Source organism: Hylobates moloch, unplaced genomic scaffold (genome assembly GCF_009828535.3).
Source record: "Hylobates moloch isolate HMO894 unplaced genomic scaffold, HMol_V3 SCAFFOLD_20, whole genome shotgun sequence".
Classification (NCBI taxonomy): domain Eukaryota; kingdom Metazoa; phylum Chordata; class Mammalia; order Primates; family Hylobatidae; genus Hylobates; species Hylobates moloch.
The window spans coordinates 50,377,125-50,500,148 of record NW_026652295.1 but is presented as its reverse complement, the minus strand read 5'-3'; the positions used below and the strand labels follow the sequence as shown (position 1 = coordinate 50,500,148).

Here is a 123,024-nt window from a genome sequence, read left to right as displayed (position 1 = left end):
GGCAAGCGCCAGCCCATGCCATCACCCTCACAGAGCCCCGGGTATGCGTGACCATTGAGGGCCAGGAGGTTAACTGTGTCCTGGACACTGGCGCAGCCTTCTCAGTCTTACTCTCCTGTTCCAGACAACTGTCCTCCAGATCTGTCACTATCCAAGGGGTCCTAGGACAGGCAGTCACTAGATACTTCTCCCAGCCACTAATTGTGACTGGGGAACTTCACTCTTTTCACATGCTTTTCTAATGATGCCTGAAAGCCCCACTCCCTTGTCAGGGAGAGACATTCTAGCAAAAGCAGGGGCCATTATGCACCTGAACATAGGAGAAGGAACACCTGTTTGTTGTCCCCTGCTTGAGGAAGGAATTAATCCTGAAGTCTGGGCAACAGAAAGACACTATGGATGAGCAAAGAATGCCCATCCTGTTCAAGTTAAACTAAAGGATTCCGCCTCCTTTCCCTACCAAAGGCAGTACCCCCTTCGACCCGAGGTCCAACAAGGACTCCAAAAGACTGTTAAGGATGTAAAAGCCCAAGGCCTAGTAAAACCATGCAGTAGCCCCTGCAATACTCCAGTTTTAGGAGTACAGAAACCCAACGGGCAGTGAAGGTTAGTGCAAGATCTCAGGATTATCAGTGAGGCCGTTGTCCCTCTATAACCAGCTATACCTAACCCTTATACTCTGCTTTCCCAAATGCCAGAGGAAGCAGAGTGGTTTACAGTCCTGGACCTTAAGGAGGCCTTTTTCTGCATCCCTGTACATCCTGACTCTCAATTCTTGTTTGCCTTTGAAGATCCTTTGAACCCAACATCTCAACTCACCTGGACTGTTTTACCCCAAGGGTTCAGGGGTAGCCCCCATCTATTTGACCAGCCATTAGCTCAAGACTTGAGCCAGTTCTCATACCTGGACACTCTTGTCCTTCAGTACATGGATGATTTACTTTTAGCCACCCGTTCAGAAACCTTGTGCCATCAAGCCACCCAAGCACTCTTTTTTTTTTTTTTTTTTGAGATGGAGTCTATGTCAACCAGGTTGGAGTGCAGTGGCGCGATCTCAGCTCACTGCAACCTCTGCCTCCTAGGTTCATGCCATTGTCCTGCCTCAGCCTCCCAAGTAGCTAGGACTACAGGCGTCCATCACCACACCTGGCTAATTTTTTGTATTTTTAGTAGAGACGGGTTTTCACCATGTTAGCCAGGATGGTCTCGATCTCCTGACCTTGTGATCTGCCTGCCTCAGCCTCCCAAAGTGCTGGGATTACAGGCGTGAGCCACTGTGCCCAGCCCCACCCCAGTGCTCTTAAATTTCCTCGCCACCTGTGGCTACAAGGTTTCCAAACCAAAGGCTCAGCTCTGTTCACAGCAGGTTAAATACTTAGGGCTAAAATTATCCAAAGGCACCAGGGCCCTCAGTGAGAAATGTATCCAGCCTATACTGGCTTATCCTTATCCCAAAACACTAAAGCAACTAAGAGGGTTCCTTGGCATAACAGGCTTCTGCCGAATATGGATTCCCAGGTACAGCGAAATAGCCAGGCCATTATATACACTAATTAAGAAAACTCAGAAAGCCAATACCCATTTAGTAAGATGGACATCTGAAGCAGAAGTGACTTTCCAGGCCCTAAAGAAGGCCCTAACCCAAGCCCCAGTTAAGCTTGTCAACGGGGCAAGACTTTTCTTTATATGTCACAGAAAAAACAGGAATAGCTCTAGGAGGCCTTACATAGGTCCAAGGGATGAACTTGCAACCCATGGCATACCTGAGTAAGGAAACTGATGTAGTGGCAAAGGGTTGGCCTCATTGTTTATGGGTAGTGGTGGCAGTAGCAGTCTTAGTACCTGAAGCAGTTAAAATAATACAGGGAAGAGATCTTACTGTGTGGACATCTCATGATGTGAATGGCACACTCACTGCTAAAGGAGACTTGTGGCTGTCAGACAACCGTTTACTTAAATATCAGGCTCTATTACTTGAAGGGCCAGTGCTGTGACTGTGCACTTGTGCAACTCTTAACCCAGCCACATTTCTTCCAGACAATGAAGAAAAGATGGAACATAACTGTCACCAAGTAATTGCTCCAAAATATGCCACTTGAGGGGACCTTTTAGAGGTTGCCTTGACTGATCCTGACCTCAACTTGTATACTGATGGAAGTTCCTTTGTAGAAAAAGGACTTGGAAAAGCAGGGTATGCAGTGGTCAGTGATAATGGAATACTTGAAAGTAATCCCCTCACTGCAGGAACTAGTGCTCAGCTGGCAGAACTAATAGCCCTCACTTGGGCACTAGCATTAGAAGAAGGAGAAAGGGTAAATATATATACAGGATCTAAGTATGCTTACCTAGTCCTCCATGCCCACACAGCAATATGGAGAGAAAGGGAATTCCTAACTTCCAAGGGAACACCTATCAAACATCAGGAAGCCATTAGGAGATTATTATTGGCTGTACAGAAACCTAAACAGGTGGCAGTCTTACACTGCCAGGGTCATCAGAAAGGAAAGGAAAGGGAAATAGAAGGGAACCACTAAGCAGATATTGAAGCCAAAAGAGCTGCAAGGCAGGACCCTCCATTAGAAATGCTTATAGAAAGACCCCTAGTATGGGGTAATCCCCTCTGGGAAACCAAGCCGCAGTAATCAGAAGAAGAAATAGAATGGGGAACCTCACGAGCACATAGTTTCCTCCCCTCAGGATGGCTAGCCACCGAAGAAGGAAAAATACTTTTGCCTGCAGCTAACCAATGGAAATTACTTAAAACCCTTCACCAAACCTTTCACTTAGGCATTGATAGCACCCATCAGATGGCCAAATTATTATTTACTGGACCAGGCCTTTTCAAAACTATCAAGCAGATAGTCAGGGCCTGTGAAGTGTGCCAAAGAAATAATCCCTTGCACTGCAGGCCATACATTTCAATCCCTATATCTTTAACTGCCTTGTTAAGTTTGTCTCTTCCAGAATCGAAGCTGTAAAACTACAAATTGTTCTTCAAATGAAGCCCCAGATGCAATCCATGACTAAGATCTACCACGGACCTCTGAACTGGCCTGCTAGCCCATGCTCCGATGTTAATGATATCGAAGGCACCCCTCTCAAAGAAATCTCAACCGCACAACCCCTACTACACCCCAATTCAGCAGGAAGCAGTTAGAGCGGTCATCGGCCAACCTCCCCAACAGCACTTGGGTTTTCCTGTTGAGAGGGGTTACTGAGAGACAGGACTGGCTGGATTTCCTAGGCCGACTAAGAATCCCTAAGCCTAGCTGGGAAGTTGAGCGTATCCACCTTTAAACACGGGGCTTGCAACTTAGCTCACACCCAACCAATCAGGTAGTAAAGTAAAGGCAGTGAGGGCAAGAGGGCTAGAAAGTCTGAAAGTGAGCATGGCTAGGTGAGGGAAGAAGAAGAGTGGCCAACATGAGGCTGGACAAATAAAGAAGGTGGGTTATGCAGGGCTTTGTAAACTCTTTTGAGTTTGGATTTCACCCTGAGGGCATTAATGGCTCACTGAAGGTTTTGAACCAGAAAATCATGCAGAAGCCCCAAGAACACCAAGTCCAGTGTGCAGGACACTGCAGCAATGGGGCCAGAAGCGAGGGCAACCTGCTAACTGGACAGAGATTGAGAAGGAAATGGCAGGACACATAGGGAGATGGGTGAGTAAGAGTTGATGGCAGATTTCCAGCCTGGGCAACTGGGTGGACAAACAGTGTGGAGCTTTAATCTCTGAGAGTTGAAACCTGATTTCGGTTTGGGACAGGGTCAGTTGGAGTTGCCTGAGGGTTGGGTAGGTGAACATGCCAGAAGGCAGATGTACAGGATCAGGGTTCTGATGCCCAGGAAAAAGGTCTGTGCAGAGTGTCTTCCCAGAAACCTGCCCTGCAGTTCAAATGCTGATTTCACTAAACTCTTCTGGCCACACCTAACAGAGTTGATGTGCCCGACTAGCGTTGCCCAGACCTTTCTCTATCTCAGAGAGACGTGGGAGGGATTGCTGTCCCAGGGGAAAACGGATCTGAGTGGCTCTTCCCAGGGCTGGCTCCATGTATGGAAGTTGACACCAACCTGTCTCACTCCATGAGTGGGACGTGCCTGTGTTATAGGAGTCCTAACCAGTGACCAGGACGCACTCTCCACTCTCTCTCCTCGCACACCCCACAGAATGGGACACAAGCAGTGGCAACTCTACCTCCTAACTGCCTCACGTATCTGTTTCCTTGTCCCATCCCCTTCCACTGTGTGGGTCAGAGCCTCATGGTTTCTCATCTCCAGCACCCCAGGGTCCTCCCAGTGGGCCTCCCTGCCGGCAGCTTCACTTCGCTCTAGTCTCTTCTTCACTTACAACCAGAGTAGGTTTGCTCAAACACAAATCTGAATATCACTGTCATTCTTTAAATTCTTCAGTGAGTCTCCATGTCATGCAGGATGCATCCTCACCACACTCCTCACTCTCTCATCTCCAGCTCAATGAGCACCTTGAGAAGAGCAGGGCCTCCTTTCTCCCTGCCTGGGTGCATTTGCTAGCCCTGCCACATAGGGGAACAGTCAGGCCACATCTAACTCCTATCTCATTGCTTTCCGGGAGCTTTGGCCTCTCCTCTGTGCCCTCCAGAGTCCTGGTGAGCCTCTAATAACACCTGAGGGACACTGTGTCTGCACAATTGTCCTGTGACCTCATGGTGTGGGGCATGGCCTGCTGGGTCCCCATTCCTGCACCACCAATGAACAATAACGCCTGTGTTATGAAAATAACACATATTTTGAGGAACTGAGGATATGAGCCTGGGCTTTAAGATCTCACAAATCCCCACACCCTCTGCCCTACTCTGCATCTCACCCATTTCTGCAAAACATACTGACATGTGTCCCTCAAATGCTATGTATGGACCTCGTGGGTCCTGATAAAAATAAACCAATGGCAAAGAAATTTTTATGAGACAATTGAGGAAATGCGCATGCAGTTATTTGACAAAATTAAGAAACATAAACTTCCAGTGTTAGAATAGAATGGTGATGTCTAGAAAAAAAGCACTTACATTTTAAAGAAACATACTAGTATACCTCCAGCAATACTAAAATGCATATGCACAGTGTTATTCATTGCAGCATTGTTTGTAATTCCAAAACATTAGAAACAACCTAAATGTCCACACATATAAGGGTGCTTGCAGGCCAGGCACGGTGGCTCACACCTGCAATCCCAGCACTTTCGGAGGCCGAGGTGGGCAGATCATGAGCTCAGGAGTTCAAGACCAGCCTGGCCAAATATGGTGAAACCCTGTCTCTAATAAAAATACAAAAATTAGCCAGACGTGGTGGTGAGCACCTGTAGTCCATAGTCCCAGCTACTTGGGAGGCTGAGGCAGAAGAATCGCTTGAATCTGGGAGGCAGAGGTTGCAGACAGCCGAGGTCATGCCACTGGACTCCAGCCTGGGTGACAGAGTGAGACTCTGTTTCAAAAAAATGAATAAATAAATAAGGAGTGCTTACATAAACTATGATGCATTCATACGATGGAGTATTTTGCAGCTGTAGCAAATAAAGGAAGACATCTATGAACTTAGATGGAGGTGATTTCTAGGACCTATCATTAAGTGAAGGGTGGGGGAACCAACAACCACACAAAACAAAGAGCAAAAGAGTATTATGGTATGCTGCCCTTTATGTAAGAAAGAAGGGGTTGTAAGAAAATATGTACTTGAGCAAAAGAAAAACAAAAGGGTAAAGTTAGAAATTTGTGAGATTTGTCATCAACAGGGGGATGAGTGAGAAAGGGGTGGGAAAAAGAGGGACTAGGAATGGGGAATTAGGGACAGAGAGAGACAGTGTCTCCAAAGACACTTTTTCATATAACTCTGGCTCTTAGAATCATGGTAAAGTTTTGCATACCAGAAAACTAAGTAATTAATTAAAACCAACCAGGAGGTAAGGAAACCGCAAAGTGGAATATACAGACACTAACAACCTAACAGCATTTCAAATGAATAGATTACCAAACTGAAGGAGGTGGGGGGGAAAAGAACTGAGCTAAATAACCATAGAAAACCGCATTTTGACTGCTGGATATTGTAAGGCTTAAGACCAAAAAAAAAAAAAAAAAAGAAGAAGGAAAGAAAAATACTGTACTCTTGTTAGTAGATTTGTTTTTCACAGAGGTATGCATTGGCAATTCTGCAACTATTTTACGTGTACTAGGATTAAAATATGCAAATATTGTATATTTTAGATAATCATAGCCAGATTTCTCACTTGTCAGAGAGGTTAGAAATAAGGAAAGGAGACAGCTAAATGAATCTATTGTATTGAAATCGTAGGTATCTGTATGAACTCATGGTTTTTTTAATCATATTTATACAGATAGCTATATAAATACATACAGAAGTGTATGTATGTGTGGGTTAATATACCTACATATATTTCCCACTGGGGAGAGCCTAGAAACATTGAAAACCCAGAAGCAATGAGTACACATAATTCCAAGATCCTAGTTTTCAAATACCTTCCCCAATAAAAGGAAACAAGGATCTTTGGAGAAATGGTTGACTTCAAGGCTGGGGCACAGACAAGACGAGATAAGCCTGGAACATCTTTGGCACAGAAAGTATCTGGAAATGTTCACAATAAGAGAGGAGTTTTGTCATAAAAGACCCAGAAGCCAATCTGAAGGAGCTCCTACAGGCTAAAGCTGGATCAATTTGAGCAATAAAATAGATACTGATGGTATTAGATTGTAACCTTTAGAATAAAATATCTATAAATCTGTACTAAGAAAATAATTGAATGAATGGAAGGATAAATAAAGGAGAAGAGACAGCTTTTTTTTACAGAAGAATTCCAATTATTAAATGTAGATGGAATGAGGGAAATAGAAAGTCACTATTAGACAAACACTATAGTAGTATTTGCTGCAGGCAAGATCCATAATGGATGCTAAAGTTAGTGAGCTTATTTTGAAACTGAATGTTTTTATAGTCACAAAGTATCTTCCACAAGATGTTTATGAATTCCAAAGGGATAAATAGTAATATTACAGTTGATGAACCTGGCAGGTGCTACTTTAATCAAGGGATTAAGGTTAAGATCACAATTAATAAGACATACCATGTCTCCGATATGAAATTATGGGTGGAAATGATAAGCTGAGACTGGAACAACTGCTGTGACATTTTGCAAAAAATGTCTGTCATCAATCGAGTCATGAGAAAACATCAGATAGACCCAAATTGAGGTACATTCCACAAAATAATTGACCATTACTCTTCAAAAATGCGACCATCATGAAAGACAAGAAAAGACTGAGGAACTGCCACAGTTTGGAGGTAACTAAGGAGATGTGACAACGAAATGCTGTGCTGGGCTCCTGGATGGGATCCTGGGCTAGAAAAAAGATACTGATTGAAAAACTGGTGAAATTCAAGTAAGGCCTGGAGTTTAGTCAATAGTGTATCAATGTTAAATTCCTGGTTTCGATCATTGTACTATGGTTACACAAGATGTTAACATTAAAGGACGCTGGGTGAGGGGGTATTTGGGAAACTTGTACTAGTTTTGCAACTTTTCTGTTACATAAATAACTCCCCCCCAAGTCTAAAAGATACACATTAGATTATAGAGGAAAAAAACTAAGTCTGAGATTTGCTTCAAATATTGTCAATAATTTTTGAAGCAAGGTGATGGGTACATCAAGGCTTTGTAGTGTTCTTTCTAGATTTATGTATGTCAGACAATTTCCTTTAGAAAAGTAGAAATTACATATACATGTATTAAGCCCTTTCTACATGCCAGGCAGTGTGGTTAGCCATGGGGACTTGGCTAACCACCAGGACTTGAGGCCCTGCCTCAAGGAGCTCACAGTCAACAGGGGGAAAGCAGACGTGATGCACAGGATGTAGAACGAGTGGTGTGATAGAGGAAGCACAGGATGTCTGGGAGCAGGGGAGAAAAGAGTGCTCCAAATAGAAGAAACAGCATGCAGAGCCTTGGGCTAGGGAGAAAGGCTGACTCATAAGTCACAGAGAAAAATCTGCAAATGACCTCAGGGAATGCAGCTGAGGTCTTTTGTCTGCCCAGGGCAAGGACAACTCAGCCAGATTCTTTGGGCCTATAAAACTTTGTGACATTATTTGTAATTTAGTGTTTTTAAATGAATTTAGAAGTCAATCTCCCTATGCTCTTTATCAAGTCCCCTTTCCTGACATCTCCTATGACTCTCCTATGACACTTTCCTCCTCTCCCCACAATGTCTTCTCATCTGTCATAAATCTGCAGCCTATTTAACATGATCCTCCTTAAGCAGTGTTCACAGGATACTGGTCCCCAGTGACCTTCTGAGGCAGCCAAATAGATATGAAATCTTTTTGTGAATTTATGGAGAGCCTTGAAATTAATTGCTGTCATTTTTCTTCCTAGCAGAGCATGGAACTCTGGAGACTAAAGTGGTGTGGGAGTGGCCGCTCCCAACTAGACTCCACCCGCTTCAGAAGGCAGGAGTTGTCATAGTATTAAAACAGCTAACATACACATTAGGAGGTGGCCTTGAGAAGCTGAGCGGAGACCAGCTGGACTTTAATCAGGTTAGTATTGACCTTAAACATCTTCATAAATGTTCTTAGTCTACTTCACTAAGAAAAGCAAATTTAAATGTGTTAGAACATGCACATTCCTTCTATATGCAAGTTCTTTCTATTTGCCAGATTAAACATTACCCTGGGCTACCCTGCCAAAGCACTTATCCAATTAAAAAAAATTTTTGTGTGTGTAGTCATGATGTTTCGACTGTGTGGGAGAGTTTGGTTGCTTTGATAATTCTTCTTAAACAGCAGATTGGTGGGTTTCATAATTAGGATTGGTTATTTTATTGCCATAATCCTAGCTTGGTTTTCTTCATGCTTTTTGTTTGTTTGTTTTGAGACAGTCTCATTCTGTCACCCAGGCTGGAATGCAGTGATGTGACCATGTTTCACTGCAGCCTGAACATCTTGGGCTCAAGTGACCTTCCTGCCTCAGCCTCCCAAGTATCTGGGACTACAGGTGTGGAACACCAATCCTGGCTAATTTTTTTTAAATAGAGACTTTATTTAATTGTCCAGGCCAGTCCTGAACTCCTGAGCTCAAGCAATCTTCCCTCCTCAGCCTTCCGAAATGCTGGGATTATAAGTATGAGCCACCATGCCCAGCCCTAGTTTGTTTTTTAATTACTCTATACTACTGTATTCTAAAACAGCGAGCCTTATGAGGCAAATGGCAAAAAAAAAAAAAAAAAAAAAAAAGAAGATTGCTCTTGAGATATCTAGCCATGTTATATCCTATGAAGCACGGAGTGAACTTTGAGCAATGCACTACACTGTGCTTAAAGACTATGACAACTTCTCTGCTTCCCGGGAGCTCACAGTTTGAGGGGTGGGGGACATAAAAATGGTAACTTCTGCAGGGTGTAAATATTCAATAATAAGGCATAACAGGAAGAAACTAGTCTGAATGTCGAAGACCTAGGTTCTAATCCAGACTTTGACACTAAGTTGGCAAATTGCACATACTTTCTTTGGGGTTCAACGTATTCATTACAAACCTGGAGGAAGGGCTAGCTAGATCCCTTCTACCTCGATAATTTGGGAAGTCTTGAGGGGAGAACTAGATATATCAATAGAACATATAGTTTTTTTAAGGCACTTGAAGTCACCAAGTAGGTTGGAACATAATGCAAGTCAGTAGTGCCTGGAATAATTACCAACATAAAAATAAATAAATGAAAACAAAGGTCTTACACAGGAAAGCCTCAGAATCTCAGAGGGACCCTGTGAAGTCACCTTGGTGTTGGATCCGTCTAGTGCAAACAGAATTCACAGGTGGAAACAAGCCTGCTATGAAGAAGGAAGACACTCCTGTTGTCCAACCGTACATATACTAGTGTGCATTTTGCTTCTCTAGACTCATTCATTCATCCATTCATGCATTCATTCATTCATTTTAGAGAAACCAAGAGACTGTCACCATGGCAGGGAAGCCCAAGCTTCACTACTTCAACGGACGGGGCAGAATGGAGCCCATCCGGTGGCTCTTGGCTGCAGCTGGAGTGGAGGTATGTTCTGAGTTAGGTCATCTTAAGTTGGACCTAATTGATTGTATCAAAATATTTTAATAAGCCAAGAGACTTCCATACTAGATTACCTGTGAATATTTTGGCCTCAAATAAAAACATCCCCAGTTATTTTTTTTAAAATGGACAAATTTTACCAAATGAAATTTTAAAAATCTGTCCATCAAAGAGCACATGAAAAAGAACACATGAACAATTAAAATATATTTTGAAAAGAATCATCAACTAATCACAATGAGTGGACCTTATTTGCATTAGGATTTAAACAAATTATAAAATATAACTTATGACACATAACAATTAGGAACCTGAATATGGATTGAATGTTAGATAATATTAATTATTGTTAAATTTTTTAGTGTGATTTTGTGATGTTAGGTATGATGTTTCTGTTATGTTTCAGAGATACACACTGAAGTATTTAGGATGAGATAATATGATACCTCAGATTTGTTTCATATTATGACAGGGGAGGAGAGAAGCTGGGCATACAAATGAAAGACTGGCTTGGGTTGGTGATTATTGCAGCTGGATGATTGAAACAAAGAGGACTGTTGTATTTTATGTGTATTTTTTATATATATGAGAAATTTATACAATAAAATGCTAAGTACATGGAAACTAAATGTCATTAAACATAAACTATCAACCACAATGAGGTCAGGGAGGGAGTGGATTGTAACAAACTGCCTGTTAAAGGCTGAGTATATTCAGTCAGTGGTTATTTTGTTGTGCACATTTTAAGTGCCAGGTTCTGTCCTGAGGATTGGCAGTGAGCAAGGTAGACACAATTCTTGCCCTAAGGCAGACTATATACATGTCTACGAGGACTCAGATAAGAAAATACGTGGTTAAAATCAGGGGTGGGGGCTTCCAGAACACCCAACCGTTCCCCAGTGTTACCAGGCCATCCTCCCAGTGTTTGAGTAGGAGATGCTGGGAGGTGTCTGTGGGACTCCGCTAAGTGCTGCCCTCTAGAGGTGTCACTGAGAAAAACACTTCCCAATCCAGACCAGGGTCCGTCAGTAACTGCCTGAGGGTTTTCCTCCAGAGTTAAGTAATGGAAAAACTGAGAAGATGTTGTCCCTCGGGTGGCAGCAGAAAAGGAGGGTTTCAGGTGAGGTGGCGTCCTGTGAAGGGAACTTCTAGCGTGCCCCTTCAGCCTCAAAGCGCCGTGTGGACCTGAACCTCGGGACGGCACTTTCTCCATTGCTTCAGGAGGGCTTGGGACTTTAGCCTCACCCTTTCTCAAACCTATGAGGAAATAAGCACAGAAGAAATCCTCACACTGCCATTCCAGGTTGTTTTCTGTGTACAAATGAATACCCTGTTTCACTGTCATCCAGACATCAGCTCTGCAGCTCAGTGCCTTCTCTCCTGTGACGTTCCCTCCCTAATCATGGACATTTGTGAGATCGTGGGGAGGTGAAGTGAACTAAAAGACGGAGCAGGCCAGGAGCAGTGGGTCACACCTTTAATCCCAGCACTTTGGGAAGCCGATGGGGGAGGATTGCTTGAGCCCAGGAGTTCAAGATGAGTCTAGGCAACACAGCGAGACCCCAGCACTACAAAATAGAAATAAAAAATTAGCTGGATGTGATGGTGCATGCCTATAGTCCTAGCTACTCAGGTGGCCGAGGTGGGAGGGTTACTTGGGCCTGGTAGATGAAGGCTGCAATGAGCCATGATCACACCACTGTACTTAAGCCTGGGCGACAAAGTAAGACTCTGTCTCAAAAAAAAAAATAAAAATAAAAAAGAAGATTGAGCAGTTCTGACCCATGGTCAGACCCATGAGCGTGAGCATGGTCTGACCCATGCCTGTTTCTTGAGGGATCTAATCTAAATTTCCAAGCGGCCATGACCAGCTTCTTCTGTCTCCCCTGCCAAACTCAGAAATCTTATGTTCTCCAAATTACGTACCAGATGGGGGGCCATTCAAGGTCACAAGTCTGTAATGCTATGGAATGAACTAACAAGAACCCATTTACTGTTTCTGCTTCCAGTTTGAAGAGAAATTTATAGAATCTGCAGAAGATTTGGAAAAGTTAAGAAATGGTAAGATCAAGTCTCTAAGTGCCTCTGATGAGGGTATCTAGTAGAGAAGGTACAGCTGAAGATTGATTTTTTTTTTTTTTTTTTGAGACGGAGTCTTGCTGTGTCGCCCAGGCTGGAGTGCAGTAGCACGATCTCGGCTTACTGCAAGCTCCGCCTCCCGGGTTCACGCCATTCTCCTGCCTCAGCCTCCCAAGTAGCTGGGACTACAGGTGCCTGACACCACACCAGGCTAGTTTTTTTTTTTTTTTTTTGTATTTTTAGTAGAGACGGGGTTTCACCGTGTTAGCCAGGATGGTCTCGATCTCCTGACCTCGTGATCTGCCCGCCTCGGCCTCCCAAAGTGCTGGGATTACAGGCGTGAGCCACCGCGCCCGGCCACAGTTGAAGATTTTAACACCAGGTGATGCCTGTGTGTGTGTAGGGTGGTAGTTGTGGTGGTGGAGAGGGAGAAAGTGGTTAAAGTGGAAGGGATGTGGCTCCCTGAACAGGTCTGGCAACTCTCTCCAGGCTAAAAGGCCAGACCTCTCAGAGTATTTGCTAGAGGAACCATCCCCAGTGCCCTGAGAATGCCCTTTCCTTGTTTTCATGCTTGGGGCACCGTGAATGAGCTCTGGTCACCAGCTCAGGATCCCACACAGCCTTCCCCATCCAAGGACACACAAGAACATGAATAAGACGAAAAGGATAGAAATAGATGTGGCCATTACCTTGAGTTGTTTTCTTTCTTGAGTCATGTGATAAGGTCATATTGTAGTAATATTGTAGGCTTGGAAGAACACAGAAAGGGACCTCTACATAAAATCATGTCTCAGAACCTACTTTAAAGGCCATGAACACCACGAGACTTACCCTGGGAAGTTCTCGTTTTAAGTGACATCTCTCTGGCACTCCCGTTATAAACTGTCTCAGCTTTTTCCTAAAATATCATGAAGATAAATCAACGCAAGAAAAATACAAAGGACCTACTATGTACCTGGATGGGGAATAAAAACATAAATGAAATAACAGGCTAAAAGGTAAAAGGAATCAGTTCAGAAAAAGAACTACAGGCAGCTAAAATCAAAATACTATTTCATTTTGGAGGATAACAGGCAATAATTTCTTTTTCATTTTATAACCTCAGTCATTTCAACCATCATTTTTCTTCCTGAAATGGTGGGATTCATAGAAATTTCATGCTCCTTTTTTTTTCCTTCTTTCTAAAGATGGGAGTTTGATGTTCCAGCAAGTACCAATGGTTGAGATTGACGGGATGAAGCTGGTACAGACCAGAGCCATTCTCAACTACGTTGCCAGCAAATACAACCTCTATGGGAAAGACATAAAGGAGAGAGCCCTGTATGGTATATTTTCTGTTCTTCCATCCACAGAGAACACAGAGTGATTTAGGTCCTTCTTTGAGTGAGTGGGACCATGGCAGGGCATCATGACCAGGAGCAGGCTGGGTCTTGGGCGTGTATGCTGAGGTCCAGTATTGCAAAGTCCCATGGAGATGAGGGAACAGTGAACATGGGGAGGGTTCAGGGGAGGGTGATTCTAGAAGAGGATGCAGTCCATGGATCCAGCACCCTAACAGAGGTTTCCAAACACGGATGAACCATGAACTGAGGAGGATGGGGAATCATGATTCCAGGTGCTCAGGCCTTCAGAGGCTGGACTCCAGCCAACAGCTTAGGACAGGCATAGAATGTTTGAGATTCTGTAGATGAAGCCCTGGGGAGGGAAGACTGCAAAGAAGCTGAATCTCAAGTCCCAGTAATTCCAAGAATGATGACCAGGAACCCAAGTTACCAGCCAATTATATGGACTGGTCCACCTGAGCAGGGCTAGTAGAGGCTCGCACCCAGAACTCTGGGGTTACCTTGAAACATTGATTCAAGGCTGAAGCAGCTAGATTTATCGAATACCAGCAAAGCCATGGGGTCTCCTCACTGTTGCAATTGGGCTGCCTGATTCTAAACAACATCCTATGTGAAACTGTTGGCAGTTCTTCAAAAAGTTTAGTGTAGAGTTACCAATGACCCAGCAATTCCTCTACTAGGTATATACCAAAAGAATCAAAATACTTCCACACCAAATCTTGTACGTAAACGTACAGTGCAAATAACAGCAGTTTTCATGGTATTCAAAATGTAGAAACAGCCCAAATATCCATCAACCAATAAATGGAGGAACAAAGTGTGCCTTAGCCATGCAATGGAACAATATTTAGTCATGAAAAGAAATGAAGTATTGATGCATGCTACAAGAAAGTTGAGCCTTAAAGACATGTTACATAAAATAAATTAGACACAGAAGGCTACATATTTTAGGATTGTGTGTATGAAATGTCTAGAATATTCAAACCCATAAAGGCAGCAAGTAGACTAGTGGTTGCCTGAAGCTAAAGGGTTTGGGGTTTGGGGAAAATGAATACTCAATGGGTACAGATGTCCTTATTAGGGTGATAAAAATATTCTAGAATTAGAGTGTGATGATATTTGCAGAATTCTGTAAATGTACTAAAAGTGACTGAACAGTATAATTTAATAGGTGACAACTATAATATGTGACTATACATCAATGAAACTGTTGTTTTAAAAAGTACTGTGGAAAACCCAGTTAAACACAAAAGAAAAAAAGGTCTCCTAAAATATATCCTGGTTGTAACTGTATATAGAATTTCACCAAGGAAGGGGATCTTTACATGGATAGGGCTATAGAATTATGTTTCATGGGAGTAACTGGAAAAACTGCTAATATTGGGCATAGAAGTGGGCCTGGGAGATGTAAAATGATGAGACAGGACAAGGAACATGACTGAGATGGCTGTGCCAGGGACTCTCTTGGGATTACTCAGGAGGCAAGTCTTTGGCCATTTGACTCACACGAAGTTTATGCACAGAACAAACCACAATAGAGATGATAAATCCTGGCACAGCATCAGTGGGTACTGGCAGTGATTCCACCAATTTCTCTCATGACTGTGACTGTAGACAGGTCACTGATGCTCTTTGTACCTGTATTTGGTCATGTGCATAACAAAGATTTTAGAGATATATCTACCTTGATAAGTTGTTTTAAGAAATAAAAGGCAGCCAGCCATGGTGGCTCACGCCTATAATCCTAGCACTTTGGGAGGCCGAGGCGGGTGGATCACGTGAGGTCAGGGGTTGGAGACCAGCCTGGCCAACATGGTGAAACCCTATCTCTACTAAAAATACAAAAATTATCTGGGCGTATTGGCAGGCGTCTGTAATCCCAGCTACTCTGGAGGCTGAGGCAGGAGAATCACTTGAACCCTGGAGGCGAAGGTTGCAGTGAGCCAAGATTATGTAAGTTCACTCTGGCTTGGAAGAATGAGGGAAACTCCATCTTAAAAAAAAAAAAGAAAGAAAAAGAAAGAAAGAAGGAAATGTCAACATACATGCGAAAATCAGAGCATAATGACTAGAACATAAAAGGCACCCACTGGAGATGAATTACTTTGCCACCATCTGACCCTCTATTCTCTTAGGTTTTTATAAACCTACAAAATCTAAGGCAAGAGGCGTTTGATGCTTTGGCTGTTTTTGTCTTTCAGAATTGATATGTATACAGAAGGTATGGCAGATTTGAATGAAATGATCCTTCTTCTGCCCTTATGTCGACCTGAGGAAAAAGATGCCAAGATTGCCTTGATCAAAGAGAAAATAAAAAGTCGCTATTTCCCTGCCTTTGAAAAAGTAGGTGAAGCTCTTCAGCATTTTGGGGCACTGAGTTTAGAGGCCAGTGGAAAAATAGTGGCTGGGCATTCCTGGGGCACTGACCTTCACTTTCAGTGAGATTTCCTGAACACCAGTTCAGCTCTCTGACTCTCAAGGCATTTTATGAAAATTGACTTAAAGGAACAATGATATCACTTATCCCCAAGTTATAATTTTCCAGCAAAATTTCAATTTACCAGACCCCAGTATAGAATTCTCTATTCAACAATTTTATGTTCATAAGTAGAACATGAGCTGTGGAAGTCTCTGAACCACACTAGAGGTTGCTGTTGAGTCTGTGGAACACAGGCTTGGTCTGAAGATGAACGTGATGAAAGCGATCCATTAGAAACTATTCTGGCACCCTGTGTAGGAAGACAGGAGACCAATTTCCCAACCAGAGAATATTGTAGTGTTTCAGAGATGGATATTTCTTCAAAGGATAGTGACAGCGGGGTGGAGAGCAAGAATTTTTAAAACGCATTTTAAAGTAAGTTGCAGATGTCAGTGCAGTTCACTCCTAGACACTTCAGCTTGCAGATTATAACAGTGCAGGTTAGGAGTCAGAGCCGATATTGCAAGAAAGATGATGAATTCAAGTTCACTCTGTTAGATATGAGTTCTAAATTTCTTTTCAAAGAATTAATATGTCAGTATATTCAATTCTTTGCCTTCTACTTTTAAACGTAACTACCTCCTAAAGCAATCTTTTTCGATCACCTGTGCCGCCCTGACTCATTCCGATCACCTGCTCCATCCTAACTCATTCCGATTACCTGCTCCATCCTAACTCATTCCGATTACCTGCTACCCGCTCTGCCCTGACTCCCGCCAAAGCACTCACCCCGTCATTCTTTTTAAATTAGCCAATCAGAATTAGCTTAGCCTGTGTGGTCTAACCTTAGCAATAGGGGAACGACACAGCAGCAGGGGGAACGACACAGCAGCATGGGCCACGTGCATCAGGGATAAGAAACCCTTCCCCTCCTTTGTCCAAGTGTGCGCTCACCATTGTTCCATCTGTGAGGGCGCACCCTTCTATATAGAAGTACCTCGCTTGCTGACAATTAAAAAGAAAATTTTATGTTCAAGTGCTATTCTTTTTGCGTCACTGAAACTTCAACAACCCAGGTTTACTTCAGATCCCAGGGAGACAGAGCAGGAAATGAGGAAAGCAGACAAGGCATTTTATGAAGATAGACTTGGAGGAACAATGATACCACTTATACCCAAGTTATAATTTTCCAGCAAAATTTCAATTTACTAGACCCCAATATAGAATTCTCTATTCAAGAAAATTTTATGTTTGTAAGTCGAACGTGAGCTGTGGAAGGCTCTGAATCACACTAGAGGTTGCTGTTGAGTCTATAGAACATATGGAGAAATGAAGACTCTGAAATAGTCTACTCCTGGAGGAAGAGTGCTGTCATGAAGGTGAAGTCGCTGCCCCAGGGAGATTGGGGAGGGAGAGAGCAGATTGTAGAGCCACATCCTGAATGTCAAGGCTACACGCTGTGGGGTCTGGGGCAGACAAAACATGCAGTAGCAGGTGCTAAACCCCTGGCCCATGTGGAAAATGCAAGCAGGTGGATGGTGTGGATGCCACAGTGATGTGGAATGAGAAGACAAAATGAGAGCCTGAGCTGCAACCGAGGAGTGAGCAGAGCCACATTCTTGCTCCCTCACTCAATCAGGGAACATAAACAGAGGCCTGGACCTTCACACCATCCAGTTAGGCAACACTGGTGGGAATGTCAGGCTGGAAAGACTCAGGGAGAAGCAGAGGCCCCAGCCTGGGTGCGCATGTGTTCCTGATCTGATTCCTCAAATTCTCCAGGTGTTACAGAGCCATGGACAAGACTACCTTGTTGGCAACAAGCTGAGCCGGGCTGACATTAGCCTGGTGGAACTTCTCTACTATGTGGAAGAGCTTGACTCCAGCCTTATCTCCAGCTTCCCTCTGCTGAAGGTGACCCATTTCACAGCCCTCAGAGAGGCAGCCCCACATGTCCCATCTTGGGATCTAGTATCTGGGCCCTTGGACTGGCCATGTTCTGACCCCAGCCTTTTTCAGGCCTTCACTACCCCCAGGTCTCCAAAATGAGCTTCCAGACCCCAATTCTGAGGCATGAAAAGACTCTTGTTCTGGAAAGGAAATTTGTGGTGCATGCTACCCCATGAAAAGTATTTTCCTTTTATCATGGAAAGGACCCAGGGCCCAGCATCTTCCTCCCTCCCCCATTCCTCTGTGGTCTGTTCCTGAGTTCTGTGATTCCTTTTATCCCAGGACTGTCCTTGTGTTCCCACACTGAGTTGGTCTGAGCAGGGCCCTTTCCATTTGGTTCCTTCCTTAGGCTCTGGCCAGGGTGGCCAGCAGGAGCTGTCAGATAATTGTGTTCCTCTGTGCACAGCTCACCCAACACACTGCCCCCAACCCTGTATCTCTCACTGAGAAAACGTGGTCCCATGGTTTGAATTTAATATTTTCTATAACATTTTCTTTTCCAACTCATTTCTCCATATTTTCACTTCTGCTTAGAGACTGACCTGTGTTGATATCTCATGGGCACATTATTTTTTCTTGTCTTATACAAGAGTCACTAATCTACGGGATTAATATGTAAGGAGAAAGATAGGGATGACCGAACTGATTAAAACTTTAAGACATCTTTGGGGAAAATAAAGTGAGCTACATGTTATTCCTCTTATCTTCATTTCTCACTGAGTGTCTGTTTCTGCCTCCATGCTGGTGCTGATGGAGCAGCCTTGCTTGGTCTTTGGCAGGAGGGGTCAGATTCCCTGGGTGGTATTAATGGTGGTGGCAGGCCTTGGCTTCACTCTGAGGCTGTGCTTTGTGAATTACAGGCACTGAAAACCAGAATCAGCAACCTGCCCACGGTGAAGAAGTTTCTACAGCCTGGCAGCCCAAGGAAGCCTCCTGCAGATGCAAAAGCTTACGAAGAAGCCAGAAAGATTTTCAGGTTTTAATAAAGCAGCCATGGAGGTCAAGAACATGCAAGACCAATATTCTAAAGTTTTGCAACAATGAAATGCTTTACTTAAGTGTTGATTGTGCCTGTTGTAAAGCTAATGAACCCTTTCCAATTATATGCTAATTAAATAATAAAAACTCCTATTTGCCAACTTAGTTAAAATTTAAGCCTTTTCATTAGGATCTGATATGAATTCAGATTTCTAATCTCCTCCTAACCTGTCTCTTTCTTGAAATTAAAAATTTAGTAAAAATGGGAAATGTAGGTTATATGGTTTGACTTTTACCAAGAATTATCCTGTAACATTTGTCATACAATCTATTAAAATGTCAATGTAGAAATGCGCTCCTGATATTTTCAGGTATGCACGGGAGAAGAGTTACCATTCTGGGTAATGGCATAAAGACATTTTCTTCTTTTCCTGGACAGTCATTTTATTTCTGATAAAAGCGTTCTTTCTCCTGCATTTTCAAAACAACGATTCTGTCTGCCGTGGATCCCTCAGTTTTCTAGGTGAGGAAATATTGAAGAGCAAACAGACCCATCCTCTGCTCTCAGGCCACCCTGTTGTCCCTTACAGTGCCTGTGCTACTGGCTCATCCTCACTCTGCTCCTTAAGGCTCTGTGGGATCCTGGGCATGAACCTTCCCTCACTTCCCTCAGTGCCACTCAGGCCTGGACTGGCAAGATACAAATGGCATATGTGAATTACATACCAATAACTATATGCAAAATCACTTTTCCCTGGTGTGGCATTGTGGCAGAGTGCTTAGATTAGGAGTGCTTTCTAGTTTCAGCCCCTACTGGGCCTATAATGTTAATCCCCCTTAGGACACCTGGTCTTCCGCAATTTGAGTTCTCCTCTTAGAGGGAGCTTCCCCACAGTTGGCAGAGGTGGGTGAGAGAACAGATGGACACACAAGCTTCCTACCTGCAGCTTCACTTTGCTCTAGTCTCTTCCCCACTTACAACCAGAGTAGTTTTTCTGAAATGCAAATCTGAATATCACAGAATTCTGCAGTGAGTCCTGACTGCATATAAAATGCATCCCCACACCCATCCTCACTCCCTGATCTTCAGCCCAATTTACCCTCTGAGCATGGTGGGGCCTCTTGTCTTCCTGCCTGGGTGCATTTGCTAGCCCTGCCTGGCAAGCTCCTTCCCAGTGGCCACAATTAATTCTACCCCGTTGCTTCTCAGGAGCATTGGGCTGTTCTCTGTGCCCTCCACTCAGAGCCCCATTGACCCTCTAATAACACCTGAGGGCCACTGTGTCTGCTCCCCTGTGCTGTGAGCGCGGGTATGAGACACTTACTTGAACTAGAATGCTGAAGCTTTGATGAAACTAAGGAATTACTAGAATTTTAATATGATAAGAGAGTAGTGTGATTATGTTTCAACAGGTAGTCCTTCCTTTCTAGAGATAAATACTAGTATGTACAGAAGAAATGACATGCTGTCTGGAATTTGCTTCAAAAGAATCCCTTGGTAGTGGAGGGGAGTAAGTGGAAGTTTGTACTGTTTTCTTGTGGCTTCTGTCACAGATTCTTACAAACAAGGTGGCTCGAAACAACAGAAATTCTGAAGGCCAGAAGTCTGAAGTCAAGTTGTGAGGCCCACACTCCCCTGGAAGCGCTAGGGGACAATCCTTCTGCCTCTTACAGCTTCTGGGGGCTCTTGGCATTTCTGGACTTCTTGGATCTTGGCCACATCACTGTACTTTCTGCATGGGGCTTCCAGCACCTCACCCTCTTTGTGTCTGTGTTTTCTCTGTTGTGGGTACACTTCTCATTGGATTTAGGGCCTATTTAAATATACCAGGATGGTCTCATCTCAAGTTCCTTAACTTCATCTGCAAAGAGCTTTTTTCCAAATAAGGTCACATTTACAGGATCCAGGGGTTTGGATACGGACCTATCTTCTGTGGGGGCCAACATAACCCACTGCATGGTGTAGATGAAGAAAGGCTTTTGTCAATTGGTGAATCCAGGTCATGGGTACTTTCAACTTTGTTATATTATTCTGTCTACTTTTGTATTTGCTAGAATTCCTCCATGTAAATTTAAAAACTATCTTATTTTAGGAGCTCCTATGATGACCAGGTTTTGTGCCAGACAATGAGAACTGGAATCAAACAAGAAGAAGGCTTTCCCCTCAGGAGCTCAGGGTCTAGTGGGGAAGCTGATATTGAATACATCATGTCAAAACAGTGAAGGGAAAGAAGACACAGTAGCGAAAATACCATAGTAGGTGAAAGTAGTGCATTCCAGTCAGGACAATTACCATGTGCAAAGACCCAGAGGTCAGGAAGGGTAATCTGAGTGATGCAGAGAGGAAAAAGTATGCAAATAGGGTGGCTAGATTTGGCAGATAAAATACAAGACACCCAAGTAAATACGAAATTCAGATGAACAATCAATACTTTTTTTGTATAATCATGTTACCTACAGTGCTTGGGACATACCTATACTAAAAAGATATTGATTCTTTGCCTGAATTGCACATTTTCCTGGGTTCCCTGCATTTTATGTGGCAACCCAGTAAGAGAAGCCTTCCAGAGTGCCATCAGCCTGCCCTTCGGAGACATCCCCTCCCAGCTATGCTCCCAGCAGAGGTTTCTCATCTGCCTTAGTCCTGACATCCAAGTCATGAAAACTGAGCATCTTCAAAAAGCCAGTTTCTACTGACTTGTAAAGAGAGCAAAATCTGCTGAAATGTTTTGTTAAACTTTTATTGCCAACCTTGAAAAGGAACATATTAACCAGTTACCCTGTGATAAGAGGATGACTTGCCATTTTTCTTAGAATCTAGTAGGCAGTCCTGTGGCCCTGAAATGTGTGGGAGTGGCTTTTTGCTAGATTGCCTGTACCTCTTTCAATGGGAGGGAGCTGTGGAAAGGACCATCTAGCTTATAAACGCATCAGGACCTTAAATTAAGTTGTTGAACCACAAGCGTGACAGTTTTTAACAAACTAAGCACTGATCTTGTAAATCTTCTCATACTGCCTCAAACCCTCTCATCTAGGTCACTAGAAAAATACTTTTAAATGTATCTTTAACACAATAAAAACAAATCTGTTTAATACTCACATCAATGCCTTCTTTGTGTGCTTGGATGACAGTTTGAGTTGTGCATTCAGCTGCTTTTGGATACATTGTGTCAACTCAATAAACAGAAAGAGACTCTAAAATAAAAGATATTTATTTGGGAATAAAGTGTTCTAATGGGTATGTGTGTACCATAGTAAACCACGTATGTGCTTAGGGAGATAAAGGAAGACAAAGGTTTTTTAAGAAAAAAATGAAAAGGATTAAATAAATTTTTAAAATACTTATCATTCACTACAAACATCAATAACAAGGGTGATGTCAGGCCAAGTATGAACTGGCAGTTGCTGGTCAGACGTCCTTGCAGAAGTTTTTTGTATAATGTTGTGATAACCTTTGTGCAAGATTATGTTTTTTGTAACTTTTTTCTTATCTGACATAAAAGAATGAAACCCTTCTCTTCCTGGTTTTCCAGCTCTGTTTGTCAAGGTTTTCTTAACATTAGTAACTTCATTTTGTTTCTGATAATATTCACAGTCATTACAGAAATGTAAAAATGAAGAATTTATAAAACTAGGGCATGATATATAATAATAGGAAAAAAGTTAATGATCTAAGGTAAAAAAAAAGTGATGGTGCCATTTTAGATAATCTGAGAATATGAGCAGTGCCAGAGGAAACATAGGTGTTTGTGCCAAAGTTGCTTTCTCTAGACAAGTAGTCAACATACAATTGTTGCAAATGAAAATTTTGCAAGATCACAGACTTGGGATTCCCAATGACCAATGAAAGGGACATACATCTGCACAGTTCCATGCCTGCGGTTGTTTCTCCAAACCTCCACCTCCTGCTGAGGAAAGAGCCACCAATACCTACCAAATACAATTCTAATTTACAAACTTGATGGTAGATATCACACACATTCGTGCTTCCTTCAGGAAGTGCTCTGTGATTTGTTGCCGGGTGTTGACACCACTGACTTTTCAATATTACTTTAAGGTTGTTAATGCTCCAAAGGGCAGGCAAAATCTTTTGTGAGCCACTGTGTAGAACTTGCAGGTTAATGTAAGTCCGTAGAACTTTTAGTTTTATAAAGTAAGATGACCTAGACATATGATGAAAAAAATTAAGAAGAATGCCCTTCTTGTGAATTTTTACATTCCTGATTCAATGATTATTTGTTAATCCTTGTCCTTTGCCCAGCTGAACATTTGTCCGAAAACCCTGCTCTTTCCAAATTCCTCCTTCCTTACTCCTTCTGTGTCTACTTAGTGGATCAGTCCCATTTCTTTATTAATTCTGCTTAAACTGCAGAAAATTGAGTCTGATAATCAGGATTGGTTGACTCATTGTTGTGATTCTATTATTTAATTTTTCTATTTAATTTTTTTCTATATTATTTAACTTTCACATCAAGCAAGCTCAAAAGTGGAAATTGGAGAAATCTCTGTGACCACTAAAATGTATAGCAGCGCTATTTCTATTAGAATACATTAGTCTCTGAATGTCAGGAAAACTAGAATCTAATTTAGGCTTTGCTACTATTTAGCTGAATGACAAGTCACATTCTCTATCTGGGGTTCAACCAACTCATGACAAACCTAGAAAATAGCTAAGAAAAAGTCTCTCACCCTTGGCACCCCTTGGGTTGGGGAATTATTTGTGCGCAGGGGCCGCCTTGTTCATGAGAGGGCATTTCAAGGCATCACTGGCTTCTACCTACCTGATCTTGTAGCACTACGTACCCCTAAGTTGTGAAAACCAAATATGTCTGCAGCATTGCTGAATGGGATAGGGGAGTAAAATCTCTCCTGGTTGAGAATCACTTGACTACATGACTTCTCAAAGTGTTAAAAGTCAAAAGTCCTGATAGGAGAACTACATAGTCATTCGAGCATACAACTAGTTTTTAAGAAGCACCGAAAGGCATCTGACTAGAATGTATGATGTCATTAGAGTATAAGAGTCGACGATGGCCTGGAATAAATGTTTAATATTGAGGGGTGGGAGATGTTATAAAAGGAAGACCAGGAATTTCAGTGAGATCCTCTTTTTGGATCCAGATCTGAGAGCTATGTAAGCTATAAAAGAATTCACAGGAAAGAAATATAGCACTCATGTGAGAAGATACTGAAATGAGAGTTGCAAGAGATTACAGAGAGCAATGTTTAAATACAGATGAGTGATCCTACTTTGAAGGGTAGGAAAGCAGACATTTGGGAGGTACAAAATCCACTGAACCCGCAGATTGAGATGCTACTATGGAAATAAGGAGCCCACCTGGGCAGAAGAGACAGGGTCCTCAGCTTTTTCTGAGTCTGGCAGCCTTCTCCCCTTGCTCTGATTTGCTTGGCTAAGAGAATTATGATTCCAGGAACCCAGTAAAGTGAAGTCACTGCTGAGCACATTCTGCTCCATTAGTTGTCCACAAGCCTGTTCTTCTTTTTTCTTTTCTCTTTTTTTCTTTTCTTTTTTTTTTTTTTTTTTTTTTTGGTGACAGAGTCTTGCTTTGTCACCCAGGGTGGGGTACAGTGGCATGATCTAGGCTCACTTTAATCTCCACCTCCTGGATTCAAGTGATTCTCCCACTTCACCCTCCCTAGTAGCTGGGACTACAGGCACATGCCACCATGCCAGGTAATTTTTTTTTTTTTTTTTTTTTTTGGCATTTTTGGTAGAGATGAGGTTTCACCATGTTGCCCAGGCTGGTCTTGAACTCCTGGGCTCAAGTGATCACCTGTCTCGGCCTCTGAAAGTGCTGGGATTAGAGGCATGAGCCACCACACCCAGCCCCACAAGGCTATTTTTCTGACTAGATTTAAACCCTTTAGAGCAAGGACCAAATCAGACCAAATATTTTTTGCTACAAGCCATCATCATTGCTTGAGACACCGAAACTGTTTTTAAGAGGCGAATACTCCAGCAACAAGGAATTGAGGAAGGATCAGCAAAATGTCTGCATTTTCAGGTAAGTAACAGGATGATGTAGAGAAGTGACTGTTTTCATCAAGTGTTAAGAATGAGACCCTCCCCAAGAGCTATGAATGGCTGGAGAGAGGCAGTGGGGCTCGCACATGCATGGCTGGAGTTCATGCAAAGGGGGCCTGGCAATAGGAAAGGCTCAGACTGCCCTGAGCAGGGAGTGAGTGGTAGCTGGGCCTGGTCTGAGGAGAAAGGCCCACCAGATGCAGGGTATGGGAGCCTTTTTCTGGGATATAAATCATCTTTTTTTCGAGGTTATAAAACAACCTGGGAACCAGGGATCTGCTGCAGTCTAGGAGTTAAGCAAGACTGTGTTAACGATCGGTCAGGCCTCCCTGAACCTTCACTGAAAACTTCCTGTTAATCCAGTGTATTAGTTTGTTCTCGTGCTGCTAATAAAGACATACCTGAGACTGAGTAACTTATAAAGTAAAAAATGTTTAGGCTGGGCGCGGTGGCTCACGCTTGTAATCCCAGCACTTTGGGAGGCCGAGGCGGGCGGATCACGAGGTCAGGAGATTGAGACCATGGTGAAACCCCGTCTCTACTAAAAATACAAAAAATTAGCCGGGCATGGTGGCGGGTGCCTGTAGTCCCAGTTACTCGGGAGGCTGAGGCAGGACAATGGTGTGAACCTGGGAGGCGGAGCTTGCAGTGAGCCGAGATCACACCACTGCACTCCAGCCTGGGTGACAGAGCGAGACTCCATCTCAAAAAAAAAAAAAAAAAAAGGTTTAATGGACTCATAGTTTCACGTGGCTGGGGAGGCCTCACAATCATGGCAGAAGATGACGGAAGAGCAAAGGGACCTCTTACATGGCAGGCAAGAGAGTGTGTACAGGGGAACTCCCCTTTATAAAACCTACAGATCTCGTGAGGCTTACTCACTTTCAGAAGAACAGCACGGAAAGACCCATCCCCATGATTCAATTACCTCTCTCTGGGTCCCTCTTGTGACATGTGGGAATTATGAGAGCTACAATTCAAGACGAAATTTGGATGGAGATACAGCCAAACCATATCATCCAGGTTGACTGGATTAGTGAATATCATTAACCTCTGCACAGGAGCTTTATAGAAAAGACCCATTGTATGACTTCTTTAAAAAAAAAATCTGGATATACATAAAATCTTATTTCTACCAGAGCTTGATGGGTTCAGAGAGAGAGAGAGAGAGAGAGAGACAGGAGACCCATGTACTACCCAATGTGTTCAGAGAGACTCATCCACATCCCAAGAAGTGGGGGTCAGAGGACACTCTCATTACTCAGTTCCTATTATGAATTTTATGTACATTATTTTATTAGTCTGTTTTCACACTGCTATAAAAAAATACCCACGACTGGGTAATTCATAAAGAAAAGTGGTTTAATTGACTCACAATGCTGCATGGCTGGGGAGGCCTAAGGAAACTTAACAACCACGGTGGAAGGTGAAGGAGAAGGAAGTACCTCCTTCACAACGCAGCAAGAAAAGGAGACAGCAGGAGAAACCACCGCTTATAAAACCACCAGATCTCATGAGAACTCACTCACTATCATGAGATCAGCTTGGGGGAAACCGCCCCCATGATCCAACCACCTCCACCAGGTCTCTTCCTCAACATGAGGGGATTATAGAGATTACAATTTGAGATGAGATTTGGGTAGGGACACAGAGCCAAACCAGATCAATTATTTCATTTAACTTTCTCAACAGCCCTCAAAAGTGGGTATGGAAATCCCTATTTTTGGTTTGTTTATTTTAGACAGAATCTCTCTGTGTCACCCAGGCTGGAGTGCAGTGGCGTGATCTCAGCTCACTGTAACCTCCATCTCCTGGGTTCAAGAAATTCACCTGCCTCAGCCACCCTGGTAGCTGGGACTACAGGTGCCCGCCACCACATCTGGCTGATTTTTTTATTTTTAGTAGAGACGGGGTTTCACCATGTTGGCCTGGCTGGTCTGGAACTCCTGATCTCAAATGATCTGCCCATCTCGGCCTCCCAAAGTGCTGGGATTACAGGCATGAGCCACCACACCTGGCCAACAATCCCTATTTTGAAAAGAGAAAATTGAGCTCAGAATTTAGAGAGCCTGAGTTTGTGAACCTCATAATGGAAGGAGCTGTGATTTATCTCAGACTCCCTTCTCTCCGATAAGAAACAGTGTAATCAGGACCACTCAGAGACCTAACTCTTTTAATTTACTACTGGGATTATCATAGGTTATATTCCTTTCAATACAAGCTCATTTTCTAATTGAGGTAAATATACTAGTCCTCAACTCACTCAGGTTTTTAGGTTGTCAAATAAGAGAAAGGCAAACTTTTATTAAATTTTTCTTCTAATCGAGCTCCTGAAAAGCTGCTAACAGAAAGGAACTCAAGATTCAGATGTTCGCCTCTTGCCCTCGTCTTTAAACCTTTAGCTGGCTAATGGAGTCTGAATGGGAAAATATGAAGCAAATTCTCAGACAGAAGCAGAGCCATCTTATAGGGTGGAGTGGAAAAGCTCTGGACCTGCAATCAGAAGGAGTTCAGGCTGACCCAGCACTCACCAAGTGTGCAGTGTGGGCCAGTCGCTTTAGCTCTCTGAACCTCAGTGTGCCCATCTTTAATTAGGATATTAGGGGCCATTTCCCAGGGTTGTTGCAGAAGGTAGACACACTCCCTAGATATTGACCATGAATGAGGAACATGTGTGTGTGACTCATGGCAAATCTTTGAGCTCTCTGGTTCTCAAATTCTGTTAACCCAGCAAAGCTCTGTGGTAAACTTTGTCCCAGTCTTGATTTGGCCTTTGGAAACCTCATACTGTGAAGGTGATATATTACTTATAAGCGAGAGAATTATGATAAAGTGCTATGTAAGATAACAATCCATTTCCCTTTGAAACATGATCCTCAGTAATGGCTAAGGGTGCAAATGCGCAGTTTGAATCACTCTGTGAACTCTAGTTGATAACAATTAAACAAGCACACCCCACTCTCTGTGAGGTTCACTCTTCCTTTCCTTCTGAATCATGATATTTCCATTTCCAATGAGAGGAAAGTGCAATGTGCAAAGTATCTAATTACAAGACAGATGAGTTGATTAAGTATGTTTCAAATAATTATTTACTTTCTAAAAGTCAGACTGTTGAATTCCACATTTTAAAATGTAGATATTTAAGAGATTTTGATTTCTAAATTCAAGTCATACATACTTTTCTAGAAATAAATCTGTTGGTAAAGACAAGTATATTTTTGTACCAATATATCAACCTCGACGATCACAAAATTTTGCAGGAAGAATCTTAATATTTTCTAACAGAGCTGGGGGTTTGGAGAGAAAATGCCACTGTTCCTAGGTCCTGGCACTGGAACGCCTGCTTTCAATGAGTCTTGTGTGTTTCCATTCAAACTCATGATACAATTATTTATGGTTTGTCCTGGTAGACTTGGTTTTCATTCTCTGATGCTCTGCTATGTTCCACCTCCCAAGCAGGCTGGGATAGAGCAAAGACTATCACACTTCCTTGATGAGCCCCAATCAATTTATCTCTAACCATTTGCAATGGCCAAATGAGCGTGCACGCATGCCAACATCCATACACATAACATACATATAACTGAAACTAAAAACTCATGAAACATTACTTACTCTCCAGCATGTCATGCTCTCTGGTATTTTTTATTCTTTTATATCTTATTTTTAAAGTATTGGGTTTCACAATCTGCTGAAAGATTACCATGCGTATTTGAGAAACATTAACATAAAAAATAAGGCCCAGTCTGTGTTTTTTGTTTTTGTTTTTGTTTTTGAGACACAGTCTTGCTCTGTCGCCTAGGCTGGACTACAGCAGTGTGATCTTGGCTCACTGCAACCTCTACCTCCTGGGTTCAAGCAGTTCTTGTGCCTCAGCCTCCCTAGTAGCTGGGATTACAGGTGTGCACCACCATGCCTGGATAATTTTTTGGTATTTTTAGTAGAGACAAGGTTTCACCAATGTGGCTAGGCTGGTCTTGAACTCCTGACTTCAGGTGATCCACCTGCCTTGGCCTCCCAAAGTGTTGGGATTACAGGTTGGGCCACTGTGCCCGGCCAGTCTTTGGTTTTGAATAGCAGTGGGTTTGAATCCCAGATCCACCACTTACTTTGGGCAAGTTACTCAAAAAATCTCAGTATTCTCAACTGTAAAATGAGATTAACAACAGCACTCACCTTAGGTGATTTTTGTAGAATAAAATGAAGATAAATTTGGGAGAATGATCAGTGTGTGACTGACATTGAACAAATCCTAGCTCTTTCCATTCCCTGCAAAATTAATGCAGCATCTCTTTTTCCAGGTTATAAAACAAAATGCACCCTATAGAGGTAGAAAATAGAATTCCAGGAGAATCAAGAAATTATGATTCTCTATCTGTTTAAAGAATTTGGATCTCGTAGCTACAGTTAAACAAGTCTGAGGCCCTATTTCTCCCTTTGATCAAATGTAGCTGTATTAGTCCATTTTCACACTGCTATAAAGAACTTCCCTGAGCCTGAGTAATTTATAAAGGAAAGAATTTTAACTGACTCACAGTTCTATATGGCTGGGGAGGTTTCAGGAAACTTAGAGTCATGGTGGAAGGTGAAGGGGAAGCAGGCATCTTCTTCACCAGGCAGCAACAGAGGGAGAGAGAGAGAAGGGGGAACTGTCCTTTATAAAACCATCAGATCTGGTGAGAACTCACTGTCAGGAGAACAGCACGGGGGAAACTGCCTCCATGATCCAATCATCTCCCACCAGGTCCATCCCTCAACATGTGGGGATTATGGGGATTACAATTCGAGATGAGATTTAGGAGGGGACACAGAGCCAAACCATATCAGTAGCCTAACAGCCAAAGAGCTGAAGAGTGACTTTGCTCCTTCCTGGTCCTCCCTGTCATGACATCCTCTGGTTTCTTGGTCACTTACTGGGTTCCCAGGGCCTTTACCTAGGTGGGTTCCAGGCCTGCCTTCATTTTAGTCTTGGGTGTGGATTTTCATGTTCATCACCACCTAGAGTGTGATTGTGGACATTGCATTTCACTTCTCTGATGTTCCATTTCATTAATCAAAAAATGGAGATAATACCAGGCATTTCGGCAGAGCGCAGTGGCTCATGCCTGTAATCCCAGCACTTTGGGAGGCCGAGGCGGGCAGATCAGTCGGTCAGGAGATCGAGACCATCCTGGCTAACACGGTGAAATCCCGTCTCTACTAAAAATACAAAAAATTAGCCGGGCGTTGTGGCGGGCGCCTGTAGTCCCAGCTACTCGGGAGGCTGAGGCAGGAGAATGGCTTGAACCCGGGAGGCGGAGCTTGCAGTGAGCTGAGATTGCACCACCGCAGCCTGGGTGACAGAGCGAGACTCCGTCTCAAAAAACTAAATAATAATAATAATAATAATAATAATAATGATAGGCATTTCATGGGACTTTGGAGGATTAAAGATATAAGATATTAAAAGGGACTAGTGTTGGGGAAGTATCACCAGGATGTTTTTAATAAATATTAGTTCTTGAATTCTTCCTCTTCCCACTACCTTCCATACATGCATTATTACCACAAACTCTCACCTCTTAGCATGGCGAGAATGGTTACATTTAACCAATGGGCAGGTGAGACTGGTTTGCTAGAATCTGAGGGTGGCCACCGATGGGTAACAATTTGGGCCAAGAAAACATTCCAGGAACTCCTCCAACCCAGTCATGAAGAAGGCAGATTCTTCTTCAGTATTGTTGGTGGTTTTCAACCATACATCGTAATGAACATTTTTGATTCTATGGCTTCAATTATTCATTCATTCATTCATTCATTCTTTCATTTATGCTTAGAGAAAACTCCAGGAGTCTGCTGTCATGGTGAGAAACCCAAGCTGTACTACAACAATGGACAAGGCAGAATGGAGTCCATCCAGTGGCTCCTAGCTGCAGCTGGAGTACAGGTAGGTCCTGAGAGGTCATCTTAAGTTGGATCTAAAATTGACCTTACCGATACTTTTCCCTCAGAAACTATGAGATGTTTCTTACTAAATGACTTGTCAAGTGTTGTACCTTAAAGAAAATTGGCAGTTACTAAGAAAGAGATGATGAATTTGATCTAATAAATTGTTAAAATATCTTCTCATCTAAGAGCATAAACATTAAGATACATTTAAGAAACTAATCAGAATGTGTGGACCTTAACTGAACTTGGATTTAAACAAACTATAAAAAATAATTTATGGCATTTGTATAACAGTTAGAAACATACATATTGATTGAATATTTGATGTCATGAAAAAATTGTTAATGTTTCATGTGGGATAATGTACTATGGCTATATTTAAAATCGTTCTTCTGTTTTAGGGAAACACATTGAGATATCTAAGAATAAAATATATGGTATCTGGAATTCCCTCACATTATTACAAGGAGAAAGTGGGTGGGCATGTAGATGAAAACACATTGGCTTTAGCTGGTGTAAACAAAATATAAAATTCTAAGCCTCTCCCCCAGCCCCAACCATCTGAATGGACCCTCTTCTCAGCAAGGGCATTACTAAGCTAACCTGAAAAACCAATTTAGGCCATGATGGGAAGTGGGAAGTTGGACATGCCCTCCTCTCTTTTGGAATTACTGATAGAACAGACTCTAAGTCTGACAAGAAACATTACTTTCAATGGCAAAAGCCGCAATTACTTTTGCACCAACCTAATACAATTTATTTTCTCTGAAGCCTGCTACCTGGATGCTTCACCTGCATGACAAAACTTTGGTCTCCACACCCCCTTATTATTCTAACCTAGATATTCCTTTCTATTGATCCCAGGTCTTTAGATCATAACTCTTTCAATCAACTGCCAATTGGAAAATTTTATAATCTACACAAAATCTGGAAGTCCACACTTCCAGTTGTCCTGCCTTTCTGGACTGAACCAATGTACATCTTTATATATTTGATTGATGTCTCATGTCTCCCTAAAATTAAACTATATCCCAACCACCTTAAGCACAGGTTCCCAGAATCTCCTGAGGGCTGTATCACGGGCCATTGGTCACTCATATTTGGCTCAGAATAAATCTCTTCAAATATTTTACAGCGTTTCACTCTTTTCCCTAACATTGGTAATTATTGATTCTAAGTGAGGAATACGAGAAAGGTCATTATACTTTTGTGTTATTTTTATACATGTTAGAAATTTTTACAATAAGAGGATAAAAAGGCATAAGATTAGAAAGTGAATGTAAAGTGAAACTGCGTACTCACCTGTTAAAGACTCAGTATACTAATTCAATGATTATTTTGTTGTGCACCTACTAAGTACCAGATTCTGTGTGAGGTTCTGGAGCTAGACAGTGAACAAGACCGACTCAGTCTCTGCCCTTGGGTAGCCTACATAAGAATGGAGACAAGTGGCCAGGCGCGGTGGCTCACGCTTGTAATCCCAGCACTTTGGGAGGCCGAGGGGGGCGGATCACGAGGTCAGGAGATCGAGACCACGGTGAAACCCCGTCTCTACTAAAAATACAAAAAATTAGCCGGGCGTGGTGGCGGGCGCCTGTAGTCCCAGCTACTTGGAGAGGCTGAGGCAGGAGAATGGCGTGAACCCGGGAGGCGGAGCTTGCAGTGAGCCGAGATCGCGCCACTGCACTCCAGCCTGGGCGACAGAGCGAGACTCCGTCTCAAAACAAAAAAAAAAAAAAAAAAAAAAATGTAGACAAGTAAACAGGTGATTAAAATCAGGAGCTTCCAGGAGAACACCCAAGCACTCTCCAGTGTTACCAGGTCATCCACCCAGTGTCTGAGGAGGAAATGCAGGGAGGTGTCTGTGGGACTCCGCTAAGTGCTGCCCTCTAGAGGTGTCACTGAGAAAAACACTTCCCAGTCCAGACCAGAGTCCATCAGTGACTGCCTGAGGGTTTTCCTGGGAAGTGAGTCATGGACAAACTCAGGAGATCTTGTCCCTCGGGTGGCAGCAGAAAAGGAGGGTTTCAGGTCAGGTGGCGTCCTGTGAAGGGAACTTCTAGCGTGCCCCTTCAGCCTCACAGCGCCGTGTGGAACTGAACCTCGGGATGGCACTTTCTCCATTGCTTCACGAGGGCCTGGGGCCTTAGCCTCACCCTTTCTCAATCCTACGAATAAGCACACAAGCAATCCACACACTGTCATTCCAGGTTTTGTTTGTTTGTTTGTTTTTGGTACGAATTAATACCCCGTTTCACCGTCACCCAGACGTCAGCTCTGCAGCTCAGGGATGTGTTCAGAGTCTGAGCAGGAAGAGTTCAGCAGGAGGGAGAGAGGGGCAAGGCTGGGAGGAACCCAGGCTCCCTGGTCTCCATCCAGCCTGACTGAAGGCGGGGGCAGGGCTGACTGCAGACCGTACTCAGGCTTCTGGGGTCTCAGTGCCCTAAGGCTGATGATCACAACCCAGTCCTCAGCCTCACAAGCACGTCCCACTTGCCAATCCCACCCCACCTCGGTCACCCTCCTGCCAGGACCACACACCGTTCCTTAGGTTTGCCCTGAACTGGACGCAGTATTAATTGCTGGCACACCCTTCCTGCCCCCGCCTCCCCCACCCCCCAACCATGATCTCTAGATCCTGGTCCTGTGTGATCATAGATCCACAACAAACTCTGTTCCATGGAGCAAGCTAGAAACCCCCAAATTCCTGACATTTCGCCATAAAGAACTCTATTAAAGTATACTTAGCCACTGCAAACACAGCTACTATTTATTACTTGATGTATGTGGGTCAGGCCCTGTATGATGCATTTTGAAAACATTAAAACATTCTGTTAAGAAAATGTTCTATGCCCATTTTGCAGATGAGGGAACTAATGCTTAAAGATGTTAAGTGATGATTCCCAGATCACACAGCTATTATGAGGCAGAGCCAAGATTGGAACCAGATCGTATTAACAGTGAAATCCTGAAAATCTTTGTAAGAGTCTGCTTTAACTTTTATTTTTATAGATTCTGCCTATAAGTCAACTGCATCATTATGTAATAACTGATTTTTATATTTATATTAAATACCTGCATCTATTCAGAGTTTCTGATAAGATTTAGACAACCTTGCTGGCTGCCATTCCAACTACTCTCAGGACAAGGTGTAATTTATTTCAAAGTTTAAATTACTGGATATAGGTCAACAAGAGAGTACACATTCAGTGATTTTAGATTGATTGAAGTTTTTTGAAAAGGATGCTATGAAATAGCAGCCATCTCTCAGAGTCCCAAAACGTATGTTTAATGAGCATTTATTACATACCTGCTACTTTTCCAAGTGCTTTGCATGACTTTGTAATTTAATTTTCATACCAATCTTTTTTTTTTTTTTTTTTTTATTGAGGCAGAGTCTCACTCTGTCTCCCAGGCTGGAGCGCAGTGGTGCGATCTCGGCTCACCACAACCTCCACCTCCCAGGTACCAGCGATTCTCCTGTCTCAGCTACCTGAGTAACTGGAATTACAGGCATGCGCCACCACGCCTGGCTAATTTTTGTATTTTTAGTAGAGATGGGGTTTCTCCATGTTGGCCAGGCTGGTCTTGAACTCCCGACCTTAGGGGATCCACCTGCCTCGGCCTCCCAAAGTGCTGGGATTATAGGCATGGGCCACTGTGCCCGACCTTTCATACCAATCTTTAAAAAAGCATCATAAGTATATCCATTTCATAGGTTAGGATACTGAGACACAGAGAGATTCAACAATGTGTCCAAAATCAAGAAGCCAGCACATGAAAATAGTGATATTAAACCCACACAGCCATATCATAAACCAGAGATTTTCATTAAAAATAACGTTAGTGTGGGGACCCTAATTCCTTCCTCAAATTGAGAATTCTACTCTGTTGTGTTCCATTTACTCCAGGAGGGGAAATTACCGTTGCAAGAGTTAAAGCTGTGCAATAGCAGGACCTATCTCATGCACAGTAGGGCTCCTAACAAGTGGGGTGATATAAATTACAGCAGAGGTTCCTTGGTGGAAGAATCTTTGATGGTGATTAGCCCATTGCATACCCCACACTGGGGACACAAAGGCTGTGGTCTGATCTCACCAGGAGACACATGCTTTCCTATGACATGACAACACCATAACTAGAAGAACTGCCTGGTCCCTTAACTCCAGTGACATCCCCTCTCAAATCATGACCTAGTCATGGACATGGGAGAGATCAGGGTGTAGACGAAGTGAACTAAAAGATTGAGTGGCTACGTGCTGTGATCCATGCCTTTTTCTTGATGAATCTAGTCTAAATTTCCAAATGGCCATGACCAGACTCCTCTGTGTGCACTGCCAAACTCAGAAATTTTATATTCTCCGAATTATGTATCAGACAGTAGCCATTCAAGGTTAAAAGTCTATAATGCTATGGAATGACCTATCAGGAGCCCATTTACTGCTTCTACTTTCAGTTTGAAGAGAAATTTCTAGAATCTGCAGATTTGGAAAAGTTAAGAAATGGTAAGACCAAGTCTCTACGTGTCTCTGATGAAGGTATCTAGTAGAAGGTACACTTGAAGGTTTTAACACCAGGCCATGTCTATGTGTGTGAAGGGTGGTAGCTGGGGTGGTGGAGAGGGAAAAAAGTGGTTAAAGTAGAAAGGGTGGGGCTCCTTGAGCAGGTCTGTCAACTCTCTCCAGGCTAAAAGGGCCAGACCTCTTAGAATATTTGCTAGAGGAGCCATCCCCAGCGCCCTGAGAATGGCCTTTCCTTGCTTTCATGCTTTCAACACTGTGAATGAGCTATGGTTTATTCGGGACCCCATACAGCCCTCCCATCCAAGGACACACACGGACATGCATCAGAGGGAAGGAGTTGAAATAGGTCCATCTTGAATTCATTTCTCTTATGAATTTGACAAGGTGATATTCTTGCAACATTGTGGGCTTAGATAATGAGATAGTGTTGAATTGGTTGGAAGTCCAGGTCAGAGGGTAAGGAGGGACACGAGCCAGGGTAGCAGCAGTAGAGTGAGGAACACAACACCCACCCTGCACACATTGTCCAGTGGGGGTATTGAAGGGTACACAAAGGGCCTACATAGATACTTCTCTCAGAACTGTCTTTAATGTCTTCACACCATGAGATTTACTTTGAGATATTCCCATGTTAAATGGCATCTGGCTGGTGAGCTTGCAGCAGCCTCTCCCAACTTCTTCCTAAAATATCCATGAAGATATATCAACACAAAAAATACACGGGACCGATTATGTACCTGGATGATGAACAAAAACATAAATGAAATAACAGGCTAAAAGGTAAGAAGAAGCTTGATAAGAAAAAGAAGGACTAAGGAAGCTAAAAACAAATTTTTATTTCCTTTGAGAGGTTATACCAGGCAATAATTTCTTTTCTATTTATAAATTTAGTCATTTCAGCAAACATTTTTTCATGCTGAAAGACTGGGATTCATAGATATCTCACTCTCCTTTTTTTCCTTCTTTCTAAAGATGGGAGTTTGATGTTCCAGCAAGTGCCAATAGTTGAGATTGACAGGATGAAGCTGGTGCAGACCAGAGCCATTCTCAACTACATTGCCAGCAAATACAATCTCTATGAGAAAGACATAAAGGAGAGAGTCCTGTATGGTATATTTTCTGTCCTTCCATTAACAGAGAACACAGAGTGATTTAGGTCCTTCCTTGAGTGGGCAGGACCATGGCAGGGGCATTATGGTCAGCATCAGGCTGGGCCTTGGGTGTGTACACTGAGTTGCAGTATGGCAGAGTCCCATGGAGATGAGGAAACAATGAACACGGGGTGGGTTCAGGCAAGGGTGATTCTAGAAAAGGATGCAGTCCATGGATTGAGCACCCTGACAGAGGTTTCCAAACACGGATGAACCATGAACTCAGGAGGATGGCAAATCATGATTCCAGGTGCTCAGGCCTTCAGAGACTAGGTGCCAAAAACAGCTTAGGACAAGGCATAGAATGTTTGAGAGTCGGTAGATGAAGGCCTGGGGAGAGAAGGCTCTAAAGAAGCTGAATCTCAGGTTCCAATAATTCCAAGAATGATGACCAGGAACCTATGATACCAACTAATTATATGAACTGGTCAACTTGACTAAGGTTAGCAGAGGCTGGTGCCCAAGATACCAGGATTACCTAAAGTGAAGCATTTGATACAGACCTAAGCAGCCAGACTGATTTTGCACCAGCAAAGCTGGGAGGAGGGGTCTCCTCCCCTGTTGGCAGTTCCTTGAAAAGTCCAATATAGAGCTACCAATGACCTAGCAATTCCACTACCAGGTCTACAACCAGGAGAAAGGAAAACACAGCCTCACTAATCCATGCACAGAAATGTTCATAGGAGAATTATTCATGATATGCAAAAGGTGGAAACAACCCAAATGTCCACCATGGATGAATGGAGGAACAAGATGTGCTGTAGCAGACAATGGAATATTCTTGGACTATGAAAAGGGACAAAGTACTGATGCATGCTACAACGTGGGTGAGCCTTGAAAACTTGTTCCATAAAAGAAACCAGACACCAAAGGCCACATGTGACATGATTTCTTTTGTATGAACTGTCCAGACCATTCGAATCTAGAAGGTAAATCAGTCGCTGCAAGGGGCTGGATGGAGGGGGCTAAGGGGTGTGGCTGCCAAAGTGCTACTGCTTTCCCAGGTGATTAAAAAATAATTGGGAGAGTTTCTTTTTTTTTTTTTTTTTGAAAATTACTAGCTTGCTTGAACGTATATATCTTTAGAGATAGCTTTTAGAGGTCTTCTTTTTTTTTTTTTTTTGAGACGGAGTCTTGCTCTGTCGCCCAGGCTGGAGTGCAGTGGCGCGATCTCGGCTCACTGCAAGCTCCGCCTCCCGGGTTCACGCCATTCTCCTGCCTCAGCCTCTCCGAGTAGCTGGGACTACAGGCGCCCGCCACCACGCCCGGCTAATTTTTTATATTTTTAATAGAGACGGGGTTTCACCGTGGTCTCGATCTCCTGACCTCATGATCCGCCCGCCTCGGCCTCCCAAAGTGCTGGGATTACAAGCGTGAGCCACCGCGCCCGGCCGAGGTCTTCTTTATTTCCTATTTATTTATTGTTATTTTTAATTTATTTAGAACTTCGAATATTGAGCATAAAAATGAGCCTGAGATATGTAGTATGGCGAGAAAAGGAGACAGAAACATTCGAGATGGCTGGTTCCAGGGACTCTGCCTCGGGATTACTTAAATGGTAGGTCTTTAGCTGTATGAATCATGCTAAGCTCGTGCATAAAACAAACCACAGCAGAGATAGCAAACCCTATGTGTAGCATCAGTGGTTACTTGCAGTGATTCCACTAATTCCTCTCATGACTGTGACTCTAGACTGGTCACTGATGTTGATGTTCTCTGCACCTGTATTTGGTCACATGTAGGACAAACATTTTGGACATATATCTACCCCTGTAGCATGTTCTGAGAAATAAATGTAATATATATGTATAACTAACAACATGACTGGCATATAAAAGGCACCACTGGAGCTGAATTACTTTGTCACCATCTGAGGCTTTACTGTCTCAGGTGTTTAAACCATAAAATCTAAGGCAGAAGGCATTTTGACAGTTTGGTTCTTTTTGTCTTTCAGGATGAATGTAGAAGGATATATGTAGAAGGTAGGGCAGGTTTGAGTGAAAAGATTCTTCATTACACATTACCTCCACCTAAGGAAAAAGAGGCAAAGCTTGCCCTGATCAAAGGGGGAACAAGAAGCCATTATTTTCCTGTCTTTGAAACTGTACCTGGGAGCTTCTGTATACCTGAACACACGCATGGAGCTTCTTGGAGGGTGGCACGTCCAGGGAAGGCATGGAAGCGCCACGCCCCTTCCCCATATCTCCCCCTAGGCATGTCTTTATCTTTTCAGTGGCTACATGATTTGAGCCTCCAAACTACAAAAGAGATTTTTTTCACCCAACTATATGGATTACCACCTAACGGGGATAAAGAAAACCTAAAGCCACAGTCACTACTCTGCCCCAGGTGGAAGCTGTAATCTTCTGCCTGGATCACTGCGAACTTTAAAGAACAACAAGAACAAAAACCAAGAGTGAAGAACTTCATTTAGTTTTAGGGATGACCCACAGCAAAGTTTGTACACACGGACAGAGGTCCAGTGATAACCTCAAACTCAGTGTACTGTGAGGCTGTTTTGAAAAACAGGCTTTTGGGTCTATGCCTATATGCTGCCTCTTTTTTTTTTTTAATGACAAACAACACTTCTCGATAGCATGACACCAAGCAGTACCACAAAAGAATGAAAAGAAACAAACAGGCAAAAAAGGCCTGGTTCTATTAAGGTTGCTAAGCAGATGGGAACCAATACAAAACCAAGGTCCAAACTGAGAATAAAAAGTGAAAGAGCTCAAAGCAAAGAGAAAAGAGTTCAGCCCAGGTGCGGACTTGCCACAAAGAACAAGGAACCTTTGTGGATACTGCACCTGGTTGACGGCTGGGGTCCATGGCAATGGGCAACATAGACCACGTCTTGTTGCAACCTCCGGAAAAACTGTGAAAGTGAATGAAGACAACCAAATGAGAATAAGCAAAAGGTGTTTATTTCGAACTTGCTATTGTAAGGAAGTCAGGCACCATCACTTGCATTTGCCAGAGATTCAGAGGCAGGCGGGAAAGTCTGAGAGATTTATGGTGGAAAAACTTATGCCCTGATTGTAGGTTGCTGGCATGAAGATGCCATAAGCTGGCTAGCTAGAAGTGTGAATTTCTATGCGATTGTTCAGAGATCGATATTTTACTTTCTGTGTTTGGTCATAAACTAAAAGTGGAGGCAAAAATTAGGAAAGCTGGCAGTTATTGACCAAATGCTGGCATATTTCACTGTTGTAAAGGTCATGATAGAAGCTGTTTAGTCTATAAGGGCACTAAGAGTTTAGAGGGTTTCTTAGCAGTTTGGCTGCTATAACAAAAATACCATAGGCTGGGCAGCTTAAAGAACAGATGTTTCTATCTCACAGCTCTGTAGGCTGGGAAGTACAAGATCAATGTGCTGGCAGATTTCACATCTGGGGAGCTCCTGTTCCTTGGTTCATAGACAGCCAATCTCTGGCTGTGTCCTCACATGGCAAACATGCCAAGGGAGTTCTCTAAGGTCCCTTTTATAAGGGGACTAATGTCATTCTTGAGAGCTCCACCCCCATGACTTGATCGTCTCCTGGAAGCCCCACTTACTAACAGCATCACATCGGGGGTCAGGATCCCAACATATGAATTTTGGGGAAACCTAAACATTCAGTCCATAAGATAAGGCAACAGAAAAATAGTGCTTGTGCATTTTGGGGGCATTGACCTTCAGGTCCAAAAAGTCTTGCTTGATGTTAATTGAGCTCTTGACTCTCAAGGCACGGTATAAAAATAGACTGTGAGGAAGAATTTCACCAATTCTACCAAAGAGTCCCATGATACATGAATTTGAACTATGTATGCTACAATATAGCATTTGATGTTGCATTTTCTTTATGTACCAAGTAATTATTTACACTTATATATGTATACACAGTCTGAAAGGGTATTTGCCAAAATATTACCTTGAATCAGTGATGCTGTATGTTTTCTCATTTTATTATTTATGGTGTGAATGTGCTAAAATATTTTAATAAATACCACATATCACTAAAAATTTTGTTATGAAACATTTTATACATTCACAATAGTTGAAAGAAATATTTTTTGAACATATATACACCAACCACCTAGAGAACAAAATTAACATCTCCTCATCTGGGCTTTACCACACGTGTCAGTCACTCCACGCCTGTCTTCCTCAGTCAAACACATATATTTTTTTTTTTTTTTGCATTTCAAAGTAAGTTGCAGATATCAGTGCAGTTCACCCTGGATACTGTGGCATGCAGATTATAACACAGTGAAATCAGTAAGTGCCAATGTTGCAAGAAAGGGGATGAATTCAAGTTCACCCAGGTTTACTTCAGATCCTAGAGCAGGAAATAAGGAGCACATACAAGGAGAAATGAGGACTCTGATATAGTCTTCTCCTGGGGGAAGAGTGCTGTCATGAAGGTGGAGTCACTGCCCAAGAGAGCTTGGAGAGAGATAGCACAGTGTAGAATCATGCCCTGAACGTCAGGGCTGCATGCTGTAAGGCCTGGGGAAGACAGAACATGTAGCAGGTGCTAAGCCTCTGGCCCGTGTGGAAGATGCAAGCCGAGTGGGTGGTGTGGACACCGCAGTGAGGTGGAATGAGAAAAGAAAATGAGAGCCTGGGCTTCAACCAAGGAATTAGCAGAGCTACACTTTTTTTTTTTTGAGACGGAGTCTCGCTCTGTGGCCCAGGCTGGAGTGCAATGGCGCGATCTCGGCTCAAAGCAAGCTCCGCCTCCTGGGTTCACGCCATTCTCCTGCCTCAGCCTCCTGAGCAGCTGGGACTACAGGCGCCTGCCACCTCGCCCGGCTAATTTTCTGTATTTTTAGTAGAGACGGGGTTTCACCGTGTTAGCCAGGATGGTCTCGATCTCCTGACCTCGTGATCCGCCCGCCTCGGCCTCCCAAAGTGCTGGGATTACAGGCGTGAGCCACCGCACCCGGCAGAGCTACACTTCCTACTCTCTCAATGAGTCAGGGAACATGGAGAAAGGTCCTGGTCTCTGCACCCATGCAGTGAGGCAGCAGAGGTGGGAGAGCCAGGCTGGAGAAACTCAGGAAGAAGCAGGGGCCCCAGCCTGATTGCGCATGTGTTTCTGATCTGATTCCTCCAATTATCCAGGTGTGAAAGAGCCGCGGACAAGATTACCTTGTTGGCAACAATCTGAGCTGGGCTGACGTTCACCTGGTGGAACTTCTCTACTACGTGGAAGAGCTTGACTCCAGCCTTATCTCCAGCTTCCCTCTGCTGAAGGTGACCCATTTCATAGCCCAGAGAGGCAGCCCCACATCTCCCATCTTGGGATCTCGTATCTGGGTCCTGGGACTAGCCATGTTCTGACCCCAGCCTTCTCCAGGCCTTCAGTGCCCTCAGGTCTCCAAAGTGAGCTTCCAGGCCCTGATTCCTCACAATCAGGGAAAGATTCTTGTTATGTCAGTGAAATGTGTGGTGCATGCTACCTCATGAAGAGAGTTTGCCTTTTATCATGGAAAGGACCCAGGGCCCAGCATCTCTCCCCATCCCTCTGTTTCAACGTGGTTTCTGTTCCTGAATTCTCTGTGATGTCCTTTATCCCATATGTGCCTGTGTCTTCCCACACCAAGTCTGTCTGAGCAGGGCCCTTTCCATCTGGTTTCCTTCCCTGGGCTCTGGCTCCTGCTATCAGACATTGATTGCGTTCCTCTCTGCACAGCTCTTCAAGTACACTGCCCCCAGCCCTGTATACCTCAGTGGGAGTGGCCCCATGGTTTGTCTTTAACATTTTCTATTTTCATTTCGAACTCAATTTTCCCATATTTTCACTTCTGCCTAGAGGCTGATCTGTGTTGATATCTCACAGGCACATTGTTTTTTCTTGACTTACACAAAAGCCACGAATCCTCAGGATTGATATATAAAGAACAGAGTAGGGAGACTGAACTCAATAAAATCTGAAATACATCTTTGGGAAAATGCTAGTGAGCTTCTTGTTCTCCCTCTTATATTCTTTCTCTTATCTTTTTTCTCTTCTTTCTCTCATATTCCTCTTATCTCTTATTTCTCACTCAGAGTCTCTTTCCCAGCCTTCATACTGGTGCTGATGGAGGGGCCTCATTTGGTCTTTGTGTAGGAGGGGCTCAGATTCCCTGGGTGGTATTAATGGTGGTGTCAGTCCTCGGCTTCACTCTGAGGCTGTGCTTTGTGCATTGCAGGCCCTGAAAACCAGAATCAGCAAACTACCCATGGTGAAGAAGTTTCTGCAGCCTGGCAGCCAGAGGAAGCCTCCCACAAAGGCAAAACTTTTAGAAGAAGCCAGAGAGATTTTGAAGATTTGATAAAGCAGCTATGGAGGCCAAGAACATGCAAGACCAATATTCTAACGTTTTACACAATGAAGTGCTTTACCTAAATGTTAATTGTGGCTTTTGTGATGTTAAGTCCTTTTTTTTTTATTGATGTAAATACAGTTATACTAGTCCTCAACTCACTCTGGTTTTTAGTTTGTCAAAGTAGAGAAAGGCACACTTTCTGAAAGTCCCCTGAAAAGTTGCTAACAGAAAGAACTCAAGAATTAGATGTTCCCCTCTTGCCCTTGCCTTCCACCATTTAGTTGGCTAATGGACTCTGAATAGGACAATATAAAACAACTTCTTAGACAGGAGCTGAGAGCCAGGTTACGGGGTGGAGTGGAAAAGCTCTGGACAGCTCTGGACCTGCGATCAGAAGGAGTTCAGGCTGACCCAACACTCACCAAGTGTGCAGTGTGGGCCAGTCACTTTAGCTCTCTGAACCTCAGTGTGCCCATCTATAATCAGGATGTTAGGAGCCATTTCCCAGGGTTGTTGCAGAAGGTAGACACACTCCCTAGATATTGATCATGAATGAGGAGCATGTGTGTGTGACCCATGGCAAATCCTTGAGCTCTCTGGTTCTCACTTTCTGTTGACCCAACAAAGCTCAACGGTAACCTTCGTCCCAGTCCTAGGCGGACTTTAGGAAACCTCACATTGAGAAGGTGACATGTTAGTTACCAGCAGTAGTGTTGTGATAAAATGTTATGTAAGATAAAAATTTATTTCCTGTTGAAACATGATCCTCAATCAATGGCTAAGGGAGCTTAGTGTGGGGATTAGAATTACGACACTGTGAACTCTAATCCATAGCAATTAAACAACCACACCCCACACTTTCGTGTGAACTTCACTCTCCCTTTCTTTCTGCTGAATAATGCTATTTCCATTTCCCAAGATAGAAAAGTGCAGTGTCGAAATTTCTAATTACAAAACAGGTGAGTTGATTCAGTATGGTTTCTAAGAATTCTTTACTTTCCAAAGGTTAAACTCTTGACTCCCACATTTTAAAATGTAGACATTTAAAAGATTTTGATGTCTAAATTCAAGTCATACAAACTTTTTAAGAAATATATTAGTTGGCAAAGACAAGTACATTTTTGTTCCAGACTCAACAACCACAAAACTTTGCAAGAAGAATCTTAATGTTTAATGACAGAGTTGAGCGTTTGGAGAGAAAATGCAACTGTTCCTAAGTCCTGGCACTGGAACTCCTGCTTTCAATGAGTCCTGTGTCCTTCCATTCACATTCATGATACAATTAGTTGAATCTGTCCCTGCAGCCACTGGTTTTCATTCTCTGATACTCTGCTATGTTCCACCTCCCAAACAGCCTGGGATAGAGCAAGGGCTATCAAACTTCACTGATGAGCCCAGTCAATTTATCTCTAACCATTTATGATGACCAAGTGAGTGTGCACACATGCAAACATCCATACACACAGTATACAAATAACTGAAACTAACAACTCATCAGTCATTACTTACCCTTCAACATGTCATGCTCGCTGATATTTTCTATTCTTTTCTATTTTATTTTAAAAAGTAGCGAGGTTTCACAATCTGCTGAAAGATTACCATGCATATTTGAGAAACACTAACAGAAAATAAGACTTGGTCTTTAGTTTTTAATAGCGGTGAGTCTGAATCCCAGATCCACCACTTAATCTGGGCAAGTTACTTTTAAAAACCTCATATCCCCAACTGTAAAAAATAAGAATAACAACCTCATTCACCTTAGGTGATTTTTGTAGGATAAAATGAAGAGAAGTTTAGAAAAATAACCAGTTGTGTGACTGACGTTGAACAAATGCTAGCTCCTTCCATATCTTGCAAAGTTAATGCAGCAATATCTTTTTTTCCAGGCTATGAAACAAAATGCACCCCACAGAGTTAGAATATAGAATGCCAAAAGAAGCAAGGGATTAGCATTCTCTGTCTGTTGAAAGAATTTGGTCTTCTAACTACAGTTATGCAACTCTGAGGCCTAATTTTTGCTTTTTGTTTTGAAGAGTGACTAAGCTCCCTGCTGGTCCTCCCTGTCAGTGACATCCTCTGGTTTCACGGCCAGTTCATGGGTTCCCAGGGCCTTCACTGGGTGGCTTCCAGGCATGACTTCATTTTAGTCCTTGGTGTAGATATTCATGTCCGTCACCAACTAGGGTGTGACTGTGAACATTGCATTTCTCTGGTGTTCCATTTCATTAACTAAAAAATGGAGAAAACAACCATTTCATGGGACTATAAGGAGGGTTAAAGATATAAAATATTGAAAGGGACTAGCACTGAGGAAGGATCACTAGGAAGTTTTCAATAAATATTAGTTCTTGAATTCTTCCTCTTCCCATTAACTCCTATACATGTATTATTACCACATACTCTCACTTCTTAGGCTGCCAAGAAAAGTCACAGTTAGCCAATGAAGACTTGAGACTGGTTTGCTGGAATCTGAGGGTGGCCACTGCTGGGTAACAATTTGGGCCAAGAAAACATTCTGGGAACTCCTTCAACCCAGTCATGAAGAAGGCAGCTTCTTCTTCAGTATTGTTGGTGGTTGCTGTGATTTCCTTGGAATTATTACAAGTAGGTGGACATATAGATGAAACCTACTCATACTCAACATACCCATACATCCTATAGTACATGTTTGATTCTATGTCTTCAATTATTCATTCATTCATTCAGGCTTAGAGAAACCTCCAGGAGACTGCTACCACGGCAGAGAAGCCCAAGCTCCACTACTCCAATATACGGGGCGGAATGGGGTCTACCCGGTGGCTCCTGGCTGCAGCTAGAGTAGACGTAGGTTCTGAGTTAGGTCATCTTAAGTTGGATTTAAAATTGTGTTATCACATACTTTTCCCACAGAAACTATGAGATGATTACTAACTGAAGCATTGTGCCTTAAATAAAAATGGACTATAATTAAGAAAAAGATGAACAAATTTGACCTAATAATTGTTAAAGTTTCTTATCATCTAAGAGCCTCAATATTAAAATACATTTAAAAAACTAATCACAAAGTGTAGAACTTAAGAGGATTAGAATTTAAACAAACTGTAAAAAATAATTACGGCATTGACCAGGTGCAGTGGCTCACACCTGTAATCCCAGCACTTTGGGGGGTCGAGGAGGGCGGATCACCTGAGATCAGGAGTTTGACACCAGCCTGACCAACATGGGGAAACCCCGTCTCTATTAAAAATACAAAATTAGCCAGGTGTGGTGGTGCATGCCTGTAATCCCAGCTACTCGGGAGGCTGAGGCAGGAGAATCGCTCAAACTCGGGAGGCAGAGGTTGCAGTGAGCCGAGATCACACCATTGCACTGCAGCCTGGGCAACAAGAGTGAAACTCCGTCTCTAAAAATAAAAATAAAATGATAATAATAATTATTATGGTATTTATACAATTAGAAACATGAATATTGACTGAATATTTGATGACATGAAAGAATTATTGTTAATATTTCATGTGTGATAATGTACTAGGTCTATCTTTAGAATAGTATGCTTTAGGAAAACACATTGAAGTATTTAAGGATTAATCATGTGGATCTGCGATTTCCTTAGAATTATTACAAGTAGGTGGACATATAGACGAAACCACACTGGTTTTGGCTGATAATTATTGATTCTAGGTGAGAAGTATAAGTAGAATCATTATGCTTTTTAATTTATTTTCATACAAGTTGGTAATTTCAATGATAAAGCAATAAAAATGCATAATATTAGAAAATGTATATAATTCAAGGTGCAATGCAAACTATAAATGAGAGGCGGAAGGGAGTGGATTGTAACAAACCACTTATTAAAGATTGACTACATTCACAGCAATTATTTTGTTGGACACTTATTAATTCCAGGTTCTGTGCTAGGTCGTGGAGATAGACAATGAACAAGAGTCCCTGCCCTGGGGTAGCCTACATGTCTATGAGGATGCAGACAAGGAAACACGTGGTTAAAATGAGGGGTGGAGGCTTCTAGAACACCCAAGCATTCCCCAGTGTTACCAGGCCATCCTCCCAGTGTTTGAGCAGGAAATGCTGGGAGGTGTCTGTGGGACTCCGCTAAGTGCTGCCCTCTAGAGTTGTCACCGAGAAAAACACTTCCCAGTCCAGACCAGAGTCCATCAGTGACTGCCTGAGGGTTTTCCTGGGAAGTGAGTCATGGACAAACTCAGGAGATCTTGTCCCTCGGGTGGCAGCAGAAAAGGAGGGTTTCAGGTCAGGTGGCGTCCTGTGAAGGGAACTTCTAGCGCGCCCCTTCAGCCTCACAGCGCCGTGTGGAACTGAACCTCGGGACGGCACTTTCTCCATTGCTTCATGAGGGCTTGGGACTTTAGCTTCACCCTTTCTCAATCCTACGAGGAAACAAGCACATAAGAAATCCAAACACTGCCATTCCAGGTTGTTTTCTTTGTACAAATGAACACCCTGTCACCCAGACATCAGCTCTACAGCTCAGGGATGTGTTCAGAGCCCGGGTAGGAAGAGTTCAGCAGGAGGGAGGGAGGGGCAAGGCTGGGAGGAACCCAGGTTCCCTGGCCTCCATCCAGCTTGACTGAAGGCGGGGGCAGGGCTGACTGCAGACCTTGCTCAGGCTTCTGGGGTCTCAGTGCCCTAAGGCTGATGATCACAACGCAGTCCTCAGCCTCACAAGCACGTCCCACTTGCCAATCCCACCCCATCTCGGTCACCCTCCTGCCAGGACCACACACCGTTCCTTAGGTTTGTCCTGAACTGGATGCCTTATTAATTGCTGGCACACCCCCTCATGACCTCTAGATCCTGGTCCTGTGCGATCATAGATCCACAGCAAATTCTGTTCCACGGAGCAAGCTAGAAACCCCCAAATTCCTGAATTTTCACCATAAAGAACTCCATTAAAGTATAATTAGCCACTACAAACACAACTACCATTTAGTACTTGATGTATGTGGGTCAGGCCCTGTATCATGCATTTTGAAACATTACAAAATTCTGATTAAGGAAATATTATTTCCCCATTTTGCAGATGAGGAAACTAAGGCTTGAAGATGTTAAGTGATGATTCCCAGATCACACAGCTATTATGAGGCAGATTGGAACCAGATCATATCAACAGTGAAATCCAGAAAATCTTGATTGGTCTTTGTGTAGAAGGGTCTCAGATTTTCTGGGTGGTGTAAACGGTGGTGACAGGCCTTGGCTTCACTCCGAGGCTGTGCATTGTGCATTACAGGCCCTGAAAACCAGAATCAGCAACCGCCCCTGGCGAAGAAGTTTCTACAGCCTGGCAGCCCAAGGAAGCCTCCCATGGATGCGAAATCTTTAGAAGAAGCAAGGAAGATTTTCAGGTTTTAATAAAGCAGCTATGGAGGCCAAGAACATGCAAGACCAATATTCTAAAGCTTTGCAACGATAAAGTACTTTACCTAAGTGTTGATTGTGCCTGTTGTGAAGCTAATGAACTCTTTCCAATTACATAGTAATTAAATAATAAATCTCCTATTTGTCGACTTGGTTAAAATTAATTTCTTTTCATTAGGATCGGATATGAATTCAGATTTCTAATCTCCTAACCTACCACTTTCTTGGAATTAAAAGTTTAGTTAAAAAAAATGTAGATTATGTGGCTTGTTTGACTTTTCCAAGAATTGCCCTGCAACATTCAATTTGTCATACAATCTATTAAAATGTCAACGTAGAAATATACTTCTGACATGTTCAGGTATGCACAGGAGAAGAGTTACCATTCTGGGTAATGGCATAAAGACATTTTCTTCTTTTCTTGGACCGTCATTTTATTTCTGATAAAAGCATTCTTCCTTATCCATTTGCAAGACAACCATTCTTTCTGCTGTGGATTCCTCAGTTTTCTAGGAGGTGAGGAAATATTGAAGAGCAAACAGACCCTCCCTCTGCTCTCAGGCCACCCTGCTTTCCCTTACAGTGCGTGTGCTCCTGGCTCATCCTCACTCTGCTCCTTAAGGCTCTGTGGGGCCCCAGGCATGAGCCTTCCCTCAGTTCCTTCAGTGCTACTCAGGCCTGGGCTGCCAAGATACAGATGGTATATGTGAATTACATATAAGTAACTATATGTAAAATTATTTTTCCCTGGTGTGTCATTGTGCCAGCGTGTTTGGATTAGGAGTGATTTCCAGGAATCCTTCCCTGCGTCTTCTAGCTTCTGGGGGCTCTTGGCCTTTCTGGACTTTCATGGATCGTGACCACATCACTCTAATTTCTGCCTCTGTCTTCCTGCACCTCACCCGCTGTGTGTTGTGTCTTCTCTTCTCTCTGCAGTGAGGACAATTGTCACTGGATTCAGGGCCTTTCCAGATATACCAAAATGATCTCATCTCAAATTCTTTTACTTCATTACATCTGCAAAGAGCCTTTTTCCAAATAAGATCACGTTCACAGGATCTAGGGATTTCTGTACGGACCTATCTTTCTAGGGGGCCAACATAACCCCCTATATGGTATAGATGAGGAAAGATTATTTGCAATTGATGAATCCAGGTGATGGATACTTTCAGATTTGTTATATTATGGGCAATGTGATGCAAAGAGGAAAGCATATGCAAAGAGGGTTCCCAGATTTGGCAGAGAAAATACAGGACACCCACCTAAATGTGAATTTCAGATAAATGGTAAATAATATTTCAGTATAATCTGGTTTCATACCGTGTTTGGAACATAGCTATAACTAAAAAATTATTGATCGTTTGCCTGAAATTCACATTTACATGGATGTCCTATATTTTACTTGGCAACCCAGTAAGAAAAGGGTGGCATCAGCTTGCCCTTCACAGACATCCCCTCCCAGCTATGCTCACAATAGAGATTTTTCAGTTGCCCTAGTCCTTGCGTCCAACTCACGAAAAAAAGCATCTTTAAAAAGCCAGTTTCTGCTGACTTGAAAAGAGAGCAAAATCTAGGTGAAATGTATTGTTTAAACTAATTGTCAACTTTGAAAAGGAACATATTAACCAGTTTCTTCTGATGAGCAGATCACTTGCCTCATGTCTTAGAATCCAGTAGGTGGCCCCTTGGCCATGAAATGTGTGGGAGTGGCTTCTCCCTAACTTGACCTTTCTCCTTTCAGTGGGAGGGAACTATTGAAAGGAACAAAGAGCTTATAAATACATTAAGACCTGGAATTCAGTTGCCGAGCCAGGACGGTGACAGCGTTTAACAAAGTAAGTACTGATCTTATAAATCTCTCTACATTGCCTCACACCCTCCTCTCTAGCCTCCTAGAAAAATATGCTAATATGTGTCCTTAACACAAGGAAAAGTCTGTTTTTACTCATATCGTGCCATCTTGGTGTGTTTGGGTGACAGTTCAAGAATTGTTTATTTCTTTTCTGTTGGATACATCTTTACAGAAATGTAAAAATGAAGAATTTAGAAAACCAGGGCCTCAGAATTTAATGGTATGGGAAACAATGACATGAGGAGAAAAAAGAAATGGTAGCATTTTAAACAATCTGAGAATAATCAGTGCTGGAAGAAGTGGCAATGTTTGTAAAAATTTATTTCTCTATATAAGTAGTCAAAACACAATTGTTGTAAGTTGTGATGCTGTAATACTATATTGGCTGTGAAAATTCAAAACTAAGGTTTATTATAATTAGAATAAATTAGTTTGAATGTCAGGAGGACTAGATTCTAGTTGAGCCTCTGCCACTAATTAGCTTGACGACAAGTCATATTCTGTCTCTGGGGTTCTACCAACTCATGGCCAATCTAGAGGATAGCTAAGAAAGAGGCTCTGACTGTTGATGCCCTTTAAACTGTGTAATTCTTTGAATGGAGATCTGTCCTGCCCACTCTAGGAGGTTTCTAAGCGTCCCTGCCCTCTACCTATCTGATTTGTAGCCCCCTCTCCCTCCCGGCAGATGTGACAACCCAAAATGTCTCTAGACCTTGCTCAATGTCCTCTGGAGCAGAGGAGCAAAATCCCCCTGGTTGAGAACCATGGGACTACATGACTTCATGGGGCTAAGCAAGGCTGTGTTACTGATGTGCCCCACTGCTTGGACATTCACTGAAAACTTCCTGTTAATCCAGGTGGACTGATTAGTGAATATCATTAACCTCTGTACAGGAGCTAAAAAGGAAAGAGAGAGAGAAACAGAGAGCTACCATATGACAGATTTGATATGTCTGGATTCATATAAAAATTTATTCCTACTAGAGTTCTATGGACAAAATATAGAGATCTAGAGATATGGATATATAGATAATAGATGATGAAGAGACAGACAGATTACAGACAGATAGATGCATAGAACGATTGATAGATAAAATAATACATACATGGATGGGTAGACAGATAAGGATTATAAACAGATACATATACATAGATTGTTGATAGGTAAAATAACCGATGGATAGATAGATCAAAGAAAGAGGATCCATGGGCTACTCAGTGTGTCCAAAGACTCACCCATCTTCCAAGCACCGGGACAAGAACAAACACCCATTGCTGAGTTCCTACTATGAATTTTTTGTACATTATCTCATTTAACTTTCTCAACAACCCTCAAAAGTAGAAATAACTACCTCTACTCTAAGAAGAGAAAATTGAGGATCAGAGACTAAACAACCTACAGCTTTTATGAACCCTGTAATGGGAGGAGTCATGGTTTATCTCATTCTCCCTTCTCTCTGATAAGAAACAGTGTCATTTGGACCACCTCAGAGACGTAACTCTTTTAATTTACTCCTGGAATTACGATAGCTTATATTCCTTTCAAATTAAGCCCATTTTTAATTGATGTAAATACAGTTATACTAGTCTTCAACTCAGTCTGGATTTTAGGTTGTCAAAGTAGAGAAAGACACACTTTTATTACTTTTTTCTTCCAAGCAAGCCCCTGAAAACTTGCTAAGAGTAAGAACTCATGAATTAGATGTTCCCCTCTCACCCTCTCCTTCCAACATTTAGTTGGCTAATATACTCTGAATAGAAAAATATAAAACAACTTCTCAGACAGGAGCAGAGAGCCAGATTATGGGGTGGAATGGAAAAGCTCTGGACCTGCAATCAGAAGGAGTTCAGGCTGACCCAACACTCACCAAGTGTGCAGCATGAGACAAGTGCTTTAGCTTTCTGAAACTCAATGTGCCCATTGAATGGCTATTAGGAGCCATTTCCCAGGGTTGTTGCAGAAGGTAGACACACTCCCTAGATATTGACCATGAATGAGGAGCATGTGTGTGTGACCCATGGCAAATCCTTGAGCTCTCTGGTTCTCATTTTCTGTTGACCCAACAAAGCTCAACGGTAACCTCTGCCCCAGTCTTAGCCTGACCCTTGGAAACCTCACACTGAGAGGTGATATGTTAGTTATCAGCAGGAGTGTTGTGATAAAATGTTATGTAAGATAAAAATTCATTTCCTGTTGAAACATGATCCTCAATCAATGGCTAAGGGAGCTTAGTGTGGGGATTGGAATCATGACACTGTGAACTCTAGTCCATAACAATTAAACAACCACACCCCACACTTTTGTGTGAACTTCACTCTCCCTTTCTTTCTGCTGAATAATGCTACTTCAATTTCCCAGGTTAGGAAAGTGCAATGTCAAAATATCTAATTACAGAACAGGTGAGTTGATCCAGTATGATTTCAAATAATTCTTTACTTTCCAAAGGCTAAAATATTGACTCCCACATTTTAAAATGTAGACATTTAAAAGATTTTGGTGTCTATTTATGCAGCCAACAAACATATTAAAAAAGTTCATCACCACTGGTCATTAGAGAAATGCAAATCAAAATCACAATGAGATACCATCTCATGCCAGTTAGAATGGCGATCATTAAAAAGTCAGGAAACAACAGATGCTGGAGAGGATGTGGAGAAATAGTAACACTTTTACACTGTTGGTGGGAGTGTAAATTAGTTCAACCATTGTGGAAGACAGTGTGGCGATTCCTCAAGGATCTAGAACTAGAAATACCATTTGACCCAGAAATCCCATTACTGGGTATATACCCAAAGGATTATAAATCATTCTACTACAAAGACACATGCACATGTATGTTTCCTGCGGCCCTGTTCACAATTGCAAAGACTTGGAACCAACCCAAATGCCCACCAATGATAGACTGGATAAAGAAAATGTGGCACATATACACCATGGAATACTATGCAGCCATAAAAAAGGATGAGTTCATGTCCTTTGCAGGGACATGGTTGATGCTGGAAACCATCATTCTCAGTAAGCTATCACAAGAACAGAAAACGAAACACTGCATGTTCTCACTCATAAGTGGAAGTTGACCAAGGAGAACACATGGTCACAGGGAGGGTAACATCATACACTGGGACCTATAGTGGGGTGGAGGGCTAGAGAAGGGATAGCATTAGGAGAAATACCTAATGTAGATGACGGGTTGAAGGGTGCAGCAAACCAGCATGGCATGTGCATACCTATGTAACAAACCTGCACATTCTGCACATGTACTCCAGAATTTAAAGTATAAAAAAAAGATTTTGATGTCTAAATTTAAGTCATACATACTTTTGTAGAAGTACATTAGTTGACAGCGGGTGCAGTGGCTCACGCCTGTAATTCCAGCACTTTGGAAGGCTGAGGCAAGTGGATCTCCTGAGGTCAGGTGTTTGAGACCAGCCTGGCCAACATGCTGAAGCCCTGTCTCTATAAAAAATACAAAATTAGCCAAGTGTGGAGGCATGTGCTGGTAATCCAAGCTACTTGGGAGGCTGAGGCAGGAGAATCACTTGAAACTGGGAGGCTGAGGTTGCGTGAGCTGAGATTGCGCCATAGCACTCCAGCCAGGGAAAAAAACAGTGAAACTCCATCTCAAAAAAAAAAAAAAAAAGAAATACATTAGTTGTTAAAGGCAAGTATATTTTTCTTCTACACTCAACAACCACAAAACTTTGCAAGAAGAATCTTAATGTTTAATAACAGAGCTGGGGGGTTAGGGAGAAAATGCAACTGTTCCTAAGTCCTGACACCGGAACTCCTGCTTTCAATGAGTCCTGTGTCCTTCCATTTACATTCATTATACAATTAGTTGCATCTGTCCCTGCAGCCGTTGGTTTTCATTCTCTGATACTCTGCTATGTTCCACCTCCCAAACAGCCTGGGATAGAGCAAGGGCAATCAAACTTCACTGATGAGCCCAGTCAATTTATCTCTAACCATTTACAACGAGCAGGCGAGCGTGCACACATGCAAACATCCGTACACACAATATACAAATAACTGAAACTAACATCTCATGAAACATTACTCACCCTTCAACATGTCATGCTCGCTGATATTTTTATTCTTTTCTATTTTATTTTAAAAAGTAGTGGGATTTCACAATCTACTGAAAGATTACCATGCATATTTGAGAAACACTAACATAGAAAATAAGACTCTGTCTTTAGTTTTTAATAGCAGTGAGTCTGCATCCCAGATCCACCACTTAATCTGGGTAAGTTACTTTAAAAACCTCAGTATCCTCAACTGTAAAATGAGAATAGCAACAGCCTTTCACCTTAGGTGATTTTTGTAGGACAAATGAGAGAAGTTTAGAAGAATGGCCAGTGTGTGACTGACGCTGAACAAATGCTAGCTCCTTCCATATCCTGCAAAGTTAATGCAGCAACATCTCCTTTGCCAGGTTATAAAACAAAATGCCCCCCCCAGAGTTAGAATATAGAATGCCAAAAGAAGCAAGGGATTAGCATTCTCTGTTGAAAGAATTTGGATCTTCTAGCTACAGTAAAACAAGTCTGAAGCCTAATTTCTGGTTTTGATCAAATGCAGTCTCACAGCCAGAGAGCTGAAGAGTGACTTAGCTCCCTGCCGGTCCTCCCTGTCAGTGACATCCTCTGGTTTCACGGCCAGTTCATGGGTTCCCAGGGCCTTCACCCAGCTGGCTTCCAGGCGTGACTTCATTTTAGTCCTTGGTGTAGATATTCATGTCCATCACCAACCAGATTGTGACTGTGAACATTGTATTTCTCTGATGTTCCATTTCACTAACTAAAAAATGGAGAAAACAACCATTTCATGGGACTATAAGGAGGGTTAAAGATATAAAATATTGAAAGGGACTAGCACGGAGGAAGGATCATTAGGAAGTTTTCAATAAATATTAGTTCTTGAATTCTTCCTCTTCCCATTAACTCCTATACATATATAATTACCACATACTCTCACCTCTTATGCTGCCAAGAAAAGTCACAGTTAAACAATGAAGACTTGAGACTGGTTTGCTGGAATCTGAGGGTGGCCACTGCTGGGTAACAATTTGAGCCAAGAAAATATTCCAGGAACTCCTTGAACCCAGTCGTGAAGAAGGCAGGTTCTTCTTTAGCATTGTTTGTGGTTTTCAACCACACATCCTAAAGTACATTTTTGATTCTATGGTTTCAGTTATTCATTCATTCATTCAGGCTTAGAGAAACCTCCAGGAGACTGCTATCATGGCAGAGAAGCCCAAGCTCCACTACTTCAATGCACGGGGCAGAATGGAGTGCATCCGGTGGCTCCTGGCTGCAGCTGGAGTAGAGGTAGGTTCTGAGTTAGGTCATCTTAAGTTGGATTTAAAATTGCGTTATCACATACTTTTCCCACAGAAACTATGCAATGATTACTTACTGAAGCATTAGGCCTTAAATAAACATGGACTGTAATTAAGAAAGAGATGAATAGATTTGACCCAAAAATTGTTAAAATTTCTTCTCATCTAAGAGCATACATATTAAAATACAATTAAGAAACTAATCAAAAAGTGTAGAACGTAAGTGGATTAGAATTTAAACAAACTGTAAAAAATAATTTACGGCATTAGAGACATGAATATTGACTGAATATTTGATGACATGAAATAATTATTGTTAATATTTCATATGTGATAATGTACTATGGTTACCTTTAGAGTAGTTTATGTGTTTTAGGAAAACACATTGAAGTATTTAAGGATTAATCATATGGATCTGGGATTTCTTTGGAATTATTACAAGAGGAGAAGTAGGTGGGCATAAATATAATATCACATTGGTTTTGGTTGATAATTATTGATTCTAGGTGAGAAGTATAAGGAGAATTTTTATGCTTTTCTGTTTATTTTTATTCATGTTCATAATTTCCACAATAAAAAAATAAAAATACATAATATTAAAAAATGGCTGTAGTTAGAGGTAAAATGCAAACTATAAATGAGAGGTGTAAGGGAGTGGATTGTAACAAACTACCTATTAAAGATTGACTACATTCACAGCAATTATTTGCTTGAGCACTTATTAATTCCAGGTTCTGTACTAGGTCATGGAGATAGTGAACAAGACAGACACAGTCCCTGCCCTGGGGGGGCCTACATGTTTATGAGGATGCAGACAAGTAAACACATGGTAAAAATGAGGGGTGAAGGCCTCTAGAACACCCAAGCATTCCCCAGTGTTACCAGGCCATCCTCCCAGTGTTTGAGCAGGAAATGCTGGGAGGTGTCTGTGGGACTCCGCTAAGTGCTGCCCTCTAGAGGTGTCACTGAGAAAAACACTGCCCAGTCCAGACCAGAGTCCTTCAGCGACTGCCTGAGGGTTTTCCTGGGAAGTGAGTCATGGACAAACTCAGGAGATCTTGTCCCTCAGGTGGCAGCAGAAAAGGAGGGTTTCAAGTCAGGTGGCGTCCTGTGAAGGGAACTTCTAGCGCGCCCCTTCAGCCTCACAGCGCAGTGTGGACCTGAACCTTGGAACAGTACTTTGTGCATTGCTTCACGAAGGCTTGGGAATTTAGCCTCACCCCTTCTCTGTTCTATGAAGAAATAAGCACATAAGAAATCCAAACGCTATCATTCTAGGTTGTTTCCTTTGTACAAATGAATACCCTGTTTCACTGTCACCCAGACATTAGCTCTACAGCTCAAGGATGTGTTCAGAGCCCGGGTAGGAAGAGTTCAGCAGGAGGGAGGGCGGGGCAAGGCTGGGAGGAACCCAGGTTCCCAGGTCTCCATCCAGCCGGACTGAAGGCGGGGGCAGGGCTGACTGCAGACCTTGCTAGGCTTCTGGGGTCTCAGTGCCCTAAGGCTGATGATCACAACCCAGTCCTCACATCCCACTTGCTACCCCACCCCACCTCGGCTAACCTCCTGCCTGGACCACCCACTGTTCCTTAGGTTTGTCCTGAACTGGATGCCTTATTAATTGCTGGCACACACCCCCATGACCTCTAGATCCTGGTCCTGTGTGATCATAGATCCACAACAAATTCTGTTCCATGGAGCAAGCCAGAAACGCCCAAATTCCTGATCTTTCACCATAAAGAACTCCATTAAAGTATAATTAGCCACTGCAAACACCGCTACTACTTATTACTTGATGTATGTGGGTCAGGCCCTGTATCATGCATTTTGAAACATTACAAAATTCCATTTAAGAAAATATTATATTCCCATTTTGCAGATTAAGAATCTAAGGCTTGAAGATTTTAAGCAATAATTCCTAGATCACACAGCTATTTTGAGGCAGAGTCAAGATTGGAATCAGATCATAATAACATTGAAATCCACAAAACCTTGATAACTTTTGCTTAGACTTTTGGTTTGATAGATTCTGCCTATTTAAGTCAACTGCATCATTATGTAATAACTGAATTTCATATCTGTATTAAATACCTGCATCCACTCATAGCTTCTGGTCAGATTGAGACGGCCTCGTTGCTGGCTGCCATTTCCACCAAAGTGACTTGTCTCAGGACAAGGTGGAATTTACTCCAAGGTTTAAGTTACTGGATGTAGATCAAGAACTAAGTATAGTTTCAAAATTCTAAACATAACTATATTTAATGAGCAGTTACTATACACCTGCTACTTTTCTAAGTGCTTTGCATGACCTTGTAATTTAATCTTGATATCAACCTATGCCATAGGTACCGTAAGTATACCCATTTCGTAGTTTAGCATACTCAGACACAGAGAGTTTCGGTAACACGTCCAAAGTCAAGAAGCCAGTACATGAAAATGGTGATATTGAACCCACAAAACCACATCAGAAACCAGAGGTTTTCATGAAAAATAAGTTAGTGTGGGACTCTAATTCCTTTATTAAATTGAGAATTTTACTCTATTGGGTCCCATGTACTTCAGAAGAGAAAATTATAGTTGCAAGTGTTAAAGCTGTGCAACAGCGGCAACCTATTTCACCCTTAGCAGGGTTCCTGAAAAGTAGGGTGATATAAATTATAGCAGAGGCTCCTTGGTGGCAGAACATTTGATGGCCATTAGCCCATGGCATACCCCACACTGGGGACACACAAGGTTGTGATCTGATCTCACCTGGAGATACAGGCTTTCCTAACATATGACAACACCATAACTAGGAGAACTGCTCAGTGCCGTCTCTCCAGTGATGTCCCCTCTCAAAACATGACCTCATCATAGACATTCATGAAATCAGGGTGGAGGTGAACTAAAAGATTGAGCAGCTATGTGCTGTGACCCATGCACTGTTCTCAATGAATTAGGTCTAAACTTCCAAATGGCCATGACCAGCCCCCTCTGTGTATCCTGCGAAACTCAGAAATCCTATATTCTCCAAATCACGCACCAGATAGGGGCCATTCAAGGTCACAAGTCTATAATAGAATTAACTAAGAAGAACCCATTTACTGTTTCTGCTTCCAGTTTGAAGAGAAATTTATAGAATCTGCAGAAGATTTGGACAAGTTAAGAAATGGTAAGATCAATCTCTAAGTAATTCTGATGAGTGTATCTAGTAGAAGGTACAGAGGAATGTTGAGCAGCCGGGAATGCCTATGTGTGTGGGGAGTGATATTTGGTCATGGTGGAGAGGGAGAAAGTGGTTAAAATGGAAGGGATGTGGCTCCTTGATCAGGTCTGGCAACTCTCTCCAAGCTAAAAGGACCAGACCTCTCAGAGTATTTGTTAATGATATCCCGCCCCCGGGGAAAGCCCTTTCTTTGTTTTCATGCTTGGGGCACCGTCAGCGAGCTGTGATTATCAGCACAGGATCCCATACAGCCCTCCCCATCCAAGCACACGCAAGAACACGCGCTAGATGAAAGGAGGAGAAGTCGACGTGGCCACTGCCTTGAGGTTTTTCTTTCATGGTGGGGGGCGGTGACAAAGTAACACTGCAGCACCACTGCAGGCTTTGAAGAGCAGAAAAAGGGACTCTTACATTAAAAACCTCTCAGAACCTGCCTTAAATGTCACAAACACCATGAGACTTACCCTGCGAACTTCCCATTTTAAATGGCACCCTGTTGCCAGTCCTATTGTAACTTGTCCCAACCTCTTCCTAAAATATCCATGAAGATAAATCAACACAAAAAATACAAGAGTCCTACTATCTGGAGGGGAAATAAAAACAAAAATGAAGTAACAGGACAAAAAGTAAAAGGAAGCTTCTTAAGAAAAAGAAGAACTACAAGAAACTTTTTAAAAATGTTGTTTGGGCCAGGTGTGGTGGCTCACACCTGTAATCCCAGCTCTTTGGGAGGCTGAGGTGGGTGGATCATTTGAGGTCTGGAGTTCGAGACCAGTTTGGCCAACATGATGAGATCACATCTCTACTAAAAATACAAAAATTAGCCGGGTATGTTGGCGCACGCCTGTAATCCCAGCTACTCAGGAGGCTGAGGCAGGAGAATTGCTTGAACCCAGGAGGCGGAGGTTACAGAGAGCCAAGATCGTCTCACTGCTCTCCAGCCTGGGCGACAGAGTGAGACTCTGTCTCAAAAAACAAAACAAGGAAAAAAGTTGTTTCGAGTGAAATCTTACCAGGCAATAATTTCTTTTTCATTTCACAAATTTAGTCATTTCCATAACCATTTTTTCATCCTGAAAGGGTGGGTTTCATAGACATTTCATGCTCCTTTTTTTTCCTTCTTTCTAAGATGGGAGTTTGCTGTTCCAGCAAGTACCAATGGTTGAGATTGACGGGATGAAGCTGGTGCAGACCAGAGCCATTCTTAACTACATTGCCAGCAAATACAACCTTTATGGGAAAGACATGAAGGAGAGAGCCCTGTACGGTATATTTTCTGTTCTTCCATCCACAGAGAACACAGAGTGATTTAGGTCCTTCCTTGAGTGAGTGGGACCATGGCAGGGCATCATGACCAGGAGCAGGCTGGGTCTTGGGCGTGTATGCTGAGGTCCAGTATTGCAGAGTCCCATGGAGATGAAGGAACAGTGAACATGGGGAGGGTTCAGGCGAGGGTGATTCTAGAAGAGGATGCAGTCCATGGATCCTGCAACCTGACAGAGGTTTCCAAACACTCATAAGCCCTATGAACTGAGGAGGATGGGGAATCATGATTCAGGTACTCAGATCTTCAGAGGCTAGACTCCAGCCAACAGTGTAGGGCAAGGCATAGAATGTCTGAGAGTCTGTAGATGAAGGCCTGGGGAGGGAAGGCTGCAAATAAGCTGAATCTCAGGTCTCAGTAATTCCAAGAATCATGACCAGGAACCTAAATTACCAACCAATTATACGGACTAGAACACTTGAGCGGGGCTGGTAGAGGCTGGTGCCCAGGATGCTGGGGTTACCTTGACACATGGATAGAAGGCTGAAACAGCCAGATTGATTCAATACCAACAAAGCCCTGGGGTCTCCTCTCTGTGGTGATGAGACCGCATAATTCCAAATAAATCCTGAATGGAACTGTTGGCAGCTCCACAAAAACTTTAACATAGTATTACCAGTGACCCAGCAGTTGCTCTAGTAGGCATATCCCCAAACAATCAAAAATACATCCACACTAAATCTTTTACATAAATGAACAATGCAAATAACAATATTCATAGTATTCAAAAAGTGGAAACAATCTAAATATCCATCAATCAATCAATGGAGGAGAAAAAATACCTTAGCCATGCAATGGAAAGTTATTTGGTCACGAAAAGGAATGAAGTACCAATGCATGCTACAAGATGGTTAAACCATAAAGACATATTACATAAAAGAAATGAGACACAGAAGACCACATATTATAGGATTCTTTTTGTATGAAATGTCCAGATATCCAAATCCATAGAGGTAGAAAGTAGATTAGTGGTTGCCTGGAGGTAAACGAGTGGGGCTTGGAGATAAATGAAGAATACCACTAATGGTACAGATGTCCTTATCAGGGTGATAAGAATAATTCTGGAATTAGACTGTGATGATTATTACAGAATTCTGTGAATCCACCAAAAACCATTCAATAGTGTAATTTAACAGGTTGCAATTACAGTATGTGAACATACGTCAATAAAGGTCTTGTTTTAAAAAGTATTGTGAAACTCTAGTTTGACACAAAAGAAGAAAAGCTTGCACTGGTTGTAACTGTACAGAGAATTTCACCAGGGAAGGGGATTCTTAGGTGGGGTCTCAGGAAAGGCACACATGGCTAGAGTTAGGCAACAGCACATGGAGAGGGCTGTGGAAACGTGTTTCATGGGTGTAATTGGAAGAACAGCTAATATGGGGCACAGGAGCCCTGGGAGCTGTAAAATGATGAGAGAGGACAAGAAATATGGCTGAGATGGCTGTGCCACGGATTCTTTTAGGATTACTTAGGGGGCAGGTCTTTGGCCATTTGACTCACACTAAGTTCATGCACAGAACAAGCCACACTTGAGATGATAAATCCTGGCACAGCATCAGTGGTTACTGGCAGTGATTCCACCAATTTCTCTCATGACTATGACTACCAATGCTCTTTTTCCTGTATTAGGTCATGTGTGTACCAAAATTTAGAGATATATCTACCTTGATAGGTTGTTTTAAGAAATAAATGTTAATATACCTGTAAAAATCAGAACATAATGACTAGAGTATAAAAGGCGCTAACTGGAGGTGAATTACTTTGCCACCATCTGACCGTCTATTCTCTTAGGTTTTTATAAGCCTATAAAATCTAAGGCAAAAGGCATTTGATGGTTTGGTTGTTTTTGTCTTTCAGGATTGATATGTACACAGAAGGTATAGTAGATTTGACTGAAATGATCCTTCCTGTGTTCATATGTCAACCTGAGGAAAGAGATGCCAAGACTGCCTTGGTCAAAGAGAAAATAAAAAATCGCTATTTCCCTGCCTTTGAAAAAGTAAGTGAAGCTGTTCAGTGTTTAGGGGAACTGAATTTAGACACCAGTAGAACAATAGTGGCTGGGAATTCCTGGGGCCACTGACCTTCGCTTTCAGTGAGACTTCCTGAACACCAAGGCAGCACTCTGACTCTCAAGGCATCTTATGCAAATAGACTTGGAGGAACAATTGTACCACTTATACCCAAGCTATGATTTTCCAGTAAAATTTTAATTTACAGACCCCAGCATTAAATTCTCTGTTCAACAAAATTTCATATTCATAAGTAGAACGTGGGCTGTGGAAGGCTCTGGACCACACTGGAGGTTGCTGTTGAGTCTATGGAACCCCATGGACGTTTATTGAAGACGAACATGATGAAAGTGATCCATCAGAAAATATTCTAGCACCCTGTGTAGGAAGACAGGAAACCAATTGCCCAACCAGAGAATATTGCAGTGTTTCAGGGATCAGTATTTTTTAAAAGGAGAGTGACTGTGGGATGCAGAGGAAGATTCTGTAAAATGCATTTTATAGTAAGTTGCAGACATCAGTGCAGTTCACCTCTAAACGCTTCAGCTTCCAAATTATAACAGAGTGCCGGTTAGGAACCAGAGTCGATACTATAAGAAATATGATGAATTCAGGTTCACCCAGGTTTACTTCAGAACCCAGGGAGATAGAGCAGGGAATGAGGAGAGCAGAGAAGGAGAAATGAGGACTCTGAAATAGTCTCCTTCTGCGGGAAGAGTGTTGTCATGAAGGTGGAGTCACTGCCCAAGGGAGACTGGAGAAGGAAGGAGCAGAATGTAGAGCCATGTCCTGAATGTGAGGGCTCCACGCTGTAGGACCTGGGGCAGACAGAACATGTGGCAGCAGGTGCTAAGTCCTTGGCGCATGTGGAAGAAGCAAGCTGGGTGGGTCGTGTAGACGCCACAGTGATGTGGATGAGAAGAGAAAATGGGAGCCTGAGCTACAACTGAGGACTGAGTAGAGTTACACTTCTTACTCTCTCATTCATTCAGATAATGTGGAGAAAACTTGGGATTTCTGCACCCATGCAGTAAGGCAACGGAGGTGGGGAAAGTCAGGGTGGAGAGGCTCTGAAAGAAGCAGGGATCCCAGCCTGGGTGTGCATGTGTTCCTGATCTCATTCCTCCAATTCTCCAGGTCTTAAAGAGCCACGGACAAGACTACCTTGTTGGCAACAAGCTGAGCCGGGCTGACATTCACCTGGTGGAACTTCTCTACTACGTGGAAGAGCTTGACTCCAGTCTTATCTCCAGCTTCCCTCTGCTGAAGGTGACCCATTTCACAGCCCAGAGAGGCAGCCCCACATCTCTTATATTGGGATCTCATACCGGGACTGACCATGTTTTGACCCCACCCTTCTCCAGCTCTTCAGTGCCCCCAAGGTCTCCAAAATCAGCTTCCAGGCTCCAATTCTGAGGAATGAAAACACTTTTGTTCTGGAAAGGAAATTTGTGGTGCATGCCACCCCATGAAGAGTATTTTGCCTTTTATCATGGAAAGGACCCAGGGCCCAGCAGCTCTCCCCATCCCTCTATTTCAATGTGGTTTCTGTTCCTGAGTTCTCTGTGATGTCCTTTATCCCACGTGTGCCCTTGTCCTCCCACACTGAGTCGGTCTGAGCAGAGCCCTTTCCATCTGGTTTCCTCCCTGGGCTCTGGCTCCTGCTGTCTGACATTGTGGTCCTCTCTGCCCAGCTCACTAGCACTCTGCCCCCCGCACTGTATCTCTCACTGAGAAAAGGTGGTCCCATGGTTTGTGTTTAATGTTTTCTATAACATTTTCCTTTCCAACCCATTTCCCCATAGTTTTACTTCTGCTTAGAGACTGATCTATGTTAGCATCTCACAGGCACATTGATTTTTCTTGTCTTATACATGAGCCACAAATCTACAGGATTAATATGTAAGAAGAAAGATAGGGATGACTGAACTGATTAAAACTTCAAGACATCTTTGGGGAAAATAAAGTGAGCTACATGTTATTCCTCTTATCTTCATTTCTCACTGGGTGTCTGTTTCTGCCTCCATGCTGGTACTCATGGAGGGGACTCGCTTGGTCTTTGGCAGGAGGGGTTCAGATTCCCTGGGTCGTCTTAAGGGTGGTGGCAGGCCTTGGCTTCACTCTGAGGCTGTGCTTTGTGGATTACAGGCCCTGAAAACCAGAATCAGCAACCTGCCCACGGTGAAGAAGTTTCTGCAGCCTGGCAGCCAGAGAAAGCCTCCCATGGATGTGAAATCTTTAGAAGCAGCAAGGAAGATTTTCAAGTTTTAATAAAGCAGCCATGGAGGCCAAGAACATGCCAGACCAATATTCTAAAGTTTGCAACAATGAAGTGCTTTACCTAAGTGTGGATTGTGCCTCTTGTAAAGCTAATAAACTCTTTCCAATTACATGCTAATTAAATAATAAATAACTCTTATTTGTTGACTTAGCTAAAATTGATTTGTTTTCATTAGGATCTGATATGAATTTAGATTTCCAATCTCCTCCTAACCTACCACTTTCTTGGAATTAAAAATTTGGTAAAAAAGAAGAAACTATAGATTATGTGGTTTGTTTGACTTTTCCAAGAATTGCCCTGTAACATTTGTCATACAATCTATTAAAATGTCAATGTAGAAATGCACTTCTGACATTTTCAGGTATGCACAGGAGAAGAGTTACCATCCTGGGTAATGGCATAAAGACATTTTCTTCTTTTCCTGAACAGTCATTTTATTTCTGATAAAAGCATTCTTTCTGATGCATTTGCAAAACAACGATTCTGTCTGCTGTGGATTCCTCAGTTTTCTAGGAGGTGAGGAAATATTGAAGAGCAAACAGACCCACCCTCTGCTCTCAGGCCACCCTGTTGTCCCTTACAGTGCGTGTGCTCCTGGCTCATCCTCACTCTGCTCCTTAAGGCTCTGTGGGGGCCACCGTCCTGAACATTCCCTCAGTTTCCTCAGTGTCGCTCAGGCCTGGGCTGCCAAGATACAGATGGTATATGTGAATTACATATAAGTAACTACTATATGCAAAATCATTTTTCCACGGTGTGGCATTGTGCCAGAGTGCTTAGATGAGCAGTGCTTTCTAGCTCCACTCACATACTGGTCCTATAATGTTAATCTCCCCTGGGACACCTGGGCTTCTGCAATTTGAGCTCCCCTGTTAGAATGAGCTTCCCCACAGTTGGCAGAGGTGGTTGAGGGGGCAGACAGACACAGGCTTCCTACCTGCAGCTTCACTTTGCTCTAGTCTCTTCTCCACTTACAACCAGCGTAGCCTTTCTAAAATACAAATTGGAAAAAAAAATCACGGAATTCTGCAGTGAGTCCTGACTGCATATAGAATGCATCCTCACACCCGTCCTCACTCCTTGATCTCCAGCCCAATCCACCCTCTGAGCATGGTGGGGCCTCTTGCCTTCCTCCCTGGGTGCATTTGCTAGCCCTGCCTGGCAAGCTCCTTCCGAGTGGACCACTTAACACTACGTCATTGCTTCCCAGGAGCGCTGGGCTGTCCTCTGCCCTCCACAGAGCCCCAGTGAGCCTCTAACAACACCTGAGGGCCACTGTGTCTGTTCCTCTGTACTGTGAGCTCGTGGTGTGGGGCTTGGCCTGCTGGGTCCCCAGTGCTTCATCACCAATGGACAATGACATCTGCACAGACCCATGCACAGCTCTATGCACCTCCAGAACCTGGGTATATGAGACTAGGTTTTGAGAACTCACAAATCCCCACACACTCTACCTGACTGTCTCTATTCTTTCATTAGTTTCTAAAAAAATGGACTCATATCCCTCAAATGCTTTGTAAGGACCTTGCTTGGATGCTGACCAAAATAAACAAACTGCTAAGAAATTTTTATGGGACACGTGAACTAGAATGCTGAAGCTTTGATGAAATTAGGGAATTATAGAATTTTAATATGATAAGAGATTATCATATTAAACATAATCATAGTGGGATTATGTTTAGGAAAGCAGTTCTTCCTTGCTAGAGATGAATACTAGTATTTGCAGACGAAATGATATGCTGTCTGGGATTTGCTTGAAAAGAATCCCCTGGTAGTGGAGGGAGTTTGTATCGTTTTCTTGTGGCTTTTCTCACAGATTCCCTACAAACTACAAACTGGGTGGCTTGAAACATCAGAAATGCATTTTCTTACAATTCTGAAGGCCAGAAGTCTGAAGTCAGGGTGCGAGTAGGGCCAGATTCCCCTGGAAGTTCTAGGGGACAATCTTTCCCTGCCTCCTATAACTTCTGCAGACTCTTGGCATTTCTGGACTTTCATGGATCGTGGCCACGTCACTCTACTTTCTGCCTGGGGCTTCCAGCACCTCACCCTCTGCGTATCTGTGTCTTCTGCTCTCTGCGTTGCAGGTGAGAGGTGACAACGTGCTAGCAGCCCTCGCTTGCTCTCTGCGCCTCTTCGGCCTTGGCGTCCACTCTGGCCACGCTTGAGGAGCTCTTCAGCCTGCCGCTGCACTGTGGGAGCCCCTCCCTGGGCTGGCCAAGGTCGGAGCCGGCTCCCTCTGCTTGAGGGGAGGTGTGGAGGGGGAGGCGCAGGTGGAAACGAGGGCTGCACGCAGTGCGCTCGTGGGCCAGCCTGAGTTCCGGGTGGGGGCGGGCTCGGCAGGCCCCGCACTCAGAGTAGCCGCCTGGCCCTGGGCAGTGAGGGGAATTGCACCCAGGCCAGCAGCTGCAGAGAGTACACCAGGTCCCCCAACAGTGCTGGCCCGCCCATGCCATGCTCAATTTCTCGCCGGGCCTCAGCCACCTAGCCGCAGGGCAGTGCTCCGGACCTGCAGCCCGCCATGCCTGAACCCCCCTCTACCCCCCCGCCCCCCCCACCCGCGGGCTCCCACCCCACCGGAGCCTCCCCGATGGGCACCGCCCCCTGCTCTGTGGCTCCCGGTCACATCCACCGCCCAAGGGCTGAGGAGTGTGGGCGCGGGGCACGGGACTGGCAGGCAGCTCCGCCCATGGCCCCAGTGCAGGATCCACTAGGCAAAACTAGCTGGGCTCCTGAGTCATGTGAGGACTTGGAGAACTTTTATGTCTAGCTAGGGGATTTGGAGAACTTTTATGTCTAGCTGGAGGATTGTGTATGCACCAATCAGTACTCTGTCTAGCTCAAGGTTTGTGGATGCACCCATCAGCACTCTGTATCTAGCTAATCTGCTGGGACTTGGAGAACTTTTATGTCTAGCTAAAGGATTGTAAATGCACCAATCAGCATTCTGTGTCAAGCTCAAGGTTTGTAAACACACCAATCAGCAGCCTGTTGAAACGGACCAATCAGCTCTCTTTAAAATGGGCCAATCAGCAGGATGTGGGTGGGGTCAGATAAGGGAATAAAAACAGGCTGCCCAGCGGGGAGCGGCAACCTGGTGGGATGTCTTTCCACGATTTGAAAGCTTGGTTTTTTTTTGCCGTTTGCAGTAAATCTTGCTGCTGCTTATTCTTTGGGTCTGCGTTGCGTTTATGAGCTGTAACTCTCACCACGAAGATCTGCAGCTTCACTCCTGAAGCCAGCGAGACCTTGAACCCACCGGGAGGAACGAACAACTCCAGACACGCGGCTTTGTGACACTCAACGGGAAGGTACGCGAAGGTATGCAGCTTCACTCCTGAAGCCAGTGAGACCACGAACCCACCAGAAGGAAGAAACTCTAGACACATCTGAACATCTGAAGGAATACACTCCGGACACACCATCTTTAAGAGCTGTAACACTCCCACCAGGGTCTGCGGCCTCATTATTGAAGTCAGCGACACCACGAACCCACCAATTCCGGACACAGGGCCACTTGTCATTGGGCGTAGGGTGTGTCTGGATATACCAGGATGATCTCATCTCAAGTTCCTTAACTTCTTCTGCAAAGAGCCTTTTTCCAAGTAAGGTCGCCTTTAAAGGACTCAAGGATTTGGACGTGAACATACCTTTCTTGGGAGCCAACATAACTTGATCCACTACCTTGTATAGATGAAGAAATGTTGCTGGCAATTGATGAATCCAGGTCATGGGTACCTTCAGACTTGTTATATTACTCGCTCTACTTTAGTATTTGCTAGAATTTTTCCATGTAAATTTTAAAACTGTCTTATTTTAGGAGCTCTTACAATGTCCAGGTTTTGTCCTAGACAATAAGGACTGGACTTTAAGAAGGCGGCTCTGCTCTCAGGAGCTCAAAGACTAGGGAGAAATCTGATATTGAATACATCATGTTAAATTAATGTAGGGAAAGACACAATAGAGAAAATACGGTAGGAGCTGAAAGTAGAGTATTCCAGTCAGGACAAATACCGTGTGCAAAGGCCCAGAGGCCAGGAACGGTGATTTGAGCAATGCAGAGAGGAAACGCTATAAAAATAGGGTGGCCGGATTTGGCGGATAAGATACAGGACACCCAAATAAATGTAAATTTTTAGATAATACTGTATTAGTATAAACATGTTTACTACAGTGTTTGGGACATACTTATACTAAGAAATGACTGATCCTTTGCCTGGAATTCATATTTACCTGGGTGCCCTGTATTTTGTGTGGCAACCCAGTAAGAGAAGCCTTCCAGAGTGCCATCAGCCTGCCCTTCAGAGCCATCCCCTCCCAGCTATGCTCCCAGCAGAGGTTTCTCATCTGCCTTAGTCCTGACATCCAAGTCATTAAAAAGGATCTTCAAAAAGCCAGTTTCTACTGACTTACTGTAAAGAGAGCAAAATCTGTTGAAATTTTTGGTTAGACTTTTATCGCCAACCTTGAAAAGGAACATATTAACTAGTTACCTTGTGATAAGAGGATGACTTGCCGTTTTTCTTATAATCTAGTAGGCAGTCCTGCGGCTGTGAAACGTGTGGGAGTGGCTGTTTTTAACTTGACTCTATTCCTTTCAGTGGGAGGGAGCTATTGAAATGAACATGTAGTTTATACACCACATTAGGACCTTAAATTAAGTTGTTGAGCCCCAAGGGTGACAGCCTTTAACAAAGTAAATACTGATCTTAGAAATCTCCCTATATTACCTCATGACCTCGCATCTAGGTCACTAGAAAAATACTTTAAAATGTGTCCTTGGCACAAGAAAAATCTGTTTCAAACTCATATTAATGCCTTCTCTGTGTGCTTGAATGATAGTTTGAAAGTTCTACATTCACCTGCTTTTGGATACATTGTTTCAACTTAAATAATAAAGAGACACTTTCAAATGAATTTTATTTGAGAATTAAGTGTTGTAATGGGTATATGTTTGTCATAGTAAATTATGTATGTATTCAGGAAAGTTAAGGAAGAAAAAGGTTTTTATAGGAAAAAAATAAGGATTAAATAAACGTTTTGAAATACTTATCTTTCACTACAAATATCAATAACAAGGGTAATGCCAGGCCAAGTTTAAAGAAGCAGTTGATAGGCAAATGCCCTAACAGAAGTATTCTAAGATTGCAATGGCCTTTGTTCAAGGTTGTGTTTTTCGTAGTTTGTTTTGTTATCAGATAAAGAGTAAGAACATTCTTTTTTGTTTGTTTGTTTGAGACGGAGTCTTGCTCTGTCGTCCAGACTGGAGTGCAGTGGCACCACCTCTGCTCATCACAAGCTCCACCTCCCAGGTTCGTGCCATTCTCCTGCCTCAGCCTCCCGAGTAGCTGGGACTACAGGCGCCCGCCACCACGTCCGGCTAATTTTTTGTATTTTTAGTAGAGACAGGGTTTCATCGTGTTAGCCAGGATGGTCTCAATCTCCTGACCTCGTGATCCACCCACCTCAGCCTCCCAAAGTGCTGGGATTATAGGCGTGAGCCACCGTGCATGTCCAGAACATTTTCCTTATGGCCTTTTTCAGCTGTGTTTGTCAGAGTTTTCCTAACGTTGTGACTCCTTTTGACTCTGACAACTCTCACAAACATTAAAGAAATGCAAAAATGAAGAATTTAGAAAACTAGACTATGAGAATTTAATGATAGTAGAAAAATTAATGTCATGAGGGGAAAAAATAGTCATGATGTCATTTTACGTAATCTAAGAATATGATCATTGCCAGGGGGAAGGTAGGTGTTTATGCTAAAGTTACATTCTCTAGACAAGTAATAAACACACAATTATTGTGAATTTACGTTTGGCAAGATCATAGACTTGGGAATTCCCAATGATTGGTAAAAGGGACATACAACTGGACAGTTCCATGTCTGCAGTTGCTTCTCCAAACCTCCATTTCCTGCTGAGCAAAGAGACACCAACACCTGCCAAGCACAATTCTAATTTACAACTTGATGGTAGATGATCACGCATTAATGCTTCCTTCAGAAAGTGCTTTGTGATTTGTTGTCAAGTGTTGATGCCATTGGCTTTTCAATATTTCTTTAAGGTTGTTATGCTCCAAAAGGCAGGCAGAATGTTTTGAGAGCAATTTTCTAGAACTTACAGGTGAATCTAAGTCTTTAGAACTTTTGGTTCTATAAAGCAAGATGACCTAGATTAATGACTAAGAAAATTAAAAACAATAATGCCCTTCTTGTGAATTTTCAGATTCCTGATTCAACAATTATCTGTTAATCCTTGTCCTTTGCCCAATTAAACACTTACCTGATAACCTTGCTCTTTCCAAATTCCTCCTTCCTTAGTCCTTCTGGGTCTACTCAGTGAGCCACACCCATATCTTTATTAATTCTGTGAAATTGTAGAAAATTGAGTCTGATAATCAGGATTGGCTGATCCATTATCTTGACTCTATTATTTAATTTTTGTATTTAATTTTTTCTGTATCATTTGATTTTCTCAAGGAAGTTCAAAAGATGAAATTATAGAAATCTCTGTGACTGCTAAAATGTCTAGCATTGCTTTGTGATCTATCCAAGTATCAGTGATATTGTAATACTACTACCATGTGCAATACACTGCGCTAAAACATACTGTGAGACCTCTCTGCTCTTTGGGAACCTCACAATTTAGTGGGGACACAATGTGTATATAAGTAACTGTAATACTTTATAGCTGTGAAAATTCAAAATTAAGGTTGATTTATAATAGGAATAAATTAGTTTCTGAATGTCAGGAAAACTAGAATCTGATTCAGTCTTTCCCACTAATTGGCTAGATGACAAGTCACATTCTGTATCTAGGGTTCAACCAACTCACCGCAAACCTTGAAAATGGCTAAGGAAAAGTCTCTCATCTTACCCTTGGCACCCCTTGGGATGGGTAATTCTTTGGGTGCAGGGGCTGTCCTGTTCATGATAGGCATCACCGGCCTCCACCTACCTATGTTGAAGCACTACCCACCACCTTCTGCCTCGATGTGACAACCAAGAATGTCTCCAGATATTCTGAATGTCCTCTGGGGTATGGGAGCAAAATATTTTCTGGTTTGGAATCTGCAGACTACATGACTTCTCAAGTATTAAAATTCAGAAGCTGATAGAATAACTAAATAATTACTGCAGCATATAACTAGCTTTGTTTTGCTTTGTTTTAGAGACAGGGTCTTGCTCCATGGCCCAGGCTGGAGGGCAGTGGCACAGTCATGGCTCACTGCAATCACCACCTCCTGGGTTCAATCAATCCTCCCAGCTCAGTCTACTGAGTCGATGGGATCACAGGTGCATGCTATTGCACCTGACTAATTTGGTTTTTTTGTAGAGACATGGTCTGCTAGGTTGCTCACGCTGCACTCAAGCTCCTGGCTCAAGTGATCCTCCCACCGCTGTCTCCCAAAGTGCTGGGATTACAGGTGTGAGTGACCATACCCAGCCTGATATCTAGTTTTAAAAATGCACCTAAAGGAACCCAGCTAATGTGTATGGTGCTATTAGAATATAAGTCAACAATCTCCTGGAATAAATGTTTAATAGTGGGGATATAAAGGAAAGATTAGGAGCTTCAGTGATGTCCTCCTTTTGGATCCAGATGTGAGACCTGTCCAGGCTATAAAATAATTCACAGGAAAAAATGTGACACCTGATACAGTTTGGCTCTGTGTCCCCACCCAAATCTAATGCTGAATTGTCATCCCCAGTGTTGGAGGTGGGGCCTGGTGGGAGGTGATTGGACCATGGGTTATTTTCTAATGGCTTCACATCATCCCCCTAGTGCTGTTTTCTGATAGAGTTTTCATGAGATATGGATGTTTGAGAGTGTGTAGCACCTTCCTGTTGACTCTCGGTCTCTCCTGCCAGCCATGTGAATATGTGCTTGCTTCCCCTTTGCCTTCCATCATGATTGTAAGTTTCCTAAGGCCTCCATAGAAGCAGAAGCCTGTACAGCCTGCAGAACTGTGAGCTGATTAAACCTCTTTTATCAATTACCCAGTTTCAGGTATGTCTTTATAGCAGTGTGAGAATGGACTAATACAAGAAACTGGTACCAGGAAAGTGGGACATTCCTATGAAGATACCTGAAAATGTGGAAGCAGCTTTAAAATTGGGTAAGGAGCAGAGGCTGGAACAGTTTGGAGGGCTCAGAAGAAGGTAGGAAAATGAGGGTAAGTTTGGAACTTCCTAGAAACTAGTTGAATGGTTGTAATCAAAATGCTGATAGTGATTTGGACAGTGAAGTCCAGGCTGAGGTCTCAGATGGAGATGAGAAACTTTTTGGGAATGGGAGTGAAAGTCACTCTTGCTATGCCTTAGCAAAGAGACTGGTGGCATTGTGCCTCTGCTGTAGAGATCTGTGAGACTTTTAACTTGAGAGATGATTTAGGGTATCTGGTAGAAGAAATTTCTGAGCTGCAAAGCATTCAAGATTTAGCCTGGCTGTTTCTAACAGCACATGTTCATATGTGTTCACAAAGACATGATCTGAAATCTGTCATTGAATCTGAATGAATCAATCTGAAATTGAAACTTATATTTAAAAGGGAAGCAGAGCATAAAAGTTTGGAAAATTTGCAGTCTGATCACGTGGTAGAAAAGAAAATCCAACTTTCAGGGGATGAAATCAAGCCAGCGGCAGAAATTTGCAAAAGTCTTAGTTATTAACATACTATTCCTTTTGCAAAAGTTTGGAAATTTGCAAAAGTAGCTAAATGTTAACAGCAAAGACAATGGGGAAAATGTCTCCAGGTCATGTCCAGGGCTTTGTGACAGCCCCTCCCATCACAGGCCTAGAGGCCTAGGAGAGAAAACTGGTTTTGTGAGCCAAACCCAGGGCTCTGCTTGAGACATGGCATCCTGTGTCCCAGCTGCTTCAGCTCCAACCATGGCTATAAAGGGCCCCAGATACATCTCAGGCCACTGCTCCAGAGGGGGCAAGCCATAAGAAGCCTTGGCAGCTTCCATGTGTGTTAAGCCTGCATGTGCACAGAGAGCAAGAGTTGAGGCTTGGGATCCTTTGCCTAGATTTCATAAGATTTGAGGAAACACCTGGATGGCCAGGCAGATGCCTGCTAACAGGAGTGGAGCCCTCATGTAGAACTTCTACTAGGGCAGTGGGGAAGGGAAAAGTTGGAGCCCCACACAGAGTCTCCATTGGGGCACTGCCTAGTGGAGCTATGAGAAGAGGGCCATTGTACCCCAGATCCCAGAATGATAGATCCACCAACAGCTCGCACAATGCATCTGGAAAAGTTGCAGGTGCTCAACACCAGCCAGTTAAAGCAGCCTAGGGAATGTATCATGCAGAGCCACAGGTGCAGAGCTGCCCAAGGCCTTGGGAGCCCACCCCTTGCATCAGTGTGGCCTGGATGTGAGACAAAGAGTCAAAGAAGTCAAAGAAGACTATTATGAAGCTTTAAGATGTAATGACTTCCCTGCTGGGTTTTGGACTTGCATGAGGCTGGCAGCTCTTTTATTTTGACTGACTTCTCCCTTTTGAAATGAGACCATTTATCCAATGCCTGTACTCCTACTGTATCTTGGAAGTAACTAACTTGTTCTTGATTTTACAGGCTTGGAGGCAGAAGGGACTTACCTAGTCTCAGATGACACTTTGGACTTGGGCTTTTGAGTTAATGCTGGAATGAGTTAAGACATTGGGGGACTATTGGGAAACCCTTTGAAGTATCTAAGCATGGAATATATGGTATTTGGGATTTCCTTACATCATTACAAGATGGGGGAAGTGGGTGGCCATGTATATGAAAACACATTGGTTTTAGATGGTGTAAACCAAATATAAAATTCTAAGCCCCCTCCTTCACTCTGATCATCTGAATGGATCTCTCTTTTCAGTAAGGCCATTCCAAAGCTAACCTGAAAAACAAATTCAGGCCGTGATGGGAAGTGGAGGGGGTTGGACAAGCCTCATTATACCTTATCTCTTTTGGAATTACTAACAGAACAAACTCTTTTAGTCTGATAAGAAACATGTACAATCATTTTCTCTGAAACTTGCTACCAGGTGGCTTCATCTGCAGGATTAAACTTTGTTCTCTACAACCCCTTATTATCCTAAACTAGACATTCCTTTCTATTGATTCCAGGTGGTTAGATAGTAACTTAACTCTTTCAACCAATTGCCAATCAGACAAATTTTACATCTACACACAACCTGGAAACCCATACTTCCAGTTTCCCCCCTTTCCATACCAAACCAATGTACATCTATATATATGATTGATGTCTCATGTCTCCTGAAAATGTGTAAAATTAAGCTGTACCCTCACCACCTTGACCACACGGTCTCAGAATCTCCTGAGGGCTGTATCTCAGGCACTGGATACTCATATTTGGCTCAGAATAAATCTTCAAATATTTTACAGAGTTTGACTCTTTTCAATAACATTGGCAGTTACTGATTCTATGAGAGGAATACAAGGAAGGTCGTGATACTTTTGTGTTATTTTTATACATGTTAGAAATTTATATAATAAGGGGATAAAATGTGTATCAGGAAGTGAGCGTAAAGTTAAAATGCATACCACACATGAGAGGTGGAAGACAGTGGATTATAACAAATAACCTGTTATAGACTGAGTATATTAATTCAATGATTATTTTGTTGTGCACCTACTAAGTGCCAGGTGCTGTGTGAGATTCTGATGGTAGACAGTGAACAAGACAGACTCAGTTCCTGGTCTTGAGTAGCCTGCATACCTATAAGAATGGAGACAAGTAAACAGGTGATTAAAATCAGGAGCTTCCAGGAGAACACCCAAGCATTCCCCAGAGTTACCAGGTCATCCTTCCAGTGTTTGAGCAGGAAATGCTGGGAGGTGTCTGTGGGACTCCGCTAAGTGCTGCCCTCTAGAGGTGTCACTGAGAAAAACACTTCCAAGTCCAGAACAGAGTCCCTCAGCGACTGCCTGAGGGTTTTCCTCGGGGTAACTCATGGACAGACTCAGGAGATCTTGTCCCTCGGGTGGCAGCCGAAAAGGAGGGTTTCAGGTGAGGTGGCATCCTGTGAAGGGAACTTCTAGCGCGCCCGTTCAGCCTCATGGCGCCGTGTGGACCTGAACCTTGGGATGGCACTTTCTTCATTGCTTCACGAGGGCCTGGGACTTTAGCCTCACCCTTTCTCAATCCTATGAAGAAATAAGCACACAAGAAATCCAAACACTGCCATTCCAGGTTGTTTTCTTTGTACAAATGAACACCCTGTCACCCAGACATCAGCTCTACAGCTCAGGGATGTGTTCAGAGCCCGGGTAGGAAGAGTTCAGCAGGAGGGAGGCAGGAGCAAGGCTGAGAGGAACCCAGGCTCCCTGGTCTCCATCCAGCCTGAATGAAGGTGGGGGGCAGGGCTGACTGCAGACCGTACTCAGGCTTCTGGGGTCTCAGTGCCCTAAGGCTGATGATCACAACCCAGTCCTCAGCCTCACAAGCACGTCCCACTTGCCAATCTCACCCCACCTCGGTCACCCTCCTGCCAGGACCACCCACCGTTCCTTAGGTTTGTCCTGAATTGGACGCTTTATTAATTGCTGGCACACACCCCCCATGATCTTTAGATCCTGGTCCTGTGCGATCATAGATCCACAACAAACTCTTGGTGCATGGAGCAAGCTAGAAACCCCCAAATTCCTGAACTTTCACCGTAAACAACTCCATTAAACTATAAGTAACCACTGCAAACACAACTACCATTTATTACTTGATGTTGATGCATGCAGCTCAGGCCCCGTATCATGCATTTTGAAAACATTGCAATATTCTGTTTAAGAAAATGTTGTATCGCCATTTTGCGGATGAGGAAACTAAGGCTTGAAGATGTTAAGTGATGATTCCCAGATCACACAGCTATTTTGAGGCAGAGCCAAGATTGGTACCAGATCATATCAACAGTGAAATACAGGAAATCTTGATAAGTGTCTACTTTGACTTTTATTTTTATAGATTCTGCCTATTAAGTCAACTGCATTGTTATGCAATAACTGGTTTTCATATTTGTATTAAATACCTGCATCCACTCAGAGCTTCTGATCAGATTGAGACGGCCTTATTGCTGGCTGCCATTCCAACCAAAGTGACTACTCTCAGGACAAGGCGTGATTTATTTCAAAGTTTAAATCACTGATATAGATCAGCAATGGAGTATATTTTCATCAATATTAGATTGATTTAATTTTTTTAAGGAAAATATGAAATAGCAGCCATACCTCAGAATCCTAATAGTGTATGTTTCATGAGCACTTATACACTTGCTAGTTTTCTGAGTGCTTTGCATGACTTTGTAATTTAATCTTCATACCAACCTATAACATAGGTACCATAAGTATACCCATTTCATAGGTTAGGATACTGAGACACAGAGAGATTTAACAATGTGTCCAAAGTCAAGAAGCCAGGACATGACAACAGTGATATTAAACCCACACAACCATGTCACAAGCCAGAGATTTTCATTAAAAATAATGTTACTGTGGGGACTTTAATTCCTTCCTGAAATTGAGAATTCTATTCTATTGTGTCCCATATACTCCAGGAGGGAAAATTATAATTGCAAGAGTTATAACTGTGCAACAGCTATGACCTATTTCAACCTTAGCAGGGCTCCTACAAACTGAGCTATGTAAATTATAGCAGAGGGACCTTGGTGGCAGAATCTTTGGTGGCCATTGGCCCATGGCATACCCATGCTGGGGACACAAAGATTGTGGTCTGATCTCACTCAGAGACATACGCTTTCCTAAGATATGACAACATCGTAATTAGAAGAACTGCATGATCCATTAACTGCAGTGACATCCCCTGTCAAATCATGACCTAATCATGGACATGGGAGTGATCAAGGTGGAAGTAAAGTGAACTAGAAGATTGAGCAACTATGTGCTGTGATCCATGCCCTTTTCTTGATGATCTAGTGTAAATTTCAAAATGGCCACCACCAGCCTCCTCTGTGTGCTCTGCCAAGCTCAGAAATCTTATATTTTCCAAATTATGTACCAGACAGAAGCCATTCAAGGTTAAAAGTCTACAATGCTATGGAATGAATTAATAAGAGCCCATTTACTGTTTCTGCTTCCAGTTTGAAGAGAAATTTCTGGAATCTGCAAAAGATTTGGAAAAGTTAAGAAATAGTAAGATCAAGTCTCTAAGTGCCTCTGAGGAGGTTATCTAGTAGAAGGTACACAGGGAGGTTTGAACAGCCGGCAATGCCTACATGTGTGTAGGATTGTAGTTGGTGATGGCGGAGAGGGAGAAAATCATAAAATGGAAACGATGGGCTCCTAGAGCAGGTCTGGCAACTCTTTCCAGGCTAAAAAGGGCCAGACTTCTTTTGTATCTGCTGGAGAACCATCTCTAGCACCCTGAGGATCCCTTTTCTTGCTTTCCTGCTTTTGGCACCATGAGTGAGCTGTGGTCATCAGCTCAGGATCTCATATAGCCCACCGCATCCAAAGACACGCAAGGGCATGTTTTAGGCAAAAGGAGTTGAAATAGGTCCATTTTGAATTGTTTCTAAGTTTGACAAGGTGATATCTTTGCAATATTGTCTGCTTAGATAACGAGACAGTGTTGAATTGGTTGGAAGTCCAGGTCAGAGGGTGAGGAGGGACATGAGCCAGGGTAGAAGTCATGGGGTAAGAAACACAGAGCCTGCCCTGCACACACTGTCTAATGGGGGTATTGAAGAGCACACAAAGAGCCTACATAGAAGCTTCTCTCAGAACTGTGTTTAATGTCTTCAACAGCATGAAACTTACGTTGAAAAATTCCCATGTTAAATGGCATCTGGTTGGTGGCCTGTTGCAGTCTCTCCCAACTTCTTCCTAAGATATCATGAAGATAAATCAACACAGACAATATAAGCGACCTATTTTGTAGCTGGATGGGGAATAAAAAGATAAATGAAGTAACAGTATAAAAAGTAAAAGAAAGCTTGGTAAGAAAAAGCACTTCCAGAAGCTAAAAACAAATTCCTATTTCATTTAAACAGTTGCCAGGCATTTTTTTTTTTTCATTTTATACATTTAGTCATTTCCACAACCACTTTTTCATCCTGAAAGGGTGGAATTCGTAGAAATTTCACTCTGCCTTTTTTTTTTCTATTTTCTAAAGATCGGAGTTTGTTGTTCCAGCAAGTGCCAATGGTTGAGATTGACGGGATGAAGCTGGGGCAGACCAGAGCCATTCTCAACTACATTGCCAGCAAATACAACCTCTGTGGGAAAGACTTAAAGGAGAGAGCCCCATATAGTATATTTTCTGTTCTTCAATCAACAGAGAACACAGAGTGATTTAGGTCCTTCTGTGAGTGGGCAGGACCGTGGAAGGAGCATCACGACTAGCAGCAGGCTGGGCCTTGGGCATATATGTTGGTGTCCAGTATTGCAGAGTCCCATGGAGATGAGAAAACAGTGAATATGGGGAGGGTTCAGGTGAGTGTGATTCTAGAAGACAATGCAGCCTATGGATCCAGCACCCTGACAGGGGTTTCCAAACACTGATGAACCATGAACTCAGGATGATGGGGAATCATGATTCCAGGTGCTCAGGACTTCAGAGGCTGGACTCCAGCCAACAGCTTAGGACAAGACATAGAATGTTTGAGAGTCTGTCTGTAGATGAAGACCTGGGGAGAGAATACTGCAGAGGAGTTGAATCTCCGATTCCAGCAATTCCAAGAATCATGACCAGGAACCTAAGTTTCCAGCCAGTTGTATGAACTGGTCAACTTGACTAAGGTTTGAGAGGCTGGTGCCCAAGATACTAGGCTTACCTAAAGTGAAGCATTTGATACAGACCTAAGCAGCCAGACTGATTTCGCACCAGCAAAGCTGGGAGGAGGGGTCTCCTCCCCTGTTGGCAGTTCCTTGAAAAGTCCAATATAGAGCTACCAATGACCTAGCAATTCCACTACCAGGTCTACAACCAGGAGAAAGGAAAACACAGCCTCACTAATCCATGCACAGAAATGTTCATAGGAGAATTATTCATGATATGCAAAAGGTGGAAACAACCCAAATGTCCACCATGGATGAATGGAGGAACAAGATGTGCTGTAGCAGACAATGGAATGTTCTTGGACTATGAAAAGGGATGAAGTACTGATGCATGCTACAACATTGGTGAGCCTTGAAAACCTGTGCTGTAAGAGAAACCAGACACCAAAGGCCACATGTGACATGAATTCTTTTGTATGAACCATCCAGACCACTTGAGTCCAGAAAGAAAATCAGTTGTTGACAGGGGCTGGAGAAAGGGGGCAATGGGGAATGGCTGCCAAAGCATGTGCTACTGCTTTCCCAGGTGATAAAAATGTTCTGGAATTAGACAGAGATAGTATTTGCAGAATTCTGTAAATGTACTAAAAATTACTGAATAATATTCTGTTAAGGGGTGGCAATTATGGTATGTGAATACATGTCAATAAAGCTGTTATTTAAAAGTATTCGCTAGGTATGGTGGCTCACGCCTGTAATCCCAGCACTTTGGGAGGCCGAGGCAGGCAGATCACCTGAGGTTGGGAGTTCAAGACCAGCCTGGCCAACATGGCGAAACCCCATCTCTACTCAAAATACAAAAATTACCCAGGCGTAGTGGCGAGTGTCTGTAATCCCAGCTACTCGGGAGGCTGAGGCAGGAGAATCGCTTGAATATGGGAGGCGGAGGTTGCAGTGAGCCAGGATCGCACCACTGCACTCCAGCCTGGGTGACAGAGCAAGACTCTGTCACAAAGAAAAATAAAATACAGGGCCAGGCACGGTGGCTCATGCCTGTAATCCCAGCACTTTGGGAGGCCGAGGTGGGTGGATCATGAGGTCAAGAGATCAAGACCCTCCTGGCTATCATGGTGAAACCCAGTCTCTACTAAAAATACAAAAATTAGCTGGGCATGGTGGCGTGTACCTAAGGTCCCAGCTACTCGGGAGGCTGAGGCAGGAGAATCACCTGAACCCAGGAAGCAGAGGTTGCAGTGATTGCCCCATTGCAGTCCAGCCTGGTGACAGAGCAAGGCTCTGTCTCAAAAAAAAAAAAAAAAACCAACCAAACAAAAAAAAAAAATAGAAGTTTTGTAGGAAACACAGTTTGAAATGTGAAGAAAGAAAATGTCCTGTGGTATGCACTGGCTTTAACTATATGAATAATTTTACCATGTTTACCGATTTTACCATGTAAACAATTTTCCCATGTTACCATGGGAATATTAGGTGAGGTCTTGAAACACAGTCATGACTAGAATTGGCCAACATCATATGGAGAAGGTAATGGAACGATGTTTTATGGAAAAAATTGAGAGAGCTTTTTTTTTTTTTGAAAATTACTATCTTGCTTGAAAAAATACATTTTTTAGGGATATCTTTTAAAGATATATCTTATTTCCTAGTTTTTCCTTTATTTATTTTATTTTTTTCTTTTTTAAGAACTTCTGATATTGGGCATAAAAATGAACCTGGGATGTGTAGTATGATGATAGAGGAAAACGGACACGTTCGAGATGGCTGTGCTGGGGAGGCTGTCTTGGGATTATGTAAATGGCAGGTCTTTAGCCATACGAATCATGCTAAGCTTATGTGTAGAACAAACCACATCAGAGTGAGCAAACCCTATTTGTAGCATCAGTGGTTACTTGCAGTGATTCCACTAATTTCTCTCATGACTGTGACGCTGGACAGGTCACTGATGTTTCTTGTACCTGTATTTGGTTACGTGTATAACAAACATTTTAGATATAGATCTACCACAGTAGAGTGTTCTGAGAAATAAATGTAAATACACAAATCATAGCCTAACGACTGGCATATAAAAGTCACCCAATGGAGCTGAATTACTTTCCTGTCACCTAATGCTCCACTGTCTCAAGTGTTTAAACATAAAATCTAAGGCAGAAGGCACTTAGCAGTTTGGTTATTCTTGTCTTACGGGGTAGATATGTATATAGAAGGTAGGGCAGGTTTGAGTGAAAAGCTTCTTCATTACTCATTGCATTCACCTGAGGAAAAAGATACAAAGATTGCCCTGATCAAAGAGGGAACAACAAGCCATTATTTTCCTGTCTTTGAAACTGTACCTGGGAGCTTCTGGATAGCTGAACACATGCAGCTTCTTGGAGGGTGGCCTGTCCAGGGAAGGCATGGAAGCTGCATGCCCCTTCCCCAGATCTTGCCCTAGGCATTTCTTCAGCTTTTTAGTGGCTACATGATTTAAGCCTCAAAATACAATAGAGAATTATTCAGTCAGTTATATGGATTACCACTTAACAAGGATAAAGTAAATCTAAAGTCACAGTCAACACTCTGCCCCAAGTGGAAACTGTGATGTTTCTGTATGGATCACTGCCAAGTTTGCAGAACAACAAGAACCAAAAATCAAGAGAGAAGTCCATTCTGTTTTAGGGGTGACTCACAGCAAAGTTTGACAAATGAAAACGGGTCCAGTGAGAACCTCAAACAATGTACTGTGAAGCTATCTTGAAAAACAGGCTTCTGGGCCTCTGCTCTTATGCTGCTTCTTTTATGACAAACAACACCTTTAGATCGCACGACAAAAAAAGTAACACAAAAGACTACAAAAGAAATGAAAAGAAAGTCCTGATTCTACAAAGGATGCTAAGCAGATGAGAACCAATACCAAAACCAGGGACCAACCTGAGAATAAAAAGCGAAAGAGCTCAATGCAAAGAGAAAAGAGTTCAGCCCAGGTGTGGACTTGCCACAAGGCACAAGGAGCCTTTGTGGATACTGCACCTGGTTGACGGCTGCGGTCCCTGGCAACGGGCAACATAGATCATGTCTTGTTGCAACTTCCAGAAAAACTGTGGAAGTGAAGACAATCCAAATGAGAATAAGCAAAAGGTATTTATACAGAGCTTGCTATAGAAAGGAAGTCAGCCACCATCTCTTGCATTTGTCAGAGATTCAGAGGTAGGCAGGAAAGTCTGAGAGATTCATGGAAGAAAAAGTTATGTCCTGATTGCAGGTTGCTGGCCTAGGGATGCTATAAGCTGGCTAACTGGAAGTGTGGATTTCTATGGGATTAGTCAGAGATCCATATTTTGCTTTCTGTGGTTGGTCATAAATTGAAAATAGAGGCAAAAATTAGGGAAGCTGGCAGTTATTGACCAAATGCTGGTGTATTTGACTGACTGTTGTAAGGGTCATGATAGAAGCTGTTTAGTCTATAAGGGCACTAAGAGTTTAGAGGGTTTCTTAGCAGTTTGGCTGCTATAATAAAATACCATAGACTGGGTAGTTTAAAGAACAGAAGTTTCTATCTCACAGCTCTGCAGGCTGGGAAGTACAAGATCAATGTGCCAGCAGATTTCATATCTGGGGAGCACCTGTTCTTTGGTTCATAGACAGCCAATCTCTGGCTGTGTCCTCACATGGCAAACATGCCAAGGGAGTTCTCTAAGATCCCTTTTATAAGGGGACTAATGTCATTCATGAGAGCTCCACCCCCAGGACTTGATCATCTCCTGAAACCCCCACCTACTAATGGCTGGAAAGAATATATTTTTTAGGAATCTCTTCTAAAGATTTGAGGGTCAGGATCTCAACATATGAATTTTGGGGAAACATAAACATTCAGTCCATAACACAAGGCAACAGAAAAATAAAATAGTGCCTGTGTATTTTTGGGGCATTGACCTTCACTTCCAAAAAGCTTTCCTTGATGTTAATGGCACACCTGACTCTCAAGGCATGGTATAAAAATAGACTGTGAATAAGAATTCTACCAGTTCTACCAAATAGCCTGTGATATGTGCATTTGAACAATGTATATTACGATATAACATTGAAGTTGTTTTGTTTGTGTACCAAGTAATTATCCATACGTTTGTATGGATACATAGTGTGAAAATGTATTGTCAAAATATTATCTTAAATCAATGTTGCCATATGTTTTCTCTTTTTATTATTTATGATGTCAGTGTCCTGAGATATTTTAATAAATATCATATATCACTCAAAAATTTTATTATTAAAAATGTATAGATCTAGTGGAGTCCAAAGAAATGTTTTATGAACATATATACACCAAGGATCTAAAGAGCAAAGTTAACCTTTTATCTTTGATTTATCACATGTCAGCCACTCCACCCCTGTTTGCCTCACTCAAACACATTATTATTATTATTATTATTATTATTATTTTTGCATTTCAAAGTAAGTTGCAGACATCTTTGCAGTTCACCCCAGGACACAGTGGCATGCAGATTATAACATAGTCAAAGCAGTAAGAACCACCATTGAAAGAAAGAGGATGAATTAAAGTTCACCCAGGCTTATTTCAGATCCCAGAGCAGGAAATGAGGATTCTGAAATAGTCTACTCCTGGGAGAAGAGTGCTGTCATGAAGGTGGAGTTGCTGCCCAAGAGAGACCGGAGAGAGAGAGTGTGTAGAGCCGCTGAACATCAGGGCTGCACACTGTAGGGCCTGGGGCAGACAGGATATGCTGCAGCAGGGGATAAGCCCCTGGCCCATGTGGAAGATGCAAGCTGGGTGGGTGCTGTGGATGCCACAGTGATGTGGAATGAGAGGAGAAAATGGGAGCCTGGGATCCAAACAAGGAGTGAGCAGAGCCACACTTCTTACTGTCTCACTGAATCAGGTAACATGGAGAAAGGTCTGGATCTTTGCAACTGCCCAGTAAGGAAGCAGAGGTGGGAGAGGGAGAGTCAGGCTGGACAAACTCAAGGAGAAGCAGAGGCCCCAGCCTCACTGCACATGTGTTCCTGATCTGATTCCTCCGACTCTCCAGGTGTTGAAGAGCCATGAATGAGACTACCTCATTGGCAACAAGCTGAGCCGGGCTGACATTCACCTGGTCGAACTTCTCTACCACGTGGAAGAGCTTGACTCCAGCCTCATCTCCAACTTCCCTCTGGTGAAGGTGACCCATTTCCCAGTCCTCAAGAGGCAGCTCCTCACCTCCCATCTTGAGATCTAGTATCTGGGCCCTTGAACTGGCCATATTCTGACCCCAGCCTTCTCCAGGTCTTCAGGGCTCCCCAGGTCTCCAAAATGAGCTTCCAGGTCCTGATTCTGAGGCATAGAAATGCCTTCTTGTTATGCCAAGGAAATTTGATGTGCATGCTACTCCAAGAATACTTTGCTTTTTATAATGCCAAGGACCCAGGGCCCAGCATCTCTCCTCATCCCTCTATTTCACTGTGGTTTCTGTTCCTGAGTTCTCTGTGATGCCGTTTATCCCAATATGCCCTTATCTTCCCACACCAAGTGTGTCTGAGCAGAGCCCTTTCCATCTGGTTCCTTCCCTATGTTCTGGCTCCTGCTGTCAGATAACTGAGTTCCTTGTGTGCAGCTCTTCCATCACGCTGCCCCCAAAGCTATATCTCTCTATGGGAAAAAGTGGCCCCATGGTTTGTCTTTAACATTTTCTATTTTCATTTCTAACTCAATTTTCCCATATCTTCACTTCTGCTTAGAGACTGATCTGTGCTGATATCTCACAGGCACATTGTTCTGTCTCATCTTCTACAAGAGCCGTGAATCTACAAGATTCAGGTGTAAGAAAGAGGCTAGGAAGACTGAACTAAATAAAGTCTTAAAGACATTGTTTGGGAAAATGCTAGTGAGCTGCATGTTCTTCCTCTTATCTTCATTTCTCACTTAGTGTCTCTTTCTGCCTCCCTACTGGTGCTGATAGAGGGAACTCAGTTGGTCTTTGTGCAGGAGGGGCGCAGATTCCCCGGGTTGTGTTAATGGTGATGTCAGCCCTTGGCTTCACTCTGAGGCTTTGCTTTGTGCATTGCGGGCCCTGAAAATCAGAATCAGCAAACTCTCCACAGTGAAGAAGTTTTTGCAGCCTGGCAGCCTGAGGAAGCTTCCCATAGATGCGAAAGGTTCAGAAGAAGCAACAAAGATTTTCAAGGTTTGATAAAGCAGGCATGGATGCCAAGAACATGCAATGCCAATATTCTAAAGTTTTGCAACAATAAATTGCTTTATCTAAATGTTGGTTGTGGCTATGGTGAAGTTAATAAACTTTTTAAGAATTATATGCTAATTACGTAGTAAAACGCCTATGACCAGATTTAGTTAAAATTGATTTCTTTTCATTAGTATCTGATATGAAATCAGATTTCCAAACTCCCCATAAATTTTCTTGGAATTAACAATTTAGTAAAAAAGTAAAATGTAGACTATGTGGTTTGTTTGACTTTTTCAAGAATTGTCCTGCAACATTTGTCAAATGGCCTATCGAAAAGTCAGGTATAGAAATTTACTTCTGACATTCTGCACAAGAAAACAGTTATCATTCTGGGGAATGGCAAAATGAAATTTTCTTTTTTTCCTTGACATCCATTTTATTTCTGATGAAAAAGCTTTTTCTTATGTATTTTCAAACAACCATTCTGTCTGCTGTGGATTCCTCAGTTTTCTACGAGGGGAGGAAATATTGAAGAGCAAACAGACCCACCCTCTGCTCTCAGGCCACCTTGTTGTCCCTTACAGTGCATGGGCTCCTGGCTCATCCTCACTCTGCTCCTTAAGGCTCTGTGGGGCCCCGGGCATGAGCCTTCCCTCAGTTCCTTCAGTGCCACTCAGGCCTGGGCTGCCAAGATACAGAAGGTATATGCGAATTACATATAAGTAACTATATGCAAAATTATTTTTCCCTGGTGTGTCATTGTGCCAGCGTGTTTGGATTAGGAGTGATTTCCAGGAATCCTTCCCTGGGTCTTCTAGCTTCTGGGGGCTCTTGGCCTTTCTGGACTTTCATGGATCGTGACCACATCACTCTAATTTCTGCCTCTGTCTTCCTGCACCTCACCCCCTGTGTGTTGTGTCTTCTCTTCTCTCTGCTGTGAGGACAATTGTCATTGGATTTGGGACCTATCCAGATATACCAAGATGATCTCATCTCAAATTCTTTTACTTCATTACATCTGCAAAGAGCCTTTTTCCAAATAAGATCACGTTCACAGGATCTAGGGATTTCTGTACGGACCTATCTTTCTTGGGGGCCGACATAACCCCCTATGTGGTATAGATGAGGAAAGATTATTTGCAATTGATGAATCCAGGTGATGGATACTTTCAGATTTGTTATATTATGGGCAATGTGATGCAAAGAGGAAAGCATATGCAAATAGGGTTCCCAGATTTGGCAGAAAAAATACAGGATACCCACCTAAATGTGAATTTCAGATAAACGGTAAATAATATTTCAGTATAATCTGGTTTCATACCGTGTTTGGAACATAGCTATAACTAAAAAATTATTGATTGTTTGCCTGAAATTCACATTTACATGGATGTCCTATATTTTATTTAGCAACCCAGTAAGAAAAGGGTGGCATCAGCTTGCCCTTCACAGACATCCCCTCCCAGCTATGCTCACAATAGAGATTTTTCAGTTGCCCTAGTCTTTGCATTCAACTCATGAAAAAAAGCATCTTTAAAAAACTGGTTTCTGCTGACTCGAAAAGAGAGCAAAATCTAGGTGAAATGTATTGTTTAAACTTTAATTGCCGACCTTGAAAAGGAACATATTAACCAGTTTCTTCTGATAGGCAGATCACTTGCCTCATGTCTTAGAGTCCAGTAGGTGGCCCCTTGGCCATGAAATGTGTGGGAGTGGCTTTTCCCTAACTTGATCTTTCTCCTTTCAGTGGGAGGGAACTATTGAAAGGAACAAAGAGCTTATAAATACATTAGGACCTGGAATTCAGTTGTCAAGCCAGGACGGTGACAGCGTTTAACAAAGTAAGTACTGATCTTATAAATCTCTCTACATTGCCTCACACCCTCCTCTCTAGCCTCCTAGAAAAATATGCTAATATGTGTCCTTAGCACAAGGAAAAGTCTGGTTTTACTCATATCGTGCCATCTTGGTGTGTTTGGGTGACAGTTCAAGAATTGTTTATTTCTTTTCTGTTGGATACATCTTTACAGAAATGTAAAAATGAAGAATTTAGAAAACCAGGGCTTCAGCATTTAATGGTATGGGAAACAATGACATGAGGAGAAAAAAGAAATGGTAGCATTTTAAACAATCTGAGAATAATCAGTGCTGGAAGAAGTGGCAATGTTTGTTAAAATTTATTTCTCTGTGTAAGTAGTCAACACACAATTGTAAATCGTGACACTGTAATTCTATATTGGCTGTGAAAATACAAAACTGAGGCTTATTATAATTAGAATAAATTAGTTTGAATGTCAGGAGAAGTAGATTCTAGTTGAGCCTTTGCCACTAATTAGCTCAAAGACAAGTCATATTCTGTCCCTGGGGTTCTACCAACTCATGACCAATCTAGAGGATAGCTAAGAAAGAGGCTCTAACTGTTGCTGCCCTTTAAACTGTGTAATTCTTTGAATGGAGATATGTCCTGCCCACTCTAGGATGTTTCTAGGCATCCCTGGCCTCTACCTATCTGATTTGTAGCCCCCTCTCCCTCCCAGCAGATGTGACAACCCAAAATGTCTCTAGACCTTGCTCAATGTCCTCTGGAGCAGAGGAGCAAAATCCCCCTGGTTGAGAACCATGGGACTACATGACCTCATGGGGCTAAGCAAGGCTGTGTTACCGATGTGCCCCACTGCTTGGACATTCACTGAAAATTTCCTGTTAATCCAGGTGGACTGATTAGTGAATATCAATAACCTCTGTACAGGAGCTAAAAAGGAAAGAGAGAGAGAAACAGAGAGTCACCATATGACAGATTTGATATGTCTGGATTCATATAAAATCTTATTCCTACTAGAGTTCTATGGACAAAATATAGAGAACAAGAGAAATGGATACAAGATAGATAATAGATGATGAAGAGACAGGTTACAGAGAGATAGATACATAGAACGATTGATAGATAAAATAATACATACATGAATGGGTAGACAGAGATTATAAATAGATACATATACATAGACTGTTGGTAGGTATAATAACTGATGGATAGATAGATCAAAGAAAGAAGATCCATGGGCCACTCAATGTGTCCAGAGACTCGCCCATCTTCCAAGCACTGGGACAAGAGCAAACACCCATTGCTGTGTTCCTACTATGAGTTTTTTGTACATTATGTCATTTAACTTTCTCAACAACCCTCAGAAGTAGAAATAACTATCTCTATTCTAAGAAGAGAAAATTGTGGCTCAGAGATTAAACAACCTACTGCATTTATGAATCTCATAATGGAAGGAGTCATGGTTTATCTCATTCTCCCTTCTCTCTGATAAGAAACAGTGTCATTGGGACCACCTCAGAGATGTAAATGTAACTCCTTTAATTTACTCCTGGAATTATGAGAGCTTATATTCCTCTCAAAACAAGCCCATTTTTTAATTGATGTAAATGCAGTTATACTAGTCCTCAACTCACTCTGGTTTTTAGGTTGTCAAATCAGAGAAAGGCACACTTTTATTAATTTTTTCTTCCAAGCAAGCCCCTGAAAAGTTGCTAACAGGAGGAACTCAGGAATTAGATGTTCCCCTCTCGCCCTCTCCTTCCAACATTTATTTGGCTAATATACATTGAATAGGAAAATATAAAACAACTTCTCAGACAGGAGCTGAGAGCCAGGTTACGAGGTGGAGTGGAAAAGCTCTGGACCTGCAATCAGAAGTTCAGGCTGACCCAACACTTACCAAGTGTGCAGCATGAGACAGGTGCTTTAGCTCTCTGAAACTCGGTGTGCCCATCTTTAATTCGGATAATAGGAGCCATTTCCCAGGGTTGTTGCAGAAGGTAGACACACTCCCTAGATATTGACTATGAATAAGGAGCATGTGTGTGTGACCCATGGCAAATCCTTGAGCTCTCTGGTTTTCATTTTCTGTTGATCCAACAAAGCTCAGTGGTAACCTATGTCTCAGTCTTAGCCTGACCCTTGGAAATCTCACATCGAGAAAGTGATATGTTAGTTATCGTCAAGAGTGTTGTGATAAAATATTACGTAAGATAAAATTTCACTTCCTTTTGAAACATGATCCTCAATCAATGGCTAAGAGAGTTTTGTTTGGGGATTGGAATTACGACACTGTGAACTCTAGTCCATAACAATTAAACAAGCACACCCCACCCTTTCATGTGAACTTCACTCTCTCTTTCATTCTGCCGAATTATGCTATTTCCATTTCCCAAGTTACTTTAAATTACTCCTGGAGTTATCATAGAAAGTACGATGTCAAAATATCTCATTACAAAACAGGTGAGTTGATTCAGTATGATTTCAAAGAATTCTTTACTTTCCAAAGGTTAATTATTGACTCCCATATTTTAAAATGAGACATTTAAAAGATTTTGATGCCTAATTTTAGTCATACATACCTTTTTAGAAATACATTAGTTGAGGCTGGGTGCGGTGGCTCACTCCTGTAATCCCAGCACTTTGGAAGGCTGAGGTGAGTGGATCACCTGAGGTCAGGCATTCAAGACCAGACTGGACAACATGCTGAAACCCTGTCTCCACTAAAAATACAAAATTATCCGGGTGTGATTGCGCGTGCCTGTAATCTCAGCTACTCAGGAGGCTGAGGGAGGAGAATCACTAGAACCTGGGAAGCTGAGGTTGCAGTGAGCCAAGATCGCACCATTGCACTGCAGCCTGGGCTAAAACAGTGAAACTCCGTTTCAAAATTAATAATAAATAAATAAATACATTAGTTGTTAAAGGCAAATATATTTTTGTTCCTCACTCAACAACCACAAAACTTTGCAAGAAGAATCTTAATGTTTAATGACAGAGCTGGGGGTTTGGAGAGAGAATGCAACTGTTCCTAAGTCCTGACACCGGAACTCCTGCCTTCAATGAGTCCTGTGTCCTTCCATTCGCATTCATCATACAATTAGTTGCATCTGTCCCTGCAGCCGCTGGTTTTCATTCTCTGATACTCTGCTATGTTCCACCTCCCAAACAGCCTGGGTTAGAGCAAGGGCTATCAAACTTCACTGATGAGCCCAGTCAATTTATCTCTAACCATGTACAATGACCAAGTGAGCATGCACACATGCAAATATCCATACACACAATATACAAATAACTGAAACTAACAACTCATGAAACATTACTTACCCTTCAACATGTCATGCTCACTGATATTTTCTATTCTTTTCTATTTTATTTTTTAAAGTAATGGGCTTTCACAATCTGCTGAAAGATTACCATGCATATTTGAGAAACACTAACATAGAAAATAAGACTCAGTCCTTCATTTTTAATAGCAATGAGTCTGCATCCCAGATCCATCATTTACTCCGAGCAAGTTACTTTAAAAACCTCAGTATCCTCAAATGTAAAATGAGAATAACAACTGCATTCATCTTAGGTGATTTTTGTGGGATAAAACGAAGAGAAGTTTAGAAGAATGACCAGTGTGTAACTGATGTTGAACAAATGCTAGCTCCTTCCATATTGCAAAATTAATGCAGCAACATCTCTTCTTCGAGGTTATAAAACAAAATGCACCCCACAGAGTTAGAATACAGAATTCCAAAAGCTGCAAGGGATTAACATTCTCTGTCTCGTGATAGATTTTGGATCTTCTAGCTACAGTTAACCAAGTCTGAGGCCTAATTTCTGGTTTTGATCAAATGTAGTCTCACAGCCAAAGAGCTGAAGAGTGACTTAGCTCCCTGCCGGTCCTCCCTGTCAGTGACATCCTCTGGTTTCACGGCCAGTTCATGGGTTCCCAGGGCCTTCACCCAGCTGGCTTCCAGGCGTGACTTCATTTTAGTCCTTGGTGTAGATATTCATGTCCATCACCAACCAGAGTGTGACTGTGAACATTGTATTTCTCTGACGTTCCATTTCATTAACTAAAAAATGGAGATGACAATCATTTCACGGGACTATAAGAAGGGTTAAAGATATAAAATATTGAAAGGGACTAGCATTGAGGAAGGATCACTAGGAAGTTTTCAATAAATATTAGTTCTTGAATTCTTCCTCTTCCATTAACTCCTATACATATATTATTACCACATACTCTCACCTCTTATGCTGCCAAGAAAAGTCACAGTTAGCCAATGAAGACTTGAGACTGGTTTGCTGGAATCTGAGGGTGGCCACTGCTGGGTAACAATTTGAGCCAAGAAAACATTCCAGGAACTCCTTCAACCCAGTCATGAAGAAGGCAGGTTCTTCTTCAGTATTGTTGGTGGTTTTCAACTACACATCCTAAAGTACATTTTTGATTCTATGATTTCAATTATTCATTCATTCATTCATTCATTCATTCATTCAGGCTTAGAGAAACCTCCAGGAGACTGCTATCATGGCAGAGAAGCCCAAACTCCACTACTTCAATGCACGGGGCAGAATGGAGTCCACCCGGTGGCTCCTGGCTGCAGCTGGAGTAGAGGTAGGTTCTGAGTTAGGACACCTTAAGTTGGATTTAAAATTGTGCTATCACATACTTTTCCCACAGAAACTATGAGATGATTGCTTACTGAAGCATTGTGCCTTAAATAAACATGGACTGTAATTAAGAAAAAGATGAACAGATTTGACCTAGTAATTCTTAAAATTTCTTCTCATCTGAAAGCAAACATATTAAAATACAATTAAGACACTAATCACAAAGTACAGAACTTAAGTGGATTAGAATTTAAACAAACTATAAAAAATAATTTATGGCATTTATACAACTAGAAACATGAATATCGATTGAATATTTGAGGACATGAAATAATTATTGTTAATATTTCATGTGTGATAATGTACTATGGTTATCTTTAGAATAGTTTATGTGTTTTAGGAAAACACATTGAAGTATTTAAGGATGAATCATATAGATCTGGGATTTTCTTGGAATTATTACAAGAGGAGAAGTAGGTGGGCATATAGATGAAACCATATTGGTTTTGATTGATAATTATTGATTCTAGGTGAGAAGTACAAGGAGAATCATTATGCTTTTCTGTTTATATTTATTCATGTTCATAATTTCCACAATAAAAAAATAAAAATGCATAATATTAAAAAATGGTTGTAATTAGAGGTAAAATGCAAACTACAAATGAGAGACGGAAGGGAGTGGATTATAACAAACCACCTATTAAAGATTGACTACATTCACAGCAATTATTTGCTTGAGCACTTATTAATTCCAGGTTCTGTACTTGGTCATGGAGATAGTGAAGAAGACAGACACAGTCCCTGCCCTGGGGCAGCCTACGTGTCTATGAGGATGCAGAGAAATAAACACGTGGTTTAAATGATGGGAGGAGGCTTCTAGAACACACAAACATTCCCCAATGCCACAAAACCACATCAGAAACCAGAGATTTTCCTTAAAAATAATGTTAGTGTGGGACTCTAATTCCTTTATTAAATTGAGAATTTTACCCTATCATGTCTCACGTACTTCAGAAGAGAAAATTATAGTTGCAAGTGTGAAAGCTGTGCAACAGCTGCAACCTATTTCACCCTTAGCAGGGTTCCTGAGAAGTGGGGCAATATAAATTATAGCAGAGGCTCCTTGGTGGCAGAATATCTGATGGCCATTAGCCCATGGCATGCCTCATGCTGGAGACACACAAGTTGTGGTCTGATCTCACTTGGAGGCACAGGCTTTCCTAAGATATGACAACACCATAACTAGGAGAGCTGCTCAGTGCCTTCTCTCCAGTGATGTCACCTCTCAAAACATGACCTCATCATAGACATTCATATCAGGGTGGAGGTGAAGTGAACTAGAAGATTGAGCAGCTATGTGCTGTGACCCATGCACTGTTCTCAATGAATTAGGTCTAAATTTCCAAATGGCCATGACCAGCCCCCTCTGTGTACCCTGCCAAACTCAGAAATCTTATATTCTCCAAACGATGCACCAGATGGGGCCATTCAAGGCCACAAGTCTATAATAGAGTGAACTAACAAGAACGTATTTACTGTTTCTGATTCCAGTTTGAAGAGAAACTTCTAAAATCTGCAGAAGATTTGGACAAGTTAAGAAATGGTAAGATCAATCTCTAAGTTCCTCTTATGAGGGCATCTAGAAGGTACATGGGGAGGTTTGCGCAGCCGGCAATGTCTATGTGTGTGGGGCATGGTATTTGTACATGGTGCAGAGGGAGAAAGTGGTTAAAATGGAAGGGATGTGGCTCCTTGATCAAGTCTGGCAACTCTCTCCAGGCTGAAAGGACCAGACCTCTCAGAGTATTTGCTAGAGGAACGGTCTCCCGCCCCTGAGAAGCCCTTTCTTTGTTTTCATGCTTCGGGCACCGTGAATGAGTGGTGGTCATCAGCACAGGATCCCATACAGCCCTCCCCAACCAAGCACATGCAAGAACATGCATTAGACGAAAGGAGGATATATAGATGTGGCCACTGTCTCGAGTTTTTTCTTTCATGGGCCGGGGTGGGGGCGGGGGGACAAGGTAACACTGTAGCAATATCGCAGACTTTGAAGAGCATAGAAAGGGACCTTTACATAAAAACCTCTCAGAACCTGCCTTAAATGTCACAAACACCATGAGACTTACTCTGGGAATGTCCTGTTTTAAATTGCATCTGTCGCCAGTCCTATTGTAACTTGTCCCAACCTCTTCCTAAAATATCCATGAAGATAAATCAACACAAAAAATTCAAGAGTCCCACTATGTATCTGGAGGCACAATAAAAACATATATGAAATAAATGGATAAAAAGTAAAAGGAAGCTTCTTAAGAAAAAGAAGAACTACAGGAAGCTTTTTAAAACTGTTGTTTGGACTGGGTGCAGTGGCTCACGCCTGTAATACCAATTGGGGAGGCTGAGGCGGGTAGATCATTTCAGTTCAGGAATTTGAGACCACTTTGGCCAACATGGCGAGATCCTATCGCTTGTAAAAATACAAAAATTAGCCATGTGCAGTGGTGCATGGCTGTAATCCCAGCTATTGGGAGGCTGAGGTAGGAGGATCGCTTGAACCTGGGAGGCAGAGGTTACAGTGAGCCAAGATCATGCCACTCCACTCCAGCCTGGGTGATAGAATGGTACTCTGCCAAAAAAAAAAAAAAAAAAAAAAAAGTTTTTGTTTCAAGTGAAATCTTACCAGGCAATAATTTCTTTTTCATTTTACAAATTTAGTCATTTCCACAACCATTTTCTTCATCCCAAAAGGGTGGGTTTCATAGACACTTCACTCTCCTTTTTTTTCTTCCTTCTAAAGATGGATATTTGATGTTCCAGCAAGTACCAATGGTTGAGATTGATGGGATGAAGCTGGTGCAGACCAGAGCCATTCTCAACTACATTGCCAGCAAATACAACCTCTACGGGAAAGACATAAAGGAGAGAGCCCTGTACGGTATATTTTCTGTTCTTCCATCCACAGAGAGCACAGAGTGATTTAGGTCCTTCCTTGAGTGAGTGGGACCATGGCAGGGCATCATGACCAGCAGCAGGCTGGGCCTTGGGCGTGTACGCTGAGGTCCAGTATTGCAAAGTCCCATGGAGATTAGGGAACAGTGAACATGGGGAGGGTTCAGGCAAGGGTGATTCTAGAAGAGGATGCAGTCCATGGATCCAGCACCTCATGGTGATTTCCAAACACGGATGAACCATGAACTGAGGAGGATGGGGAATCATGATTCCAGGTGCTCAGGACTTCAGAGGCTGGACTCTGGCCAACAGTTTAGGACAGGCATAGAATATGTGAGAGTCTGTAGATGAAGGACTGGGGAGGGAAAGCTGCAAAGAAGCCGAATCTAAGGTCCCAGTAATTCCAAGAATGATGACCAGGAACATAAACTACCAACCAATTATATCAACTGGAATACTTGAGCAGGGTTAGTAGAGGCTGGCACCAGGGATGCTGGGGTTACCTTGACACATGAATAGAAGGCCGAAACAGCCAGATTGATTCAATACCAGCAAAGCCAAGGGGTCTCCTTGCTGTTGTGATGAGACTGCATGATTCCAAATAAATCCTGAATGAAACTGCTGGCAGCTCCTCAAAAACTTTAATATAGTATTACCAATGACCCAGCAGTTCCTCTAACAGGTATACCCCCAAACAATCGAAAATACATCCACACTATATATTTTACAGAAATGAATAATGCAAATAACAATATTCATAGAATTCAAAAAGTGGAAATAACCCAAATATCCATCCATCAATAAATGGAGGAGAAAAATGCGCCTTAGCCATGCAATGGAAAGATATTTGGTCATGAAAAGGAATGAAGTATCAATGCATGCTACAAAATAGTTAAACCATAAGACATGTTACATAAAAGAAACAAGACACAGAAGGCCACATATTATAGGATTCTTTTTGTATGAAATGTCCAGATATTCAAATCCATAGAGGTAGGGTAGATTAGTGGTTGCCTGGGGCTAAAGGAGCAGGGCTTGGAGAAAAATGAAGAATACTGCTAATGGTACAGATGTCCTTATCAGGGTGACAAAAATAATTCTGGAATTAGACTGCGGTTATTTTTACAGATTTCTGTGAGTGCACTAAAAACCACTCAGTAGTATAATATAACAGGTGGCAATTATAGTATGTGAATATGCATCAATAAAGCTCTTGTTTTAAAAACTATTGTGAAACTCCAGTTTGACACAAAAGAAGAAAAGTTTTCACGGGTTGTAACTGTATAGAGAATTTCACCAGGGAAGGGATTCTTAGGTGGGGTCTCAGGAAAGGCACACACGAATAGAGTTGGGCAACAGCACATGGAGAGGGCGCGGAAATGTTTTTCATGGGTGTAATTGGAAGAACTGCAAATATGGGTCATAGAAGCAGCCCTGGGAGGTGTAAAATGATGAGAGAGGATGAGGAATATGGCTGAGATGGCTGTGCCAGGGACTCTCTTAGGATTACTTAGGAAGCAGGTCTTTGGCCATTTGACTCACACTAAGTTCATGCACAGAACAAACCACAATGGAGATGATAAATCTTGGCACAGCATCAGTGGGTACTGGCAGTGATTCCACCAATTTCTCTCATGACTGTGACCACCAATGCTCTTTTTACCTGTATTAGGTCATGCGTGTAACAAAATTTAGAGATCTATCTACCTTGATAGGTTGTTTTAAGAGATAAATGTTAATATACCTGTAAAACTCAGAGCATAATGACTAGACTATAAAAGGCACTCACTGGAGGTGAATTATTTTGCCATCACCTGATACTCTACTCCCTTAGGTTTTTATAAACCTATAAAATCTAAGGCAAAAGGTATTTGACCATTTGGTTGTTTCTGTCTTTCAGGATTGATATGTATATAGAAGGTGTAGCAGATTTGGGTGAAATGATCCTCCTTCTGCCCATATGTCCACCTGAGGAAAAAGATGCCAAACTTGCCTCCATCAAAGAGAAAATAAAAAATCGCTACTTCCCTGCCTTTGAAAAAGTAAGTGAAGCTGTTCAGTGTTTTGGGGAACTGAGTTTAGAGGCCAGTAGAAAAGTAGTGGCTGGGCATTCCTGGGGCACTGACCTTCACTTTCAGTGAGATTTCCTAAACACCAATGCAGCACTCTGACTCTCAAGGCATTTTAATGAAAATAGACTTGGAGAAACAATTGTATCACTTATACCCAAGCTATGATTTTCCAGTAAAATTTTAATTTACTGGACCCCAACATGGAATTACCTGTTCAACAAAATTTCCTGTTCATAAGTAGAATGTGGGCTCTGGACCACACTGGAGGTTGCTGTTGAGTCTATGGAACCCCATGGACTTTGACTGAACAGGGGCATGATGAAAGCGATCCATCAGAAAACATTCTGGCACCATATGCAGGAAGACAAGGAGACCAATTGCCCAACCAGAGAATACTGTAGTGTTTCAGGGATGGGTATTTTTTAAAAGGAGAGTGATTGTGGGATGCAGAGGAAGATTTTGTAAAATGGATTTTATAGTAAGTTGCAGACCTCAGTGCAGTTCACCCTGAAATGCTTCAGCTTGCAGATTATAACATAGTGCCAGTTGGGAGTGAGAGTTGATGCTGTAAGAAAGATGATGAATTCAGGTTCACCCAGGTTTCCTACAGATCCCAGGGAGATAGAGCAGGGAATGAGGAGAGCAGAGAAGGAGAATTGAGGACTCTGAAATAGTCTCCTCCTGGGGGAAGAGTGTTGTCATGAAGGTGGAGTTGCTGCCTAAGGGAGATTGGAGAGGGAGAGAGCAGAATGTAGAGCCATGTCCTGAATGTGAGGGCTCCACGCTGTAGGGCTTGGGGCAGACAGAACACATGGCGGCAGGTGCTAAGCCCCTGGCCCATGTGGAAGAAGCAAGCTGCGTGGGTGGTGCAGATGCCACGGTGATGTAGATTGAGAAGAGAAAATGGGAGCCTGAGCTACAACTGAGGACTGAGTAGAGTTACACTTCTTACTCTCTTATTCATTCAGATAATGTGGAGAAAGCTCTGGATTTCTGCACCCATGCAGTAAGGCAACAGAGGTGGGGAAAGTCAGGGTGGAGAGGTTCTGAAAGAAGCGGGGGTCCTAGCCTGGGTGTGCATGTGTTCCTGATCTCATTCCTCCCATTCTCCAGGTCTTAAAGAGCCACGGACAAGACTACCTTGTTGGCAACAAGCTGAGCCGGGCTGACATTCATCTGGTGGAAGTTCTCTACTACGTCGAGGAGCTTGACTCCAGTCTTATCTCCAGCTTCCCTCTGCTGAAGGTGACCCATTTCACAGCCCAGAGAAGCAGCCCCATATCTCCCATCTTGGGATCTTGTATCTGGGCCCTGCGACTGACCAAGTTTTGACCTCAGCCTTCTCCAGGCCTTCAGTGCCCCAAAGTCTCCAAAATGAGCTTCCAGGCTCCAATTTTGAGGAATGAAAACACTTTTCTTATGGAAAGGAAATTTGTGGTGCATGCCACCCCACAAAGAGTATTTTGCCCTTTATTATGGAAAGAACCCAGGGCCCAACATCTCTCCCCATCCCTCTATTTCAATGTGGCTTCTGTTCCTGAGTTCTCTGTGATGTCCTTTATCCCATACGTGCCCACATTGAGTCGGTCTGAGCAGAGCCCTTTCCATCTGGTTTCCTCCCTGGGCTCTGGCTCCTGCTGTCTGACATTGTGCTCCTCTCTGCCCAGCTCTCCAGCACACTGGCCTCCCACACTGTATCTCTCACTGAGAAAAGGTGGTCCCGTGGGTTGTCTTTAATAATTTCTATAACTATTCCCTTCCCAACTAATTTCCCCATATTTTCACTTCTGCTTAGAGACTCATCTGTGTTGATATCTCACAGGCACATTATTTTTTCTTGTCTTATACAAGAGTCACTAATCTATAGGATTGGTGTAAGGAGAAAGATAGAAATGACTGAACTGATTAAAACTTCAAGACATCTTTTGGGAAAATAAAGTGAGCTACATGTTCTTCCTCTTATCTTCATTTCTCACTGGGTGTCTGTTTCTGCCTCCATGCTTGTGCTGATGGAGCGGACTCGCTTGGTCTTTGCAGGAGGGGCTCAGATTCCCTGGGTTGTGTTAATGGTGGTGGCAGCCATTGGCTTCACTCTGAGGCTGTGCTTTATGAATTACAGGCCCTGAAAACCAGAATCAGCAACCTGCCCACGGTGAAGAAGTTTCTGCAGCCTGGCAGCCCAAGGAAGCCTCCCATGGATGAGAAATCTTTAGAAGAAGCAAGGAAGATTTTCAGGTTTTAATAACACAGTCATGGAGGCCAAGAACTTGCAAGACCAATATTCTAAAGTTTTGTGACAATAAATCGCTTTACCTTAGTGTTGATTGTGCCTGTTGTGAAGCTAATGAACTCTTTCAAATTATATGCTAATTAAATAATACAACTCCTATTCGCTGACTTAGTTAAAATTGATTTGTTTTCATTAGGATCTGATGTGAATTCAGATTCCCAATCTCCTCCTAGCCAACCATTTTCTTGGAATTACAAATTCAGTAAAAATGGAAACTATAAATTATGTGGTTTGTTTGACTTTTCCAAGAATGCTCCTGTAACATACAGTTTGTCATACAATCTATTAAAATGTCAGTGTAGAAATGCACTTCTGACATTTTCAGGTATGCACAGGAGAAGAGTTATCACCCTGGGTAATGGCATAAAGACATTTTCTTCTTTTCCTGGACAGTCATTTTATTTCTGATAAAAGCGTTCTTTCTTATGCATTTGCAAAACAACGATTCTGTCTGCTGTGGATTCCTCAGTTTTCTAGGAGGTGAGGAAATATTGAAGAGCAAACAGACCCACCCTCTGCTCTCAGGCCACCTTGTTGTCCCTTACAGTGTGTCTGCTCCTGGCGCATCTTCACTCTGCTCCGTAAGGCTCTGCGGGGTCCCAGGCATGAGCCTTCTCTTAGTTCCTTCAGTGCCACTCAGGCCTAGGCTGCCAAGATATAGATGGTATATGTGAATTACAAATAACTATATGCAAAATCATTTTTCCATGGTGTGTCATTGTGCCAGAATGCTTAGATTAGGAGTGCTTTCTAGCTCCACCCCCATACTGGTCCTGTAATGCTAATCTCTCCCAGGACACCTGGGCTTCTGCAATTTGCACTCTCCTCCTCTTAGAGGGAGCTTCCCCACAGTTGGCAGAGGTGGTTGAGGGAGCAGACAGAGGCACAGGCTTCCTACCTGCAGCTTCACTTTGCTCTAGTCTCTTCTCCACTTACAACCAGAGTAGTTTTTCTAAAATGCAAATTGGAAAAAAAATCACAGAATTCTGCAGTGAGTCCTGACTGCATATAGAATGCATCCTCACACCCGTCCTCACTCCTTGATCTTGAGCCCAGTCAACTCTCTGAGCATGGTGGGGCCTCTTGCCTTCTGCCTGGGTGCATTTGCTAGCCCTGCCTGGCAAGCTCCTTCCCAGTGGACACACTTAACACTACGTCATGGCTTCCCAGGAGCGCTGGGCTGTCCTCTGCCCTCCACAGAGCCCCAGTGAGCCTCTAATAAGACCTGAGGGCCACTGTGTTTGCTCCCCTGTACTGTGAGCTTGTGGTGTGGGGCTTGGCCTGCTGGATCCCCAGTGCTTCATCACCAACGGACAATGACATCTGCACAGGCCGGGCGCGGTGGCTCACGCCTGTAATCCCAGGACTTTGGGAGGCTGAGGCGGTGGACGGATCACAAGGTCAGGAGATTGAGACCATCCTGGCTAACACAGTGAAACCCCGTCTCTACTAAAAATAGAAAAAATTAGCCGGGCATGGTGGCGGGCACCTGTAGTCCCAGCTACTCAGGAGGCTGAGGCAGGAGAATGGTGTGAACCCGGGAGGCAGAGCTTGCAGTGAGCCGGGATCGTGCCACTGTACTCCAGCCTGGGCAACACAGCGAGACTCCGCCTAAAAAAAAAAAAAAAAAAAAAAAAGACATCTGCACAGACCCGTACACAGCTCTATGCACCTCCAGAACCTGGGTATATGAGACTGGGCTTTGATAACTCACAAACCCCCACACACTCTACCTGTCTGTATTCATTCATTAATTTCTAAAAAAATTGGCTCATATCCCTCAAATGCCTTGTAAGGACCTTGCTTGCATGCTGACCAAAATAAACAAACTGCTAAGAAATTTTTATGGGACACTTACATGAACTAGAAAGCTGAAGCTCTGATGAAATTAGGGAATTATAGAATTTTAATATGATAACAGATTATCATGTTAAACACAATCATAATGTGATTGTGTTTAGAAAAGAAGTTCTTCCTTTCTAGAGATGAATACTAGTATTTACAGATGAAATGACTTGCCTTCTGGAATTTGTATCATTTTCTTGTGGCTCCTGTCACAGATTCTTACAAACTGGGTGGCTTGAAACATCAGAAATGCATTTTCTTAGAATTCTGAAGACCAGAAGTCTGAAGTCAGGGTGCAAGTAGGGCCAGATTCCCCTGGAAGTTCTAGGGAACAATCCTTCCCTGCCTCCTATAACTTCTGCAGGCTCTCGGCATTTCTGGACTTTCATGGATCGTGGCCACATCACTCTACTTTCTGCCTGGGGCTTCCAGCACCTCACCCTCTGTGTGACTGTGTCTTCTATTCTCTATGTTGCAGGGACACTTGTCATTGGATTTAGGGCCTATCTGGATATATCAGGATGATCTCATCTGAAGTTCCTTAACCTCATCTGCAAAGAGCCTTTTTCCAAATAAGGTCACATTTACAGGACTCAAGGATTTGGACATGGACCTCTCTTTCTTGGGAGCCAACATAACTTAATCCACTGCCTGGTATAGGCAAAGAAATGTTGCTGGCAATTGATGAATCCAGGTCATGGGTACCTTCAAGCTTGTTATATTATTCCCTCTACTTTTGTATTTGCTAGAATTTTTCCATGTAAACTGTAAAACTGTCTTATTTTAGGAGATCCTATGATGTCCGTGTTTTGTCCCAGACAATAAGGACTGGACTCAAACAAGAAGAAGGCTCTGCTCTCAAGAACTCAAGGTCTAAGGGGAAATCTGATATTGAATACATCATGTCAAATTAATGTAGGGAAAGACACAATAGAGAAAATACAGTAGGAGGTGAAAGTAGCGTATTCCAGTCAGGACAAATGCCATGTGCAAAGGCCCAGAGGCCAGGAAGGGTGATTTGAGCAATGCAGAGAGGAAAGAACATAAAAATAGAGTGGTCAGATTTGGCGGATAAGATACAGAACAGCAAAATAAATGAGAATTTTAGATAAACAAGTAATACTTTTTTAGTATAAACATGTTTCCTACAGTGTTTGGGACATACTTATACTAAAAAGTGACTGATCCTTTGCCTGGAATTCACATTTACCTGGGTGCCCTGTATTTTATGTGGCAACCCAGTGTCTTCCAGAGTGCCATCAGTCTGCTCTTCACAGACCTGCCCTCCCAGCTCTACTCCCAGCAGAGGTTTCTCATCTGCCTTAGTCCTGACATCCAAGTCACGAAAAGTGAGTTTCTTCAAAAAGCCAGTTTCTACTGACTTATAAAGAGAGCAAAATCTGCTGTAATTTTTGGTTAAACTTTTATTGCCAACCTTGAAAAGGAACATATTAACCAGTTACCTTGTGATAAGAGGATGACTTGCCGTTTTTCTTATAATCTAGTAGGCAGTCCTGCAGCCCTGAAACATGTGGGAGTGGCTGTTTTTAACTTGATTCTATTCCTTTCAATGGGAGGGAGCTACTGAAATGAACGTGTAGTTTATAAACCACATTAGGACCTCAAATTAAGTTGTTGAGCCACGAGGGTGACAACCTTCAACAAAGTAAGTACTGATCTTATAAATCTTTCTACACTGCCTCACATCATCTTATCTAGGTCACCAGAAAAATATTTTTAAATGTCTCCTTAGTACAATTTAAAAAAACTGTTTAATACTCACATCAATGCCTTCTTTGTGTGCTTGGATGGCAGTTTGAGTTGTGTATTCAGCTGCTTTTGGATATATTGTGTCAACTCAATAAACAGAAAGAGACTCTTCATATGGGAACAAAGTTTTGTAATGGGTATGTGTGTACCATAGTAAACCATGTATGTCCTTAGGGAGATAAAGGAAGAAAAAGGTTTTTAAAGCAAAGAAGGATTAAGTAAATGTTTTGAAATACTTATCATTCACTACAAACATCAATAACAAGGGTGACATCAGGCCAAGTTTGAACAGGCAGTTGCTGGACAGATGCCCTTTCAGGAGTATTTTTTGTAAAAGGTTTTGAGGACCTTTGTGAAAGGTTGTGTAACAACTGATTTTCCTATTTATATTAAATACCTGCATCCACTCCGAGCGTCTGATCAAATTGAGACAGCCTTGTTGCCGGCTGCCATTCCAACCAATGTCCCTTGTCTCAGGACAAGGTGTAATTTACTCCAAGGTTTAAGTTACTGGATGTAGATCAATAACAAAGAATAGTTTCATCAATATTAGATTGATTTAGATTTTTTTAAAGGATGACATGCTGAAATAACAGCTATCTCTCAAATTTCTAATGATTAGTTATATTTAATGAGCACTTACTAAAGACCTGCTACTTTTCTAAGTGCTTTGCATGACTTTGCAATTTAATCTTCATACTAACCTACCAATCTGTACCATAGGTACCACAAGTATATCCATTTCATAGATTAGAATAGTCAGACACAGAGAGATTCAGTAATGTGCCCAAAGTCAAGAAGCCAATATATGAAAATGGTGATATTGAACCCACAAAACCAGTTCAGAAACCAGAGATTTTGGTTAAAAATAGTGTTAGTGTGGGGACTCTAATTCCTTTCTTAAATTGAGATTCTACCCTATCGTGTCCCATTTACTCCAAAAAAAGGAAATTATAGCTGCAAGAGTTAAAGCTTTGCAATAGCTGTGACCTATTTCACCCTTAGCAGGATTCCTAAAAAGTGGGGTGAGGTAAATTACAGAAGAGGCCTCTTTGTGGCAGAATCTTTGATGGCCATTAGCCCATGGCATACCCCATGCTGGGGACACACAAGGTTGTGGTCTGATCTCACTTGGAGACACAGGCTTTCCTAAGATATGACAACACCATAAGTAGAAGAACTGCTCAGTGCCATCTCTCCATTGACATGCCCTCTCAAAACATGACTTAGTCATAGACAGTCATGAGATCAGGGTGGAGATGAAGTGAACTAGAAGACTGAGAAGCTATGTGCTGTGACCCATGCCATTCCCCCAATGAATCTAAATTTACGAATGGCCACAACAAGTCCCTCTGTGTGCACTGCCAAACTCAGAAATCTTATATTCTCCAAATGATGCACCAGATAGGGGCTATTCAAAGTCAGAAGTTTATAATGCTGTGGAATGAACTAACAAAAACTCATTTACTGTTTCTGTCTCCAGTTTGACAAGAAATTTCTAGAATCTGCAGAAGAATTGGACAAGTTAAGAAATGGTAAGATGAAGTCTCTAAGTACCTCTGATGTGGGTATCTAATAGAAGGCACACAAGGAATTTTGAACAGCAGGCAATGCCTATTTGTGTGGGGGGTGGCATTTGGGCATGGTGGAGAGGGAGAAAGTGGTTAAAATGGAAGGGATGTGGCTCCTTGATCAGGTCTGGTAACTCTCTCCAGGCCAAAACAACTAGACTTCTCAGAGTATTTGCTAGAGGAACCATCCCCAGCACCCTGAGAATGCCCTATCCTTATTTTCATGCTTGGGCACGATGAATGAGCTGCGTTGATCAGCTCAGGATCCCATACAGGCCTCCCCATCCAAGGACACTCAAAGACATAGATTAGATGAAAGGAGGAGAAATAGATGTGACCATTGTCTTGAGTCTTTGTTCTTTCATGGGGGGTGTGACAAGGTAATATTGTAGCAATATTGCAGGCTTTGAAGAGCACAGAAAGGGACCCTTACATAAAAACCTCTCAGAACCTGCCTTAAATGTCACAAATATGCGACTTATTCTGGGAACTTCTCATTTTAAATGGCATCGTGTTGGCAGTCCTGTTGTAACCTATCCCAACGTCTTCCTGAAATATCCATGAACATAAATCAACACAAAAAAAGACAAGAGTTCTACTATGTATCTGGAGGAGAAATAAAAACAAAAATGAAACATGATAAAAAGTAAAAGGAAGCTTATTAACAAAAAGAAGGACTACAGGAAGCTTTTTAAAAATGCACTTTCAAGTGAAATCTTACCAGGCAATAATTTCTTTTTCATGTACAAATTTAGTCATTTTCACAACCATTTTTTTCATCCTGAAAGAGTGGGATTCATAGTCATTTCACTCTCCTTTTTTTTCCTTCTCTGTAAAGATGGGGGTTTGATGTTCCAGCTAGTGTCAATGGTTGAGATTGACAGGATGAAGCTGGTGCAGACCAGAGCCATTCTCAACTACATTGCCAGCAAATACAACCTTTATGGGAAAGACACAAAGGAGAGAGCCCTGTATGGTATAGTTTCTGTTCTTCCATCAACAGATTTAACACAGGAGTGATTTAGGTCCTTCCTTGAGTGGGTGGGACATGGTAGGGGCCTTTGGCATGTACGTTAAGGTCTAGCATTGCAGAGTCTCATGGAGATGAGGAAACAGTGAACGTGGGGTGGGCTCAGGTGAGAGGGATTCTAGAAGAGGATCCAGTCCATGGATCCAGCACCCTGACAGAGGTTTCCAAACACGGATGAACCATGAACTCAGGAGGATGGGGAATCATGATTCCAGGTGCTCAGGTCTTCAGAGGCTGGACTGCAGCCAACAGCTTAGGACAAGGCATAGAATGTTTGAGAATCTGTAGGTGAAGGCCTGGGGAGAAAAGGTTACAAAGGAGCTGAATCTCAGGTTCCAGTAAATCCAAGAATGATGACCAGGGACCTAAGTTACCAGCCAATTATATGGACTGCAACACCAGAGCAGGGCTAGTAGATGCTGGCACCAAGGATGCTGGGGTTATCTTGACACATGGATACAAGGCTGAAACAGCCAGATTGATTCAATACCAGCAAAGCCAAAGGGTTTCCTCACTATTGTGATAAAACTGCATGATTCCAAATAAATCCTGAACGGAACTGTTGGCAGCCCCTCCAAAATTTTCATGCAGTATTACCAATGACCCAGCAATTCCTCAACTAGATATATTCCCAAAAGAATAAAAAATACAACCACACTAAATATTGAACATAAATGTACAATGCAAATAACAATATTCATAGTATTCAAAAAGTGGAAGCAAGGCAAGTATCCATCAATCAATAAATGGAGGGGCAAAATGTGCTTTAGCCATGTGATGGAACGATATTGTCATGAAACAGAATGAAGTACTGATGCATGCTACAAGATGGTTAAACCATAAAGACATGTTACATAAAAGAAACAAGACACAGAAAGCCACATATTATAAGATTATTTTCATATGAAACGTCCAGAATATGCAAATCCATAGAGGCAGAAAGTAGATTAGTGTTGCCTGGGGCTAAAGGAGTGGGGCTTGGAGAAAAATGAAGAATACTGCTAATGGTACAGATGTCCTTATCAGGGTCATAAAAAATATTCTGGAATTAGAATGTGATGATTTTTTGCAGAGTTCTGTGAATGTGCTAAAAAGCACTGAATGTGGCTGTATGTCAATAAGCTGTTGTTTTAAAAAGTATTGTGAAACCTGAGTTTGACACAAAAGAAAAAGTTTGCACTGGTTGTAACTGTATAAATAATTTCACCAAGGAAGGGGATCTTTTAGGTGGGGTCTCAAGTAAGGCACACGTGGCTAGAATCGGGCAACAGCACATGGAGAGAGCCGTAGAATTATGTTTCATGAGAGTAACTGGAAAAACAGCGAATATTGGGCATAGAAGTGGGCCTGGGAGATACAAAATGATGAGACAGAACAAGGAACTGACTGAGATGGCTGTGCCAGGGACTCTCCTGGGATTACTCAGGAGGCAGGTCTTTGGCAATTTGACTCACACTAAGTTCATGCACAGAACAAACCACCACCTCCCAGATGGTCAATCCTGGCACAGCACCAGTGGTTACTGGCAGTGATTCCACCAGTTTCTGTCATGACTGTGACCACCAATGCTCTTTTTACCTGTATTAGGTCATGAGTGTAACAAAATTTAGAGATCTATCTACCTCAATAGGTTGTTTTAAAAAAATAAATGTTAATATACCTGTAAAAATCAGAGCATAATAACTAGACTATGAAAGGCACTCACTGGAGGTAAATTGCTTTGCCACCACCTGATGCTCTATCCTCTTAGATTTTTAAACTATAAAATCTAAGGCAAAAGGCATTAGATAGTTTGGTTGTTTCTGTCTTTCAGGATTGATATGTATATAGAAGGTATGGCAGATCTGAATGAAATAATCCTTCTTCTGCCCATATGTTAACCTGAGGAAAAAGACGTCAAACTTGCCTTGATCAAAGAGAGAATGAAAAATTGCTACTTCCCTACCTTTGAGAAAGTAAGTGAAGTCATTCAGCATTTTGGAACACTGTATTTTGAGGACAATAGAAAAACAGTGGCTTGGCATTCCTGGGGCACTGACCAACAATTGTACCACTTATACTCAAGCTATAATTTTCCAGCAAAGTTTTGTTTTATTTTTCTTTATTTTTTAGGAGATGATATCGTCTTCTGTCTCCCAGGCTTTAGTGCAGTGGATCACTGCAGCCTGGAACTCCTGGGCTTATGTGATCCTCCCAACTTAGCCACCTTCCGAGTAGCTAAGATTACAGGCATGCCCCACTGTGTCTGTCTAATTTTTAGAATTTTTTAAGAGATGAGGTCTCTCAATGTTGCCCAGGCTGTTATCGCAAAATTACAATTCACTAGACTCCAATATAAATTCTTTATTTAACAAAATTTCATGTTCATAATTAGAACATGGGCTGTGAGAGGCTCTGAGCCACAGTTGAATTTGGTCTACAGTCTTCAGAACAACACTGGATTTGATTTAAAAGGAACATGATGAATGGAATACATCAGAAAATATTCTGGCACCATGCGTAGGAAGACATGAGACCAACTGCCCATTGTTTTGTTATTGTGGGGTGTTTGTTACTGTGGGGTGTTTCAGGGATAAGTATCCAAAAAGGGAGGGTGGCAGTGGGATGGGGAGGAAAATATTTTTATGCATTTCAAAGTTGCAGACATCAGTGCAGTTCACCCCCAGACACTTCAACTTGCAGATTATAACTGTAGGTTAGGAGGCAGAGCTGACGTTGCAAGAAAGATGATGAATTCAAGTTCACCCGGGTTTACTTCAGATCTCAGAGAGAGCAGGAAATGAGGAGAGCAGACAAGAAGAAATGACTCTGAAATAGTCTACTCCTGGGGGAGGAGTGCTGTCATGAAGGTGGAGTCACTGCCCACAAGAGATTGGAGAGGGACAGTGCAGAGCATAGAGCCACGTCCCGAACGTCAGGGCTGCGTGCTGTTGAGCCTGGGGCAAACCGAACATGCAGCAGCAGGTGCCGGGCCCCTGGCCCTTGTGGAAGATGTAAGCTAGGTGGGTGGTGTGGATGCCACAGTGATGTGGAATAAGAAGAGAAAATGGGAGCCTGGGGTCCAAGTAAGGAATGAGCAGAGCCCTAGTTCTCACTCTGTCATTGAATCAGGGACCATAAACAAAGTTCAGGATCTCTGTTACCTCAGGAAGAGCATTTTGCCTTTTATCGTGGAAAGGACCCAGGGCCCAGCATCTCTCCCCATCCCTCTATTCCCCTGTGGTTTCTGTTCCTGAGTTCTCTGTGATGCCCTTTATCCCAGATGTGCCCTTGTCTTCCCACACAAGGGTGTCTGAGCAGGGCCTTTTCCATCTGGTTTTCTCCCTGGGCTCCAGCTCCTGCTGTCAGACATTGCGTTTCTCTCTGCACAGCTCTCCCAACACACTGCTCCCAACCTTGTATCCCTCAGTGGGAAAAAGTAGCCCCATAATTTGCCTTGAACATTTACTATCTTCATTTCTGACTCAATTTTCCTGTAGTTTCACTTCTGCCTAGAGACTGATCTGTGCTCATACCTCACAGGCACATGGTTTTTTCTTGTCTTATACAAAAGCCACAAATTTACAGGATTAATGTGTACGGAAGTGTGTAGGGAGACTGAATTGAATAGTCTTAAAGACGTCTTTGGGGAAAATGCTAGCGAGCTACATGTTCTTCCTCTTATCTTTGCTTCCAGCTGGGTGTCTGTTTCCCTGCCTCTACACTGGTGTTGATGGAGGGGACTCAGCTGGTCTTTGTGTAGGAGGGACTCAGATTTCCTGGGTTGTGTTTATGATGGTGTCGGCCCTTCGCTTCACTCTGAGGCTGCATTATCGTGCATTGCAGGCCCTGAAAACCAGAATCAGCAACCTCCCCACAGTGAAGAAGTTTCTGCAGCCTGGCAGCTAGAGGAGGCCTCCCATAGATGTGAAAGCTTTAGAAGAAGCAAGGAAGACTTTCAAGGTTTGAAAAAGAAGCCATCGAGGCCAAGCACATGCAAGACCAATTTTCTAAAGTTCTGCAACAATGAAGTGATTTACCTAAGTGTTGATTCTGATTATTGTGAGGCCAATAAAGTTTTCCAAAGTATATGCTAATTTAGTTAAAGCTCAACTATGCAGATGTGGTTGCAGTACAGTCTTACTTGGCATTGACCAAATGTAAAATCACGCCTAGAATGTCACTTTGGATTTAAATAACAGGTGAGAAGCTTACTTGGACTCCGACCTGTTAAAAAAAAAGAGTCATCATACATCAACTGTTACATAGCTTGTCAAAGAATTATGTAGAAATTTTCACATGACTATTTGGGTTATACAAAAATAGGCTTTTCCTTTTGTGTTTTGAAAAGCTTTTTTCAAGAACCATTTTCTTTCGGGCACCCAATATTTTTCCTGTTTAATTAGGGAAACAATATCTATTTTCATCTAATATAAAATACTCAGTGTTCCAGGAGCTGGATAAATAATGATTAACAAGCCATAATGGGATTACTTTAGTGAGAGAGACACAAAAATAGGTGACTCTAATAAAAAATCATGCATACTATAAGTATCCCATTCCTAGGACTGTACAAAAAATTACCACAAACTCAGTGACTTAAAACAATAGAAATTTATTCTTTCACAGTTCTGGAGGCTATGAATCCAAAATTGAGGTGTGAGCAGGGCAGTGTTCTCTCTGAAGGCCTTAGGGAATTCTTCTCTGCTTTTCTTGCCTCTGATGGTTCTTGGCCATGGTTGCCATTCTTTGGTTTGTTTCATGCATCACTCTAATCTCTGCCTCCATCATCACAGGCCACGCTCCCTGTGTGTGTCTCCATCCAAATTTTCCTCTAAGGACACCAGTAATAGGATTATAACTAATAACAAGCATTTTGTCCTCCAGTTTTCCTGTTTTCTTTCTGGGTCCTGACTGAAAATCATAGTGTCTTGACCACTCTGCCCCAGCCAAGCTTTAGGTTTTTCTCAGCAGGCTTGAATCCAAACGGAGGCCTTGAACATTTCCAGGCACTGATAAAGGTGTCTTGGTTGTTGCCCAAAACATTGAAAGAAACTGGCCCTGGCCTTGAGCCAGACTCCTTAAACCCTCATGTGAACCTCATATCCTGAGCTCCTTGCTGCAGACATACCTAGGTAGAACAGCCCTTTTCTCTCACTGTCTGTCGTGAGCATTACTGCAGCCCACTGTATGTTTCCCTCATAAATGCTTCGGACTGATCACTCTGGTGTTCAGTGCTGGTTCTTTAGAATCCCAACCGGTCCCATCTTGAGAAGGTTTGGGGCACTCCCTTGTGGGAATTTCCAAGCCAAGGGTTCATTGGAATGAAACAATTGGCATTGTCAGGAGGATTCAAAAGAAATGGACTGAGGAAGAGGAACTGAATCGGGAAATCCCAGGATGGCCACAGAGCTCTACGTGGAGCTTTGTGGTCCGCTTGCTAAATGCTTGCCCCACACCTCCTAGGCTGATGGAGGGTTTCAAATTGCAAATATTGGGTAAAGAAGTCTGGTGCTAGGCTGGGCCTCGTGGCTCACACCTGTAATTCCAGCACTTTGGGAGGCTGAAGCAGGCAGATCACTTGAGGTCAGGAGTTCGAGATCAGCCTGGCCAATATGGTAAAATCTCGTCCCTAGCAAAAATACAAACATTAGCACCAAAAATACAAACATTACCTGGGCGTGATGGTGCGTGCCTGTAATCCCAGCTGCTCGGGAGGTTGAGGCAGGGGAATCGCTTAAACCTGGGAGGTAGAGGTTGCCATGAGCTGAGATTGTGCCACTGCACCCTGGCCTGGGTGAAAAAGCGAGACTCTGTCTCCAAAAAAAAAAAAAAAAAAAAAAAATCCAGGGCATAGTGGTGGGGATAGGGCAGTCTGGCTGGCAACAGAGGCTCAGCTGGCAGCCAAGCAAGGAGCCCAAGGTAGAGGAGGAATTATAGCTGGAAAGAGGCATGCACAGAACCACCACTCTGTTAGTTACATACACACCCAATGGGAAAAAATGGAGAAGGGCCACTCTGCAGAGAGGTGCCTGAGGAGTCCACAGTCTCAGTTTTGCCACCACGGGAGCTTTGGGTGTGGTGGCAGCTCTGAGTCCCACCTGCAGGTGGTGGAGAGTCAGAGAAGAAAATAAAACAAAAAAAGGGAAAAGAGGAGACACCGGGAGACCCACTCGCTAGTGGCCAGGGGTGGATAGTGGCTACAGTAGTGGCCTGGTGTATTAGTCAGGGTTCTCCAGAGGGAAAGAACTAATAGGATAGATGTACATATGAAAGGGAATTTATTAAAGAGAACTGACTCACACAATCATAAGGTGAAGTCCCATGATAGGCCGTCTGCAAGCTGAAGAGCTAGGAAGCCAATAGTGGCTCAGTCTGAGTCCCAAAACCTCAAAAGTAGGGAAACAGACAATGTAGACTTCAGTGGTTTGCCGGCGACCACTGATATAAGTCCAAGAGTCCAAAGGCTGAAGATCCTGGAGTGTGATGTTCAAGGAAGCATCCAGCACAGGAGAAAGGTGAAGGCCGGAAGACTCAGCAAGCCAGTCTTTTGACAGCTGTGCTGGCAGCTGATTCGCTGGCGCCCACCCACATCGAGAGGGGGTCTCCCTTTCCCAGTCCACTGACTCAAATGTGAATCTCCTCTGGCAACAGCCTCACAGACACACCCAGGAATAGTACTTTACATCCTTCAAACCAATCAAGTTGACACTCAGTATTAACCATCGCACATGGTCAGGTTGTGCTGGACGGAAGTGGGGTCAGCAGCAGCAGTCACCGCCATGGTGTGGACAGGCAGGCCAGGTGGGGCACTGGCCGGGCAGCTGGGTGGGGGCTGGCTCCTGCAGGCTGAGAATGAGGGGCTGTGGAACTCCCACAGGTGGCATCAGCAGGAGGAGTGTGCTGGTGCTGCCAACTCTTTCATCTCCCAGGTGGGCACAAAGAGACAACAGCTACTCTTCAAGGACTGGAGAGAATGAGGATTGTGCATTCTACACGGAGCTCATACAACAGCCCTGTATGGTGGGCAGGAAAGCCTGATGGGACCTGGAGGATGACGGCTGATTGCTGGGAACTAAATAAGATGACTTTGGCCAGACATGACACTGTTCCAAATGTGGCTCAACTACTGGAAAGGCTGGCTTCTTGTTTAGGTATATGCATACTGTCCCGGATTTAGCAAATGCTTTCTTTAGCACCCTTAGACCCAAAGTCCCAGAACATGATTTTCTTCACCTGGGAGGACCTTTCAGGTGCTCCCCTAGGGGTACTTGCATAGTCCCACTATCTGCCTTGGCTTGGTACCCAGAGACCTGGCCATTTTGAGTGGTATGTCTGGCAGTCTCTGAAATCATTATGTGGAGATATTTTGCTAACTTCTACAGATTTGAGTCCTTTGCAGAAGGTACCCAAAAGACTCTAGAGTACCTGCAATCAAGAGGATGGACTAGCAACCCAAAGAAAGTCCAGGGGCCAGGGAGCACTGTAAAATTCTTGGATGTGATCTGGTCGGGTAAGACCAACAGCCATGATTGACAAGATACAGGTATACCCATGGCCTCACACCATTATGGAATTATGACCCTTGAAGGTCTGTTGGAATACCGGTGGACCTGTGTTCCCCACTTGGCCCAATGTCTCAGACCATTATAGCTCCTGATAAAGAAGGCAGCACATGGGGTCTGGGGCACTAAAGAAGCCTCGTTTACTCAGACAAAGGCCTTAGTTATGCAAGCACGAGCCCTGTAAATGGTCACCCCTGAGAGACCATTTGAATTCAATGTTTCTGTGACTGAGGAAAACAATGGGTTGGACCCTCTGGCAGAGAGAGGGTAACCAACAAATGCCCATTGGCTTTTGGTCACAATTGTTCGGAGGAGCCCAGCAATACTATACCCTGTAGAAAAAAATGAAAACTCCTTGCAGTTTACCAAGTCCTCTTGCAAACCAGAGTCCCTACCTAGAGATACGCCAGTGGAAGTAAAAACAGACTATCCTATTAGGGGTTGGATTGATGGCCTATTTGCCAGACCTACATCAGCCATAGCAAAACAGGATTCTGTTTCGATGGTATGCATATCTCGAACGAAGAAGACACCTTCCATCCAGCCCTCTGTCTATAGAACTACAGGCCCTGCTGGGACCTGCACAACATACTAATAGATTAAAAATCAATCCCAACACTGCCCCCAGAGAAACTCCATCAAATAAAGGACAGAGATAGGAACCCACCCAAGGATGCTAGGTACAGAGATGGCTCCAGCGTGGGTCAGCCACCCAGGTGGACCGCGGTGGCAATTCAACTAGCCACTGATACGGTGCAGGTGGAACCTGGAATGGGGTGGGCAGAGTTACAAGATACCCGGTTAGTGGTTATGGAAAAGCCTGATATAGTTTGGATATTTGTCCCTGCCCAAACTCATGTTGAACTGTAACCCCAATGTTGGAAGTGGAGCCTAGTGGGAGGTATCTGGATCTTGTGGGCAGATCCCTCATGAATGGTGTATTAGTTGGGGTTCTCTAGAGGGACAGAACTGGTAAGGTAGAGAGATAGATATACATCTCCTATATATGAGTCTATTAGGGAGAGTTGCTCACGAGAGTAGCTCACGGGCTAAGTCCCACAATAGGCCACCTGCAAGCTGGGGAAGAGAGAACCAGTAGTGGCTCAGTCTAAGTCTGAAAGTCTCACACCAGGGAAGCCAACAGTGCAGCCTTCAGTCTGTGGCCAAAAGCCCGAGAGCTCCCAGCAAGCCTCTGGTGCAAGTCCCAGAGCCCAAAGGCCAAAGACCCTGGAGTCTAATGACAAGGGCAAGAGGAGTGGGAGGAAGAATCCAGCACTGGAGAAAGAAGGCAGCCAGAGGACTCAGCAAGCAAGGTTATCCCACCTTCTTCTACCGGCTTCGTTCTAGCCATTCTGGCAGCCAAAGTGATGGTGCCCCCCCCACATTGAAGGTGGGTCTTTCTCTGCCAGTCCTACTGACTCAAATGTGAATCTCCTCTGGCAACACCCTCACAGACACACCCAGAAATAATACTTTCCCAGCTATCTAGGCATCCTTCAATCCAATCAAGTTTGACATAATCACAAATGGCTTGGGCCATCCCCCTGGTGATAAGTGAGCTCTCACTCTGAGTTCACACAGGAACTGGTTGTTTAAAAGTATATAACACCTCCACCCCCTACAACCAAACTCTGCCTCTTGCTCCTACTTTCGCCACGTGACAGGTAAGCTCCCCCTTTACCCTCTGCCATGAGTAAAAGCTTCCTGAGGCCTTCCCAGAAGCAGATGTTGGTGCTATTCCTCCTGTACAGCCTGCAGAAATATGGGCCAATTAAACCTCTTTTCTGTATAAGTTACCCAGTCTCAGGTATTTCTTTATAGCAATGCAAGAATGGCATTGCTATAAAGAAATAGCCATACCCAGTAGCCCTGTATGTTGATTCCCAGGCAGTCACAAAGGGGTTGACACTGTGGATAACCAATGGGAAAAGGATCAATGGTCCATACATGGAAAGCTGTTGTGGGAGGCAGAACTATGGGCAAGCATTTGGGATCAATTATACCAACCAGGGGCTGAAGTCACAGTGTTCCACATAGCATCTCACCAACAATCACCCCCCAGTGGAAATATAGATGCAGATACTCTCGCCCAAGCCAGGTCAGTGGTCACCTCTGAAGATGCAGATGTAGCACATTGGATACATTGGAGGGGAGGCCATAGCAGGCTGCGTACTACTTGGAAACTGGCCCAACAAGCTGGTTTGCCAGTGTCCACACAAGAAATAGAAAAGATAATACAAAATTGCCCTGTCTGTTGCCAAGCCCAACTTTGGCAATTGCCAGGGGCCACCAGAAACAAAACAAGAGGGGAGAAAGCCATGGACACATGGCAAATAGATTATATTGGCTCATTCCCTAAGAGTAAGGGATATCGATATGCACTCACAAGCGTAGACACTGTGAGTGGCCTCTTGCAAGCGTTCCCCTGTGGAAAAGTAAATCAGACATGGACTATACAGTGTTTGCAATGCTTGCAACTCATGTATGGTACCCCAAGAACTATCACCAGTGATCAAAGAACACACTGCACAGGCTCCCTAATCCAAGATGGAACTGAAAAAGAGGCAATTTCATCTGCCCTACCACACCAACAGGGAGTGGGATTTATAGAGAGAAAAAAATGGCCTCCTAAAGGAACAGTTTTAAGCTCTTGATAGGACTCTCCTCACTGAGAAGTTGGGTTGTGGTTTTCATGGAAGCTGTTCGTGCCTTGAGTGTGGCCGCTGTTGTGGGAAAAATGTCTACTTATGAACATCAGGAAGATGTAAAGAACCCGGTGCAAGCCGTGCGGGTATGGAGAAAATCAGACACTGTCTTCAGAACAGAACTCAGTTCCACACAGAATGCCCTGATTTTGCACTCCTCTTGTCCCATAACACCTGATCAGGGAACTTTGAGATGAGACCTGGGATAGAAAGTGCCATTGCTTCTTGGCCTTTTGGCTGAGATCAAGTGTAGAAAGTGCCACCAGGCTAGACTGGTGTCCTTGTTTCTTGAGGTAGGGAGCACCCCTTTCCTAAACCTGACCCCCACTTTCCTTTTTGATGAAGGCCCTGGTAGATGCACTGGCAGTGGGCAGGCAGTGCCCCATACTAGTGGGCACTAGTCCAGCGGATCTCACCCAGCCCTGTCACTGTGGAGTCAGTAGCTCCTCCCACACTGGGACAGAGGTCTAATTCAGCCTCCAGGAGAGATTCCCACAGCCTCCTGCCCCACCTGTTTAACAAAACTAGTACCAGACCTTCCCTCTGCAATAATCTCAGCAGCCTTATCTTTTTGCTGTTAGCTTGAGCAGCCTTCTCCTTTTCTGTTATATCATTCCCACTAGAGCTTGGATATCCTCAGAGGACATTTTCCTGGGCTAGGCCCATCACCCAGCCTGTATGCAAGCCCAATCTAACTGCTGGGTATGTGGTCTTATATCCCTAAGCAGCCAAGGAGAAACTCCATGGCGGACTGAACTGCTACTGAGTGAAAACTGGATCTCTGCAAATGTGGATAACTGAACAACGTAGGGAAAGGGGTATCCTAGATACCTCTGACATCACACACTCAAACATGGGATGTGACACTGAGCAATCCTGGACATAATGTAAGGTTTTCTCTGAACGTGTCCTGTAGGGAGGCAAGCACCAAAGTCAGAACTGCCCTGAAAAACACACACCCCAGCAATGGGGATCATGCCGGCAAGTGTGGGATGGCTTTGTATGGCTCACCCCTACAACAGGGATGCTCTCCTGGGTGGCAGAACTCTATTGGGAATAACACAGTTCCTCTAAGAACACACAGGTAAATGACACCAGGTACCTAGCGTTCCTCCCAACTGCCCAATGCCAAAACATCTTCACACTTAGAGACACTGATTGGTCTGTTACAGACTGGTCTCATAGGCCAGGAATATATTGAATTGCCCCAAATGGCTCCCAGTGACTCTGTGCTACTCACTTTTGGTCCTGGCTTTCCCCGGGGGTGGCTTGGATGGTGTACCCTTGGCTTCCCATGGGTGCACTCCAGATTCACACCATCCCCATCCCCCTCAGTCAGCCCATCTGGAAGGTTCAATGGAATAGGTCTATTTTTTCTTTATGGTATTACTTATTGACTGTACCTCTTGTGCCTCCAAGATGCTCTACTGATAGCATGCAGAAGATGGAAACCCTTCAAAGATTTGTCTCCATAGCTTTGAATGACACTGAGCATGGTTAGGAGGCCTTGAACATTGAGACAGTTGCAATGAGGAAAGTGGTCTACAGAGGGGGTAGCTCTAGACATGTTAACAGCTGTACAAGGAGGCATCTGTGCCTTTTTTGTTTTGTTTTGTTTTAAGCAGCAGAGAGTTTAATAGGCAAGAAAGAAAAGAGAAGGCAGAAGGAAGAGGCTCCCCTGTACAGAGACAGAGGGAGGGGGTCTCCAAAGCTGAAAGAGGCAGCCCCAAGTGCCACGGATACCAGCCAGTTTTATGAGTAGGCTGGAGGACGTGGTGTCTGATTTGCATAGGGCTCAGGGGATTCGTTTGACCAGGCATGTCATTCACGTAGCCTGCGGAAAAAGCTGGCCCTCACGTAGCCTGCGGAAAAAGCTGGCCCTCCCACCCTAGCCTTTTAATATGCAAATACTGGGCACCATGATGTTCCACACACAGGGGGATATGTGGGGGCGACCATGCTGCTAGGCACATGGCAGGGCAAGGGCAAGAAGAAGGCAGGAATTGCCATGTTTGAGTGGACCTGGTTTCTAATAGCCTTCATTTGCATATCAAAGGTTGCCTGCCTGGCTCTGCTGGGGCTTTACAAGAAACATTTCCAGAGCAGCTTTAAAAATAAACACTTCTCAAGGACCCCTTTTCCTCTCTATCTGCCTAAAATAATTTCTTAATAACTCCTACAACATTCCCCTCTGTGGAGATGTCACACTAACTGCTGTTGCGGGGTTTTGGGCGATGACTGTTTCTGGCTACTTCCTGCCCAGAACTGGCATATTCATCCAGATTTTTTACATTACCCATCCCTTTTTATTTCTTCCAAGCTGCAGGAAATCACCACTTGATTGACAGGAATAAGCAGGGTTAGTCTAAAATGCAGGCAAAAGGCTTAAAAACAGTTAATGAGACTACAATTTAATGACAAATGTATGATAAACTGTGGAGTACAATTTTTCTCTCCAGTCCTCATTTTTGGTAAAAACAAATTATGATAGGACCGTATGTGTTGTTCGTAGAATGAACTTTAGTCTCCTACTTGGCCTAATGATTTGCATAAAGTGCAGCAAGAATAGTTATTTCTACATAGGCCTTTTGGATTGGCTTTGATGAAATTCTATTCCACAAGGAATTTCAGATAAGACTTTTCTTTTTTTTGTTTTGAGACAGAGTCTTGCTCTGTCATCCAGGCTGGAGTGCAGTGGCGTGATCTCCACTCACTGCAACCTCCACTTCCCGGGTTCACGCCATTCTCCTGCCTCAGCCACCCAAGTAGCTGGGACTACAGGCACCCACCACTAAGCCTGGCTAATTTTTTGTATTTTTAGTAGACACAGGGTTTCACCGTGTTAGTCAGGATGGTCTTGATCTCCTGACCTCGTGATCCACCCACCTTGGCTTCCCAAGAGATGAGACTTTTAAAGCTGAACCCAGTCATGGGTTTGTGTCCTCAAATACCTGTGAGTTGGGTGATCCTCTCCACTTGAGGTCCCAAGACAAACTCGGAGCTTCCAGACCTGTTAGAACGTGACATTCTTTACTGACCACAGAACCTGTGCCCTTTTAAAAACTGAATGTTGTGTATGCATCCTAAAGAAGCTGAAGTTAATAAATTCCTCTCTCATTTACAAAAGCAATTACAGCTAGTTGGCCACAGGGTGGATGACTCCTAGTGGTCTATATCATGGTTTGGGGGACGCGGTCCTTGGTGGAAAGCTCTCCTAGTAAGCCTTTTGGGAACTGTGATTTTAGGTCTTGTCATGTGCATCTGTATTTACTGTTGGTGTAGGTTTTGTTGGCAGTGTTTCATAAACTTAGGGGAAAAGGACCTTATAGGAGATCCCACCCTTTTCTGCCTGCTTAGGAAACATCACAAAAAAGGTGGCCCTGTGAAATTGTAAGAGCCAGTCAGAGAGGTAGATTGTAGGGTCCTCCAGTTCCCTCGCTTCCTTTCTGTGTCCTGACTGCAAATCAGAGTGCCTTGGCCACTCCATGACCCAACCAGCTGCAGGTTTTTCCCAGCAGGCTCAAAGCTAAACCAGGGCCTTGAACATTTCCAGACACTGATAAAGATATCTAGGTTGTTGCTCCAAATACAAAAAGAAACTGGTCCTGGTTCTGAGCCAGACTCCTTAAACTTTCACATGGATTCCATACCCTGACCCCCTCACTGCAGACATATCTAGGTAGAACATGCCTTTTCTCTCATCTGTCATGAGGACTGCTGCAGTACTGTAAGTTCCCCTAGTAAATGCACTGGACTGATCACCTTAGCATTTAGTGCTTCTTTCTTTGGAATCCCAACTGGCCCACCTCAGAATGAAATTGTGGGAATTTTCCTCTGCCACTTTTGGGGTAGTCCAGCCTTCAGTTTGGTGGGAGGAAACAATAAGTAGTAATAAGAAATGATCTCCTTATAAAGACATCAGGAATTGGATTAGGAGCCACTCTTATCCAGTGTGACTTCATCTTAACTAGATTACACCTCCAGAGACCTTATTTGTATCTGGGGTTAGGACTTGAACATACTCAACATACTCTTCTTGGGGAACAAAATTTAACCTGCAACTCCGTGCTAAGGGATGAGATAATGCTGGGGGTGCACCTGGTCAGGCCACCTCAGCTGGACTCCATGGGTCAGATGTGGATTCTCAGGGAGGGCAGTCATATCTGACTTGAGATTCGCAGGCAAGACAAGTTGCAGTTATGAGGTAGAGCTATAGTTGGGCAGCAGGGGTGGAATCTTGATGGAGGCTCAGCAAGGTTAATGGTGTAAAAGAGAGAGACTGAGCAAGGTGTATTCAAAGAAAGAGAAGACACTCAGTCTGAGTGAAGCATTAAAGCGCGAGGTAGCAGGAGTGATGATGAGGTAGGATCCGGGAACAAGGCCCGCAGGCCTAAGGACTTTGAAGGCCATGACAAGAAGTTTGGATTTTGTCCTGAGAAAAGAGGGAGCTGTGGAAGTATACACCTTGCTTTGCCAAACTGGCATCAATAAAATAAAATCACAGCTTTTAAATATTCATTTTCAGTCACTTAAGCACCCATCTCAGAATAGCAAGAACGTTCTTTCCCTCTGGGAGTCTCTTTCCTATGTTAAAAGATAAACTTGGGCACATTAAAATTTTAAAGAGTTTATTTTGAGCAGACAGACATTCACGAATCGGGCAGTGCCAAACCACAAGCAATTTGGACTTCACTGAGGGGGTGTGAGGGGAGAATTTTGATAAGGTGTTTATGGAAGCAAAACAAAGAAAATATTTGCTTGGTTAAGGTGAAAAGTCACTAGTTAGAAGTTAGTTGGCAGTTTCTGATAGGTTAAGTTTAAGTTTCTTGTTTTCCTAGGATATGACCTTCATGCTGAGTTGAGCTTTAGCTTGCTTACATAAGACTCAAGGCATTGGGGACATCTCAGCCTACTGGCCTCCTAATTAATTAATACCCACATTAAACCCAACAACCTAGGGGCTTATTCCATTCAAGGAGTCAAGTAGCCCTGAGACCAGTAGAAAATTCTATCAGTCTCTGCTGCTATCTGCCACATGGAGTTCCTGTTGTTCCATAGACTTCATGATCTGAGGGGATTTGGTTGAAACACTGGCCACAATTTGTCCACATGAGTCCCAGAATCTTCATTCTCTGTCCCTTCACAAGAAGAAAGAGGAAGTCGCCCTCCCTGCTATCCCTCAGGCCTGGGATCTCAAAATGTAGGTGGATATATGGAGTCATTTTTCTCTGGCATGCCACTGTCCAGGAGAGATGAGGATGGAGCAATTTCTAGCTTCAGCCATGTACTAAGCCCATAACTTACGCTTCCCCAGAAAATCTAAGATCTAGGGGGTTAGACCCAGGGCACTGGTCCCGATTGCACATTTTCATAATGTGAGCTTTGCCACAATTGGGTGTGCTAGGGCAGACAGAGACATGGGACTCATGGCTCATGTCTTTTACGTCTACTAAGGGTTAGGTCAATCCAGCCCAACCAAGATATTCCAAGATATCTTCCTAAGAGGTTCCCAGTTCCCTTTGCACATTTACCTGCTCCCTCTTCAGCAGATAAATATCCCAACGGTAGACTCTTATACTCTTACTCTGCAATAGAGTTTTCAACCTGATCATACGCAGCCTTCCCCAGTTTACAACAGATATTTTATAATTTATTATTATTATTATCATCCTGAAGTGAACTTTATAAGATTTACCTTACAATGGTTGCTGCTGGGAATACAAGATGAATAAGGTATAATAATCCCAGCCTTTGAGGGGTGCATAATTAACCCCAAGGAAAAAGATTTGCATATAAAGAATTACGAGTCAATATGTAAATTTGTATTAAAGAAGGTTCCTGCAGGTGGCAAAATGACCACTCAAAAAGAGTGGCTGAAGATGCCAGGTGCAGTCGCTCACGCCTGTAATCCCAGCACTTTGGGAGGCCGAGGCGAGTGGATAAGTTGAGGTAGGAGTTTGAGATCAGCCTGACCAACATGGCAAAACCCTGTCTCTACCAAAAATACAAAAATTACCTGGCATGGTGCCGCACACCTCTAGTCTCAGCTATTCTAGAGGCTGAGGCAAGAGAATCACTTGAGCCAGGAGGTGGAGGTTGCAATGAACCAAGATGGTGCCACTGCACTCCAGCGTGGGTGACAGAGCGAGACTCCATCTCAAAAAAAAACAACCAAACAAAAAGAGTGGCTAAAGAAAGTTTAATGAAATACCTATTGTATTAGTCTGTCCTCATGCTGCTATGAAGAAATACCCAAGACTAGGTAATTTATAAAGGAAAGAGGTTTAATTGACTCACAGTTTCACATGGCTGGAGAGGCCTCAGGAAACTTACAATCATGGTAGAAGGCACCTCTTTACAGGGCGGCAAGGGAGAGAATGAATGCCCAGAGAATGGGGAAGCCCTTTATAAAACCATCAGATCTCGTGAGAACTAACTCACTATCATGAGAACAGAATGGGGGAAACCGCCCCCATGATCCAATTATCTCCACATGGTCCCTCCTATGACACATGGGGATTGTGAGAACTACAAGTCAAGCTGAGATTTGGGTGGGACACAGCCAAACCATATCACCTATTTACAAACTGGGGAAGGGTTAAGCTACTACAAAGGATGATGAAGCACTCTGGGGCTCTCCTTCCCCTGGCCCTCATTGAGACAAGAGCAGAAAGCAGTACAGGGATCTAGGAAAACACTGAGAGTCACAGCTGCAGGAAAAGTCTGCACCAACAGGAGCTGATGGCTTTCATAGAGAGAGATCCACTGTCAACCTAAGTAGCCCTGAAGACACGGTCAGTTTATAAATGACTGGACATAATGACAATAATTTATTACTGATTTGCTGTAAAGTGTTATCCATTTTATGCTATATATAGTTTAGCATAGCTAGAAAATAAAGGGAAATTTATTTTTAATTTTGGGTATATATACAGATTTATATATTATGTTTACCATACCAGATGTTAAACATTCTGACTATCACTCCTGGGTAGTCTGTGACATAAAAGTATGAAGATTGTTGTTAAGAAGTAATTAACAATTGGTATTTAATACTTACACCATCCACCATTTTCACAGTGAGTTTATATATATATGTGTGTGTGTGTGTGTGTGTGTGTGTGTGTATGACTGAAGTTGGTATTAATTTCTCTGCACTGGGGGAATTGGGTCAATATTTGAGCCATTAGGTATATTGACTTGCCAGTTTTCTGGGATATTCTTGAAGAACAAATGTGTTTTAGCAACATTCTGCCAATTAGAGCTGCTTAGATGAGGCAGCTGTGAGTCAGCACAAATTTAATCTGTGTTGACTTTGCTCTGCCTTGCCTCCTATCTTTCTCCAATCTTTACTCACTTTCCCTCTGCACTCAGCAGCTATGTTTCAATATATTTGTCCTTTGAAACTTTGAATACAGTTGCGACATTCTAAGTCAACAGGGCAGCTAAGCATACCTAGCAGAAAAAAAAATTCAGACTTTAACTTCAGAAATTGACAAAATCTTCTCAAGGATTATGCTTCCAATAAATACTGTTCAAAGTATTTTATTCATAGTTCTATTCAATAAAAGTTTATAGAGCACCTACTTTGTTCCCTGAATTGTTTTAGGCACAGACAATGCCAGGAAAGACCAAGTCCTGAATGACAGGAACCAGAAGATCCAGTGTGAGAGGGTCTTAGTCAGAGGGAACAATGAGACAGG

General features: G+C 43.0%; 3 protein-coding genes and 2 pseudogenes across 3 annotated transcripts; all 5 read left to right on the top strand.

Annotated features, from left to right (window-relative positions):
- The first annotated feature begins 8,466 nt into the window (after positions 1-8,466).
- Positions 8,467-19,226, top strand: LOC116460501 (glutathione S-transferase A3). Its single transcript, XM_032141751.2, has 7 exons — positions 8,467-8,580; positions 9,978-10,085; positions 12,110-12,161; positions 13,367-13,499; positions 15,724-15,865; positions 17,724-17,855; positions 18,752-19,226. The coding sequence occupies exons 2-7, from the start codon at positions 9,999-10,001 to the stop codon at positions 18,872-18,874; spliced, it is 669 nt and encodes a 222-aa protein (XP_031997642.1). The 5' UTR covers positions 8,467-8,580; positions 9,978-9,998; the 3' UTR covers positions 18,875-19,226.
- A 5,779-nt stretch (positions 19,227-25,005) lies between these two features.
- LOC116460499 (glutathione S-transferase A1-like) lies at positions 25,006-48,175 on the top strand (annotated as a pseudogene).
- A 1,754-nt stretch (positions 48,176-49,929) lies between these two features.
- LOC116460498 (glutathione S-transferase A5) lies at positions 49,930-64,411 on the top strand. Its single transcript, XM_058432400.1, has 7 exons — positions 49,930-50,016; positions 55,248-55,364; positions 58,475-58,526; positions 59,710-59,842; positions 61,765-61,906; positions 63,057-63,188; positions 64,068-64,411. The coding sequence occupies exons 2-7, from the start codon at positions 55,278-55,280 to the stop codon at positions 64,188-64,190; spliced, it is 669 nt and encodes a 222-aa protein (XP_058288383.1). The 5' UTR covers positions 49,930-50,016; positions 55,248-55,277; the 3' UTR covers positions 64,191-64,411.
- Positions 64,412-78,290: 13,879 nt separating this feature from the next.
- On the top strand, positions 78,291-91,469 carry LOC116459812 (glutathione S-transferase A3-like; annotated as a pseudogene).
- On the top strand, positions 86,860-98,963 carry LOC116460497 (glutathione S-transferase A1). The gene is made up of 7 exons (XM_032141746.2): positions 86,860-86,953; positions 91,433-91,549; positions 93,097-93,148; positions 94,343-94,475; positions 96,395-96,536; positions 97,680-97,811; positions 98,686-98,963. The coding sequence occupies exons 2-7, from the start codon at positions 91,463-91,465 to the stop codon at positions 98,806-98,808; spliced, it is 669 nt and encodes a 222-aa protein (XP_031997637.1). The 5' UTR covers positions 86,860-86,953; positions 91,433-91,462; the 3' UTR covers positions 98,809-98,963.
- The last annotated feature ends 24,061 nt before the right edge of the window (positions 98,964-123,024 follow it).

Excerpts from the sequence above, each read along its gene's own strand:
- LOC116460497 (XM_032141746.2), top strand. The coding sequence starts at position 91,463 with ATGGCAGAGAAGCCCAAACTCCACTACTTCAATGCACGGGGCAGAATG. Across the intron at positions 91,550-93,096 it reads TGGCTGCAGCTGGAGTAGAG|TTTGAAGAGAAACTTCTAAA; the intron begins GTAGGTTCTGAG and ends TTCTGATTCCAG. Across the intron at positions 96,537-97,679 it reads ACTTCCCTGCCTTTGAAAAA|GTCTTAAAGAGCCACGGACA; the intron begins GTAAGTGAAGCT and ends CCCATTCTCCAG.
- LOC116460501 (XM_032141751.2), top strand. The coding sequence starts at position 9,999 with ATGGCAGGGAAGCCCAAGCTTCACTACTTCAACGGACGGGGCAGAATG. Across the intron at positions 12,162-13,366 it reads TTTGGAAAAGTTAAGAAATG|ATGGGAGTTTGATGTTCCAG; the intron begins GTAAGATCAAGT and ends TTCTTTCTAAAG. Across the intron at positions 17,856-18,751 it reads CCAGCTTCCCTCTGCTGAAG|GCACTGAAAACCAGAATCAG; the intron begins GTGACCCATTTC and ends TGTGAATTACAG.
- LOC116460498 (XM_058432400.1), top strand. The coding sequence starts at position 55,278 with ATGGCAGAGAAGCCCAAGCTCCACTACTTCAATGCACGGGGCAGAATG. Across the intron at positions 55,365-58,474 it reads TGGCTGCAGCTGGAGTAGAG|TTTGAAGAGAAATTTATAGA; the intron begins GTAGGTTCTGAG and ends TTCTGCTTCCAG. Across the intron at positions 61,907-63,056 it reads ATTTCCCTGCCTTTGAAAAA|GTCTTAAAGAGCCACGGACA; the intron begins GTAAGTGAAGCT and ends CCAATTCTCCAG.